Raw genomic sequence first — 144,179 nt, forward strand, 5'->3', positions numbered from 1 at the left:
TTTGATATTGATGACTAGTTCCTTTATCTGCCATTTTTGTCTCCCAGGAGTCAAATATATTATCACTTTAAAGATCAGGACTTAAATTTTCTGCATTCAGTACATGACTGAAATGATTTAAATAGCTTCTCTGAATTTCAATCTTGATGCATTACAGAAACAAGTAGAAAGATATTATCTAGAACTCAGATCTATCTATTAAAACAATGCAAATAAACCGGGGCATTGGAACTATTAGAAGTGGCAGACCTGTTGTCTGATATTCTCAGACCTTCTTTAAAAAAAAATGCAAACCAAGATAGAAGTGAGAGCCACTGTGGTGCAGCAATTAAAATGTTGAATTTGGAAGAGGAAATCTAGTCTAAGCTACACTCAAGCACAGAAGCTGGGTAATTTTGGGTGAGTCACTCTCTTTTTCCCTAACCTTAGCACTGTTATACGGAGAAACAGGAAGAGAGAGTCCTATCTATGATACTTTGACCTCTGATTACAAAAAAATAAGGATTAAAATCTAATTAATAAAATCGGGAGTCAGGATGTACTAACCGGACATGTCAAAATTGTTGATACACTGTATAATTTAAATCTTTCCAAAACTGTATTATATTAACTGTACTCATATTATTATATGAATGGCTGATTAAGAATGTGAAAATAAAATGAGTTTTATATTATCAGCAAATGTATATACTTCATCCTCTTGTAAAAGACATTTTGCACATATTCCCCTGCTAATCTCCAGTGTATGCTTTGCAATGTTTCAAAAATGACAGGAAAGACCTAAGTTTTAACCACTAACTTTTTCATATAGGGTTTAGATTTTTGTATTGACATGAGAAAGAAATATATTTACCTCACATAGTAATAATGCCAACCTGATGTGCATTAATATAAACCTCAGAAGATAGAAACTTATGCTAGTAGTTATACCAAATATAAACACTACACAGTTGATTTAAAATAACATCTATTTTGAGGTACGCATTAGCCTTACATTGCCTTCCACTAATATTTCTATTAAAGTGTTTAATATATTTTAGCCTATTAAATATGTTTTGTTCACAGGTATAACTTCCATGTCTCACTCTGACTTTTAAGAAGTCATGTCTTTTTTTCTTTTAACTGAATGTGTAAGAATACCAGACTTCCTAATTAAAACAATGGAAATTATCTACTCCTAACCCCCCTCTTTTTTAGCCTTAGAGAATGGGTGGCTACCTGCACACCGTGCGAGGAGTCCAGACCAGCTTCCCCAGAGGCGCCTGCTAAGGAGTGGGAGCAACCTCAAGCACCGTGGTCTAGGGTACACATTGATTTTGCTGGCCCAGTTCATGGCCAGACATTCCTTGTAGTTGTGGACGCCTACTCAAAATGGCTAGAGGTAATCCTGATGACCTCCACTACGGCAGAAGCGACCATCAAGGTACTACGGAAACTTTTCTCCACACACCGCCTGCCCAACGTCCTGGTCTCTGACAATGGGCCCCAATTCACGGCCATGCAATTTGAGACCTTCTTAGCAGCACAGGGAATCAGACATGCTCTGGTCATGCCATTCCATCCAGCCGCCAACGGTCAGACGGAGAGAATGGTGAGATCTGCAAAAGAGGCCCTATCCAGGCTGGGCCCGGGAGATTGGCAAACACGGGTTGACTACTATTTGCTAATTCAACATATCACGCCAAGTGCCATTACAGGGAGAAGCCCCTCCAAGCTTCTCATGGGTCGCCAGCTAAGGTCCCACTTAGACCGGCTACACCCAAACTATTCTGCCGCATCACCCCGACTCCACAAGCAAAATTTGGAACTTTAGCATAGGGGATGCAGTTTATGCCCACAACTATGCCAGGGAAACTCTATGGATTCCTGCCACAGTGATAGACATCACCGGGCCTCGCTCTTATCTCATAGAGCTCGAGGACGGTCAGAATTTGAGAACCAAATTCTCCGTGGCCGCCTCTCCAACTCCACGCTTAGGCATCCAGAGGTAACTGGCGGGAATAGAGGTTTAATCTCATTGGTCGAAGGGTCTGACAGTTCCCTATAAAAGGGCTGCTGTCAGACTCAACCTTCGCTGAATTGTACATATTTGTTCTTGTTAGGAATATAATATAACGGTTGGGTTGGCAATATATAAATCATATAACAATGCTGTACCTATTTCTTTAAATCATGCTGTGATTGGTTGCTGTTTTCTCAATCAGCCATAAGATGGAGCCAGAGTCACTGTTAGATGCTGATCTGATCTGAGTGTTTTGGAAGCTGGCCGTATAGTGATCAGTGTGAGCTACTGTAAGTTTTGCAACTGCTAGCAAACTTTGTGTAGCGGACTGTTTGTATGATTATGGACTATGTTATTTGGATTATCCCTTAACTGAAAGACATTGATGACTGACTGTCTTAACCATGTATGACTTGGACTGTTTGATGGACTCTGATACCTCTATTTTCACTAAAATAAAAGCCTATTTAAACTGCAGTGTCTCTGTATGCTGGTTTGTGTGTTCTCCAACACCACTCACAACGCTTCTCTGAACGCACTCGCTCTCCCAACGGGGAGCTTACCTAACAGTTCTGTTACAATAAAGAGCTGTTGTTGCCTTTAGCCTGAGTGTGCCTTTCTATTGTCCAATCTAACAAATATAGTAGTTAAAAACAGTATTTTCAAAATTTAGGGATTCTTTAAATATTTTTATTTCACAGTTCTTCTAAGAACTGTTCTTCTTAGTTGGTCTATAGCAATATATCACTATTTCTTTATCACTAAAATTGCTGTGGTTTAACAAAGTGAGAGTGTATTAAAGGGCCAGGTCTTCTAATAATTTTCATAGATGATTAAAGATTTATATATTGACCTCACACATCCTTGGATGCAGGGGTGAAATTTAGCAGGTTCTGACAGGTTCTGGAGAACCGGTCGCGGAAATTTTGAGTAGTTCAGAGAATCGCTGGCACCAAGTGGAGTGGGAATGGAGCTTTTGCAGTATCTTTCCCCTGCCACGTTTATTTAAAAAAATGCTTTAAATAGAACAAAATATGATGATCCATTCACCAGTATATATTATCAACTGTTATTATCTTTCTACATTTATCTAATCACATATTTACCATACTTAAAACATTTTATCCATATTCTGATTTCTAGAATTTTTTAAATTTATTCTATTCTATTTACAAATCACTTTGAAATGGTAGAAGAAATAAATACCGATCATCAGTGGAAAAAATTATATTTGCAGAAATTTTCCCAATAAAGTATAAGAAATAAGGAACAATAATATGGAAGTTGAAATTAATAACAAAAATATTAAAACAATGTCCTGATTTGCAAATGTTCCTTTAAAAAATATTGATTGATTGATCTGAAAGAAAATACATCACATTCTTTCACTGAACTTAATTTAAGGCATATTAATTATTTATAAACTGTTTAAATGTCTTAATTTTTAATACATAGGTCTTGCCCCTTGCAGTGTGCAATGATAAATGCCATCCTGGGTATAGCCGGAAAAAGAAAGGAAGGCAGCCATTTTGTTGCTATGATTGTATCCAATACCCAGCAGGGAAGGTATCACATGAAAAAGGTAAGAATCAGATGTATGTAATCCTACTTTGTAAAACTCCAACATGAAAACTTTCACTATTCAGCCAGGCTCCTCCTAAGAAAGAAAAATAAGAATGTTTGATGAACTGTTTTTCTTCCTTTATGACACTTTCTACTCTTAATCTCAATTTATATTTAATATTTTGTATATTTATTTATTATTGGCAAAGGGATGCCTGACTACATAACGACATTTAGCAACTTGCAATGATGTTAATTTGAAAATTATAAATGAAGGTGTTCAACCAACCAACCAACCAACCAACCAACCAACCAACCAACCGGAGCTTCTGTCAAACCAGCAAGGCAAAACCATGCAGAGAAACGTGTGATTGTGATTGTGACTGTGTGTCTGTGTATCTGTGTTTGTGTTTGCATAGAAATTATGTGGCCACAGATGTACATGAATATCCAGTGGCATCTCATTTGCAAATTTGGGTTTTTCTTTAATAAGAATATATATATTCTCAGGTTCGAATCCCAGTAAGGGTATGGCTAGCTGATGAGAGCTAAATAGCTTGAAATAGATCTATACTAGTCTCCCTTTATTTATTTATCAGCACAAATATATAACACACACACACACACACACACACACACACACACACACACACACACACACATATATATATATATATATATATATATATATATATATATATATATATATATATATATATTAAAGTCACAACCCCTGGTATGCCCCAATTATGGGAGGAAGCTAAATGCTTCCATTCTCTGTCAATCGGCTCGTCGCAAGAGTCCATCACGACAGAAACCCAATATTTTTACTGTTGCCTTTGTTATATTTGTGTTTTTTATTTGTATGGCTAGCTGATGAGAGCTAAGTAGCTTGAAATAGATCTATACTAGTTTCCCTTTATTTATTTATCAGCACAAATAAACACACACACACACACACACATATATATAAAAACTGAAATATTGAAATTATTTCAATATTGAAATTATCCTCAATCATAGGACTGATTAAATTCATTACAATTAGTTTGTCATCTTGATATATCCAAGTAGTTTGATCTATCTAATAAAGCACTTGTTACATGATTGTTACAGTTGCCCAGAAGATCAATATGCAAATGAAGGCAGAAATCTATGTCTTCCTAAGATCCCAAATTTTCTTTCCCATCATGAACCTTTGGGAATCATTTTAGTTTCTTTGTCTGTTTTTTTCTCTAATCACAGTTTTTGTGCTAGGAATCTTTATTAAATACAGAAATACTCATATCATCAAAGCCAACAATTGAGATCTCACCTACTTTATGCTCATCTGTCTCTTCCTCTGCTTCCTTTGCCCCCTCCTATTCATTGGCCAACCACATGCTGTCACCTGCTACCTCCAACAAACGTCTTTTGGCATCATCTTCTACATGGCTGTTTCTTTGATATTGGCAAAAACCATCATGGTGGTTGTAGCTTTCATGGCTACCAAGCCAGGAAGTAGAATGAGGGAATGGGTGGGCAAAAGATTGGCCACATCTGTAGTTCTTTTTTGTTCTCTAATTCAAGCAATGATTTGTTCTGCCTGGCTCTATGTTGCTCCCCAGATTGTGACATTCATTCTTTCCTCGAGGAATCTGTGATGGAATGGAATGCAAGATCTCCCATTCTGTTTTATTGTGTTCTAGGCTACCTGGGATTCTTAGCTGTCATTAGTTTCCTGATGGCTTTCCTTGCTAGGAGCTTACTCAGCACTTTCAATGAAGCTAAGTTCATCACTTTCAGCTTGCTGGTGCTTTGTACTGCCTGGATCTCTTTTGTCCCACCTACCTGAGCACTAAGGGTAAATACATAGGGGCTATGGAAATCTTTTCCATTTTGGCTTCCAGTACTGGATTCCTTGTTTGTATATTTTGTCCAAAATTATATATAATTATTATCAGGCCTGAACTAAAATGTAAGAAGCAACTAATAAGGAATAGAAAAATGTGATAAAAGGGCAAAATACATGGGCCCAAAGAAGCACTTTTAAGCAAGTTTCATTCATTTACAAAGGTTCGTTAGTGTTTCCTCTGTTACATTCATTTAAAACCTAAGACAAGTGAGTTTAAAATTATAGTAATGTTTTTCAAATAGACGTTTCAAATATTGCTTCAGTCTTTCTACCTTTTAGGAGACATAACTAATTTGGCTGCCTATGTAAGCTATAATTCTTGACATGTTAGCAAATATTGCAGAAATAGGAAATAACTTCAAATTAGGAATGAGTTAACCAATCAACTTTGGTAGTTTATATAGCTTGCTGAAATCAAAGAAAAAAAATCTGGTTAATTTAAGGTCCTTCTATATTTAAATAATCCATGTTTAGCTTAATCAGGTATTAATCCAAGTATGTCTGCATCAGAGGTGGTATTCAGCAGGTTCTGACCAGTTCTGGAGAACCGGTAGCGGAAATTTTGAGTAGTTCGGAGAACTGGTAAATATCACCTCTGATTGGCCCCGCCCCCATCTATTCTCTGCCTCCCGGGTCCCAACTGATTGAGAGGGAATGGAGTTTTTACAGTATCCTTCTCCTGCCATGCCCAAGCCATATCCACTAAGCCATGATACCCCCACCAAGCCACGCCCACAGAACAGGTAGTAAAAAAATTGAATCCCACCACTAGTCTGCATGTAAAAAGGGGAGCAGCCTCACTTGCATAGTTGTGGATCAGGGACGTGCAGTCAGGGGAGGCAGAGCTTCACCACTGTCATCATGAAAAGAAAAAAATGTAAAAAGAAAAAGTCAAGAGCTGAGGTCAGGCTGAGCTAGTTGCTGCCAGAGTCACCGTGGATGACTCTGCTTAACTGTTTAAAAAAGCCTCTAAAAAAGCGCCCTCTATAGGAGGAGGCAGGAGAAAAAAGTGCCTCATGTAGTCTGACTTTAGGCGTTTTATGATCACTCGAGCAGAGTTAAGCAAGGGTTAAAAGCCTAAAAAATCCTGATGTAGTTGAGGCACATTGTTCTCCTGCTTCCTCCTGCAGAGGGCACTTTTTAGAGGCTTTTTTAAACAGTTAAGCAGAGTCATCCATGGTGACTCTGGCAGCAACTAGCTCAGCCTGACCTCAGCTCTTGGCTTTTTCCTTTTACATTTTTTTTCTTTTCATAATGACAGGCAAGAGCAGAGTTGAAATCCTCTCTGAAACAGCTGGAAAAGGTACGTGTCAGTCGGAGGGAGGGGGAGGAATTCAAACTTCATCCTCAAGTGTAGATCCCTCCCCAAGTGTAGTTTGATTGCAGGCAGAGCCACGTTGCCTTTTCAAACACATACACACACACAAACACACACACATACACACACACACACACCTGGATAAAACTATATAAGCCCAGCTTCACTGATTACAAGTTTGAAAAGGCAACGTGGCTCCACCTGCAATCAAAGGCTCGGATCGGCTCCCCTCCGGCTTCTCTGCCTCTTCTCTCACCCCAACAGGGTGAGCAAGCAGGAGGTGAGTGGGTGGGTGGGCTTTATTGCATTTCAGGCATTTCCCACCCAGACAGCAGGCTGCATTTGCAATGGAGGAGGTGTTTGGGGAAGGCAGCAGGGAAATGGGGGGGGTTGGCAGAGGAGCTGCTTTCAAGCCATTGGAAAATATATCCAATCCAATTTCTGTGTTTGTTTGAGAGAGAGTGAGAGAGAGAGGGAAGGGGGTAGGAGAGATAGTCCAATCCAACTTCTCTGTGTGTGTGTGTGTCTGTTTGAGAGACGGGTGAGGGAGGGAGAGAGGGAGGAAGGAGGGGGAGGGGGAATAAAAAGAATGAAGGAAACTTTTTCGCAAAGGAGAAAAACAAATGCTGTCACTTTAAATCAGAACTGAGCATGCCTGGCTGTGGAATTCTGTTGAAGTCCACAAGTCTAAAAATTTTTTGAAACTCACCACTGTATCAGTGCCTCATCAGCCATAAACCTCACCGCACATCACTGTTGTGGATACATCTGATTTTTGAACTATGTCTCATTACATTGATCCAATCTATTAAACGATAGAATAGAAACTCAAATCAGTTTGTTTCTATACCCAACCACAATGCAAAGTTTTCTTGATTCAACACAGGTGCCCCAAAAGAAAAGAAAAATTCTGCATGGGCAGGTTCTTTGAAAAGTTAATGACACAGTCTAAAGCTATTGTTGCAGGTGATAAATATGTTTTCTTCCAAAGAGCCATAAAAATGAATACGAGAGATAATTCTGAGATCAATAATAACTTCATATTAATATGGTGTTTAGTTTTGTTTTTTAAAACTAAAATGTATTTCTGAAGCTATCAGTTTAAACGTATAAGGAACTCTGAAAAATATTAAAGTTATCTATATAATTTGCTCATATAATATCAAGGAATTAGTTATTTTTTTGGTGACTTTCTTTTTTAGAGTTTACAGGTCATTTCAATGGGGAGGAGGGTTGTGACCAAGTGTGATGTGAAAAAACTGCATATCACATTGAAATGGGAATCGCAATTTCCATGTTGAACAATCAATTCAGTAATCCCTCAAAATGGGATTTTGCTACTGTTTTTATGGCGCTGTTGCTTATTTGTGAGTTCCAGGCATTTGGTCTTATGTTCAGTATGAATAGCAATAGCACTTAAGACTTATATACTGTTTTACAATGCTTTACAGCCCTCTCTTAAGTGATTTACAGTGTCAGCATATTGCCCCCAACAATTTGGGTCCCCATTTTACCCACTTCGGAAGGATGGAAAGCCTTTGGAGATTTGAACTGTTACTTGCAGGCAGCCAGTTAGCACAAAGAGCCTGCAATACTGCACTTTAACCACTGGGCCATTATTGCTCATTTAATCTACTTGTTTAATGCATTAGTACTGCACAATTATGGTTGTGACTCAACTTTTTGCTGACTTTGCATGTTTCAGAGAATCTCCCAAAATGGGAATTGTTGGATTGGCCCAACTGAATTCACATACTTGGATCAAACCGAAAATGAGCAATTCGGGTTAACTATTTTTCGTCCTTTGGTGCAAATATACGCAAACCCGGTTCTGCCACATATTTCTTCCAATTCTCAGGGCCATTTGGCTGAGAGAGACAGGCTTTTGCCCAACATACTCCGGACTGTCAGTTGGGTTAAGAAGCCATTCAGAAATAAGAAGAAAATTTACGCAAATTATGATCATTTTTCGACGTGAAGGAGGGTAAGAATTAGTTCGCAAAATCCCTCCTTGAACCGGGTTGGACTACAACGTGGGTAGGTTGTGAGAACCTGAACTGGTATGAGATCACCATTTCGCCATCGATGTGACTTTCAGTCGTTTCGGCTACAGCTTCCGTCACTTGCAAAGATGACGCGGAGTCCACGTTGAGTGTAACGTGAGGGACAGAGGAAAGATTGACAGGCAAAGCTACTCCCCGCAGGGATTCCAATGGGGCGTTTAGCACCGTCAGGTAAAAGGAATTTTAAAAGGCTCGTCGTTGCATTCAATCTTTCCACAACGGAGGAAAAGAGGGAGCGGCCACCCTACTAAGAGGGAGAATGGCTCCATCAGGCGCAGCTCCGGAACCGAGAGTCGCGCGGGTTGGTGTTTCCCGAACGAGGGGCGGGGATAACCGGGAAATTCTCGGAAAAAAATTAGCTTTCGCTTTTTGCTGGGTTTTAATCAAAGAGGAAAAGGCGACAGCGTCGAGATCCTTTAAGGTAGGCAAAATTGTCTTGAGTACCGGAGCGCTTTCTTGCATCTTTCCCACCACTATCACTTATATTGCTTCGCCTACAGGAAAAACAAAAAAAAAATATAAGCTTACCTTCCCGATACGTTACTGTCACGATCTTCTGTTCTGGATTTTTTGCGAACCACCTTTGTTTCCCAAGTCCACCCCTTTACACTGAAGTCTCCCAAAGAAGCAAGCAACTTCTATGTCCTTAATCCACCCAACCTTGAATTTCTATTTCTCTATTCTTGGTCAATCTGTACGCGTCATACTGTACCCCTAATCACATATAGTTTCCAACATTCTGGCTCCTCTTAGTGAACCAAGAAAACAGACTAAAAGGAGGCTTGCAGAGTGTTCTTGGGGTTTGGCAGGGGCCAAAAACAAGCAAAAAACAGCCTGGGGTTTTTTGTTTTTTTGTGTGAAAACAGATCTTTTATTGTCAAAAAAAGGGGCATTAGGAAGCTTATAGAGTGCTCCTGGGGGCTGGGCGGGAACAGTTGAGCAAAAATACCACTGTTTTTTGCTCATTTCTGCCCTCCCCAGTTCCCAGAAGCACTCTGAAAGCCTCCTACAAGCTATGCATGGCCATTTTGATGAAAGGGGGGGGGGGAATCGGGAGGCAAAAATTGCTGTATTCAGTGTATAAGACACACCCAGATTTTCAGTCTCTTTTTTTGAGGGGAAAAAGGTCCATCTTATACTCTGAAAAATAACTTATGTATGTATGTGTAGTGAAGTGTGGTGAGGTTTATGGCTGGTGAGGCACTGACACAGGGGTTTCAAATTTTTTTAGACTTGTGGACTTCAACTCCCAGAATTCCACAGCCAGGCATGCTCAGTTCCGATTTAAAGCAACAGCATTTGTTTTTTGTTTTGCGAAAAATTTTCGTTCATTCTTTTTCTTCTACCTCCCCATCCTTCCTCCCTCTCTTCCTCCCTCCCCCCTCTCTGAAACAGATATGCACATAGAGAAGTTGGGTCCCTCTCTCACTCACTCACTCTTAAACAAACACAAACACAGAAGTTGGATTGGGTATATTTTCCAATGGTTTGAAAACAGCTCCTCTGCCATACCCCCCCCCCAATTCCCCTGCTGCCTTCTGATTCGAGCCTTTGATTGCAAGTAGAGCCACGTTGCCTTTTCAAACTTGTAATCAGTGAAGCTGGGCTTGTATACTTTTATCCAGCTCTGTGTGTGTGTGTGTCTGCGTTTCTGTGTGTGTGTTTGAAAAGGTAACGTGGCTCTGTATGCAATCAAACTTTTTGAATTTCTCCCCCTCCCTCCGACCCACACACGTACCATTTCCAGCTGTTTCAGAGGGGATTTCAACTCTGCTCTTGCCTGTCATCATGAAAAGAAAAAAAAATGTAAAAGGAAAAAGGCAAGAACTGAGGTCAGGCTGAGCTAGTTGCTGCCAGAGCGTCTAAAAAGCCTCTAAAAAAACGCCCTCTACAGGAGGCAGGAGAACGACATGCCTCATCTATGTCAGGGATTTTTCAGATTTAACCTTTGCTTGGCTCTGCTCGAGTGATCATAAAGTCAGACTAGATAAGGCACCTCGTTCTCCTGCCACCTCCTGTAGAGGGCATTTTTTTAGAGGCTTTTTTAAATAGTTAAGCACTAAGCAGAGTCATCCATGGTGACTCTGGAAGCAGCTAGCTCAGCCTTTTTCCTTTTACATTTTTTTTTCTTTTCATGATGACAGTGGTGAGGCTCTGCCACCCTTGCCTCCCCTGACTGCACGTATATGTATATCTATATATATGTATAAATATTAATCAATGTCCATTTTGAATACATAACGGAAAGAGGCAACTTGAGAGTTCACAAGACTGATGCTATATGGAACAAAACTGTGATTCAATCTGGATGTTCTGCTTCGGATACCAGGAAGCCACCTCCCAGAATGTAACAAGGAAAACAGGCTGTGAAGATGATGTGTAGAGTCCCAGACAATACTGTGGACCCTGCTCAAGCATTGCTTGTATGTTATGTCCTGGATAGAAAGAAGTGAACTGCCAATAATCTTTTCTGCCATCTTTACCACTCTCTGCACTGCCTACTTGTCTATTAACTAGTTACTCCTACTTCATTACCATATCAAGAATGACTTCCAGGAGTCTAGTTAACCTCATAAATCAAAGCAAGCAAAATGGCCAGTTGTTACACTACAGTTCCCATAACTTCTGATAATTAGTGATGTTGGCATGGGTTTATGGGAATCAGACAAGCTCTTGAAGGCTACAATTCCTAGCTTCAACTTAGATTGGTGTACTAAATATTTAGGAAATGTTTTTGTTTCTTGATATGTGTATGGAGCCACAGATATGACTATGGAGCTGTTAAGACAACAAATGGAGAAAGAGCTGCATTAAAATATATTCTAGACTTCTGTGGAGCCATTTTTGTGACCTGTCTGGTCTACCTTATAGGATGACAATACATAATTATATTATAGAAAGAATATCTGGCTTGAGTTTTTTGCATTTGCTGTAATCTCTTATATCGAACTATCCAGAAAAGTCATGTCATGTAGCAGAAAGTGAAAGCAGATGTGTCTATTTGTGCTTATTTTGAAATCTGCTCCGCTAAAGAAGAGCATGAAAATATTTTCTCTCAAATCCTCCTTATCCTAGTGGGATGCTGTGTTAGCTTTCCATTGCATAGAGATAGCTAAAGTGTTGTCTGTTTGTGGTTTTTATAATTTGGATGACGTTCAATCTCAGTGGCTTTAACAGAACAGAAAAAAATGATTCCATTGCAGTAATGGATTCTGCTGAAGAAAGCAACATTTTTGCCGGCTTTAGCTGCAGGAAATTTTTCTCTGGATGAATTCACAAATTGAATTAAGCTACAATATGGCTTGCTTAATTTGATGATTTTATAGAGGTAAAGTAAGACTTCAAACGTCCAATGATTTGATTTTTTGATTATTCTCTACTGGCTTTCTGATTGCAGATGTGACATAATGGACAGTGCAAACAGGGAAACATGGTTATTCCTGGTTTGTGTTATGGCCCATCGAACCTTTAACTAATTTATAAAAGACGCAAAGTAACAATGACTAAAAATGAAAGAATTCACCACCAGGAATTGGCCAGATGAGCCATTTTGCTTAGCTAGAACAGCTCCTGTACCATGTCAGAAAATCATATAAACTTTTTCAGTTGAAATGACTTATAAATAATGTGGGAATATATTCTCTTAAAATAAAAAGGATAATATTTTTTGTCTTCCACAGTTGGTGTGCCTTGTTTCTCCTCCATAGAGCATCAATTATGGAGCAATGTGGCCTCCTCACCTCCTTGAAAGTGCCAGGTAAACTGAGAATCTGCTAAAATTGAGTAAAATGGCAAGTTGCATATGACTTAAAAAGGAAGTCATGGTGTCTTTGACCTTATGATTTTAATTCTATAGCTTTGCAGGTCATTTGTATACTCTGCCCCTGAAGAGTATCCGGAAGTTTCAGCTGGTGCAAAATTCAACAAGACCTGCACAAACTACATCTCTGCTCTCTGAGCTTCTTGGGTTGCCAGTTTGCTTCCTGATCCAATTCAAAATACTAATTACAGGTTGTCCTCGACTTACAACCACAATTGAGTCCAAAATTTCTGTTGTGGAGGCGTTTGTTAAATGAGTTTTACCCCATATTATGACCTTCCGTGGCACAGTGGTTAAGTGAATCACTGCAACTGATAAGTTACCGTGTTTCCCTGAAAATAAGACCCAAAATAAACACTTGGCTTTATTTTTGAGGTCTTATTATTTTTGAGGAGCAGGAGGCGGTGAGCGTGGTCACTCATGACTGCTGCTGTGTTGCAATATTTTCAGGGAAGGCTTATTTTGGGGGAAGGGCTTATTTTAGCACATGCACTCAAAAGCCCGATTGGGCTTATTATCCAGAGAGGTCTTATTTTCAGGGAAACAGTAGTAACACAGTTTATTAAGTGACTCTGGCTTCCCCATTAACTTTGCCTGTCAGAAGGTTGAAAAAAAGGGGCTCACATGACCCCAGGAACACTGCAACCGTCATAAATGTGAACTAGTTGTCAAGCATCCGAATTCTGATTATGTGACCATAGGGTTGATTCAAAGGTCATAACTGAAAAAGGGTCATGAATCACATTTTCAGTGCTGTTGTAACTTTGAACTGATCATTAAATGAACTGTTATAAGTCGAGGGCTACCTGTATAACTTTTCAAACCTTACATGGCACAGGATCAGGTTATTTGAGGGACCGCCTCTCCCCAACTCCATTTATCCATTCCATCCTATCCAGCAGAAATGGCACGCTGTGGATCCAGTCAGCCAATGAACTTTATTTAGCAGTAAAGGCCAAATATGTCTTTTTTAAGGCTCCTGTCTCAATATGCGTATTTTCCAATGAGATAGACTCAGGCAGGAAAATCATTTAATGACAATTTATAAGAATATTCACACAGAGAGGATTCCTCTCATTCAAAGAGGGAACCCAGATCCTTACCTTAGGTTCCATTTTATAGTTAACACAACAAAGACAATGCAAGAGGAAAAGTTAATTAGATAGGGTAAAAGAAACCCCTCCTACAGTAAATCAGCTACATATAGTCAAACGTGTTACATGTATGTCAATTTAAATGAAATCTGGTGTCAGAAGAGGCGTAAAATGTAGCAAGGAAAAGGTTGTTCGGAGTTTACGAAGAGACAAACCAGACACCAGCCAATTAGCAGCTAACAAACCTTTTCTTATCTAATCTCTAGCCCTCCCTCCTATAGTTTATCTTTTCAGTTTAGGAATGTTACAAGCTATTGATCAAGCCATACAGCAACAGGGTAAAAGGTTCTACATTCCAGCATGTAATGAGCCTTACTGCCATTTTAAAAGAGAAAAATAAGTTAAATTAATTTAAAGCTCTCAGCCATTTTCAGTTCCTCGTTTTGTTTTCAAAATTATGTACTTTTCAAAATCACATTTCACAGCAACAGCTCAGCAGGATTACAAATAGTTCTGATACACTTTGAAATCTTTCTATCTAAAACTTTGGTGTTTAGGGCCTGCTTTTTCCACTTAGGCCTTACTGATTTTAATAGATCAATAGGCTATATTTTCGTTTCCCACACCAGGAAAAGAGCCTTTCTATTGGGGTACCCACCCTTTGGAACAACTTTGCCCTGAGGTGAAACTATATACGGTAAGTTTAGAAGGTGTTCCCCCTGCCTTTTTGTTACTGTAGTTTTTGTGTTTTTTCAGTTGGTTTTGATCATTGGATTTTGTGATTCTTCGTTTTTTAATTATGTACGGTGCCCAGGAACACACATGTGAGATGAGTGGCCATATAAATGCCATACATTAATAATGATTTGGGAGTTACAGATCTTGGGGTAGGGGCATAACACCTACAAAAGAGACATCTTGCCAGCACTTTCAACAGTTGTAACAGTAACAGAGTTGGAAGGGACCTTGGAGGTCATCTAGTCCAACCCCCTGCTCACGCAGGAGACCTATACTAGGCATTTGAACCACTGAACTTTCTGATCGATAAGCTCAGTGTCTTAGCATGGGGTTTTCTGCTCTGGGCCCGGCCAGATAGTGAGTTAACCATCCTCTTTTTGTTATTTTCCACACCCCAGTGCCTTTGAAAAGCATTTCTGTGGATGTCATTATACGAGGTTTCGTGGCTGACGTAGTATCCGAACTTCAGTACCAGAATGAGGAAAAGAATCCAGTGGAGACCACCTTTGTCTTCCCTCTGGATGATGAAGCCGCAGTCTATGCCTTTGAAGGTCTCATCGGTGGGACACGGATTGAGGCCCAGATCCGAGAGAAGAAGCAGGTATAGAAAACGAAAACATTTCAAAATACAAGGATATGGTTCTGGGAAGGCAAAAAAAGGTTATATTCCTGCACTCAGATTCAATCTACATGTCACAATGAGATAGGCTAAACAGGCTTAAATACATTTCCTTCAGGTTTGATATATTTACTTGACATTTGTTTCTCTACTATAATGAAAGGTAAGTAGGAATATATGACTTCCCACACATGTAAATGTGTTTTTCATTTGAAAGGAAGATTATCTGGAAAGGTTACTAAACTCCCTGTCTGATAACTAGGTGCATGCAATCTTCTTGACAACATCATGAAGGTGAATTGCCATTGCTGACTGGGATTTTTTTAAAAGCCCTAAGTCCCAGAGGCACTTTATTTGTGGCCACTTTAATAAGTGATATTGTCCTGTTCTTGCTTCTTTCTCCGTCTTCTTCAACACAGGCAGAACAAGAATACGAAGATGCTGTGAGCGAAGGCCGCCAGGCTTTCCTGCTTGAGAGAGAAGAAAATGCCAATGACATTTTCACGTGCAGCCTGGGCAATCTTCCTCCTGGTGGGGAAGCCATACTGAAACTACGCTATGTTCAAGCATTAGCGGTGGAACCAGATGATGCCGTCCGTTTTGTCCTGCCAGCTGTCTTGAACCCCCGCTATGTTCCTGAAGGTAACTAACTATATTCCCAAGTCCAGCATGGAATCCCCAAAGCAAAGCCTCTAATGGGCCCCTTCACTGCCCTCCCTGCTCAATGGTGTCAAGAACTGGGACAATTAACTCAGCTTCATCCTAAAAACCAACAGTGGTGGCTGGACTCATACGAGACATGGTACATGTACGATGCTTACATAGGAGTTGACATGTTCTGCACATTATTGGGATGTGAAGCTAGCAGGGTTTCAGTCACATTGGGCAAACACAGGTATAGTTTACCATTAAAACGATAAACTCTTGAAGTAAGCTTGAGTAGATAACATGCTGCCATTGATCCTTTCCATTTAATTTTACCGTTTTCTTTATTTTTACTAATGGATACAGTTCAAAATAATGTGCAGTTACTAGACCAGACTTTTGCAAGATGGTCCCCACCAGATGAGTAGAAGAAGATGCAAAGAACTTGGAGACTTTCAGCTATCACTTCCCATTATTTTCCTTTCCAAATTAAAATAAATATTTATATAGAGTGATTTTCCTATTTTCTTCTCACACCATCTTCAGGAACTAGGCTGGATTTGCAGGCTGGGGGACTAAGACACGATTGCATGTCCTCCAATTTGAGCAGGGATCCTTGTGGCTTCATGTACTCCTCCTTTTCTTAGCAGGAGTGATTTACCATTGGTTTTTCTGTGGTAATCAAGTAGTAATCATATCCCTCTCTGTATAGCTTTGGAGTCCAAGCAAAGCATCTGCTGGAATCGAAAATCAGAATGAAGATTGTGGCCATACAGGGCTCTGAACCTGGCCTGTCTTGGTCCAACCTAATAATCCCACAGTCCCACTTTCCCGTTTCAGGCGGTGTCCGGCTGCCCCAGATTCTGGGAATTCCCCGGGAACTTCCCCACTTTCTACAGACAGAGCTTCATGTGTGTTTTCTGTTAACAGGCTCAGAAGGGGGCACTGTTTCCCAGAAGATACCACGAATGTCCAAAGAAGCTGTGCCTTACACCCTCAGCCTCAGTGCCAAGGTAGAGTCCCCCTATGTCATCAAACGGGTGGACTCAAAATGCAGTCTTGTACAAAATATGTCAGAGGATCGCACTGCTGCCCAGGTAAGGCTGCTCAGGATCTAACAATTTGGATTGGGAGAAACTTTCGGTAAAAAGTATTTTTCCAGCACCTGCACACTTCATACACAACATCAATAGCATGAACCCAACAACTAAATGAAATACAGGATTGTTCACTCCATTTGAACTGACTTTTAGGAGAAAAGAAACAAAAATAGGATGTGATGCTGAAAAGCAGTGGTGGTAATGCCACAATAGAGGGCTCTAAATGCATAGGAGCTGTCAGATGCAGTTCCTTTTAGAACTGCCAAAAATATTGGTCTGCTGTGAAGTAAGAGCTACAGGTAATGCTCAACTTAACAACTGTTCATTTATTGAATGATGACCTAGAATTACAATAGCCTAGGAAAGGAGGCTTTACAGCAGGTGTGTCAAACTTGATTTCATTGAGGGCTGCATCAGGGTTGTGTTTGATCTGGGGGGAGGGGGGAGATTACAGAGTGGGTATGGCCAGGGTGCATGTGGCCAGCTTAATGTCACTCGTGTCAAGGGCAACTGTGATGGTCCAAGTGCTCTGCTAGAGAAAATGGGCTCCCAAGCTCCGTTTTGGCTGTGATGGCCTCCTGCAACCCTCTGCCAATGAAAGCAGAGCTCAGGAGGGCTGTATGCAGCCTTCCCGAGCTCTGTTTTCACTGGCAGAAGCACTGGAAGCCAGTCTTCGCTGTTTCCAAGGCGGCAATGTGGGCCAGATCTAAGCACCCAGCGGGCCGGATCCGGCCCCTGGGCCTTGATTTTGACATCCCTGCTTTACAATCATAAAGCATCTCTGGCCATTGCAAAACCCCAACAGTCATGTGATCACAGTCTGGGTGCTTGGCAACCTGACCACATTTACAACCAATTGCCAAGCACCTCTCAGTCATGTAATTGTCATTGGCCATCTTCTCCACTAGCTTTCCCAGAAAGTCAGTAGTTGCAAGCTACTGCATCTGCTGAAAGGACTTCCTCTGCTCTATGATGCTGGCTGAAAGAGGTGCATTCTTGCACCCAATCAAAGGATTTCCCTTTCATGAATTGAAGAGAGCTGAACTCCTTGAGCAGACAGTTCTTTCAGCCAGCCCCCAGAGGGCACCAAAATCTAAGCAGAGAGACTGGGTGGTAAGGCTAGGAGTGTGGGGTGCCTGGTGGATGGGACAGGCCCAGTGCAGGCATTGCACAAATGTCTCTTTGTTCAGGGGCTGAAAATCTTGCTCGGAGTTTGGCAGAGAAGACTTTCAGCTCTTGAGCAGAGAAGCAGTTTGATAAGGAAAGGAGTGAAGAGGGTTTTGGGCAGATCCAGCACAAGCTGCACGCACGTGTGTCTCTGCTGGGATTGTGGCTGTTGAGAAAAGCAGTCATATGGGGGTCTTGGTCAAGGACTGAGATTATGTGATAATTGTGGTTGTAAGTCAAGAGTTACCTGTACATGCTTTTCCAAATAATAATTTGTACATAAATAATGCATGTTATTTATGTAAAAATAATGAATAAATCCTACGCTCACTTGCCCTGAAGATATTTAGGGCTCTAAGGGCTGACTGTGCTGGCCCAAAGATTCCCAGTTGCCTGTTCCCCAATTAGGTAGTCTTCAGTTATGTTGTGCTACCAGTCCCATTATTCCCAGAAAGTAAAGCTTATGTAAATGAGATATATACCATGTTGTATATATGACCATTCTCACAAAGGTTAGATGAGCTTGCAAGGCTAAACAGATCTTCTGAAAGTCCTCTTAAAGTGGGCCAAATAGCTAGGTATCTGGATGATCTGTTCCTATCAGTGTTCCTATCAGAGTTAAAAGGGATCTTCCCTTAATGGAAGACTTAAGGCAAGGCAATATTTACATAACAAAATCTTAAGCAACTTTCTTGCCTTAGCTACTTAGCATAGCTTTTGCTATAATAATTCATGGCCTGGGGTCTACCACAATCCTAGAACTACAACCTGCAAACACTTTGGTTTCACTTATCTTCCCAAAGGTCTCCTTGGCTAAAGGGCACAAATTTGATCGTGATGTGGAACTGCTGATATATTATGAAGATGTGCACAAGACCAGTACCATTTTAGAGATTGGGAAATCTGGAGCTGCCCCAGGTAAGCAAAGTTGAAAGCAGAGGTGGGAATTTATGCCATTGCACTACAGTTCTCAGCAATCCCTCTTACTAGGCCTATCAGTGAAGGATGTTGAGAGATGCAACTCAGCAACGTATGGAGGAACACAGGTTCTTTATCTTTCGCATAAGCTATCATGTGGCTGAAGTGGAAGTCCTAAGATTTGGAGAAATCCTGCCTTGAGTGAAAATGCCTCCTTTTTCTTGTGCCATTCCATCATCAGACATTGGCAATCATGTTGCCAATCCTGTTTTTATCAATAGCCACATGAAAAAGTGCTGTTGAGTTTTGTCCAAATCAGTCCCTTAGATTTTGAAGCCATGATGTTCTTCTTCTGCTTGGACCACATTTGAAAACGCCTATTGATTGCTTTCTTCTCGCAAATGTAGGTTCACTGATGGGAGACCCAGCCCTCCTGCTAAGCCTGTATCCAAACATTGTAGCTGCCAAAGCAGGCCAGTGTGTTTCTGGAGAGTTTATCTTCCTGCTGGATCGCTCTGGCAGCATGGATACCCTCATGGGTAACAGTGTTGGTACCCAATCACGCATCGAGAGCGCTAAGGTACTTTAAAGCTTGATGAGTGGGTGAATCAGTTGGATTATTGAAGATGGAGAATGAAAAATGGTCTAGGACAATGGTTCTCAACCTGTGGTCCATGGACCCCTGTGGGGCTGCTATGTATCGCAGGGGGTCCGTGTAGGCTTGAAGAAATATCATGATTTAAATTGTCACCACCGGTTCACAAATGTGAGCGCACGCGCCACTACCGCACATGCATAGGACCTTCGATTTTCGACAATCAGCTGTGACGTGCAATTTAAATTAGCTAGAAAGCAGGAAATCCAACTATTCTAGCTAATATAAATCACACGTCACAGCTGATCATTGGAAATACTGGTTCACCTGAACCGGTAGCATTTTTATTACCAGTTCGGGCAAACCAGTCTGAACCGGTAGCATTTTACCCCTGGTTCGTAGCTACAAAAGGTAATTAAATGGTGTCTGTGGTGAAGAGAAGGCTGATCTACAATATTTATAGGCAACATGTATTGCCTGTGTAGAATTTCCTCAAATCTTTCAAGGTGCTTAAGCTGCTGTACATGGTTCTTTCCCTCTGACCTGTAAAAACAACTCTGTGAAGTACAGGGGATTTAGTGTCTAGGCAAGGTCACAAAGTGAGAGCTGGGATGATAATTGAAGCCCAAGTCCCTTTAACCTACATCCAAACACAACAGTTGACCTTGCAAAGGGAGGACCTCAGAAAAGTAGAGGTGATAAATATGGGAACTGCCGTTTTGAATCTGAAATGATGTGCTGGAATATCTAAAGTGACTCCAGATGTTTCTCTCCCCCTGTTCCATTTCAGGAGACCTTGATTTTCTTACTAAAGAGTCTCCCTCTGGGATGTTACTTCAACATCTTCGGTTTTGGTTCTACTTATGACTCATTTTACCCGTGAGTATTAAAAGATGCCTTTTGTCCATCTTTATATTTCTTGGTTTCTCCAGTTCCTTTTACTTGTTATGTAAAATATATTTGGAAAGAATCAAATGGATAATTTGCTTTTAAAAGAAATACGAGGTTAAATAGAAGAAACTCCAAAATCCTTAAATTAGGAGTAGAAGAAAAAAAATTACAGTCATGTGTCCTGTATGTACCACTTCCTTGAAATCTCTTTTCTTAACTTGAAAAATCATCTGAAAGCTTTATCATACACCAAAAGCATGTGAGATTTTGGGATTGTAGTGCCCCACTTCACTTTTGAGAGACTGCACTCCAAAAAGAAATAATGCCAGCACAAAAACTAAATTTTACTGACATAAATAAACATTAAGTAAAAATAGTTTAATTTCTCCCAATGTTTTCTCTTTTATAATTAATTATAATAAAAATTATAATTGGGTGAAAGTTCATGAATTTGAGATCTCCTATTGGATCCTAAGGAGGTATTCTCTTGGCTTCTTTGGCCTTCTCGGTAGCCATATAGCGCCCTTGGGTTCTCTATATTTCTTAGCATATTAAAGATGACAGATTACGAAGAATGGCTTTGATCTGTGTGTTGTGCTTTAAAGCTATGAAAAGTGAGATGATGAAGAGTAGATTCTTGTGGATATGGGGAATATATAAAAAGGTTGTTTGGAAGAACTCGGTTTAGTTTAGTAATAACGTTCTGCCCTTCACAGGCAGAGTGTTAAGTATACCCAGCAGACCATGGATGCATCTGTCCAACGTGTGAAGGAGCTGCATTGTGACTTGGGAGGAACAGAGATTGTAAAACCCCTGAAGGCTATTTACAGCCAGCCATGCGTTGAAGGACATCCTCGACAGGTATTTCATTCTAATAAGATCTTTCTTTTTTAGATAGAATCAGGATGTATGGATGAGATTTAAGAAAAAGATTTAGAGAAAAGCACATAATAATGCCCATGACTACCAATATAAGGTGTCAAGATTCAAAATAACCCCCCCTCCAACACAAGAAAACTCCAAGAAGGGAAGTTCCTCAAAGTTCCATTTTATTAGATACCGTATTTTTCCAGAATATAAGACGCGCCAAGGTTTTGAAGAGGCTTTTAAAAAAAAAAAAAAAAGTAGGTAGGTAGATAGAGGGATAGAGAGATAGAGAAAGACAGAGAAATATAGTAGGTAGGTAGGGAGAGTGAGCGAAAGAGAAATACAGTAGGTAGGAAGGGAGAGAGAGTAGATAGGTAGGTAGATGTTTCCAGGTGTATTTATCCATGTACTAGAGAAGGAAATCACTGACAATCTGCAGCACCTAAGACTTTGTTTCGGCTGCACAGCACTTGATCAATGTAATTCTCATCAATCAGTTAAAGAGCTTTCCAAAAGGAAAAAAAAAGGTTTTGCACTGTGCAAACTTCCCCAAAACAGCCTGTTTCTCGCGAAAATGGACCCATTATTTTTAACAAAAGGCATGAATATCCTTTGGGGGGTTTGCAGAGTGCTCTGGGGACAAAAACAAGCAAAAAACAGCCCGTTTTTTGCAAATACGGGTCTGTTTTTTTTTCCAAAAAAATTGCATGCATAGCCTTTAGGAAGCTTATAGAGTGCTTCTGGGGGCTGGGGGGCAAAAAATGGGCCTTTGTTTGCTCTTTTCTGTCCTCCCCAGCCCCCAGGAGCTCTCTGAAAGCCTTCATAAGGCTATCCACAGCCATTTTGGTGAAGGGGCAGGGCTTTGGGAGGCAAAAAATGCTGTATTCAGTGTATAAGACGCACTCAGATTTTCAGCCTCTTTTTTGAGGGAAAAAGGTGCGTCTTATACTCTGAAAAATAGGTATGTCCTCTTGGCACATCTGGGAAAACCCAAATCTGAAAGCTTCCAGGTTTTCCCTACTCAAAAGAAAGCCCAAGTCCCTTCCCATGTGCACCCACATGTCCATCACATGGTCCAATCAATGCACCATCCCAACTGGAGATGCCTCCCAGTCATGCCACTCCAGGTGCAAGCCAAATCTCAAAGAAAGGAATGCTGTTACAAACATAGTCCTGTTAGTCTCTTTCATGGTTTGCAATCAAACAGATGAAACCAATTCATATTTTCTAACATGCAATTGAGACGTTTCATCCATATTTAAATGTTCACTTTCATTTCTCTACATATAGCAATTCTATTTTACAAGATCTTCGTTTAGTTCTATTACATGCTTCTCTTGTTCTTAATTTCTGTTTTTCTTCCATTTCTTCCATTAATCTGCATTATCTAAATTTAGTACTCTTACATTCTTCTAAATGTAATGATTATCACCTGGTGGGCCCGTAAATATTGACCTCCACAGCCCATCATGGCATTACTTCATTAAAGTCTTCCCATGCCACTTTTAATAAGATATGAAAAATAGTGGTCAGGGATCCCCAATCCGCAGGCAGCGGCCCACTACCAGGTCTTGGCCTATTCAGAACTGGGCCGCCAGTTCTGAATAGAGGTAGGCTGAGCGGTAGGCTGATGAGTGCATGCAGATCCACTCACACAAGCAGCACCACAAAGACCTCTCTCTTGCGTGCATGCATGTAACTGTGCACATGTGCACCCACCACTCATGTGCTCCAGTGCCCCTCTCCCCCCCGCTGGGCCACTGCTCTCTTTTACAAGCCATAGGAAGTTCAAATTAAATTTATCTTCTTGCCTGCTTCTAATCTTCTTCTCCCTACCCTTTACAATTTCCACTTCAAGTTGTTCCCTATCTCCACAGGTCTTTGTGTTCACTGATGGAGAAGTGTACAATACAAATGAGGTCATTGCTGTGGTTCGACATAACAGTCACTTCCACAGGTAAGAAAAGATAAATGTTTCCCTGTCAGTCTTTTCAGATTCTAGTGCACAGGGCTCACGGAACAGGTAGGAAGAGAGGATGAAATTACTTTCTTGACAATTGAGCCCAAATTGACATTTTGGGCTCAATTGTCGCTTGATTTCTATCAGCTTCTGCCTTCTTCCTTCCTCACTAAACAGGTGCTTCTCCTTTGGCATTGGGGAAGGGGCTTCCACGTCCCTGGTCAAAGGCATTGCTCGAGCTGCTGGAGGCAGTGCCGAATTCATCACTGGCAAAGAACGCATGCAGGCCAAGGTGAGATCTCTTCCTCTCAATGGGTTTTAGCTTTGCTGCATGTCATTGATATATACTTCCAGGATTTAGCATCTTTTAGGCTGCCTAAAACTTAATTATAAGTTTTTAATATTTCAGCTGGGGTAGTTTAATACCTTTGTGATGATAAAATGTGGGAGGCATCAGACATTATATGGATTTGGTTCTTTTGTGCTAACATGAACTAATGTGAAAACCCATTGTTTATTTTGGTTTATAATACATGTTCTACATGAGGCTCAAGTATTGGAACATATTTTGGGATAACAGATATAGATTCTTATCTTGTTATTTGGAAGCTTAGGTTGTAAAATGGGGCAAAGTCACTTAACAATTATCTCGCTTAGTAGAAGACATTTTGGGCTCAATTGTGATAGTTAGATTACCTGTATGAATCACACTCCAGTCAGTGATGCTATACACTGCTATACACATTACTGTAAAGTTGGAAAGTTGATCTCATGCATAGGGATTGTTCCATGGGCCCGACTCCATACCTGCCATCTCCAATGGTTCCTCCCACATCAGAGGAGGCATAGGGGCATCCCGGACATCACAATGCGACTGTCCTCCAAGGTGATCCGGTCTCTCTACTGGTGGAACTCCTTCACCTTGCTGAAGGGTTGTCTGTTCAGAGAGCTGGATTGGATAACAATCATGACTGATGCTAGCTTATACGGTTAGGGCGCTCACTCTCAAGCATAAGTAGCCCAGGGATGTTGGAGCCCCCAGGACTTGACAAACAACATCAACTGGCTGGAGCTTTGGGCCATTCATCTGGCCCTCCAACAGTGTTTTTTTTTTAGACTTATATACCGCTTCATAGGGCTTTCAGCCCTCTCTAAGCGGTTTACAGAGTCAGCATATTGCCCCCAACAACAATCTGGGTCCTCATTTTACCCACCTCGGAAGGATGGAAGGCTGAGTCAACCCTGAGCCGGTGAGATTTGAACAGCCGAACTGCAGAACTGCAGTCAGCTGAAGTAGCCTGCAGTGCTGCATTTAACCACTGCGCCACCTCAGTTCAGAGACTTGGTGGCGGGGCAGCATGTGTTGATCCTCACGGACAATATATCCGCCAAAGCACACATCAACCGCCAAGGGGGCACGCATTCCAAGAGCCTGATGCTGGAGGCACAGGCACTGTGCCTGTAGGCAGAGTCCCATTTGTTATACATCAGGATGGATCACATTTCTGGCTCAGCGAACGTACAGGCAGATTGGCTGAGTCGTGAGACTGCAGATCAGGCGGAGTGGAGGCTCCACCCAGATTTGTTCCAGGAAATAGCTCACAGGTTCGGCATGCCGATACTGGACCTCTTTGCATCCTCCACCAACACCCACCTACCTCGTTTCTTCAGCCGATTCCAGACTCCCAGGGTGGAAGGGATTGACACCCTCCTGTGCCTGTGGCCACAGGGACTGCAATATGCATTCCCGCCCCTGCCATTCATTCCAAGGGTGATTTGCAAGATGTTGATGGAACAGGCGGAGGTGCTGATGGTGGCACCACACTGGCCCTGCAGAAGCTGGTTCGCCGATCTGACCAGTCTATCCGTCACCCCGCCCTGGAGGATCCCAGATAACAGAATAGTTCTCACCCAAAGGGCCCTCCTACACCCGAACCCTCAGTGGCTCCAATTGGCTGTTTGGCCATTGAGAGGGATATACTGAGACAGGACAACTTTGCTGAGCGGGTCATCCGTACCATCCAGGTTGCCAGACGACCATCCACTACGTGACATAGACAACCTTCTGTAGGTGGTGCTGCCCCCTGGGGATTGCCCCGAGATCGACTTTGCTCCCTCAAGTTCTAGAATTCCTCCAGGATGGCCTGGACAGGGGACTGGCCCCGAACACCCTACAAAGACAGATGATGGGGTTTGCCACAGTGCTCCATGGAGGCGTGAGTCGTTCACTGACACATCATCCCAGAGTTCGAGCCTTTCTGAGAGGTCCTGCCAACTTCAGATCTCCAACGGTTCATTGTTACCCATCGTAACAATGTACTTGAAGCCCTGACATCTGCACTGTTTGAACCACTCCGTTCCATTAGTCTACATCTACTGACTCTGAAAGTAGTCTTTCTTGTGGCAATAACCTCGGCTCAGAGGATCTCAGAGCTGGCAGCCCTGTCGGTGCATAGCGACCTCTGTATTTTCCACCCAAACAGGGTGGTCCTGCGCCTTGATCCTTCCTTCCTCATGAAGATCAACATCTGGTTCCATCAGGCCTAGGAGTTGGTGTTACCAAACTTTTGCCCCTGTACAATGCACCCCCGTGAATGGAAATGGCATCACCTTGACATACGACGAGCCCTTCGACGCTACATGAAGTGCACGCCGTCTTTCCGGTGATCAAAGGCGCTCTTTGTGGCCTTCCTTCCAGGCTCCATGGGCCAGAAAGTTTCATCCACCACAATTGGAAGATGGCTAAAGGCCTGCATTGCCAAGGGCCCACCACCCTGACACATCAATGCCCACACAACGCAGCCACGACTACAGCCTGGACACACAAGCGTCTGACAAGGAAATTTGTAGGGTGGCGGCGTGGTCATCTCTGTCACCCTTCATCAGGCACTATAAGTTAGACAGCTATGCTTCAGCCAAAGCTTCCTTCGAACGCCAGGTTTTGCAGTTGGTTCACTCAGACACTGGATCCCTGGACCGGCCTTCTACCCACCCTTAGGTCAGTATGCTTAGGCATATCCCATTCCTTTGGATTCTCTAAGCAGCGCACTGGAGAATGACCGTTGTACTTACCTAAACGGTCGTTCTCGGTGCTCTGCGTGAGAATCCAACCCCACCCATACACAAGTCGGCCCAGGGTCAAGGGCGACCAATGGTTTCGAGTTAGGAGGGTGTTCTATGTGCTTTCATCTCTCAAAACGGCCATGCCTTCCATTGAAAAAACTGATCAGCCGAGTGAAAAAAGAGGCGTGGCCAAACTTCTTCAATTCAGTCTCAAGGCAAGCAGACCGAAATTAATCCATTTCTTTGAATTCTGACACAACACACCAAGAACGACCATTCAGGTAAATACCATGGTGATTACCATATATTCCTGCATTCTGGAATAAGACATAATCATTCTTCTTTGTTTGGATTTATAACCTTCCTTTCATTTAGGAGCTCAAGGCAATGTATTAATTTGTTTAAATGTTTTAAGGCCACTCAATTCATCATTAATTCTGCAGTCGCTTTCAGATTTGAAGAGTGCCACTGAATCCCTCCTCAACCATCTTTTCTGAGTTCTAAACATACTCTGCACCTTCAATCTACCTTCACAGAGCTTAGTTTCTAATTCCCTCATCTTTTTTCTCTGAATCTGGTTGGTTCTTTTCACTCCTTCTTAAAGAGTAATGGCCAGAACTGAACATGGCATTCAAGGTGGAGTCTGTACAAAGCAGAATATAGTTAAATAATTATTTCCAGGACTTGAAAATTATTCTTCTGCATTTGCCGGCTTTGCAGACAAAAGCTGCAGTTTATATTCAGTTTTCAGTCAAGTAGTTTTGTTTCGCCAATATTATTACCAATCACAGCCCAGAGAACTTACTGTGTCATGAGGAGTGGGAGCAGAAAAGAATGTTGTGTGCAGCCAAAATGTTGATTGTTTTTGCAGATGATATTTTATAATCTCAAAGCTAAAGCAATAACAACCTTAACATTTTCAAAGTAAATTTTGTTTTTTATTTCTCAGAGGATCCTGAAATCTTATATTGCTTTTTCATAAAATTCCTGTTTCCTGCAGGCTTTGCAAAGTCTGAAGAAGGCCCTTCAGCCAGCAGTGTCGGGGATCTCTCTGAGCTGGGAGTTGCCTTCTGGCCTTGAGGCCAACCTTGTGGGGTCAGGCCCTCAGGTCATTTTCCAAGGTCAGCGCTGCCTCATCTATGCCCAGATCCGGGGCCAACCACAGGCAAGTGATCCACTTGAGGTCCACCAACCTGAGAAATCCTCTGTCAGGTGGACGGTGCCTTGCACTGGCTCAGCTAAGGGTACTCAGTTGCCCTTCCTTCGCAGCTCTAATCCCAGAATGTCCTGATTCTTAGAAGAAAAGCATTCCCTTATTTTCCCCTTCCTTCCTTTTGTTTTTATACAGACGTCAGGCTCCATGGAAGGGACAGCCGTCGTTCGGTATAATTTCCAAAATGAGACTCAGACAGAAACAATAAAGTTCTCATTCCAACTTGAGAAGACAGAAAGGTAGAATCTAGAACCCTTCCTTCGAGGTGGAACCCAAGCCTGAACAAACCCTTTAAAAGAGGCACATGAGTGTGTCAGTGGGAGCACATTCAAGTTATTGCTCTGAATCCTGAAGCAGATGCCTCTTTTTTTCAGAGTTTCTTCATGAGCTGCTCCCAGCTATCTCTCCACACATGATGCAGCCAGGAGTAGCTTATGAACCAAAGATGAAGCTGTTTTGTTGATTTAGAGAGAGGTGCTTTTCACCTAGCAGAGTCATTTCCTCTTGGAGATAGCATGTCCTTTGTATGTTAAGCCAAATGAAAGTAGGAAGTCACCACTTTAATCAACTTTATTGCTTAGATATGTGTGTGTGTGTGTGTGTGTGTGTGTGTGTGTGTGTGTGTGTGTCATCTCTTGCCCTCTGGATTCATATCCTTTAGCCAAGAGATTTGGCTGGATTCATAATTGTTCTAGCAGTTTTCAGAATAAAGACATAGTTAAGGAGACATTGGTTGACTAAAGCTGAACAGCCCAAGCCAATGCAAAATAAACCATATGTGTTCTTTCACATTTCTTCCAGGCTACAGAAATGCTCTCCCAGGGGTACATTCAGGCTCTGCATTTTCTCTTTTCAGATAAGAGATAACAAGGATAAGTCTTTTTAGCCTAGATTTTTCAGCTTCTCAAGTTAAAATGCAAAACAAGTAGTTAAGTATTAACCTTTTCCTGTATTTGCTGTCCGCTGACTCTCTGGGCACAAAACCACAATATAGAAGGAACTGAGAATCAATTAAGACTTTGATGTAATGGCAGCCCTTTCTCTACCTATCCCTCCCCTTTCTGTGCAGGCTCCCTGTTCACCGTCTTGCTGCTCAGGCACTGTTGCAGGAATTAGAAGAGGACAAGGAGAAGGTGGAAGAAAAGCGGGTTCTGGCACTAGAGACAAGCCTGAGCTCTGGGGTGGTGTGTTCCCAGACAGCTTACGTGGGTGTGAACACAGAGCTGGGCAAACCGATTCAAGGACCTCTCCTCCGCCGAGATATCGAGTGTTATGGTGAGTCAGGAGCCAAAGATGGCGGATAAGTCCCAGGCCTTGAATGGCCGTTAAATCAAATGGGGATCAGATTTGCAGCTGAACCTCTCCAGATAGTCTGGAGTCTTGCTAGGGGGAACATAAGTTAAAAAGCCCCATTGCTCCCTGGGTTTTAGTTGCCCAACAGTTGGCAGAGCAAGGGGCAGGTATCCACTCTGTTTGGCAGGATTAGGGCTAGGGTTAACATCGACATGTCATATTCTTGTAATGACCTAGCTGGAATGCTAGTTTTTTTTACCTTCTTCCTGAGCTGTCAGGCTGTTGGATGTTTAATATCTGAATAGGAATCGTTGATTGTAAAATTAAAAGAATAAATACAGTAATGATTTCTACATTAGGCTATTCCCTCTTTCCTTCAGAGAATAAATCATCTCCAGGCATTTTTTCTGACTTCTTGTAGGCAGCTGCAAATCTTTCTTGAGAAAGTTACTATCCTAGGGATGGAAGGGCAGCTTTTTAGTAGTTTGGGGGTCACAAAGTTAAAGATAGTAAAGAATTGGACAATTATGCATTGTGAATGAAGCTGAATAATGCTGCAGACATTTCCCATTTTTCCAGGTTTTGAAACTACAGACTGGGGTCATTCTAAAACAGTGATGTGCAGTCAGGTGAGGCAAGTGAGGCACAGCCTCACCGCTCTCATCATGAAAAGAAAAGAAAAATGTAAAAGAAAAAAGCTGAGGTAGTTGCTGCCTCACCGTGAATGACTCTGCTTAACTATTAAAAAAAAGCCTCTAAAAAAGCTTCCTCTACTATGAGGAGGAGAACTGCATGTCTCACCTAGTCTGACTTTTTAGGCGTTTTATGATAGCTATGTGTGAAATGTTTTTCTTGTGCTGAGCGATCATAAAATGCCTAAAAATTCAGACTAGGTGAGGCACGCAGTTCTCCTGTCTCATAGCAGAGGGCGCTTGTTTGGGCGGGGCTTCTTCAGAGGACCCGAGGCAAGAGCAGAGTTGAAGTCCTCTCTGAAGCAGCTGGAAAAGGTACGTATGGGTTGGAGGGAGAGGGAGGAATTCAAACTTTGTCCTCCTGGGGCTGTGCGGGGCTGTGGGCAAAGACTGGAGGGAAGGACCCTGGCTTGCTCATGCTCTCCCTCCCCAAGTGTAGTTTGATTGCAGGCAGAGCCATGTTGCCTTTTCAAACCTGTAATCAGTGAAGCTGGGCTGGATTTTTACATAGTGGATCCTTCCGAGGCTGGGGGAAGGTGTGTGTGCTACAGCACGGCTCTTTGCCTGGCTTCCTGCCTCCTCCTGTGAGGAGGCAGGAAACCTAGCTGGTGCTCTCCCTCCCCAAGTGTAGTGACTTCCTCCCCAGGCCCCCATCCATTTCGATCTCACACACACACATACAGCTGGATAAAACTATATAAAAATCCAGCCCAGCTTCACTGATTACAAGTTTGAAAAGGCAACATGGTTCCCCCTGCAATCAAACTACACTTGGGAAGGGAGAGCACAAATGAACACTGGGGGGACCACAGGAGGCGGCAGGAAGTCAGGCAAAGACCCATGCTGTAGCACACACACTTTCCCCCAGCCTCTTTCTTTTGGAAGGCTTGGATTGGCTTCCCTCCGGCTTCTCTGCCTGTCCTCTCACCCCAGCCTGCCAGCAGGAGGTGAGTGGGTGGGCTTTATTGCGTTCCAGGCATTTCCCACCCAGACAGCAGGCTGCATTTGCAATGGTGGAGGTGTTTGGGGAAGGCAGCAGGGGAATGAGGGGGATGGCAGAGGAGCTGCTTTCAAGCCTCTGGAAAAGATCTCCAATCCAACTTGTGTGTGTGTGTGTGTGTATGTTTGAGAGTGAGTGAGAGAGGGAAGGGGGTAGGAGAGATAGTCCAATCCAACTTCCGTGTGTGTGTGTGTGTGTGTGTGTGTTGGAGAGGGGGAGGAAGGAGGGGAAGGGAGAAGAAGAAAAAATGAAAAAAGGGAACTTCTTTCGCAAAGGAGAAAAATAAATGCTGTCGCTTTAAATCGGAACTGAGCTGTGGAATTCTGGGAGTTGAAGTCCAGAAGTCTAAAAAAAATTGAAACCTACCACTGTGTCAGTGCCTCACCAGCTATAAACCTCACCGCACGTCACTGTTCTAAGAAGTATGTGTGTGTGTGCTTGTGCATTCAAGTCAGTATTAATACCTGGTGACTACCTTGACAAGCTTACTTGCCAAAGTTTCAAAAGTAGTTTGCTATCGCCTTCCTCTCAGACATAAGCTCCAGATCAGCCAGCTGACTTTGTGACAAGACTAGAACTCACATCGCCTGCTTTCTAGTCATTTTAAAAAGATAATTCAGGCTGCCAATCACTGTTTTAGGGGGGCTTTTCCATATTCCAGCTCAGACTTGCTATATCATTCACTCTGCATCTGCTACGATCTAGACCAGGGGTAGTCAACCTTTTTATACCTACCGCCCACTTTTGTATCTCTGTTAGTAGTAAAATTTTCTAACCGCCCACCGGTTCCACAGTAATGGTGATTTATAAAGTAGAGAAGTCAGTTAAATTTTAAAAAGGAAAGTGCTTCAATATCGGACAAACCTGTACCGTCCACCATGAATGCTGGAATGCCCACTAGTGGACAGAAGGGATCAGGTTGACTACCACTGATCTAGACTAACATTTCTCAACCATGGCAACCTTAAGATGTGTGGACTTAACCTCACTATGGAATTCTGGAAACCTGAAGCCCATGCATCTTAAAAGTTGTCACGGTTGAGAAATATTGATCTATTCTAGACTATTCAATGCTCATGGGGGAATAGGACACGAAGAGAAGAATTAATCTTGTCTTATTACTGTTCCTATTACATAACATTTTCCTGTGCTCTGTTTTACTTTGGAACATCTGCAGATTCGCTGGGATCATCAGGCCCGCTCTTCCTGGAACAGGTAGCATCATGGAGAAATAGACGCAGCACCCTTCGAGAGGCACGTGAGTATCATAACCATCAAGATAATTTGTGTTACTCTTTGTACAAGCAAAAGAAATGCTGTACTGATTAATTTCCTTTATATTCTGTATGAAGATCAAACATGGGACCCACTTATTCATATTAATAAATACAATAAATGTATGTAGAGTATTATTTGTGCAATGTTGTTTTGAGTTTTGCTGCAATCTCTCATTTTTGTGAGTCTAGCAGAATTGAGGTGAAAACAACAGTTGGGAATTCAAAATTGGACCTTTAAGAGAATGCCTAATATTTGCGCCTCTGAAAGTCTCACCTTTGAAGCTGCAAATAACAAAATGTAAAGTATTATGATAGGGTGGGAGGAATGAAACAGGCAGTTTTATAGTTACTAGTAATGAGCTCTAGAAACCTGTCATTTTAGTGACTAATTGAAACAATGAACTCTAGTGAAGGGTTTCAAACTTGTCAATTTTAAGATATGTGGACTTTACTTGGCTGGGGAATTGTGGGAGTTGAATCTTAAAAGTTTAAACAATACAATTAAAAGACAGTAAATGCAAGCATTTTGTATTGACCCGTCAGAACCAAACTTACAATAACATGGTTAAAATCGGCATAAAATATAGGGTCTAGCGAGAACGTTAATTAAACATGTATCGTGTGCGAGGAACCAATCCATGACAAACCTTACGGCCACGGAAGGCATAGATTGACACACAGCTGTTTCTGTACACACAAAGAGGGTTTCAGTTGATTGATGGCAACCGTTTTGGCAAACCGCAGAAAATGAGCGTTCATTTTGGCATAATAAAACTTTGAATGCAGTGTTTGGATCTACTTGGTGACCCCATAGCTATTATGTCTCGCGATGGCTGAAGAAGTCATGACCATGATTGCTGAAACTCTTGTTTTCTGCAGTTTTCCAAAGCGGTTGCGATCAATCAATTGAAGCTTCCTTTGTGTGTGCAGTAAATGCTGTGTGTCAATCTATGCATTCCATGGGCATAAGGTTTATCATTGGTGGGTTCCTCGCACATGTTATCTAATTCTTGCTAGACCCTATATTCTCCTATGATCGTGGAGACAGCAGCCAGAATGGGTTGCTCTGTCCAGTAATCAATTGGACTGAGTCTACACGTGGTGTCATCGAGACCTGGTGACTTCTCCCAGTTTAGACTCAGTCCAACTTGGACTAGCTGTGAGAATTGATCTCTCCTCCAAATTTGAGCTTTTTACCACTACTTGGCAATTTTTTCCAAATTTTTTCTCTTTAGATTGGTTTTTTTGCATTATTATTTTTTTCTCCTGTTCATTTGAGCAGAAGATTCAAACTTGGTTCGAAGCCTCTTCTCAGCTGTCAGACTGCCTGCGGTCACGAGTTCACCCTGGAAAGCTTGCGATCTCAGTCAGATTGCCCAGCTCACGAGCTACAGCTCCGGGACTTTCTACCAAGGCGCTCTGAGTTCCTGGGCATCCGGAAAATGCGCGACCAGCCCTTTCACGCGCAGGAACATCAGACTGGGTCAGCGGCCACTCTGTGAGGCAACCAGTCACAAAGTGCAGTGGCAGCCATCTTGCAGCTTCTAAAAGCCCACGAAGACAGTGGTGGCCATTTTAGACTTTAAAAAAAGTGCACGAAGAGTAGCAGCCACCTTTCGAGTGCCCAGTGACCCGAGGTGATCGCGGAGTGAACCGCTGAGCTAAGGAGGTTGCAAGACGGGTGAGACCATTGCCTATTTATCTCCAGTTGGGGCTTTCATCTGGTAGTATGGCTGAACAACCTATGGTGGTGGAAAAAAGCCTAGAAGAGGCGGGGCCATCAGGAATAAAGAGCAGCAGGAAGAGGGCAGCCAAGGAGGCTCCTGATTTAGGGGTAAACCACAAAACCTCCAAATCCTCTACCAGAGCTGAGGAGTGGAGACAAAAGGCCTTGAGAAAGAATTTCAATGGGCCCAAAAACTGCAGGCGAACCAAACTATTCAGGCCTCTCCCCCTTCTCCCAAGGGGAATCAAGCCACCTCCCCAGGCCCACCTGAGCTGCCACCGATGGGTCCTTGTCCATCTTTGGATGACTCAGATGGGGAATTGCCCTCTTCAGCATCTTCCTCCTCCATAGACCCAGATAACAGAGGCAATTTCTTCGATGTCCCTCTCAATAGGGATCGCACTTTGAACAGGCCAACCCCCTACAGTTCAGTGCACAGGGGTCCCTCAGGCCTTGCTCTCCTCACCTACTGGAATGGCAGCCATAATCTCAGAAGCCATAAAGCAAGGCTGTTGGACTTCAACAGCGCCCCCTCTCCTATACCATCTCATAGTCACAGGCGCAGATCACCTGGGGATACCCAGCAACACCTTCCTTCTGCTTCTGCCTCTCAGGCTTCCATCTTTGGGAAACCGGCCAACCTCAGAGATTTAGAACTGTCTGATGATTGGGGGGGGGCGGTTCCTCCGGATGCCCCTGCATTTGCTGGATTATTCAAAATTGATCGCTTTGAATCCCTCCTACTAAAATCAATAAAAGCAGCTACCTTACCATCTTCTTCTTCAGCTTCTTCAGCACAGACTCAGGCGGCGTAGCCAGCTACCATCCCCAGCACTCCGTTCACCGAACCTACAGTGAAAAAGGAGGTTATTCCTTCACCTAAAATCTTCATGAATGTGATCCAAAAAGCAGTAGGACTCCCCTGGAACAGGTCCACAGCCTACCAACCTACACAAACGCCTCTACAACATCGCTCTGGAACTCACCAAATTTCTCGAGACTCCTTCAGTGGATGCACCGGTTGCAGCCTTGTCTTCAGCTACAGTGGTCTCTGGAGCCCCTGAAAAAGTCCTTAAACTCGAGGAGAAAAGGTCAGATCAAACCTTAGTCAAAAGTTATCAGGCAGGTGCCTGGGCAGTTAGGGCCTCCACAGCTACTTCCTTTTTCTCCAGGGCTGCTCTAGTCTGAATAGAACATCTCCAGGAACGTATGGCAACCACTGACACTAGATCACACAGGGATCTAAATAAGATTAGGGCAGCTGTTGAATGCTTCTCTTAATGCTGCCAGGTTCACTTCTAAAGCCATGGCCTCTTTGGTCATGGCCAGGCGCCTGCTATGGCTCAAACCATGGCAGGCAGATGTCCGTACCGAGTGGCGCCTTGCAGCCTCCCCTTTCAGTGGCACTCAGCTCTTTGGAACTCCTTTGGATCTGTATCTCATGGAATCTAAGGACAAACGCAAAGTGCTTTCCTCTATCTATAAAAAGCAGGACAGTCGCTGTGCTCCTTTCTACAGGAGGTCGCCCTTTTGGCCAGCCGACGGGAGATCCTCCTTCTCCTGTCCACAACACCAGTCCTTCACCCCCAGACAGGGATCTAATCAGGACAGACCTAACCAAAACGCCCAGCATTCCCCCCCCAAAGAAGTCTTACCGGGAAGGAGGTAATCGCCATTTCTCATGCCAAAAGTGACTATCTGGACTCTTTTCCAATCGGGTTGCCTAGCGTTTTTCGCCCACCACTGGGAGGAGACCACGACAGGCAATTGGGTAATCAAAATGATCAAATTCGGTCATGCTGGAATTCCTCTCCACCCTCCAGGAACACTTTGTACCACGCCCTTTCTCTCAGGGGCCTCACAAGAGGCTTCTGATGGAGCAGGCCATTCAGCATCTGCTGGAGATTCGGGCTATCCAACCGGTTCCCCCTCATCAGAAAGGGCAGGGCTTTTATTCCCGCCTCTTTGTGGTACTAAAGTCTTCCAGGGGATGAAGAGCAATCCTGGATCTAAAGTCATTGAACCTCCACATTGTTTACCGGTGGTTCAAGATGCACTCCCTACACACCATCCTACAGGGAGTCAGGAAAGGTGATTTCCTCACTTCGGTAGATTTAACCGAAGCTTACCTTCACATTCCCATCTTCGTAGACCACCAAAGTTTTCTCCGTTTCTCTTATGGGGAGAGGCACTTCCAGTACTGAGCCCTTCCGTTCGGCCTCTCCTCGGCCCCCAGGGTATTCACAAAAGTGCTGGCAGTCCTAGCCGCCCACCTCAGGTCATCTCCAATCTGGATTCTCTGCTACCCGGATGACATTCTTCTGTTGTCCAGTCGCCTCTACAAGCAGAAAGGGATCTAGCTCTAACCATCCATGCCCTACAGGATCATGGGTTTGGAGTGAATCTCAAGAAGAGCCACCTCGTGCTCGGGACTTGCATTCTTCACCTCAGAGTCATCATAGATATCGTGGCAGAGAAAGTATTTCTTTCCAACAACCGCATTCTTAGCCTCAAAGAGATAGTCAGGAGGGTCCTGCACCTACACAAAGTGTCTCTACCTTTGCTTTCCAAACTATTGGGCAAAATGGTATCTTGCTTTGGGGTAGTCCTGTGGGCCAAGTTCCACAGCAGAACTCTCCAGTGGTTCATGCTGCCTCATTAGAAGACCAATAGGAGCTGTTCCCTCCACAGGGTTATCATTCCGAGGTAGGTCATCCAGTCCCTTAAATGGTGGCAGTTCCCGAGCCATCTCACTCTTACAACGGACGCCAGCCTGACAGTGTAGGGAGTGCACATGCAGGACCTGGTGCCACAGGGTCAGTGGTAACTATAAGAAAGCCAAAACAGCATAAATTGGCTAGAACTACGGACAGTTCGTCTCGCCCTCATTCACTCCCAACGCACGGTCCAGGACAATCATATCCTTGTCCTGACTGACAACACCACTACCAAGGCACACATAAACAGTTAGTGGGGAACCCGGTCCTGGCCACTGATGCAGGAAGACAACCTATTGTGCCGATGGACGGAATCTCACCTACCATCTCTCAGGTGGAACAAATCTCGGGGGTCTCCAACATCCAGGCAGACTGGCTGAGCCGGACCAGAATAGATCAGGCGGAGTGGGGTGTTCATCCAGACCTCTTCCATCAACTGACGCTTCAGTTCAGGCTGCCTGTCCTAGACCTGTTTGCGACAGCGGACAACAACCAAGTCCCCAGGTACTACTCATGGTTTGTGAACCCCATGACAGAAGGGGTAGATGCTCTAATGTGCCAGTGGCCCAAGGATCTTCTATATGCGTTTCCGCCCCTCCCTCTCAACCAGAGGGTAGTTCGCAAGATGTTGGAATAGGAGGCAGAACTCTTACTTCTGGTGCCCAATTGGCCACGCCAACCTTGGTTTGCCAACCTAGTGACATTGTCGATCTCCCCTCCATGGCACCTTCCACTGTCACTAATCTCTCTACACCAGGGGTCAGTTCTCCACCCCGACCCCCAGTGGCTACAATTAACCACATGGCCCTTGAGCGGCAAGCCTTAACAACTGATAACATCTCCCTCAACGTCATTGCTAATATCCAGACATCGCGCAAAAGTTCAACAAACTGTATTTATGATACCACCTGGCGAGCATTTGCGTTCTGGTGCCCCAATCTGACTATTGACCCACTAAGGGCATCCATCCCTCATGTGCTGGACTTCTTACAGAGAGGGCTAGATCAGGGTCTCACTCCTAATATGCTATGTTGACAGGTGTCCGCCTTGTCTTCCGTCCTGGATGGCCTTTCCTCAGAACATCTTTCCACACATCCATTGGTCTGGAGATTCCTCCGTGGAGCCTCGAACCTCCGACATCCAGTCATCCATAGATACCGACTTGGGATTTGCCTCGTGTCCTGGAGGCTCTCCTCTCCCCTCCATTTGAACCATTGAGGTCCACATCATTGAAATTGCTATTACTCAAGACTTTATTTTTAGTGGCTATAACATCTGCCAGACACATTTCTTATTTAGCTGCCCTTTCGGTGAGACATGATCTGTGAATATTCCACCCTGCCCATGTGGTCTTAAGATTTGATCCAACTTTCTTACCAAAGGTCAATACCCGTTTTCAAACGGGCCAAGAATTGACCTTGTCTGATTTCTGTCCGTCTCCTCATTATGACAGGGAGCGTAAAGGCACACCCTTGATGTACACCGAGCCCTTAAAATCTACATCGACCGCACGGCCACACTCCGCCATTCAGAATCTCTCTTTGTCTCTTTTCGCCAGGCCTCCTTGGGAAACAAGACCTCATCATCGAGTGTGGGACGGTGGATAAGGGCCTATATTAAGATGTCTTATGAACTTCAGTCCTTTCAGGTTCCACAGAACATTACAGCTCATTCTACCCGAAGTGCAGCAACTACAGCAGCTTGGTCTACACAGGCTACCTTAGAAGAAGTTTGCCAAGTAGCCACATGAATGTCTCCCACGGTCTTCATATGCCACTACAAATTAGACAAGTATGCATCGGCTGATGCAGCTTTTGGGTGCAGAGTGCTACAACAAGTAAAAGTGCCTTAACGAACTTTGCTTTATCATTCCCAGCCTAGTGGATAGCCCATTCATTGGTACATCCCAGTCTGGCTGCTGTCTCCACGATAGCAGTTAGCAATAGCAGTTAGACTTATATATCGCTTCATAGGGCTTTCAGCCCTCTCTAAGCGGTTTACAGAATCAGCATATTGCCCCCAACAATCCGGGTCCTCATTTTACCCACCTTGGAAGGATGGAAGGCTGAGTCAACCCTGAGCCGGTGAGATTTGAACAGCCGAACTGCCAAACTAGCAGTCAGCTGAAGTAGCCTGCAGTACAGCACTCTAACCACTGTGCCACCTCGGCTCGATCATAGGAGAATGGGCTTTGGTCTTTACCTGATACTCTCATTCTCTGTGACGTGGAGACAGCAGCCAGCCCACCCTAGTGTAAATCACTCTGAACTAAACTTTTTGTGCGGAAAAGAGAGTATGCATTTCAGAGTTATTTTTTTGTTTCACAATTCTCACTTGAGTCTACAGTCTATTTCGTCTAAACTGGGAGGAGTCATCAGGGCTCGATGATATCACAAGTGTAGACTCAGTCCAATTGGTTACTGGACAGACCAACCCAGTTTGACTGCTGTCTCCAAGTCACAGAGAATGAGTGTATCAGGTAAGAACCAAAACCCATTTTATGCTGATTTTAAACATGTGATTGTAAGTTTGATACTGATGAGTCAATACAAAATGCTTGCATCTACCACTGTTTGTCTTTTAATTGTATTATTTAAATTATTAAAGGGGAATAATTGTTTTAAATATCTTAAAAGTTGTCAAAGTTGAGAAATTGTACTGATCTAAACTATCCAGAGTTCATGGAGGATTGGAAAGACACAGAAGGAAGGAAACATTAATTTTGGGCTATTAACAGCTTTTATTGCAAAAGTTGTCCTGTGATGTTTTATTTTGGAATGTCTACAGCTCCCATATCAGGTCATGGAATGTCTTTCGGCTCAAGTTCATTAGGTTCATTTTTCAAGTCATCTTCAAAGAAGAAGAGATGTGCTGCACCACCAGTGGCAGGTAATTCCCATAATCACAGTGGAAGGCTACTTTTTTAAAAGGCCATTTTCACAGATGTCCATGATCCCAAAGGTGCTTTTTCAAGAGGCAACTGGACTTTCCTTAACCAGAAAAAATTCTTTAACCACATTTGGGACAACCATGCCTTGGATGACTGAGAATCTCCATAGACAAATGTCTATTATACTTTGCATATAAGTCAAACATGGAATGTGGTTTGTGTCAGTAACGGCAAAGTGACTAAAATTGTTCTGACCCAGTTCCCTAAACGCAACAAACCCTCTGATGTGAACTCAAAAGATTCCTTTATTAGGAATGTCAACAGCCCTGGCCAAAAATGTTTCTCCCACAGGCCAACAACTCCATCAGTCCAAAGCAGTGATGTGCGGTGAGGCTTATGGCTGGTGAGGCACTGACACAGGGGTTTCAAATTTTTTTAGACTTGTGGACTTCAACCCCCAGAATTCCACAGCCAGGCATGCTCAGTTCCGATTTAAAGCGACAGCATTTTTTCTCCTTTGCGAAATAAGTTTTCCTTCATTCTTTTTCTTCTCCCTCCCCCTCCTTCCTCCCACTCTCCCTCCCTCTTCCCTCTCTCAAACAGACACACGCACACAGAGAAGTTGGATCCCTCACTCACTCTCAAACAAACACAAAGACAGAAGTTGGATTGGATATATTTTCCAATGGCTTGAAAGCAGCTCCTCTGCCATACCCCCCCTGCCCCCCATTCCCCTGCTGCCTTCCGATCCGAATCTTTGATTGCATGTGGAGCCACGTTGCCTTTTCAAACTTGTAATCAGTGAAGCTGGGCTTATATACATTTATCCAGCTGTGTGTGTCTCTGTGTGTTTGTGTTTGAAAAGGCAACATGGCTCTACATGCAATCAAACTTTTTGAATTCCTCCCCCCTCCCCACACACGTATATTTTCCAGCTGTTTCAGAGAGGATTTCAACTCTGCTTTTGCCTGCCATCATGAAAAGAAAAAAAAAATGTAAAAGGAAAAAGGCAAGAGCTCTGAAGTCAGACTAAGCTAGCTGCTCCCAGAGCCTTTAAAAAGCCTCTAAAAATGCCCTCTACAGGAGGCAGGAGAACCACTTGCCTCATCTACATAAGTAATTTTTTGGCTTTTAACCCTTGCTTAGCTCTGTTTGAGTGATCATAAAGTCAGACTAAATGATGCAACTCGTTCTCCTGCTGCCCCCTGTAGAGGGCACTTTTTAGAGGCTTTTTTAAACAGTTAAGCACTAAGCAGAGTCATCCACTGTGACTCTGGCAGCAACTAGTTCAGCCTTTTTCCTTTTACATTTTTTTTCTTTTCATGATGACAGTGGTGAGGCTCTGCCTCCCCTGACTGCACATCCCTGGTCCAAAGATGAATAGTTGTCTACCACACCTATTCATCTCCACTCCCTGCCTTTTATCCCCTGAGCTAGGGTGGGGTCTCACTAGCAGCGGTGGCACTTCCTTCCCCAGGATCGGCCCACTGCTTTCCACTGCTCTCCCCTTCTCTGCCTTTTACCCAGGCACTGGACCCAGCTGTTCCTCCTCTTCCTCATTAGCCACCTCCAGACGAAGGGGGCTGTTGACTCTCCATCTGAGGTCTGACGGATGGCCCAGGCTCCACCTCTCTCTCTCTGCCAGCTCCCTTCCCTCTTCCCCCTCAGAGCTCTCAGGTTGCCCTGATGCTGACCCTGACTCCCACACCTCCTCTGATTTGGTTGCTGGAAGGGCCGGCAGCTGACAAGCCACAACAAAAATAATAAAAGTAGGAAATGTATTTATTTATATGACTGCCCAAGCTTGCCAAACCAAATCTGGGTTGCTAACCTAAAATAATCAACAATAATATCAATAAGAACAAAAAATGCATTCCTGTTATCAGTCTTCTGAGATGGGAACATTTAACATCCCAAATGTCCACGGTGGGAGCGCGGGACGACGACAGATTTGTAGTGTCTTTTGAAAAGTTAGCCAACATGGTCAATACTTTGTGATTTCTGTCATGCAAAAGAAAAACGACATAGTTACATACTGAAGAAAAGATATTGACTTGATATAATTATGAACTTTTATATAAATTACTGATGATTTACTTTCTAAGAGGACGGAGATTGTGGTGGGGGTTCTTTTGGATCATGGCCCAGTCTGGATGGAATTGGGAAGGGTAGTGTAGTTAAGAAGATCTTGGAGGTCGAATGGGAGCTATTTTGATATGAAAAGTATATTAATGATTGTAAAAATTGCTATCTGAATATCATGTTTGGAATATGAATAAGGGCATATTTAGGGAATTTTCAGGAGATCCAAGAAAAGCATATATGAGAGGAGTACTAATGAATATAAATATATATATGTATAGATATGTACGTATATATATACATATATATGTTTGTGAAGGTGTATGTATATGTATATATATATATATGTGTGTGGTTTTTTTTTTATTTGTGCTGATAAATAAATAAAGGGAGACTAGTATAGATCTATTTCAAGCTATTTAGCTCTCATCAGCTAGCCTCTTGTGACGAGCCGAAGGACAGATGATGGAAGCAGTTAGCTTCCTCCCATAATTGGGGCTTACCAGGGGTTGTAAAAATCATATATATATAGATATAGATATAGATATAGATATAGATATAGATATAGATATAGATATAGATATAGATATAGATATAGATATAGAGATATAGAGATATAGAGATATAGAGATATAGATATAGATATAGATATAGATATAGATAGATAGAGATAGAGATAGAGATAGAGATAGATAGATAGATAGATAGATAGATAGATAGATAGATAGATAGATAGATAGATAGATAGATAGATAGATAGATAGATATGGATACAAATAAAGGTAAAAAAGAGTTGGAAGAGGAAGTCAAAAGAAAAATTTGAAATGTATCTAAATTGTGTTATAGAGGAAGGAGGCACAAAGGGAACAAAATTAATGGGTTTGGAAATAGACAGAACAAAGCAAACTGTTTAAATTTGTGTAATGGTGAGAAGCTGAGTTTAAGGTATACGAACAATGTAAACTGCTTATTATGTTTAACATTAGTAATAATTTAAACTGTTTTGGGTAACAGTAAGAAGCTGAGCTCAATGTTGAGATATTTTAGACTGTGATTGTTAAATTGCTATACATGTACGGGCTCTGGGAAGTCGGGGGAAGGGAAGGGAGGTGGGGTTCTAGGGGGAGGGGGAGGGGGGAAATACAATATGTGTCAAATTCTAAAGTGCATGATTCCACTTGTATACTGTGGCTTTTTAATGTTAGTGTTAAAATAGAACAAGCTGAATATACTGGAAGGTAATAGAAGTACACCGAAGGGAGGAGTTGAGCGAAAGAAGAAGGAGAGTGGAGGGGGTGAGAGAGAGGAGGAAGAGAAGGAAGGGAGGGAATGGATTAAGAGAGGGAGTGATAGAGGGGGTGGGATGTAGGTAGTAGAGGGGTATGTAAGAAGGAAGAATGAAAGTTGGAGGGGGTTGAAAGAGGGTGTATGGTGGATCAAGGAGGTATATTGGGTTTGTATTGCAGAGGGCATTTTCTATATAAGCGAGGGCTGTGTTTATTATTCAATGTTATATGCCCTGGTTATGCACAGTAAACATGTGATTGTATAGAATGGAATGGAAATAAAAAATTTTGAAAAAAAAAAAAGAAAAGTTAGCCAGGTTGAGATTAATCAAATCTTTGATTTGGGGGTGGGGTGGAGGAATTAATCCAAGATGCAGGTGCTGCACAAAAAAAGACACGTTTCTTTGATTCAGCCAGGTGACACTGACACAAAGGGACCTAAAGTATGACCTGTTCACATGCGCAAATGAGAGAGACAATTGGTCCTACAAATAACCTGGTTACCATTTGCATATCTTTGTTTTAGGTTATGTTGTATCTTCTGATAGCCAATCTTTTGCTTTTGTGAGATTGTTGGAATGGGGTGGGAAAATAGGAGGGTTCAACATTGGACCACTCACCAGACCCCTTGGATTTTTGCCCCCCAAGTTTCATGTCTGATGTTACAGATAGTCAGATTTAAAGGATAAACATACAGGGGGGATTAAACAGGCACTTTAATAACTAGTAAGTGAGAGAGCTATAGATCTTATTCTTCAAAATCCTATTTTTAAATCTCTCCAAGGTTCCATATTAATACATGTAGTCCTCAACTTACGACCACAATTGAGCCCCAAATGTTGTTAAGTGAAACATTTGTTAAGTGGGCTTTGCCCATTTTATGACTTTTCTTGCCACAGTTGTTAAGTGAATCACTGCAGTCGATAAATTAGTAACCTCATTGTTAATTAATCTGGCTTGCCCGTTGACTTTGCTTGTCAGAAGGTCGCAAAACAAGATCACTTGACCTTGGGATGCTGCCACGGTCATAAGTATGAGCCAGTTGCCAAACATCTGACTTTTGATCATATGATGAAAATGGTACCATTATGGGGATGGTACAAAAGTTGTAACTGTGAAAAATGGTCATAAGTCACTTTTTTCAGTGTTGTTGTAACTTTAAATAATCACTAAATGAACTGTTGTAAGTCGAGGACTAACTGTAGCCAGATAACACAAAAAGGATCTTATTCTGTTGTTCCAGCTCTGGTTAATAAAGCTAAAATACCACACCTGGATTAACAAGCATCATTGTTTCCCTTCTCTCTTGTCTCAACTAAAAAATAAAATATAAATATTAGAATGGATTCGTTCTTTTATTTAAAACCTATTTGTTTTATTGAAACATGATTTCATCTTATTAAGAGTAATTACTTTGGTAAAAAGTTAAGATGGACAGCAAATGAATATTTCGGATAAGGGTGGGTTTTAAAAGTGAAAAGGTGAAGATGTGAGATTATCATTATATGGATTTGATTAAATAAGTAAATAATATAGCAATAGCAATAGCATTTAGACTTATATACCGCTTTACAGTGCTTTACAGCTCTCTCTAAGCGGTTTACAGAGTCAGCATATTGCTCCAACAATTGGAATCCTCATTTTGCCCACCTCGGAAGGATGGAAGGCTGAGTCAACCTTGAGCCTGATGAGATTTGAACTGCCAAATTGCAGTCAGCTGGTAGTCAGCAGAAGTAGCCTGCAGTACTGCACTCTAACCACTGCGCCACCATGGCAGAAATTGTTCAGAACATAATATAATCTAGAGTTACATTAATAGTTCTCCTCTTACACTATGATTTTTGCCTCTATTTAGTGAGACTATCGGACTGTCCAGCAACACTTAAAAACAGGCAAGTTGACATATTCAATGTAAAAAAAAAAAAAAAAACCCTGCTAAGAGGAAATTAAAAGTAAATCTTGATGGGTTTTGAACATCTCCAATACTGAGATCCCCTTTTTCACCAGCTCAAGCAGCAGACCTAAGGAAGAAGAATCTCCTCTTTTGAAGTTGGTATCCCTGCAGAATGCAGATGGCTCCTGGCCTCATGGGCCTGTCCTAGCTGCCATATTAGACTTGAGTGAAGCTGATGTAAGTTTCTGTACATCTTCCATAATGAACAGCAAAATCTTTATTCACTTATTATTGTCTATTGGTAGAAAAAGCTTTATCAAGCTTAATTTGAGGGAAAGGATTACAGAATTAAAATCATATAAGCTTTCTAGAACCCTCCAAATGCAGAGGGCATCAAATCACACATAGCAAGGATAGGAGCAAGAAATTGTGAGAGTTGTATTCCAGAAAATCCAGAGGATAGCAGATTCCAGAATTCAGAACAAACAAAACAAAAATATCTTTGACATTGATAGAAAGCAAGCAGACATTTTTAGGAAAATCGGAGTTGTCAAAATAGGTTGGATGAGAGGCCAATGCATGTTTACTCTCTTTAATCCCTGATTTTGCCATGATGGGGGATGGAAGGGCACAGCAATCTTATGTGGCTCTACCCCTAAAAACATCTTCAATATTTCATGCAGATTATGGAGCATTTAGCTCACTCAACAAAGCTATCTCAGTATTAGGACATGGAGTGAACTAGACACTGGAGATGGTTGCCAATAATCAGGAGTTGGGAGTGGTAGGGAAGATATCTTAACTGAATTTCACTGGAGTGAAATTATGGATTCTTAACTATTGTTAATGAAAACCATGGTATCCATTATCTATTTCAATCTATTGCTTGGAATTCTGGATAACAGCTAGCTTGTATTTCTGATTTAGTTACTGAAGTTATTTTTAGCCATCATCTGGAAAAATATTTTGCACATCTGTACGGGAATAATATGTAAGGCTCATTTAGCATCTTTTCCCCACTATTGCTTTCAGGTGGTCTCAGATATATGGGCAACAGTGCTGGCTGTTCTCTGGCTTCATTTGAAAGCTGCAGAGCAGAAAGACGAATGGGAACTGCTGGAAGGAAAAGCTGTCCATTGGCTCCAAGTGAATGCAGGTGATGTATTAAGAGTAGTTTGTCAAGGGAAACCAATGTCAAGATAAGAAATAGTAGTGTGTGGCAGTCCTTAATCTACCTCATGGAAATAGCTAATCAATACCAGATCTTTTTAGTACTTGGAGGCCATGGGGAAATCCTGGGACTGATTCCCAGACCTAGAAGTTGAAGAAACATCTTAAAAGAAGGCAGTAGCATCAATTGTGCATTGTTTCCAAGAAGGCTACCTTGAAATGTCCATGAGGTAACCAGGAATTTGATTCAAGTGAATCTTTGTTTTATGCAAAAAGATTTGGTGAATGCAATTCTAGCAACAGTACTAATTAATGCCATCCTTCTTGTCAGTTCTAGTTCTTCTTGAAGGTGGTTTTTTTTAATGGATCAGCTCCTTAGAATTCCCCAGCCATAATAGTAATTGCTGAGAATTCTGGGAGTTGACCTCCTGAAGTTTACAGGGCATCCAAATTCATGTGAACTGTCTTTTAGACATTGGAAGATGTGCTAAATGCCATTATATTATTTAAACTGAAGTGGGTGTTGCTTGAACAATCCTGATTCTTGACTATTCGTTTACAGGAGATCAACTGGCTAAGTATGTGAATGATGGCAATGACGTTCTGGGAAGTAGAGTCAGCCCCCAGGTATTCGGGCTCTGAATTTACAATGTCATCCTATGCCTGAAATTGGAACATCTGCATCTATTCTGCTTCTATTCTTGTTGAAATGTAACCTGCTGCAACCTCCATTAGAAGCTATTAGTCCTGGGTTGCCTATCTCTTGACATTCCCAGTGCCTTGCTTACAAACTCACTAAGTTCTAATGCATCACAAATTGCTCTGTTGGTGCATTGATATGCAAGCACTCTAGGTATAAAGGTAGCAGTAGCAATAGCATTTAGGCTTATGTATCACCCTATAGCATTTTACAACACTTTTCCTCAGCTCAGAAATAACCTCAGATAATATTTTTGGTTGGTTGTCAATTTCATTATGCTGGCAGTATAAAATAAGGAAGGGGATGCTTACAGAAAAAGCTACTTTGGTGAAGTGATTAAGGCATCAAGCAGAAATCAGGAGGTTGTAAATCTTGCTTCAAGGACAAAACCATCTGGGTGACCTTGAGGTAGTCACACTCTTGTAGCCTTAGGAAGCAGGCAATAGTAAACCACTGCTGAAAAACCTTACCAAAAAAACAAACTGCAAGGTCTACTTCCAACCGTCACCAAAAATCAACAATAACTCAAAGGCACACACATGATTAGATATGAGATTCTATCACTGTTTGTAGTTTGATTTAATATTCATAAATGTGTTTATAAAGTTTGCAAATAAGAACAGTAAGTTTAAAATAGTTCTAAAATGTTGAATTATTCATTTTATACTTGGATGTTTATCAGTGTATGAAGAATTTTGGATTTATTGAATTTGAAAGGGATTATTCTCTTATACCACCCCAGGCATACAATCTTGGATAGATGGTACATATTCGTACCGTTATATGATGAATAGAATAAATACTCTGCATAAATATTTAATGCCGTGTTTAAAAATTGCTCTTTGTTTTTATCTTGGATATAAATGTGACTACTTTTTGGTCAGGTGCTTATTGTTGGGGCACTGGTCATCCCGAATGAAATAGATTACTGAGAGAGTGAAATTAATGAAGTTTCTAAGATGCGTACATGGTTTACTGTTTGACAAAGTATGTTACGCAGACCCTTGAGTCAAATACTTTTCCTAAATAAATGAGGGTTTTCTAAGGCAGGCACAAAATGATAACACTCCTGCTCAAGCTTGTAAATAACTTTGCATGCAATCTTTCATCAGATGTCAGTATCTCTCTAATTTTGCCTGAGCTAGGAAGATAAGCATAATAAGACCTTATTAAATATAAGGCCGCATAAGCTTAGGTCAGGGATATCAACAAGACCATCCCCCACAGTCTTAAATGTTCTTTAAAGTGATCCAGCTCAGATTAAATCAATTTAATAGGCTCTGAATACAGTTAGTCCTTGATTTATGACCACAATTGAGCCCAAAATTTTATGACCTTTCTAATCCACAGTTGTTAAGTGAATCATTGCAGTTGTTAAATTAGTAGCACGGCTGTTAAGTGAATCTGCCTTCCCCATGGACTTTGCTTGTTAGAAGGTAGCAAAAGCTGTTCACATAATCTCGTCATAAATATGAACTAGTTGCCAGTAATCCAAATTTTGATCATATGACCACAGGGACGCTGCAACGGTTGTAAGTGTGAAAAATGCTCAGAAGTCACTTTTTTCAGTACTGTTTAACTTTGAATGGTCACCAAGTTGTAAATCGAGGACTACCTGTATCAATAAATAATGGAATCTAATGCATCATTCTTTAAATCTTTCAGATTATGAGTAACAGATAGACTTTTGCCAAACATGGCAAAGGTAAAATATAAGGACAGTAACTGGGTAACAATTGCATTTTTAAAAAATAAGTGCTCTGGAATAAAAGAAATGAATAGCTACAAAAATGTAAATATCCCAGTAAGAGAGTTTAGCGATGCTTCTCCAAAGATTATATTTTACAACTCATCAGTTGTAGACATGACCAGTAGATGGCAGCAAAAATGAGATTTCTGTATGTCTGTGTTGCCATTTAGATTTTCTCAGCTCAGATCTTTATACACTATATTGCCAAAAGTATTCGCTCACAACTGCTTCTGATTATGTGGATGGGTGAGCGAATATTTTTGGCAATATAGTGTAGCCCTATACTTAGATGATTATAAAGTATATCAGATTTTATTCCATGATAACAGATCTTACTAAATCTACAACTTTAGAGATTATTGGAAGAAGAAAATCCCATTCGAATCTAGTCTTAACCAGAGTTCACCCAGTTGCATTAGGTAAAGCCCTAATTTTAGACTTCCATTTTTAATAGAGGTGCTAAGTTACACTATATTGCCAAAAGTATTCGCTCACCCATCCACATAATCAGACTCAGTTGTGAGCGAATACTTTTGGCAATATAGTGTACCTTAAAAGGTTGCGGTAAGGACTGCTGGGATAGCATGGAAGTAACTGAAATTGTTTTCTATTGCTACTGTTTTGACCTCATTCTCACAATTTCTTAGATGGCATTTTTTGAGTGTGCTGAAGTTGTTTTTCTTATACATCTCTCAACTCTACAGTGTCCTTGGATACCTAGGCTCCTTAACTGAAAAAGTCCTGTGGGAGATATTTCCACACAATTTTCTCCTTTGAGATTTCACCAAAGCAAGAGAGGTTGCAGATCCCTAGGAAAATGAGAAATGAAAAGCCCCACATATTCACACACTTTCATCAATCACTCCAGCAGAAGAATCTAATGACTCACTCAATATTACTAAGCACGAATTGGAATCATTGATTGTATTAGTGTGACCAGTGGATATTAAGGCAGAGGTCTTTAACCCCTGGTCTATGGATCGGCACCAGGCCTCTGGATGCAGGCAGCACACTCCCTCCAGTCCAGGAATCACTGTATTAAGATATATAGTACAGTGTAATTTTACCTTCCAGCAGCTTCCTACAAATACACTTAGGGAAAGAGATTACATTGGATTTATCATGAAAACATTTTCTGCACTGGTGACAGGGCATTCAAGAATAGATGTCTCACACAAAATTTCTGGGGTGGGGCTTGCAAAGTATTTAATTACTCAGAGACTACTCCTATATGCATGATTCTAAATCAGTGTAATTAAGTATCTCCACATTGAGAAAAACAATTCAAATTACACCAAAGAAAATCACAAGATATAGAGATATGCACTAAATCATTATAGAACCCAAATAAAGTCATGTTCATTGTCACAAAGTAGGAGAAAATTGTATCTCTGGGTGAAATATGCTTTATTATTTATCAGATTTATATGGCCATCTCCCAAGACATTACTCTGGGTAGTGTGCAGCAAAATTAAATATATGTATAAAAACTATAAACCTATTGAGCACAGGCATAGAAACTGCCCCATACAATTGGATTAGCAATGAGCCACCTCAATATCTCATTTGTCCCCTGAGAATCCCAGGCCTGATAACAAAGCCAGCTCTTCAGGAACCTCTGTGAAATAAGGGGTGAGGCCTATTGGAGGAGGGATATTCCATAATGCCCAACTCGTGTCATCTGGCCCAAGCTCTCCTTAATTTCCAGTTGGAGGGAACTTTGAGCAGCCCCACTTCAAAGTTCAAAGTAGAAAGGCAAAATCATGCTTGCCAAGGCATTTCCTGGTATCTCCCATTGTCAAGCCACATAAGGCTTTATAGATGATGATCTGAATTTTAAAGTGGGCCCAGCAACCTACAGGTAATTATTCTACTTCCCACAAAATAAGACAACCCCTTCCCCAGTTTCTGATTGACAATCTGGAAAAAGAATTCAAGAAAGGTACGAGTAGAGAATAGAATTGTATGAGTTCTATACAAGCAATTACAAATATTGGTGGGACCCCAAGCCTCTTCTCTCATTTCTAGTACCTCCTGAATAACCTGTATATCTTATCTCCATTGTAAAAAGTAACCTTTCTTGTAGGGCTATTGCAATAAATAAGCAGTATATATCTACAGAGAAAATTTAAAGAAGACCGTTATTTAGGCACAGGTCTTGTACCTATATAATATATAAATTGGCTACCAATGTACTAATTCAATAGATCCTTTCCAGTTTATAACTTTGGGTACCATTCTCTCTACCTTGTATGACATAGAACTGCACCTTCAGGAAATGCTGTAAGTTGGGAGAGCAAAAATGATAGTCAAAATTATAAGGAGAGCTAGGTTTAGATAAATATTTTTCACAGAGGCCTTAGCCTCTTATAAGAACTTAACCACTGGCTTTTAAAGATGGTATTTTGCTTGCTGAGCAAAGATAAAGACAAAAAATCATTGCAACAGAATATTATTGTGTGAAGTAGATGCCTTCCTGAAAGAAAAGACTCAATTTAATGCCCTTAGGAAGTTTCGGACTGCAGCTTCTATCATCCCAGATCAGTAGCTGGGACTTATGAAAGATATGTTCTAAAACATCCAGAAGCAACACTGTCCACGAGAACTGATCCCCCCCCCAATAATGTTATTCTCTCCCACTTAGGAATCCTGTCATCTCTTATGAAAGGTGACCAAAACAAATCATATGGCTTCAGTTAATTACTAATTACAACCAATTTCGTTGTATTTAAGTACAATTGCAATAAAGATTATACTTACTTCGCTTCTTCAAAAATCACTTCTTCCACCCATATGCAAGCAATCAGGAAATAAAACTGTTTATGAGCTGAACAAACTACAGGACACTGGTCTTGGACTTTTTTATTAACAGAAAAATGAGGGCCCAAACAACAAATAATTTCTTGCCCAAAATGCAATATCTCCAGAGAGTCCTTTGAAGCCGAAGACTTTCTTCCAAGATTTCTTCTTTCTTTTCCACATTGTAGTCTAATCTATAATGGCTGGATTTCCAATGCCTATTCTGCTACTAACCCAGCCAAACACTGCTTAGCTGTTCTGAGATCAGCCAAGGTCAACTAAGCACTGTCATCTGCAATAAATCTGCTCTTAAAGGAACAGCGACAGACTAAATTTAATTGCACAGCATTTAGGAAAATTAATTGTCTAATAGAAATATTCGGGTACAAAAAGGGGTACAACCCAAAGAGTAGGTAGCAAACCTCTTTAGCAGGTCCAACCAGGCTTCTCAAAGTAAATTAAAAAAAGGGGTTAGCCATTTCGGGGCGCAACCTCGGGATTACGTGAACTAAATTCGGTTCACTGATTAATTGCGGAATATATTCCAATTTGTATTTCCTGCATCCTACAATAACCAAAGTGTTACAGCTATTCCCTACCGTCTTGTTCCAAGACGCCTCCTCTTCTCTGGTGTCCTCACCCCAAATTCACTTTTAAAAACTTCTACACTGAATCCTCTAAAGCTTTGGGGGACTAAACTCGTAAAAGTCTTAAGAGTTTAATTCCCTAATTGAGACCGACGGTTCTAGGACCCTGAGGGCACTGCTCCTTTCACTCGTTCTCACCTTACTTTCCACTGTGAGAATTTGCTCGCACCACCGGGAGCCGCTTTTCTGCACACAAAGCCTCAATGGTGGGAATAAATGAATAAGCACCCGAGGATGGAAGAGAAAAGAAAGGGTTTTTTAAAAAAAACTCCCAACATTTCCAAAATACCTTCCCGTTGCAATGCATCACTGCAGTCAATTTCTACATTTTGGGGATGATTAGGGGGAAGGACTTCCCGGGTCAGGGGGAAGTGGCTTCCGGGCAGCTTTGAGCCCCGGCACCTTTTTTTTTTAATTTGGAAATTATCCGCTGGCAGAAGCTCAAGGGAAATAGCCTGCGGCATCCTTAGGCAAAGTTGCATTACCAGGATTCCTTATTTGAAACCATGGTCGCGAATCTTACTGGGATTGGTGTTTAGTGCACGCTGCTGGGCAGAACTTAATTTCAGCCAGGGCTCGACAAAGGTATAGTTCTTCCTTCTGGAGCTGCTCCATCAGCTGTAACGCCGTAGGTGAACGGTTTGGGTTAAAGGATCTGGTCGCTTCCAGTTTTAGATCAGATATCTCTTCCTGGTAAAGGCTTCTGTGCAACCTGCAAAGTGGCTGGGAAAGGGAAGGAGGAAGCAAATTAAGCAAGGGTCTAACTAGTCAGCTAGCATGGCAAATATGTGCTAGATTAAAAAGTCTACTGCTGGATTGAAAGATAAGTTGGGAGAAGGACCTTGTCGGAGTTGTTAACATTAAGAAAAAAGTGGGGGGTGGGAATCTTGGGCAGGAGTGATCAGAAATATTGTTCAGGAGTTCTGTACTTTTCGGGTTTTATTTATTTATTTTAATCTTCCTCCTAATAATCAATGGGCGGAGCAGATAACACTCCTCCCAGATCGCAGCTTCAGTCCGGCTCTTAGACAAATATAACCTGCGTTATTTTTCGGGGACTAAATTTAATTGAATCCAGCGAGCCTTGCTCCTCGGTACTATACACAGGCTTAGGATGGAGATATAGATGTAAAATAAGTGGAATTAAAGGCTGGTGGTCCGGGGGGGGGAGTGATAAACCATTTTTAAATGCCATATTAATTTATTTTGTATTTTAAAAGCACAGGCTGTTTCTAGTGCCTACATAGATATAAGCCTTATTGTTTCAGTAGGGCTTATACTTAAGCAAGGGCATCTAGGTTTATGACTTTGTTACATCAGTGGAAGATATGTGTTTATTACCAGATTTATATACTGCTCCATCTCAAGACACTTTCTCAAAACACACAAGGATAGTCCTAGTATTTTTTGTATCTAATTGTTTTAAATCTGGATCAGGGCAGGGCAGCTTGGCCTCTGTAAGTTTTATTTATCTAATTTTGAGGGAAGTTGCTTAAGAAAATATCCCAGAAAAAGGCAATGTCACATCTATACTGTTACCGATAAAACTTTGATGGATGTGTAAGGTCCCAGAAGTTTCCCTGAGCCAGAGTAACACATTTCCATATAATCAGTTCTGTCCAAAGGGACATTTACCTTAAATTGTTTTATCATTGTAATCTGTCCTTGAGGCAAGTCATTTGACTCCACTTGTCTGAGTCATCTGGACAGTCTGATAATAATTATCTTTTGCATAGTAAGTATAGCCCACCACATTTTAGCCTCCTTTGTGAAATCAACCACTGTGGTCAGTCTGATATTTGTATCTGGAAAATTGGATTGAGTTCATTATGGTTCAGTTAACCATGGCCTGTACATGAATGCAATAATGTCTTTAATATAAATCCAATAAACCTAACCTAAACCTAATGTTATATTCAGATAAACATCACTCCTAAAATCTTTCATTAGCAAATAAATTTCAGTGAAAGTAAAACTAAACAGACATTTCAAATATTCATGACACCCTGAAATCAAGTAGTTATGTTTTTCCTATTTCCCTACTGAAAAGTGTTGCAATGGATAATTTCAATCCTTTTTCTCTTTCTAGGAACATTATATTCTGTTGGTGTTATTTATATTGTTCCTGAGCACATTCTTATTTCAGGATCAGTCTGATCAAACTGTAAGCTTATACGTTTTTTAAAAAAAATTGAGGTGCTAAGATTCTGTGGCTGTAGAATGGTGCATCATATAAAAATGATGTGCATGCATTTATAAAGATGTTTATTGGGCAGACCTCTGGAAAAAGGAGGAGCCATGCAGTCTGGATAGTTGATGGTTTGCTTTTGTGAAGTTAATGCTCTGTTATGGGCTGGGCTTTTGTTTGCAAGCACACCAATGGCATGCATACTAACAGTTTCCCACTGTTTGTGGGAAATCTAAAATGGGTTGAGAGGCCACATGGGTACAATGAAGCCTAGTCAGTTGCACAACTCTGTTAATCTGAGCATGCTCTGACATTGGGGGGGGGGGATTCCTGAATAACAGGTTCAAGAAAGTGAGGGCTGCAAAGGCAGGAGTCAACTAAGTCTTTGAGGAGGGGTCTTAAAAGTTTTTTTAAAAACTGACATCAAGTAAAGCATTTGGAGTGGGCAAGCAAGCACATGCTGGACTGAATCTGCAATTTTTGGTTGGCAAAGCTGGATGAGTAGAAGACTCAAACCTAGTAAGATTTCATTTTTTGTCTCCCCCCAACCCCCAATATCCGTTCTGACATTGTCCTTATACTTGAAAAAATATTTTCTATTATATCTAGAGAAACTTTAGATCTATAAAGTTTCAGATAGAATGTCTAAAATATTCTATTTGAAACTTTATTAGAAATCTTGTTCCATTAATATCTTGAGTATGCCTCAGTTAGTGAAACTGCTTTTTGAATTTGTTTGCAGAGAATTAGATATTGATAGGGTGGTCTAAAGTCCCTATTAAAGAATTTTGGATACTTCTAAGAGTTATTTAGGCTCTATTGTATTCCAGATTTCTAGAGATTTTGATACCTTATTTCTCCAGACAGCAAGCAAGGAAGTTTTGGAAAGATGGATTGATTTTTGAGGCATAAACTTTTAAATCCTAAATTTACTTTTGACCAGCATTGCATACTTAGAAAAGGCACTTTATCTTTGTTACATTTTTACTGATGGCTATTTAAGATCTGTAAATTGAGATTTAATATAATTCTTGGTTTTATCTTGCTGGTCAACCTGAACAGAAAACTTCCATTCACTTGTCACAGATTATAAAAGCAGTACACCTGGTTGATATTTTAAAAATGCCACCTCCAAAATCCTCTTTTTTTCTTTTTTAAACAATGATCTCAGGATAACGGATAAAGCTGGCACATTTTTATTGGCGGTTGCTAAAATACTACTACTGTATTTTTGTTTACTGTAAACATGATTGATTGAATTATATATTATTTTAGAATGCATAATAGTTAATTCCACCATAATTTCATACCATTGCATTACCACATTAAAAAAAAAACTGGTGAGTCTGGTTATGTGCAGTTTTTTATACATGTTAAAAAAGTTTTGGTGTTTCTGGGCTCATGGCCCAGTACCTCATTCAGCCAGTAGAATTCAGAGCTGAACTAATAGCAAAGACAATACATAGTCTCTTTTCTCAGTTTGGAGTAATTTTGAGAATGAATTTGTGTTTCTGTCACCTTTTATTTAGGGGGGGAAAGCAGAAATACTACAAAAGTTTCTTTCTTTTGGGAGGGGGGGCAGACTTTAATCTTCTATAACTTTTTTCCCTTAAGCCTTTCCCTTTTCCCTTAAGCCTTGCTGAATTGTATTAAAAGTTTCCAGCAAGCCAGATAACAAAATCTGGTTTAAACACAACATCTGATAAGAATTAAAATATTTATTTTCATGCAGATGGAAGAATTTGGAAGTTTTTGTTCATAGTATCTGGTGCTGAATATATGAAATGCTTCTATATGATTTCAATGCTCATTATTTCCATCAACCTAGAGCAATATAACTTAAATAACCACTGAATGTAAGAACAACTCCATTGGATAAGACAAGAGCCCATCTTAGTCCAGTATTTTTTTTAATTACAACTAGATTGCTCAATGATGCTCAGAAGCAAAATATTATCCTGCAGTTGGTGTTTTGAGTAATGTTGCCCTAGAGACAAACATTAAATATTCAAGATATTGATCATCACAAATTAGAATAATCAATTTTAGAAAAGTCCAGGCCAAAACATCTGGAGGATGCCAAATTTTCAGCCCACAGACTGGTACAACAGTTTTTAACATAAATTATGATCAATTATAAATGAGCTGGCCTCAAACCATGGATTATAAAACTATGGAAAGTAACATAAAACTAATAATAGTTTAAACCAGTCCTTTCTGCTTCTTTATTTCCAGTCAGGCAAATTTAGACATTGTCCTTTTCTCGTTGATTGGATTTCCTCTTTCTCTTCCATGCCATGCTTAGTTCCTGAGATACTATAACATAGAAAGTATTACATTTAATAAAATGGGAATAGTATGTTACAAGTATCATCAGATAATTGCAAATTGAACCATTCTAATACTTCTTCTTCTTCCTATTTTCCCAACAACAAAATAGGAAGAAGAAGTATTAGATATGTTCCCTATCTTGAGTAATTTATAAAAGATAATAGAGGCAAGATAAAAATTTAATAAATATAATTCTTCTGGGAATATATACAATGAGGTTCATAGTTTTCTTCAGATTGTAACTTTGCAAAACCTTTTCTTGACAAGCACCCTAAAATGGTTCAATTTGTAATTATCTGGTGATACTTGTAACATACTATTCCCATTTTATTAGTAATACTTTCTATATTATAGTATCTCAAGAACTAAGCATGGCCTGGAAGAGAAAGAGGAAATCCAATCAACGAGAAAAGGGCAATGTCTAAATTTGACTGGAAATAAAAAAGCAGAAAGGAATGGTTCAAACTATTATTAGTTTTATGTTACTTTCCATAGTTTTATAATTTATGGTTTGAGGCCAGCTCATTTATAATTGATCATAGAGTGTGTCTGGCCCAAAGTCACACTTTCATGTGTGTCTTTCATGCCAAAGACAGGACTAGAATTCAGTCTCCTATCTTCCAGGCCATTTGCTGAATTCAAGTAAATATACAAAGGATTGTAGTTTTAATAGTTGAACAATTACTCTAATCAAAATATGCTGCTTTCTCCAGTTTAGGTACCCTGAGAGGAAAGTCCTACAATAGAGTCATTTTAAGGTACTAATAATTAGTTTGAGTAATTTTTAATGCAGCTTGGTCAGCTTGGAAACAGCAAGAGACATGTGAAATGTGTTAGTTATCTTTCAAATACTAACTTTATGTACCCTTTTGTAGCCTGCCACTGTAGTCATATCTAGCTTTCTTTTAATGTTAATTATAGTTATACATCTTATTGGGCAGTCAAGTCTGGTCTGTGCTGGTAGCATGTAATTGTATTATCTTTAACGATTGGGGCCATCAATTAACATATTAAAATAGATAGTTCATTGTAACTGAGTTTTAAAAATTAAATAAAACCTGTGTTCATATTCCTGTTTGTTGTGTCATTGTCTATCCTTCTAGTTTGAGATCCAAACCAATCAAGGAATTTCTCCACTTGATAGCCTCTCTAGTTGGCAGACCAGTTATTGGAAGCTTCAGCAGAAGCCTACATAAATTCCAAATCCAAATAAAGAATGAGGAGAAAAATAGCAGCAAAGCGGAATATGGTGGCCCAGTACTTCCAGTGTCAGACACCATTTGAACAACGAGCGCAACCAGTGGTGAAAATGGAAAAAGATCCAGACCCACCAGGCTCTGATCCATTAGGCATTTCAGAAGGCTCAGTAAAAACATATCGTATTGTACCAGTAGGAACAGGAGGTAGTGGTCTTCGGCTAGTAACACCACAGCAAAGCAGGAATGAACGACTAGAGGCACCCCAACGCTGGGAAATCCAAGGGCAGGAATTGCCGACTCCAGAACTTACCCCAGTCCAATCACCTGCATGGAGGAATCTGCAAGTACCAGAACTTACCTTAACAGAAGACATTGAGAGCTACTTGACTACTTTTGAAGATGTGGCCGAAGCCTGCAAATGGCCACGGGAACAGTGGGTGACCCGATTGGTGCCAGCCCTCAATGGAGCTGCCCTCCAGGCCTACAACAGCTTGGATCCCAGAGAAAGTGGGGATTATGGGAAAGTAAAAGCTGCAATTTTACGAGAAGATGCAGTCACTCTGGAGAGGCAGAGGCAGCATTTCAGGCATTTCCGTTACCAGGAGGCTGAAGGGCCCCGTGATGTCTGTTCTCGGTTGCGGGGGCTCTGCTATCGCTGGCTGGAGCCAGAGACACGCACCAAGGAACAGATTGTAGAACTGTTGATCCTAGAGCAGTTTCTAACTATCTTGCCCGAGGAAATGCAAGAATGGGTTCAGGAATATCGTCCGAAGACCTGCATTCAGGCAGTAACCTTGGCAGAACATTTTCTTCTGAAGCAGCAAGACAATGAGAGATGGGATCAACAGGTGAGCACTTTCCAGCATCAAACCTCGGAGCTTTTGCCCAAACATGCAATGTTTAAATCACTTTTAAAAACACCAGCTTCTGCCTATACTCATGATAGAATCCAGGAATTGGGGGGGGGGGGGGGAGACTACCTTTAAGGAGCTGGTTGTTGCTGAAACATCCCCCCCCTTCTTTTTTTAAAATTTAGTTTTTACAATCTTATTTAGTAGTGCCAAGTTCCCATTGAGGAGAAATTTTCTCTCTTGTGTATTTTTTAAAAAAAATACAAACTTTACAAGCAGCTCAAAGAGTAGCTCCATTCTGATGTACATAATAGAAATGTTCACATTCCATAAAGGCCATTTGGCCACCTATTTCACAGGTAAGTGTTTATTTGATAACAACCCTAATGTCAAAATCATGTCCTCTGCCAAAAAGTTTAATGCTACATACATTTTAATAGTTTAAAAAAGTGCTCACTTTGTTTATATACAACTGCTCTCTAAAGTTTAATGAAAGTGATTTCTGAAACTATCCATGAAAATTCATTGCACTGAGCTGAAATTGAGTTTTTACTGGTTTTTAAATTTTCTGTTTGTTCACAAAGAGAAGAGAAAACAAGGCTTGAAAGAAAAGAAGCAACACAAAGAGCATTTATTCTCTTACCTCGTTTAACCACACAAATGTTGACACCCCTTTCCTTCACTAGAAAAAGTGTTTCCTACCTTTAGAGCGGAGTGTCAGGGTGCCAAATATTATGCTTTGCATTCTGGGAGAACCTGAATGATTTAAATGAATATCAGTTGATACAAGCAACGTTATACACTATTAAAAGTCATAGAAACAGTACCAGAAGGCTCTTGGAGAGATCCAGGTTTTGTTCATTTATGTCAAGCAAGTGAGAATTCTGAACTACTAGAAATAAAAGATTCCATGCATTTTGCAAGGTGTGGCAATTGGTCACATCCAGCATCCAGCCCAGAATTGGCTTTGTTTGGATAGGATTTGGTGACTTCCAGGTTAAGTTAAAGACAGTGTAAACTGTTTTTTTCCTGGATTGACACCTATAGTCACACATATTTGAATCTATCTTACACCACTGGCTTCCCTAATCACCAAAGATGATTGAAGATGTTTCTCATGTGTTGCCATTTGCATTCTACCTTTCCCTGACAATATTGTATCCCTCTGGTTGGTGTATTCCTTTCCCTTCAATAGTGTCTAACTGCTGTTTTCAGGTGCTAGGGCCGTATATGCTTGAGGAGTCTGTGACTTTACCAGAAAGTGAGCAAGTAGTCTCAGATACCCGGCAGGTGCTGTGCAGAGAAAATAAGGAAGAGCTGAATGAGCATGCTTCCTCAGTAGGTAAGGATTTTTGAGACTCCAAATATCTTGGGTCAACTCTGATAACACAGTCATTTAGTTAGGGATTATGGGATTGAAAAACAAGAGTATCTGAAGGGACCAAATTGGGCCAGAGAGTCACTCTGGAACTAAGAGGATCCAAGTTCAAATAACTCTTCAGCCATAAACTTCTGGTCTTCTACTCTTTCTTACCGTACCTTATTTTGCAAATTGTTGTGGAATTACAATGGCTTCCAGGGGGGTGAAATCAGTCTGTAACTAAATAATTTAAGTGTTTGTCTTCTTGCAAAAGTGAAGATAATGAAACTCCTTCTAATGTATAGTTACATAAATAGTAATATTTTTTTTCTTTTTTAATCCAGCAGGTGATGAAATACAGACTAAAAATGAGGAAGAGTATCTGTTACAGGAAAGTTCAAAAAGACAGAGAAATCGCCTTCTTCCCAATTTGCAAGCGACTTCCTTTGCTCACCAGATACCCAACAGTCAGCTAGCTTTGAAAAAACAGCCCTTGCACAAGCAAGAAACACTTTTCCCTTGCCCTGAATGTGGGAAGAACTTCTCACGTAAATCTACCCTGACCAGACACCGGAGAGTACATACAGGGGTCAAACCCCATGAGTGCACTGAATGTGGGAAAAGATTCTTGCACAAATTCAACCTGGTGAACCACATGAGGACCCATGTGCGAGAAGAATCAAGCCGTTGTTCATTGTGTGGGAAGAATGCAAAGCGGAATTCAGGGCAAGGGAGCCAAGAGCGAAAGGCTGGGTGTTGTGAATGCACAGGCAGTTCAGAACTACAGTACAATGTGGACCAGACAGCACAAGACACAGGCGAATCCTTTAACTGACTTGAATCCTAGGAAGAAAAACAGTATAGCTGACTTGAATGTGCAAAGAAGTTTTTAGGAAATAACTCTAAATCAGGGAAATGTTCTGTGCCCTAGAGCAGTGATGATGAACCTTTTCAGCACCAAGTGACCAAACCGGAACACGCATGCATGCGTGCAGGCTGGAGTACCAGAAACCCAAAGACCAGCTTGCCGGTGCTCATGCGTGCGCTGGCCAACTGGTGTTCGGATTTCTGGCACTTGCTTGCACACTGGCCAGCTGATCTTCGTGCCAGAAACCCGAAGACCAGCTGGCCAGCGCATGCATGCCTGTTTTTTTGGCCGTTTTCTGGCACCCGCAAAAACCAGATTCAGCAGAGGGCTCTGTGTGCCACTTCTGGCATGCATGCCATAGGTTCGCCATCATGGCCCTAAAGTCTTCTAGAAGCCAGAACCACTTTCTGATGACAAGGCTGTTACCCTGAATATTGATCAAAGCAAAAATGCCTTCAATAGCTTAGTTCGCCTATTGAATGTTTTGTTATTTGTTAATTTCTAAAATCATCCAGGGGAAGGGAAGGGGGAAGAGCAGCAAAGTTGTAACCTTCAGTGATAATAGAAATATTGTCTTCTTGATATCACAGTCAGAAGAAAGTTAGACAATCACATAGCCAAAGCTAATGGAAATCCAATCCCACCGCTCACCAGAAATCAAAATGTGATTGACCATAGAAAGTACACTTTGATATATGAGTATACTGAAAGCTGTCTGATCTTTAAATAGTTTCAAGATTGGACCCCTTCTTGTATTCTCAGAAGAGATGCTCTCATGTCAGAATGAAACATTTCAAAGATGGAATGGTTCAACCTCAAAATGTTTTGCACACTCATATACTTAAATAAACTGAGATATTTGAGGCTCTGCAACTGGATACAGAATTGCTTTCATAAATAAAAAATTTGCAAAAGTCCTAAACAATAAAAAATAAAACAAATCTTGCTTTCAGGTTGATTAGTCATGTTCTTAAGTGCAAAAATGTCTTTATTTGCTCATGCATAAAAATCATATGGACATAAGCTTATCCAGTCATATATTAGCTAATTAATGATATATGAGATTTTTACAAATCTGGGCAAATTGCTAGTGTAGACAAATGTGTAATGGAATGTCACCTTAAAGGCCTTCAATCCAGTGCCTCTTTTGTGGAGATCTTGAAAACTCTGTATTTGAAACTGTGATAAGAGCTGTGGACTGTTCTGTTGATCTGTCAATTTTGTGTGTGTTTTTTTTTAATAGTGCCTCAATAAGGGATGGTAAAATTCACAATATTTGTTGTTCATTGGAACTTTTTTATTAGAACTTTCTTTCCTAGGATGTTTGTTTCCAAAAATAATCACCAGAGTCAAGATAAATCCTAGAGAATGACCCGGCTTAGCAGATATCCTAGTCAGAAATACAAGGAATTTGATTTAACTCATCTGAATTACATCTCTTGGAGAAGTTGGCCTCATTTCCAAGGAAATTTGCAGTTTGTGTTTGTCAGACAATAGTTCTCAGTAGCACATGACAAACTTTTGGAATGGTGACTTTAAAAACTGATTTGGCTAAGAATTGAGGAATCTTGTGTTTTGAAGATGGGACAAAAATCCAATTGAGTGCAGGTTTTCTAATTTCATCTTCTGGCTGTTTGTAAATTCCTGTCAAGCACATCGTAAGTATTTCAGGGTTGTCTAACACTACCAATTTTAATCCCTCTAACACTGTTGATATACCAAAACTGCATGTTTGGAATTTTGCAATGGTTATAGCTGCACATATAAATGTTAGTTTTTTTAAGAGAAAAATGTTTTTGTAATTTTTTATTAAAGCTTTATTTTTTTCTAGTTTGCACATTAAAAGAAGTTTAATGTTGTAATCAGAATTTATAGTTCTTTATTTCTTATATAACAGAGTTGATAATTTTATTAATTTATAGTTTAGCTATAAACCCATAGTTCTGATTTTTAAAATGTGCTTCCGAGCAAGCGAGGTTATGAATATATTAGTCATATGAAATACTTGGGGATTCAATCACTTGCAACCTCCAACTGAAACCACTGGCAGTGGATCTGGGCATTTCATAGGACACTTCACCAGCGCCAAAATGACTTCCTAAAATATACACAATGAGCCATGCAGACACCTAGGAATCAATCTAAATATAATATGATTTATCTCTTAGTAATACATAGCATATCAATGCACCAATTATTCATTTTAAAATCCCATTAAATAAAGTGAAATTTGTTTACTATATATCTTCACAGATATAGTGTATCCAAAGTTTTTTGTGTGCAGATGTATGAGCTTGCCATGCTGATTAGAAATTAGAGAATGGGAATTCCAACACATCTGGTTAGAAAAGAAATAAATTTTGGATAGATTTTTTTTTTAATGGCTCTTTGCTGCTTTATACTTGAAATAGAAAAGACTGCATCCAATCTGCTGCCAGAAATCAGCAGACCACATCCATAATGCCCCCTGGCAATCCAAATTCTATACTGAGAGCACTATCCAGATAACTATCATTGCCTCTTAAAAGCTAAGTAAACAATTGCAGCTATGTTACTCTATGAGGAAGAGAATGCAAATTCATACCACAAGAAATGCTTGCTTTAACATTCACAGTACTTTCCATCAAGTAAAGTAGCACAGAAATAAAAACATTCCACAAAATTCAAAAACCATACATTGTTTTGTAAAATGTTGGTTGTTTATAAAATGATTTTACTCAGTTCTTTACCATGGAAACAGGTGTCATATGTGATTCTTTAAATATGCAAAACATCCTACAATAGCAATGTTTTTTTTTTTCTTTCCAATCAGTTCTGTCCATTTTTTAGAAACTATCTAGACAAGTCGTCTTGGCAAGTTTTTTCAGAAGTGGTTTATCAGTAGCATAGAATTCATAATCTTCCAGTTACCTTAACCATGATACCAAACTGAGTATTGTTAGTTTGTATGTATTTATACATATAGAGAGTCTAGTAAATAAAACATTCTATATAACATCATCCAATCTAAAGAGATGATAGCCAGAATGGTATATTTGGGGTCTTGGATTGAGTCAAAGAAGACCCAAGTTTAAATTCCTAGTAAGCTTTGCAAGAAGCTGTATATCATGTCAGTCCATAGCATTTCTCATAAATACTGCATATTATCATTGTTTGCTTCATTGTAATTTGTTAATTATCAAAATTAAACAAAATAAGTTAGCTTATTGTATGAATCCAGCCATTACCTCCCAGCATGACCCAGCAGTTGATATACCCAATCCAGATTGCAAATATCTGGATGATTAATAGATGTAAAAAAAAACCTTTTAACTTTTGCTGCATCTGGATTTTTGCTCCCAGATCTGATGGTCCTAATTTAGGTTAAATAGGAATCTCCTGGTCTCCGTTAGGCAATAGAGAATGGCTAAGAAAGAAAGAAAAAACATGGAAGCTTCTTCCCATGTATTAGTATGCTCCCTTATGTTTATCATAACCATTATTCCATCCAGATAAATAACTAATATTCTCCACGGAAAGATTTAATTTGACTGCAAGACGCTATCAAAGGTCACCACACAAATATGATGTAATAACAAATTAAGTTTTTGAATTGATAGGTCTGCCACCATTTGCTCCCTGAAATTTGGAGGTTAAAATATTTTCCCTACCCTAGGCACTGTTTTAATTTTCCAAATAATTCTTGACAAGTTCTTCATGAATGATAATACCACAATCTTCTTTTGTCCTTAAAAGCTCTATTGGCTTGTTAAGGACTTTCCAAAGAAGATACTTGCTAAAAAGATAAGCCTAAAGTAACAGCACCAAATACTTAATTAACATGTTATATGTTCTTCACATTTTTTAAGAAAAAGAATTGATTTAAAATTCTAAACTATCTGAACATGCCCTACAGGCTGATATTGCTTAAGATGGGGGAGAAGGGGGATTCCATGCAGAGATTTGAATGAGACCTAGTTTGGATTTATGATGGTGCTATTCACACCTCAAAAGTGGGGGGGGGGGATGCTTACTAACTTGAAAGTGCTTCCCAAACCTCGCCCTTTGAGTTATCCATTGTAGAACTATTCTTTCTATTCTTATCACATGTTTCTGAATGACATTCCCCTAGCTATCTCTGCATTTCCTCAGGCAAGACAGTCAAGACCTGCTCTGTAGACTTTCCAAGATATCTTCCTTGTAAAGGAGAATATTTGTAGCTCAGGGTTGACATGAAGGGTCCTTGATCACTTTGAGCTTGCTTGTTTTCTTGCAGTATTTCATTACTCAAACTAGGTCACATCATCAGTGCTAGTAAAGAGTGCTGTATGCTGTCAGTTATGTCCTGGTGGGTTGCCCTGCCAGTGTTGGTCTGAATGGTCTTAGAGATTCTTTGGTTGGACTCTTTACTGTTGGCTCTTGGCAGTTTCTTGATTGGGATATTTTTAATTGATTGTTGGTCTGATGTTAACCTTGGAAGAAAGATTAACCTAATATCTTCCTTAGTATGGTAATGACTTCATTTAGAACAACTAAACAACACCTCTCTCCAGGGGGGAATCTTCCCACCCCTCCTAAAGGATGCGGTGGTGAGACCCCTCCTGAAGAAATCGTCTTTGGACCCAGCCATTTTGAGCAACTATCGTCCAGTCTCCAACCTTCCCTTTGTAGGGAGGGTTGTTGAGAAAGTGGTGGCCTCGCAACTCCGACGGTCCTTGGATGAAGCCGATTATCTAGACTCTTTTCAGTCGGGTTTCAGGCCTGGTTACAGCATGGAAACTGCTTTGGTCGCGCTGATCGATGATCTCTGGCGGGCCAGGGATAGGGATCACCCCTCTATCCTTGTGCTTCTTGACCTCTCAGCGGCCTTCGATACCATCAACCATGGTATCCTTCTGCGACGGTTGCGAGAGATGGGGGTGGGAGGCACTGTTTTGCGGTGGTTCTCCTCCTACCTCTCGGACAGGTCGCAGTTGGTGTTGGTCGGAGGGCAGAGATCGACCCCAAGGCCCCTCAAGTATCAGGTGCCGCAGGGTTCGGTCCTGTCCCCCCTCCTATTTAACATCTACATGAAGCTGCTGGGTGAGATCATACGCCGGCACGGGATTAAGTATCACCAATACGCAGACGATATGCAGCTGTATCTGTCTGCCCCGTGCCAACTCAGCGAAGCAGTAGAAGTGATGTGCCAGTGCCTGGAAGCTGTTAGAGTCTGGATGGGAACAAACAAGTTGGCACTCAATCCAGACAAGACCGAGTGGCTTCTGATGTTCCCTCCCAAAGACTGTCCAACTGTTCCATCTCTCAGGCTGGGGGACGAAATTATACGCCCCTCAGAGAGGGTTCGCAATTTGGGAGTCCTCCTGGACCCACAGAACACCATCTGTCGGCTGTGACCAGGGGGACCTTTGCCCAGGTTCGCCTGGTGCACCAATTGCGACCCTACCTGGATCGGGAGGCCCTTCAGACAGTCACTCACGCCCTTGTGACCTCAAGACTGGATTATTGTAATGCGCTCTACATGGGGCTGCCCTTGAAGAGTGTTCGAAGACTCCAATTAGTCCAGAATGCAGCCGCGCGAGTGATTGTGGGTGCACCAAGGTACACCCACGTTACACCTATCCTCCGCAAGCTGCACTGGCTACCTATTAGTCTCCGAATCCGCTTCAAGGTGCTGGTCGCTACCTATATAGCCCTACATGGCATCGGACCTGGGTACCTGAGAGACCGCCTCCTGCCGATTAACTCTCTCAGACCAATTAGATCACACAGGTTGGGTCTCCTCTGGATTCCATCTGCCAGCCAATGTCGGCTGGCGACTCCCCGGGGGAGGGCCTTCTCTGTTGCAGCTCCGGCCCTCTGGAACGAGCTCCCTGTTGAGATCCAAACCCTTACTACCCTCCCCGCCTTCCGCAAAGCCACCAAGTCCTGGCTGTTCCAGCAGGCTGGGGGGAGCTGAGAAGCATCTACTTCCACAGAAATTGTGAATGTTGGTTTTGTTTTTAATATGTTGTCTTTGTCTCGTTCCCCCCTTTCCCTTGTCTTTTGTGAGTCGCCCGGAGTCCTCCGGGAGTGGGCGGCATACAAGACAAATAAATAAATAAATAAACAAACAAACAAACAAAGTTCCTCAAAGACACTATAGAACTCACAGATTTCTCAGATTATGTTAGTCATAGAATTCCCAGGTGTCAAGATGGTTTTATTTTTCATCCTTCATATCAGCTTTTGAATCTGTAAACTCATCATGAGCCTATTTGGCATCTCTGCTAAACAATGGCACAGCCGAGTCACCCACTTCACTTATGGACAGGCCTGCAAACTCTGATCATTTAGTAAGATATCTAGGAAGATATCAAAATTGGCCCCAAGTTCTCACAAATGTTTTCCAGTGAGGAATTTAGAATGAAAAATATTCAGATGCTTCAAATATGTCCTGAAGGGTAATGCTGATATTAAGATCATAGCACTGATTTTGTAATTTAAATGGATAATAGAACATCTACAACTGAAAAACCATGAGATCTCAACAATCTAACACATCAATTCTCAGCTTTGTAGATTCTCTGCCATTGCCTAAGATCTTGAAGACACTGAATTGCCTGATCATTTAAGTTATCTTTGGATAAAGTCCAGGTACATGTTTAAACTATCAATATTGTACATGTATGATGTCTTCCAATTGAAGCAGAAGCAGAGGCTTGAAGTTCTCAAGTACAGCTTTACCTGAGACAACTGGTCTTGAAAACCTGGCTAGAAATAATTCTACAGACCAGCAGCCATTAATGGACCTATGTCTCCAGTCTCCATTTCAGAAAGACCTGAGAATGGAAAGAAGTATATATATTTAAAGGACTCTCCCACCTTTCCATAAATTTCAGTATTAACCAATAAACCAAATTCTGGAACTTTCATAAAAGCTTCAGAAATCATTTCAATACATGAACATTATGGAAAAACTTTTTCAACAAGCATGTGGCTTTGAAAATATAGGAATGTATGTAGCAACATATGCAAGTGTTCACGTGGAATTTATAACAACTTAATTTAGCAAAAATGTCACATCAAACTAGTACTTGAGTTGTGAATTGCAGAACAGAGCAAGGGTAGTGAAAAACCAGTTCTTATTCAAAGACATTTACATCTTCAGGAATAAGTTGTTTGCAGAATAATCTATCCTGCCACTTATTGTGCGTTTCTGTTCCTACAACAAGAGAGGTGAGGGATCATACTTGAAATTCCATTTGCTTTCAAAAACACATTGCATAGTGGGTCTATCAGAAATCTACTGAGTTCAAACACGAGCTAGACAACCTAAATAATCTGAATACATATCAGTCAATGGGAAATGGGGGTTGCATCTTCTGTCTATTTTTCACAAATACTCCGTTTGACCCAAGCTCAAGCCACTGCTGCTCCCATGAAATGACTTTGGAAATATTGTCACAGTAGATTTGGCGGGGCCAACCAACGTGGTTCCAAACAATATAACCATCAACTTTGTTTAAGGCAACTCCCTCATCCGGCATGCCAATAATTCCCTCACGGAAATCATCCCAAACTGTTGCGCCAAAAAACATAAAACCTTTCTCTTCTTTCTAGCTCTCTAGCTGATCAGGCACCACCCCCAAGGCCTCTCAAATTGACTTGATTTAAAAGACCAATTTCTCTCCACTAGTAGATAAATGGGTACTACTTCTATGGGGAAAAAACCTAGCTGCGTTCGTGTGCGCGAAGAGCGGAAGCCGGCGTTGGACCTGGAAGAGGCAACTGCCCCAGCTTCGCGCCAACTGCTGTAAGCTAGTTCGCTCCCGAGTTGTACCAAGGATAGGGCCTAACATACCGAGCTAGCAGTTTAGGCCGTCAGGATTGCATTGTGTCTAGGTTTGGAGATTTTCCTGACATTATATGTCATTCGCTAAATAAACAAATCACTACCACCGTACAGCAGGATCGAAAGGGGCGAGAAAGGGCAAAGCTTTGTGAGCTTCCAACACTGAGAGCGCCAGCCACTTCTATCAGGCTTTCCAACCCTAGTTCCTTCCCAGACATCCCTTCCTTCTCTGTGTGCAATTTCAGAAGTTTTTCAAAGTCCTTCTGTTAACAGAAATGAGCGAGACTTTTTTCAAACAAGACCATCCTTTCCCAGCAGGCTTGGAGGGGTGGGGAGGAATGACGAAAGAAAATGAGGGACATTATTATATGCAGAGCTTTATCAAGGCGTCGCGGACGTGTGACGTCAGGATCCCGGTCGCTGGGTTGTTGTTTTTTCCCGCCGATTGCTAGCTTGTGTTTTCGCGCGAAAAAAAAATGGGCGGCGTGTTGTTAGGTTAGGGAGAGCCATTGAAGCTGAGGCAGGTAATTCTTTTTCACTTTTTGCGCGCGCGAGAGAGAGAGCTTGTCCCCACTGTGGGGCTGACGAAGGAGCTTTCGCACGACCGGGGCGTGGGGGAGGGGATACTTTTGGCGGGAATATTTCGTGCGTCCAGGATAGAACTGAATAATGGTGATTTCCTCTCTAAAAATCGCGCGGAAGGAAATGGCGGGAACGGTGCCCTATGAACTCTTCTTGTCAATAGCACTTCCCACCACGCACACATACACCTACCTCTTTTTTCTTTCTACATAAGCGGGACTTTCGAGTATTGTTATACGTATTAGCTCTTGTCTCTCTTATAGTGGCTGCTGGACGGGTGGCAAAGAAAGGGTTTTTCTGTCGGTGACGTTTATTTCGATTGCTCATTATCTTTTGATGCCCGGTGAGGTGCGTTTTGTAACGTATTTACTTGCCGCTATTGTCAGGCCTTGCCTTTACCTGAGTGTCAAATTTGGCAGGGAACAGACAGAGGGGGGAGATGGAGGCAAGCTAAATAACAGAAAGAGCTATCCATTCCTCTCAAAAAGAACTATTAGTCCCCAAGGATCATTTTTATAATGTTATTCTATTTGTATATGCTCTTGTATAAATTACTGTGGTAAATTTTATGGGGAGGATATGGCGTGTGACATTTTTAAAATAAAAATCGATATAAAACTGCTCATCTTATAAGAAATATATATTACAAAGATGACTTAAAAGGAAAGGAAAGCAACATTGTAAAACATTGAAAAGGCGTTTTCAGACTTAGTTCTTTCGTATATGTTCTGTGGGATTATTTCTTCCCTTGCTCTTGTATATATTTTTCCAAGTGTGTGTGTGAAATGAATGAGAAAGTCTAGGGACCCTTTTTGCAAGTATTTGTCCTGCAGATTTGCACTTATTAAAAATGTGCTAAGTAATGGATTGATTACATAAAAAGTAAATATGGGACTAAGAAACTCCAGATAGCTTATGCTTAGTATCAGTAACAATTTAAATTGTTTAAAATTTGGGTAACAGTAAGAAGCTGAGTTCAATGTAGAGATATTTTAGACTGTGATTGTCCAAAAGTTATACCACGTATAGTCTTTGGGAAGTGGGGGGGGGGGAGGGAAGGGAGGTGGGGATTTAGGGGGAGGGGGGAGGGGGGAAATACAATATGTGTTAAATTCTATGATTGTATTTGTATACTGTGGCTTTTCAATGTTAGTGCGAAAATAGAACAAACCGAATATACTGGAAGGTAATAGAAATATACCGAAGGAAAGAGTCGAGTGAAAGAAGAAGGAGGGTGGTGGAGAGGGTGAGAGAGAGGAGGAGGAGAAGGGAGGGAGGGAATGGATTAGAGGGAGTGATAGGGTTAGGGTTAGAAAGAAGGGGAGGGGAAGTAGGCGTAGAGGGGTGTGTGAGAAGGAAGAATGAAAGTTGGAGGGGGTTGAAAGAGGGTGTATGGCGGGCCAAGGTGGTATATTGGGTTTGTATTGTAGAGGGCATTTTCTATATAAGTGAAGGCCGTGTTTATTACTCAATGTTATATGCCCTGATTAAGCACAGTGAATATGTGATTGTATAGAATGAAAACATAATAAAATATATATATTAAACAATAAAAATGTGCTAAGTGAGAGAAATGGAATAAAAAAACTGTACAAACATACATACACACATAGTCAGTTGTGATTTCTTCCACATACTTCCTATTTTGTGTAAATAATATGGAATAGAAGAATAGAGAAAGCCCCTTTAACTTTTATTTGCTAGTATGGCAAATGTTATAAATAGTTCAGTGCAGAAGAAAAGACGCTACATTTTAATAGTAGCAGAGATTTTAGACATCTCTATTAGATTCATTGAATTCCAACTGAATTATTGCGAGTAATAGCAGTTTTTAACTACAGTAGAATACAAATGCAGCCTATCTATCATCAGTGCTATTGTTGGGGGAGAGAATTAAGGGGAAGTATTATAACTGCTTGAGTTCTTGGAGGAAGGAATCTAACAATGTCATATTACGCTAATGCTGATATTATGCTAATGCTGATATTACTGCTATGATAGACTAGAACTTAGCAGCAATCCAGGTAAAGTATATCTTTAATGAATTTTCCAAGGTACCTGTGCAAAGCTTCTGAATTAAAGTATTTAATACTTGACACCATCTTAAATATAATTGACCTATATGCCATTAGATTTGAATGACACATCCCAAAATGTCTTACAACTGATCTTTTAGAATAGTATTTCTTAATATTTTTTCTCTTACCCTTTCCCACTTTGAATAATTGTGGTGGATGTCAAAATTGATTTTGTTTATATAGGTTATATTTATACATTTTTGCCATGATAGGGCTGTAAGCATGTAAAGCGGTATATAAGTCTAAGTGCTATTGCTAAAATTAAAATTGATGCATTCACTGCCATTACTCCTTTTCACAATTGTTTGATGGGATTTTAACATTGTTATTTTTCAACATAGACTGGCAAAAAAGTTTCATTTTGCAGACCCTTGGGAACTTATAACTATTCTTTAAGAAACCATCTTAGAATATAGCTAGCTAATGCTCCAAATAAAATGACACCCCCCATTTAATCAAACTAGAACAGCATGTTGATATCTTACACATGGAAAGTATATGGAAGGAACCAAGTTACCTGGTTCTAGCTTACCTGATTTTTTTGTTATTTCAGTTTTGATTAAAATATAAAAAACTGTGGACTTGCATGTCATTTTGTAATACTATGATTTAAAATTTATATTAAAATTTATGATTTTTAAGAGAGTTGAGCACTTCTCTGCTATACAATTCAAGAAATCCTGCAAAAGATGCCATTTTAGCATCTTCATTGTGCTTTTATTTCAGAAATGTTTTGAAAACTGCTTGTTTCCATTGTGTAGTGCTATAATATGCTGTCATGTTTATCCATTTTATGGACAAGGTCTGCAACAGCTCACTTGTCCAGTGAGAAGTAATATTGAAAAGTTTTTTTCAGGCAACTTCCACAAAATAAAAATAAATAAAACTGTAGATATATAATTGTGTGCTAAAATCATTAAATATTTTTAGGAATAACAACAGGAATAAGATTTAAGAGAGATTAAAGAAACTGAGAAAAGGTATGTGAGTGGAAGATGAATAACATTCTTCAAAATCTGAAAGGATGTAACTTAGAAGTTTAAGACCTGTTCTCCCTCATTTCAGAATGTAGAACAATAGATTAGAGAACAGTAAATTCCTCAAATGTTAGAAGTGGAACCAACCAGAAGTAGAAAGTAGCAGGTTCTACTCCATTATATGTATTCAAGGAGATGCTAAATACCATATTTTTCAGACTATAAAATACTCCAGAGTAAGATGCACCTAGCTTTTGGGGAGGGAAACAAGAAAAAAAATCTCCCTCTGCCCCCCAGCAGTTTGCCTCCTTGCAGCAAACAGCCTTGTCAGCTTCAGCACAGCCTGATTTAGCACCAACAGCTGATTGGCAGTTGGATCTGCCCCCCCTCCCGAATACCACCAATCAGCTGTTCCAGGCTGCGGGGATTGCCGCCACCTATCAGTGCCGTTGGCGCTGCCACCTACCACCACTTCCGTGCATCCTATTTTTGGCCTCCACGCATCCTGTTTTTGGCACATTCCAGGCGGCGAGGATCGCCACCACCTATTCCTGCTGCCTGGTACGGGCCAAAAATGGGACACATGGAGGCCGAAAATGGGTCACGCAGAGGCCGAAAACGGTGTGTGGAGGCGATGATAGGTAGTAGCGATGATTGGTGGTGGGAGACCTGTTCTTTTTGTTTTGAAATTGGTATAGGGAGGCATAATATCTCTAAGGCAAAGGAAGGATCAAGTCTTCCAAAAACTTGATAGACACACATTTCATGAATTTATTCAACCTTCTTTTAAAGCTATCAAAGTTTGTCACCATCACTACATCTTGATGGAATTCCAAAGGTTACATTTTTACACAGCTCAAATTCAGTCTATCTCATTTTCTTTCAGCTGTATCTTGAAAGAAAGTAGAATATAATCCATATGATAATCCATGAATTTGTTTATGCTATTTTGTGAACAGATGAACTAAGGAAAAATCCAGATCTCTACAATGCAGAGCAACATAAGGTATGTGACAGTATGATATCTGTAAGCAAATAGTAGTAGTGGGTGTATAGTAGTATAAAGTTGAAATATTTCATTTCTGATGTCCAAGCCACATTTGAAACAATGAGGTGAAGTGTTTAACTGTAAAATGATTTTTCTGGACTGAATAGCATTACTACTTTTTTAAAATGTTAACAATTTCTTGAAGTATGTAAAAAGAACATATCAGCAATTAAAATACTTAACAAATATAGTGATTATCTAAGGTAATCTTATTTTTCAAGCAACACTTTGTTTATTTATTTTTTATACGGTTTATATGGCTATAAACTCAAGCAGTGCCACTCAGTGGCTTACAAAAAAGAAACCAAAAAAACAACAAACATGTTTTCAAGCATAGAAAAATGTATCATCTTTAAAAAAATAAATATAGTTTTTTGTACATTTGAAGACTACAACTTCCTTTGGGACAAATTAGTTGAGTTATGTACTCATCATGAGTAGAAACAATGCCAAAGTAATAGCACCCTGTCTTCTTTAGTGGTTGGGCAAAGACATTAATGTTTCTAAAGGTTTTCTTTATCAATTATTTTTTTAAAACATCATTATGATTGGTTAGCCATATTTTAAGACTGGCTTTGGCATGTTTATCCACCTATCAAATCATTCCCAAGGACCTGGGATAGCCAGATCTTGTTTAATGTTAAAGGTATCATTACAAAATGCAAACTGTTCTATGTAAAACTGCAGTTACAATTCATTTTGTAAGAGTTGATGGTGTTCAAGTGGTGCTCCAATTGTTTTGGGATTAAACCCAACATGCTCTTAAGGTTGTTCTATCTCTCCATTTTATTTTTGTTTTCTTTTGCCACAATCATTCCACATCTATTTGCAGGGCTTTGTATTTTGGGATTTTCTCCAGTTCTTTCTCTTCTATTCTGCTGTCTCCATGAACTGCAACATCCATCCAGCCTTTTTTGTCTTTCTTATTGACAGGACTGTTATGGGGCAGATGTTTGTTTGAATTCTAAAGCCCCACAGCACTTTAACTTCCTCATTTTCTATTACTTTGCCTTGTGGTCCTACTAGTTCTTGCTTGGAGGAAAATGGTTTCTGCAGATATTCCAATGCACCATTGTTGTCATTTGTCATGCCATTTTTTAGTTAGCTTGTGAGACCTTCTTAAGCTGCTAGGTGGGTCACATTTCTTCAGCTTCTTTGCAGAGGCAGCATTTGCTATTGCTATTATATATTTATCTGCCCTTTTATTTGGGTGTACTTTTCCAGTGTGTCTCTATGTACTTGCTTTGTTACAAAAGATGGCTTTTTGAACTGGAAAGCTGCCCAAAACTATGATATCATTCTCTTATAAAAATAATTATATACTCTGTAGCCCCCAGAATAGGAAAGAATATGTATAATCATGTTTATTTATGTCTGAGCAGATCATTCTTCCAGCCTCTAGCGCGAGTAAAGTCTGAAAAAGAAAAAACAGAAGACAGCAACTTGGAAGATGTGCTTAGTTCACAAAAGTGAGTTACTTTGAGATATGTACTTATACTGCAAGTCTATTCATTGTCTTAGGCACTCTTACAGTGATTCTTGGGCCAAATCTTCCAAAGAATACTGATTTTGAATACACAGTTCTTGCTGCTGAAACATCTGTATCTGTCTATAACTGACTTTTAACCAATATTTATATATGTAATAAACATGATATTTAGTAGTTCAGTAATTATTGCTAATTATTTGGTTCTTAGGAAATTAGTAAATGATTCAGAACTCTGTGAAGACTTCACAGTGAAATGTGCATCAAAAAAACCTAAGGTCCTTAAGAGTGATGATGAAGATGATCCTGTGGAATTAGATGGAAAGGATGCACAAGCAGATGACAACAAGTTGGTAAGTCTGTTCCTGTAACATCCTAATCTTTGACAGATTAATCATGGAAAACTCTTTGAATTCTTCATGAAGATTTTCTGCTTTCATCTTTCAAGAATAGAGGTTTTATTTTTAACATATGTTTTTACTTGTAATTGCCCAGTTGTTGGGAGCTGGGTTTCTCATTTAATTTCAATTGTAGCACATATTTCAAGCTAGGTTGCTCTTATCAGACTAACATAAAAGTTATAATAAACATTGGTTTGTTCCTCTTTTATTGTAATGTTCAAGGTTATGCTTATTTGTGGTTATTCTTTCTATCTATATCCCTTTTTAGAGCCCTGACTGTGTTTCTGAAGAAAAGATCTCTGAAGAGAGCATCTCTCCAAGTATCAGCCCAATTACCTCCAATTCAGCCACATCTGTCAGTATCCCAAGGCGCAAAACTGGTAAATTCACCCTCTTAATAATCCAACTCAGAAAAGTTTGTGTAGGGAAACTGCTACACCACTTTGATATCTTTGTACTTTAATTCTAACATTGTTATTTTAAAAACTATTATGCCGTTCGAATAGAATTAGGAAATCTTGACCTTAGAGAGTAGTTCTGGTTTTAGACAGTCTTCCACAACTTTCCATGTTGTTGAGGAATTTAGTAAGCTGAAGTCCATCCATTTAAATTGCAGAAAGCTGGATGAGAATGGAACCTTAATTACTGATCCATCAAAGCAGTTTGGCTCAATTTGATTTTGATAGACATTTATTATAGGCTCCTTATTTCATCGTGTTTGGTGTATTAGAAATGGCAACAAGCAGTGCCAGTCCTCAATCAGAATTAATCTATTAAATATAATGGAGAAATGTTCTTTGAATTTTTAGAAATGTGGAAAGTTGTGATTATCATTTGAATGTTAATTGTACCCCAACATTGATAAAATTTACCATTTAGTAATATCTGCTAATTTTCTTTTGTAGCCCTCAAAAACTACAGTACTAGCAGTGTCATCAGGCATTATTTCCTTCCTATTACTTCAAACAACCTTTGAATAAATTAGGATAACATGCCTTGGTCAGTTCTCAACATGTTACACAAAGCCCAATCCAGAATTGAGGTCTACTTCCCTGCTTCCAATTCCCCGTTTGCTACATAGAAACATTTGCATTGAGTTTTGGAAAGGAGAACTTTGAGGAAGATCAGAAAAGCAGAGGAAATTCACACTCTCCATCTAGAATAACGAGGTTTTGTGTGACATTCTGTAGACATCCTTTAACATTTAACTATTTTCTTGATCTGTATCTTACCATTTTTGTAAATCTTTTTTTCTTTAAGACGGCTTTTTGGTAAAAAAATTATATAGGCAGAACTCTTGATATGAATTAAATACAGCATATCAATCTCTATGATCTCTTATTTGCTTTAAGGGTAGCAAAAGTTTCCTAAATGTTGGGAAAAGTAGTGACAGTTTAATTGCAAATGAAATTTATTCTACCTTTAGCCCGCAAGCAGCTTTCTAAACGTAAACCAGAGGAAGATGACAGTAGTTATTCTCATGAAAACCACAGTAGTAAAAGATGGAAGGAAAACCTTGATGGAGATGGTGAGCACCTTATTGTCTGGTTATTAGAAGAGAGTGATTAATATGAGAGACTCAAAAGGGGATGACTCAGTGACTGGCTATAAGCTGGGCTAAAATATTAGATGGAACTTTTCCTGGGGGGGGGGGTTGGAATAAAGTTTCTCTGAATTATTTCTGTGTAAATATAGTTTACACAGAGAATAAGCTTATGTTTGACTCAGTCACTAAAACTACCATGCCTTTTTATATATTCTAAATTAGGTGCACAGTTTTAGTTTGCAACATATTTTTCATAAAATATAATATATTGTAGTGTCCAGTCATGTTTGTCAATGTTTACATGAATTTGCCTTGTCTTCAGATCTTCTGTAGGCTTTTCAAGTTCAAGTTTGTTCTCTAAATGTTTGTTTCACAGAAGCAGTTTGCAACTATCTTGGGTATCAAAAATAGGTATCAAAAAGCAAATCAAAGCAAACTTAGTTCAATTTTCTACAGATAATGTTGAACATTTGATTTCTACTTTATAAACAGATTCTAAAGATAAAACCAATGAGAAACTGATAGAAGTGGAAGAAGTTAAAAGTGAGAATGCAACATTGGTGGAGCATAAAACAGATAAAAATGCAAAGGAAGAAGAAATTCCAGATTCCTCTAAGCCATCCAGCAAGTCAATTTCTAGTTTTTTTGGTAAGTTTGAAATATACCACCATTTCTGCATGGAGTAAGACCAATGAAATAGCAAACGTTATCAATTATTTGAGGTGATTCTTTTTTTAAAAAAGAATTCCATAAACCTGTCTCCAATTTTTTTAAATTTAAGAGTGCAGGAGAAAGTACCATATTTTTCAGAGTATCAGATGCACCCTTTTCCCTCAAAAAAGAGGCTGAAAATCGGTGCATCTTATACACTGAATATAGCCTTTTTTGCCTCCAGAAACCCTGCCTCTTCACCAAAATGGCCATGCAAAGCCTTTAGGGGGCTTTCAGAGTGTTTCTGGGGGCTGGAGAGGGCAGAAATGAATGAAAAACTGGTCGTTTTTTGCTCAATTCCCCCCCCCCCCCCAAGCTCCCAGGAGCACTCTATACGCCTCTTAAAGGCTATGTATGCCTTTTTTAAAAAAATGTTTTTGGGAGGTCTGCAGAGTGCAAAAACTTTTTTTTTAATTTGCCTCTTCAAAATCTTGGTGCATCTTATACTCTGGTGCTTCTTACACTCTGAAAAATATGGTACTTGTTTATAAGAAAAGAAGTATAATATAATCAAAGTGCTATATTAAGAGAGAAAGTAATGTCATATACTTCCTATAAGAGTCTGAACAAGTGGTGACTGATGAGAATAGCAATAGCACTTAGACTGATACAATGTGCTTTACAGTGCTTTACACACGGGCCATAGGTTCACCATCACGGATATAGGAGGTCCCTGACCACAATTGGGACCTGAATTTCAATTGCTATCAAAAACGATGTGGTTGTTAAGTACACTATCATGTGACCGGGCCTGGTTTTTACTGTAGTTGTTAACATGAATCACTGTTGACTTTAAGCAACTGATCATTAAGTGAATCACATGAAGAGTAAATGCAGTTTCCCCAATTGAATTTTCTTGTTGAAGCCAACTGGGAAAGTTAAAAATGCTAATCACATGACCACAAGAAGCTTCAGCCATCATAAATAGAAGCCACTTGCCAAGCATCTGAATTGCAATCACATAGTATTTAAATCACCTGTTCTGAGACCATCATAACTTCAAACCATTGTTAATTGAATAGTCATAAGTCAAGGACTACCTGTAAAGAGAAAATATGCCTACAAATCAGCATTCCATATACTGTAAGTGAGATTATCATAATTCTAACCTCTTGATAATTTTAGCAGGGAGATTAGTTTTTTGGCTGATAACAGATTCTGTTTAATGCCTTTGATTTTATACCTGACTTAAGACCATGGTAGGGACCAGAAAAGTTATCATTAAGCAGTGCAGTCATTAAATGTGGCATCACATGATTATATCTAATTTATGACCTTTCTTGCTGCAATCATAATCTGATTGCAGCAAGAAGGTTGACTGGCTTGCAACCTTCCCAGCCAGCTTCCCCATTGACTTTGCTTATTGGAAGCTGGCTAGGAAAGTTGCAGGTGGCAATTACATTATCACAGGACACTGAAAACATTGTAAATGTAAGGATTGGTTGCAGGTCCCCTTTAAATACTGTCATAACTTCAAATAGTTGGTAAATCAATGGTCTTAAGACAAGGACTATCTGTAATTTGGAATGTCTTTTATGTTTTCATTTTCAGCTCCCAAGAAGAGTTCTGTGAAAATAGAAAAGAAGCAAGCACCTGTAGTATCAGCAAGCATATCAGTACCAAAGTGTTTTAATAAAATTAGTAATGATGAGACCAGCAGCATAGCTGACAAGTAAGTGATTGGTGTGTTTTTCCAAGAAGGCTCTGTTTCATATTTATCTTAATGCTACATCAGTATTATTTATTTATTTATTTATTTATTTATTTATTTATTTATTTATTTATTTGTCTTGTATGCCGCCCACTCCCGGAGGACTCCGGGCGGCTCACAAAAGACAAGGGAAAGGGGAAAAACGAGACAAAGACAACATATTAAAAACAAAACCAACATTCACAATTTCCGTGGAGGTAAATGCTTCTCAGCTCCCCGCAGCCTGCTGGAACAGCCAGGACTTGGTGGCTTTGCGGAAGGCCGGGAGTATTCCAAAGTATAAGGTCATGTAGTAAGCAGAAGATCGCAATAATTCATGCCTTTTGTCCAGAAAGGATTTAACAGAAAGTTATTTCAAGAAAAATCAATGTGAGTGTTAATGTCACAAAGAGGGAACAAAGTATAAAATATTTTATTCATAAATATGTACTATGAAAACGATAAATATATATTTATTATTTATAAATACAGTTACAGTAGTTATATAAATATCTTTTCAACTGTGTTTTTATTGTTTAGGTCTGGTAGCTTTAAACATACACATAAACTGATCAAAAACTGTGAAAATAAAACTTGTTAAGTTTTTGCTTCAAACATTTTTCATTCTCCTGTGTGCTGCTTGGAGAATCCAAGCATGGGTTAACTTTGTCCATTAGCCTAGAGACTGAGTTATGAAATTGTTGACCACACCTCTTCTGACTCGTAGAGTTCCGTTTTTTAACTCAGTTTAACCTGAAGAAATGTAAATATTTTCTTTAGGACAATAGACAATATTTTAACTCATAATATCTTAATTAGTTAAATTTTTAGCGTTATTTCAGTTGGCTAGCATTTATTACCTTTCGGTTCAAGAGACTTTTTTCCCTGGTCTGCAGCGGAGTGGGGTGGCTTCCCATTCCGACGGGCAGCCGCCCGTATTGATTCAGGTGCTCATGTACCCTGAGGAAACTGGGCGCTGTTTATTTTCTGCAAGGATAAATTAAGGTTGCGAATTCTTGATCAACGAGTGGAGCCATGGGGCGGTTCCTCGCCTGTTTGTCTGCTGTGGTTGAGAGTCAGTTCACCACTCACACTCAACATCTGCATGCGTGAATGCCGGAGAGAGATCAGGTCGCCTTAATGGCACACGTCGACCCACCGCTGCCATTGCGGGTGGTCATTTTTGTTTTCGCTCATCAGGGCAGGCTGCCATCTTTGAGGCAACTTTTAAATTTCATGCCATCTTTCCTTGCTGAAGAAGGAGCAGCTTGGCTTTTGCGCTGAAAGCCGCAGTGACATCATAACAGCCATTAATTATGCGGTTTGGGAGAGTCGCTGCCATTGTGAGGTCTGCAGCAGTGTGGTCGCGTGTAATCTTGCTCCAGCAACGCATAGCAACAACTTCTTTACAGTTTGCTCTTTGGTGCTGTTGAAAGTGGCAAACAGCAGTGATGCATCCCCCTCTTCAATCGGGTCCTTGGATCAGTCGGGAGCTTTGGGTCTACCAATTGGGCTTTCCCTTCATCATAAGGCCAAGATAATGGCAGACTGCTCTATCTCTGATAGAAGCTCTGGGGCAAAGTCATTTCCCTTGCCACAGCAGAACCCGCCAAGACTAGCGCTAGGCTGGGGAGGTTCACTACTAAGACCACATGTAATAGAGCCCGGGCAGACACCTCATCCGTGGCTGCGGGCAGGGCCTCCAAACATAAACAAAAAAGGAAGCATTTATCCAAGCCTTCGGTTACTGCAACAGCTAGCAGATCATCACCAATCATAACAGCGGAAAGGCTTTCATCTCTTTCTCTGCCTGGGTCTCTTATTATCTGGGCAGGGACCCAGGGTTGGTCTCCTGATATCCCATTCCACAGGGACTCCTGTGACATGGGATTGAGACTCCAATCTCCTCCTGGGCTGCCTGAAATTGGCCTGGCTCCGGTGTCTGCATCTAAGCATTCGGTGTCAGTTGCCACATTCTACCCCATGACAGCAGGGCTGAGATCCGAGGAAGGCCTTCCTTTTAGTCTCTCCTCTGAGATAAAGGATATGATCTCAGCAGCTATATCACAAGGAGTAGATGTTGAGCTGCAATGTAGGGGGCAACCTCCTCGACATTCTATTTATCCAGGCCCTTATCCACTTCTCAGTTGGATCCCCCTTTTCCCCTTCCTTCATTTCATAGTGAAGGTTCGGTGGTAGATGAGGACGAAGATATGGGGGATCAAGAACTTTCAGATGATGGAAGAAGTCGGGGCTTAGCAGTGAGAAGACGGAGTTTCAGGCCATTCCTGAAATTCCCCTATTCCAGAAGAAATGGACGGGTCGTTTATGATCCTAGCTGTCCCAGAGAGACAGTGAAGGTTTGGGGAGATCCAGTGACCTCAGAGACGTTCGCAGGTCTCGGGGGGGCTCGGATTTCAACCCCTTTTGCCATCCCTTTCTGGATTAGCTGTATGCTAACCGAAACTGCAGGCAGCCCCTAAGAATGGTAGAAGTGTTTTCAACTGGTAAGCTGATTTTATTACTCAAAGAGAGATGGTCCGCATTAAAATCTAAGCTAATTGAAACCAAAGAACAGAAGAATCTAGCGCCGAATTATTATTATTTTTTTAATGGATTTATGGCTGGTGGTTACCCTATTTCTTAAATGTTTTGAATGCTGATTACATGGATAAAGGAAAGTTTACTCTATTTCAATACTCCCTCAGGCTCTCTTTAAGTGGGCTGTAAACCTATTTACTATACTTTGGCTTCTTATAACTTGACACTTTTACTACTTGGCTGTGTTGGTCTAAGATCAGATAAGATTGCATAGCTCTCAGCGTGTCTTTACTTGCGAATATCTTCTGCATCACATCATGGCGTCTGTACTTGCTTCAATTGATTCATTTCAAATGATTTTTTCCGCTTTTCAAAAGTTGTTTGATACGTATGAAAAATCTTCAGAAAATTCTGAAAAAAAACTGGACTATCTCTTGTTTTTAACATCAAAATATGAAAGAAAGAGTGAGAGCGTTGAATGTTTGAGTGCTCCTGAAACTCAAATGAAGAATGTTAGAAAGGAAGTCTCTCAACTTGCTGACACGTCGGGTGTCTGGTCTACTTCGGAGGCAGAAAGAGAAAGAGATACAACGCTTGAAAGAAGGGAAGCCATACAGAAAATTTATCTCAAAAGACAGATTGCAGGAGGAATGAGAAGCATTAAAGAATCTATACTTTATGAAACATTATTTGCAGAATTTTCGATACCACCCTTGAAAATCAAAAACAAATTGAGTGGAACAAGCCAAGGACAACGTTATTACATCAGAGGCACCCTAAGCAAAAAGGTGCGAAGATATTTCTGCTTGGACTTGCTTATAAAAACGTTTGGGGAACTTGTTTTAAGAATGGTAACAGGGCCAAGGAAGTTTTGCTATTGGAGAGACATAGGCTGATAGATTGAAGAATACAATTGAAAATTAGCTAAATCTAATTACTCTTATTTGTAATAGATATAGCTGAATAATAATTGATATTGATAGTAATGTATATAATGTGGAGTTGATATGATAAATAATAATTGGATATGAGAAAGGAAGGTTGGAAATATTTTTGGATTATATACAAAGGTTATTAATCACAATAATTATCACTATTAAAAAATAAAATAAAATATATACAGTTAAATGTTAATTATTATGGGGAAAATGTTATGATATATGATATAACTACATAAAGAAGGGAGAATGATAATAAACTATACTGCATGGAAGATGGACTTTTTGGTATTAAATATTATGGATGTTCAGCTAAAATAGGATATGAGGATTTGATGTTAATAGAGGATATTACAAACAAGTAAATGAAATGTCAGCAGGTGTTATGGATTAATTCTTTGGCATAGTTAAGGATGAAGGATGTTTAAATAACTGTAGTCAACTAAAAGTGGAGGTATAATGATGTTAATATAGTAAACATTTGAGTTAAGATATTTGAATTAATATGAATTAATGGAAGAGATGCACCAAAACATGTTGTAACCAGCTGATATACTTTTTTATATATATATAATATATATACCTGTGTTCTTTTTTTTTTTGTTGTTCGGTTTTTTCTTCCCTGCCTTGTCTTTTGTTCTTTTTGTCTTTTTTTTTTTTTTTACTTTTTCTTTTTCCACTAGTGTGGGCATGTATTGTTTAAGATTATTATTTTTATTAATATCTTTAAATAATAATTACAGTCAAATGAAAATGGATATATGATGATGGTGATATGTATGAATATTTGAGTTAAAATGCTCGAGTTAACATGAGTTATGTTTGTTGACTGTGGAGGAGATGCACGAAAGTTTGACACACTTTCTATAGCATGTAAAGAAAGATGTTGTACTTGTTTTAAATTAAAAATTAAAAAAAATTAACAAAAAAAGAATGTATGATAGGTAGGAATCGGATATGTATTTGTATGATTAGTAATTATATAAAAGAAAGGATCAATGGACAGGTAATCTGATTGACTACATACATACAGTTATGTAATGGATATAAAATGTAATTGTTGTAAGATCTAATCACTATATGGAAACGTTTATGCCAGAAATGGTGCACTATGTCCGATGTTTTTAATGTTTATTTAATAAAAAAACTTTTAATGGAAAAAAAAAGAACTTTCAGATGATAAGGGCCTAGTTCAGAACAAGCTCATGTTTTTCGGATTGTTTAGGCCTGCATTAAACCTGATTATTTGTGCATTGTTTAGATTCCCAGTAATGCTCTAACTTCACTGGATTCTGTATTCTACTGAGTCATTATAATTACATTTACCTGAAATGATGACAATATTTATTGTCCAGATAACTATGTATAGGGTTTATGGGAATTATATTATTTTACATTTTCTAAGAATACAGTAATATACGTGACCCGTCAAAACCGCGTTCCACAAAAGCGTGGTCGACGAAAGCGCGTATGTGACGTCATCACAGCGCGACGAAAAAGATTGAAAAATTGAAATAAAAATTAAATTACAGCAAGCCGATTCACATAAAGGTAAGGGTTAGGTTTAGGGTTAGGGTTAGGTTAAGGGTTAGGTTTAAAGCGTTAGAGTTACGTTTAGCGTTAGGTTAAGGGTTAGCGTTAGGTTTTTCGTTAGGTTAAGGGTTAGGTTTAGGGTTAGGTTTGGGGGGGTTAGGGTAAGGTTTTCGCTTTATTTTTACATTTTTCGATCTTTTTCGTCGCGCTGTGATGATGTCACATACGCGCTTTCGTCGACCGCGCTTTTGTCTACTGCGGTTTTGTGGTGGAACCATAATATATGCAAATGCTTTTGAATATTGAATGGTGCAAAATGACAGAAACACACTAGCCTTGCCTTCAGTTGACATCCTCCATGTTTAGAAGGAGTGTCTATAGTGGAGAAACATTTGTATCTAAATAGTCAAATAAAGAGACTTTATATTGTAGACTTTCAATTTCTAGTGTAGAAGATGATAAAATGAAAATAAGACTAGAACTGAATTGAGTAACTTTCTGCAAAATAAGAATGCATAGATTTTCTTCTGCTTGAGGCCCACCATCAGGCCTTTACAGATTATTTTATATTATGCAAAGAAAAAAAATTAAAAACGCAGCTCAGTTCTCCGAAGTTTCCTTTCTAAATTTTCCAATGTTATTTTTTACTATGTTGTCTACAGTTCTTGATGACAAGTAGAGAAAAGGTGGTATACATGATTTTTATGCGTAGTTAAAACATTTTTTTTCTGCCTGATTTTACTGATGTGAGGATGTCTTGTTATAGTCATCTTTTCATGTCAGTGGTAAGGTTAGCAGGTTTATTGATCTGATTTTCTAAAATGCATTGAATTTGGAAACTACTTGGATTAGTTTTAATACCAATTTGTAAAAAGTTGCAATAATTCTCCAGGCCTCAAGAAAGTATGAAAATTTATGCAGAAGTTATTTCTTTCGCATGACACCTTTTCCCAGTGTATGATTTGTTACAAAAAGGCTTGGATACTTTTGCATAATCTGATGATAGATTTAGAAATATTAGTAGTACTTAGACTTATATACTGCTCCTAGTGCTTTACAGCATACTCTGAGCAATATGTCAGTATATTACCCCCAACAATCTGGAACCTAATTTTACCGACCTCAGAAGGATGGAAGACTGAGTCAATCTTCAGCCAATCAGGATCAAACCTCTGGCTATAGGCAGAAGTAGCCTGCAATATTGCATTCTAACCACTGTGCTACCGTGGCTCCCAAATCTTAAGAAATTAGTTAGTCATTTGGTGTAGGATAACTACATACCATGTATTCCCCCACCTCACCCCCATCCTGTTGCTTTTACAGTTTTCTCAAGCCATCTCTTACATTTGAGCTTGCAGAGTACAACCCTACAAAGAGTGGTTATCATCCTGTTCTTGATGCTTGCTGGGTCCCTGGCCAAAAGTAAGTGCCACTGAGATTACATTTTATGCTACAAAACATTGCTTCTTTTAAAAATGTATCTCTTACTATTCAAGCACCAGTGGATGTTTCCTTATCTGTTTTCATGTCAGTCAGTCTCATAATGAGCTTCATTATAGAATCATGTTAAATTACTGTATTAATTATCTCATGTCCTAAACCAAGAATTGGTATTTAAGACCTGTGAAGAGTATGTCTCTTCTTCCAATCATAGTTACCATCTAACACTTCTTTAATATAAACTGTCTTTTGTTTAGAGTCAAGCTATTATAATCGAGCTACTATTTTTTCTAAAACACTAGTTTGTTATTTTGATCTGCATTATTAATTGTTATGGCTTAGCATGATATGTGTGAGCCTACCCAATGATACCTTATTTAACAGTTAAAATATTTTAAAAAATCATAGCTTATCACAATATGCAAGTCCAATTGAATAAAATAGATGGAATTTAGTATTGATTTTTGAGAGAGAGGAAGTCCTTTTTAAGACTTTAGCATTCTTTTTCACTGATTGCTGTTTTTTTGGGTTTTTTTAGCAAATTCAGGGGATATAAATTTATGCAAAGAGAAGAAAGTTCACTTTGTTCTATTACTTCTGGATGTTGCGTTTTAGTTTCATAGATATTGCTGTTATACTAATTCTTTTGACAGGATGCCATACCTGGCTGTGGCTCGTACTTTTGAATATATTGAGAAAGAATCTGCCCGGTAAGATGACTTGTTACAAATTACAGAATAAGTAAGGATATTTGTAGCATTTAGTCTTGTCCTCAAAAATCATACATCATTTCTCTTTCTAGGTTGAAAATTATAGAGACCTTAAGCAACCTCTTTCGTTCTGCGATTGTCCTATCTCCACAAGACTTGCTCCCCTGTGTCTACCTCTGTCTCAATCAGTTAGGCCCAGCATATGAGGGCCTAGAATTAGGCATTGGCAAAACCATCCTCATGAGAGCTCTGGCCCAGGCCACAGGTGAGTCTATCTAATTATAATCTTCCTTGGAGAAGTAATATTAGGCAATAGCTGCCAATAAAACAAACATTAGTATGCTCTTGTTATAAAGTAGAACATAATCTGAAAAGATGGATTATAGAATTAATAAATTAGTGACAGTATTTTTTTTTTAAAAAAAAATCTTGACTATAGGATCTTGTCTTCTCTCTAGGTCGGCAACTGGACCAAATCAAGGCAGAGGCAGCAGAGAAGGGAGATCTAGGTGTAGTTGCTGAAAACAGTCGCACAACACAAGGAACTGTCATTGCTCCACTCAAACTTGGTGCTGCTGCTGTCTTTGGCAAATTGCGAGCAATTGGTCAGATGGTGGGAAGCTCTGTAAGTAATGAATGAGAAGATATTAACAATTTTGTTAAGAACACAGACTGCTGTGTTTATTAGGGGATGTGGCCAATGTTCCCTCTATTTTTTTTCAGTGTGAGCAGGAAAGTATAGTGTTTGAGCAGCACATTTTCATGCCCGAGCACCTGAATTTTTTTCACAGATGTCACTTAAGACAACAATGAAATCAGTATTATTTGAAACTCAAAAGTTATGTTTATTCAAGGTACCCGCTTAATTAAAAGTGTTAAATAATAACAGTATCACTTAACAACGCTCCTGCTTAGCAACCAAAATTTTGGCTCAGAAACTGGCATTTGAAGCACACAAGTCTTAAAGCTGTCAAGTTACAAGATCCTTGCACCCCTAATCCTTTAGAAAACCCTTCAAACCTGACAGCTTTAAGACTTGTGGACTTCAACCCCCAGAATTCCTCCTCCAGTCATGTTGCTCTTTTGCCTCGGCTCCACTCTGGCTACCTCCGTCCGGACCTGGCAGCTGCGACGACATCATCAGCCTGGATCTGCTCCATCTTCGTTTTTTTCACCAGGGGCAGGGCTGCCTCTGAAGATGCCAACGAGCCCCTGCCGCCACCAGAATAACTGCTGCTGCCACCTCCTCCTCCAATAGCACCACCGCATTTGTCGGCCGGCGCTGCAGCTGAGGTGAAGCCGCCAAAGCTCCCGCTGACGCTCCCGCCGATGGCAGCGGCGGCGCCTTCCCCTCTGCTCAGAGCACCTGAGCTGGGCACCGCGTTACCCCTGCTGCCACCTGTTCCTCCGCCATGCTTTTGAGAAGCCGTGAGGTCTTTTTCTCCCTGCTCCGCCCCCTTCGCTGCCTTTCTACTGGCCCCCGTGATGGCACTGCCATCAGGTTCCTCCTCACCACCTCACCTATGACAGCACTCCGGCGCCCTTTTCCCCTCCCACGGTCAGTCCAAACCTGCCGTCCAGCTCCCGCCCCTCAGGGGGAAAAAAGGCATGCTTTGCTGAACATGGGGCAACTGATGGTAGTTTGAGAGAGCGCAGCCAGCGCAAACTACCGTCAGTTGCCCCGTGCTCATCAAAACAAGTCTGGGGAGGTCCTTTGTGGGCGGCCAGTTTTAGCCGCCTGCAAAGGACTTCCCCATGCTTGCTTTGCTAAACAGGGGGGGACTGATGGTTGAGCGGTGCAGCCGGCACCTAGGAGGTCCTAGGTGACCGGCCGTGCCGCGTAAGCTCCTGCCACCGCCCCCCCCCCCCCCCCCCCCGTGCCCATGCTAACCCTAACCAGGACAGAAAATCTGAGATCCCTCAGCTTCCATAGCCTGTGACATTAAAAATCACTGTGCTGCACGGTGTTTTCTTGTCACATGCACGGCCCCGCACCTTAGAGGGAACATTGGATATGGCAAGGATTCAGTTGGTTAAATGTAACATATGATATTAACTTTAATATTTATGTCGCACAAATATTTGATGTTATCACTTCTGAAAGAACAGTCTAATAGAACACTGGCATGGAAGAAAATAGAGTTTCTGAAAGCATCATCCAGAGAAATTTATTTTTAACTCTTATGTCTATTTGTCAATAAAGTTGGATAGTGGTAAAACAATTTTCTGAAGTGTCCTGTCTCATGTATGTATAGGAAGAGCCTTTTTGTGAGGTTGCTATCATTATATAGAATGAAATTTTCTAAAATTACCATGCCTAGTTATCCTTCTTCCTTTTCTTCCACCCCTATGCATCTCAACACCTATTTCTATTTCTTTTTTCCTCAGTCTATGAACAAGAAAATTGACATTATCAAATCTTTGTTTGTTGCGTGTCGCCATTCAGAGGCTCGTTATGTGGCTCGGTAAGTGCAATTAGACTTGTAGCACAATTGTTCTCCTTGTGGCACTTCAATATATCCACATTATATTGCTAAAATGATGTGCTTGATGTTTAGTTTGCATTATCTCCAGTGATTTCCTAAACACTATTACAATAGTTATTTCTTCTATTTTACTTACTGGTTTGTGGCAAACTCTCAGCATTCTATTTCTCAGTGTCCTTAATTCCAATAAACACAAAGCTGTGCATATATATAATTCTCCTTCAGCCATTAACATAACCTCTTCAGTATTGTAATAAAGTTCTTTGTGCATTGCAGGTCACTACAAGGAAAGTTACGGATTGGATTAGCAGAGCAGTCTGTCCTCTCAGCTCTTGCCCAGGCAGCATCACTCACTCCCGCAGGACAAAGTGAGTTTGCTTTGCAAACATGAAATAGCACTAATCCTGGCTGAAGGGAAATGTATGGAGTTCTGCCCAATACATGGGAATACCTGATTAGCATTCTAGTGCAAAAGAATTGAATATATATAGAACCATCTAGGAAGTTGGGATCATTCATAGGACAGGACGTTTGTATTCTGTATTAAGTCAGAATTAATTAGAAGACATCAGCTATTTTTATTATTGCTAAATAATTCAGAATTTAAAGATTTGAGTCAGAGAACAAAAAATACAATTAATCATTAACAAATAAATGTAGTCATATTTGCAACATGATTTTAGGGGCATGGACAGCATATTCAGACTTTAAAAATTCAAATAGTACTTTTTTTTTCTAAAAGTACATGGCATTTAATATACAAGTAGTCCTCACTTACCAACCACTCATTCACTGACCATTTGAATTTATGACAGTGCTGTAAAGAAAGATTCATGATTGGTCATCAAGGTTACAGCTGTTGCAGCATCCTTCAGTCATGTAATTGCTGTTTGTAACTTTCACAGCTAGCTTCTGACAAGCAAAGTCAGGAAATAGGCAGCAAGTCATAGTCATGTAACATGCTTAATGACCTGCGGTGATTCATTTAAAGATTTCAAATGGAACTGACATCATAAGTCAGCACAGTTGTGTGACCTTGTGTGTAATAACCACTCCACTTAGCAACAAAGTTCCCAGTCTCTTTTGCATTACTTTGAAGTAATGGTCAATCCAAATGAGATATTCTGTACTTTTACTCAATATGTGCACATCCTAGCTAAAGGAATCCAATCATTAGTATGTAAGTTAATATGCATATATTCTTCCCCTTCTAGAATTTCCCCCAAAGGTTTTGGATGCCGCAAAGGGCAAATCTGCAGATGCACGCAAAGCCTGGCTAGACGAAAGGGTCTTGATTGTTAAACAGGCCTTCTGGTGAATATTATTTCTATTAATAAATTATTCATAATGCCTTTCCATTGCCTCTAGCTCTCAGTTTTCATAAATTGCAACAGGTAAAGTCCCTGACAGCAGTAAATGCTACCAAGTGTATCTGGCTTCAATCGTATCTTTTTTTGTTTTTTCACTTGTAAATGAAGCTTTTTGTGAATGGATAAGAAAGGAAACCTGAGCATTTATGCTTTCACTTTCTCTCACTTATTCCTATTTGCCCTCCTAAGTAGTTTTCAGTCTAATTCAGTCCATATGTACTTACCCATAAATTTTCCTTTGTTTTTTTTATTTATTGCATATTTGCTAGGAAATACCCAGCCAGGCAAGAGGGGAGATCAAAAGTAGAACTAGCCTTGTATCTTTATGCAGCCGCAAAAGACTTAAGCATAACCCCTCCTAAATTCCATGATGCCTTAGCTGTGTTCCTAAAGGAAGGCAAACACTCTGGGAGATTCTTTTACTGATATAAGTAGAACATAATAAAGTAATCGACATGAACTTTTCATGTGTGGACCCAGTTGTTTAAGCCTGACATAGCTGGAATACTGTATACCTACCCCCCTGTAATAGCTTATGTTCTCTCACTGAGCTTTCTAGAACTTTTGGAAAAGGCAGGAAAGTGCCAGGGGGAAAAAAAGTGATGGAGCCTTACAAAATATTAAAGAAATATTAGCTTGAATCACTTCTGATTGAACTGAACAATCAAAAGCCACTACAAACTTTGGATTAGGGAATTTATATATTTTAGCTAGCCAAGATCTAGTCACAGATCTCTGTCATTTTAATTTCTTTGTTTTCAGCGAACTACCAAATTATGACATAATAGTACCTGTCCTTTTGGAACATGGTGTGGAGAGCTTGCCTCAGTACTGCAAAATCACGCCAGGTATTTTTAAACTATCTTAGTGGGAGTAGGGCACTTGATAAACTGAGAATCTATCCCTTAAACAGAACTAGCACTTTCTCTCCAAAATTTTATATGCTTTGCAATTTATATATACAGTTCTGGGTGTTTGTTTTAGGTTTTCAAAAACCATGCATTTTCATCTTAGAAACGAACCAGGTTCTATTCCTTATGATTGTATTTGCCTTTTAAAGTACAGATTGTCAATAAAAGGATGTAATAAAAAATAAGTATTCTACAATGTACTGTAATCAATTTCTTCTATATAATCCGTGTATGTTTGCTCATTTGCTCTCACCTGCCCCCTTGGATTTTACTATGCATTGAGTCAGAATTTAACAGTTATTGCAAATCCAAGCTATGTGTATTTTCTCCAACAGGTATCCCCCTGAAGCCCATGCTGGCTCATCCAATCAAAGGAATTGGGGAGGTATTAAAACGCTTTGAAGAAGCAGCCTTCACTTGTGAATATAAATATGATGGGGAACGGGAACAGGTAACAATGTTTGTTGTGAACGAAGAAGAGAATTCTTATTCTCCTTTCCATTTGTAGTTCATTAACTCTTCCTTTCCATGCAGATCCACATTCTAGAGAATGGAGAAGTACATATTTATAGCCGAAGCCAAGAGAACACCACAACAAAGTACCCTGATATTGTCAGCCGTGTTCCCAAGGTACGATTGTTAAAAATATCACAGAAGGGAACAACATGGAGATGATTTTGCTGGCACAAGAGCAATTTCAGTAGTCAGTGGGAGGAATGCTTTAAAAAATTGTACTAGATTGAGAACTTGCAGCATGCAGAAATTCAGTTGAGTTAAAATTATATTCTTGTGCAGGTGAAAAACAGCACTGTGAAATCATGCATTTTGGATGCAGAGGTAGTGGCCTGGGACCCTGTTTCAAAACAGATTCTTCCATTCCAAATATTGACCACCCGCAAACGCAAGGTAAAACATGCTGGATGATTCTAGAATGTGTTAATCACTGTCCCTGCTACAGTCCTTTCTTTAGGGCAGGGGTGTCAAACTCAAAAGCAGTACGCCGTATCCAGCCCACGATGATGCCAAATCGGGCCCGCATGGCCATCCTGGAAACTGTTAAGGGTCTGGCCCGTATTACTTCGGCCCAGCCAACACCATCCCGGTGGGTGTGCATGCACACAGGCCCAATTCTCCATCGCCACGTGCCCAGCAACTAAAGTAGTCTGGGACTAGTATAAAGAAAAATAGTTCAGACCTTTCAATCTTGCGAGATTTTTTTTTCCGTGATAAGTTGGAAGATGTGAACTATTATTTTTACTGTAGTCCCACAGGCTACTTTAGTTGGTCTGCATACGGCAGCAGCGAAAGGAGCTAGAAAGGTTAGTGAAGGGATGTGGCTGCCCTGGGTGGAGAGAGGATTTTGCCTGGCTGAAGAGCCCTCAGGTAAGGCTGGACAGGGTAGATGGGGGAGCTCTGAACCCCTTGATTTCTTCCTCCAACCCCTGCCTCACTTCGTTTTTCACCATTTCTCCTCACCGCCATAACCTAGCAAGAAGCTGAGCAATGCACTGGTGTGACAGCCACAAAGCAAGGCCGGGGGGGATGGAAGCACGAAGCAACTCCCTGCACCAGCTTATCTGAGCGCTCCACCAGCAAGGCACTGAAGTGCACCCACCCACTCACCTTGCTTCGTACACCACCATCATTCCGCTTCACTGCTCAGGTGGCACCTGTCACCCATGCCATTGCCAGCAGCTTAGGTGCCCTGTCTGGATCGCTCTCTCTCCCATACACACACACAAAATTGGATGTCTCGGTCCCTCCCTCCCTCCCTCCCTCTCTCTCTCTCTCTCTCTCTCTCTCTCTCTCTCTCTCCATTTGCATGCAGGCGTGCTCTGTGGGGTCTTGTTAAGTGTAAAGTAGTTGTGGGGGAAGGGAGGAGTAAGAGACCGGCAAACACTTTCCATGCCGAGAATGAACGTTTCTGGGTCCCTGACTTTGCAAAAGAGGATGGGTACCTGAATCTGTGCTATATTATAGCACCCAGGAGCATCCATTCTCAGCACAAAAAGCATTTCCCAGCCAACTCTCCTCTCCCTTTCTCAAAGCAAAGACAAACAAACAGAAGCAAAGGGAGGAGACAGATGTTTGCAAGGTATGTGAATCATTGTGGCAGGAAGGGAGGGAGAAGCATGAGGTATCTTAGTGGGTCGGGAGGCTTTGAGGGCATGTTCTATCAGTAGGCACCCATGGCCTTCTCCACCCTGAGATACCTTGTGTGCACATTGGTATTCTTGAATTGTGAGCTCTTATGAAAGTATCCCCTCCTTGTGTGTAGCAAACAGCTATTTCTAGGACGGAAAACATGACCAGGAAAGAGGGGAAGAGAGCAAAGAAAGAAAAAGAAGGAAAGAATGAAGAGGGAAGGAAAAAGGAGGGAAGGAAGTTTATAATGAGAGACATTGAAAGTAAATCCTGCCTTAGCACTTGGCCATCAGCAGCCCTGCTGCCTTTTGTCATCATCTTGTCCCCTCCTGATCGCTCTTGGTGGTCTCCCATCCTATCATTAAGGATGCTTTGGTTACAAAGCTCTCTTACAAAGGTCTTTTCATAAGAAGATAGAGTGGGCCTCCTGCACACACAATGAGCAACCTGGCCAAGGAGAACAAGCAAAGTAGCAGTGGGAACTGGCCATGCCCACTCCGCCCCCCCCCCCCCAAAGTCAACCACAATCTTGATGCGGCCCTCAATGAAATTGAGTTTGACACCCCTGCTTTAGGGCATATCACAACTGCATGGATTGTGGAAATGGATTACTTTTTGAATGATGGGAGGAGAGGTGAAAAATATCTAATTCTTCAAAATAAGACATCTCATATAGGGAAAAATATTTTTCTTCTGGCAGCTATTAGTTAAGGATATGTAAAAGTCAGCAATAAAATTAAACCAGAAATGTTTTAATTAATATTCTGTGGTATAAATATCTAACCGCCCTATCCCTTTATGGTGCCATTGTTCTCTAGGATGTGGATGCTGCAGATATCCGAGTGCAAGTTTGTATATATGCATTTGACATGCTCTACCTTAATGGAATGGTAAGTATAACAAAAAAAATTTTTTGCTAAAAATGAATGCTTGATACTTTATAGTAATCTTGCTTCTTATTTTTTCTGTGTCTCTAATTGTTTTTGTAGTTACCTTTTTTTAAACTCTTTTGAAGTCTCTGCTCTGTGACTTTTTCTTAAATGTGAAATTATCTGTATTTTAGTCATTAGTCCAGAAGCCTCTGTCGCAGCGTCGGACCTTACTGCATAATTCTTTCAATGAAGTTGAAGGCCAGTTCCTTTTTGCCACCTCCATGGATACTAGTAATGTTGATGAGATAGCAGAATTCCTGGAACGCTCTGTCAAAGGTATTGTGTAGCTCATACACAAGTTTCTTTTAGTATCTTTGTTTATAAAACTCAACCTTCCGTTGAGCATCAAATGAAAGCAGATATTGCAGAGTCTTAACGTTTAGAAGAATGAAGTTTACCATCTTACTTAATTTTGTACCTCAGTGGATTAATTTATTTTTTATTTATTTATTTTTTACATTTTTGAACCATCCCTCTTCAGAGATGGATAACCTAGGATCAGTACAACTGTGAGAATAACAAGTGAATCATTTATTTCACTTTTAAGCTTTTAAATAGCAAAACTGAATAAAAACATGCTGTAGAAGATAATAAAATGGTTTGCCTTCCTCAGACTCATGTGAAGGGTTAATGATAAAAACACTGGAAGTGGATGCTACATATGAAATTGCAAAGAGGTCACACAATTGGCTGAAGGTAAGAACTAAATGCTTGATCAGCTCTAAATAGTATGTAATGCAATTGCTTAGCTGTGCAGACTTGTGGCAGAATTGCCCCGTTTCTTCAAATTGCCCATACTATTGTTCAAGGATGGATGGTATTTTATTTGTTTCTGTGTTTGAATAAAAGAAGCCAGAATGGTCAGGAATAAGGAATGCAAATAATAAAAGTTATATTCCAAATTATTCTTTCCTACTTGATATATCCTTCCAGAACCAGAACAATCTGTCTAGATAGATATCGGTCTAGATCCTGCGCAGCAGATGACTTACTCCATTATTTATTATGTTTCCCATACCAGCTTAAAAAAGATTATCTGGAAGGTGTTGGTGACACCCTTGACCTGGTGGTGATTGGTGCCTACTTGGGCAAGGGCAAACGGGCAGGCACATATGGAGGTTTCCTTCTTGCATGTTATGATGAGGAAAGTGAAGAATTCCAGAGCATCTGTAAGGTAAGAATGTTTAGAATACCACTTTTAGGACATTTTGATCATTGATTTACAAGTTATATTTTTTTCCTATTGAATAGCATCAAGTGTCCTGACTTTAATTTTGATGGAGGGAAGAGGATTGTGTTTGAGTCAGTCTTGATTCCTGGAAACCACATGGACAAGTCTTGGCAGTTTCCTTGGCAACATATAGTGAGCAGTCACTGGAGGTTTTCAGGGAAAAGAATTGAACAGTCATTTGTCCAGAGTAGACTGAAAGTTCCTGCATGGAGGGTGGTTATGGGAGCTATAATGGAAGACTTCCAAGATCCTTCCAAGTCTACGATTCTATGTTTTCAAAAGTGATTTGCTACTGCCTGCTTTCCTAGGGCTGAGCAAGAGTCAAAATTACTCAGCTGGCTTTGTGGCTAAGGGGAGATTAGAACACATGATGTCCTAGTTTCTAGCCTAGTGTTTTTAACCACTAGACCAAAATGGCTCTGCCTGTTCTAATTAGAATCTATAAAACAAGATTGCCATAATGACAGTTTATCTTGGGGGGGGGGGGGCTACCAATACTACAAAAGAAATAGACAATAAATAGTATCTGATCTGTAAAATTGGTAGCTTTTATATTTTCCATTTCACCTTGTCCCTTAAAATATTAATGGTAGACATTTGGTTATTTGTATCTAATTGTCAGTATACTTTATCCCTTCTCAGATTGGCACTGGATTCTCTGATGAGGACTTAGAGAAACTCCATAACTCACTCAAGGTAGGAACTTTTATCTGTTCATTTGAATATGGTTTACTGATATCTTTTATTCCTTCATTTTTTAATGTTTAAATTCTTAAGAAGAACTAAAGAAGAAAAAGCAGACTCTTTTGATTTGATGGGGCAATTACTCCTGATTTATTCTCTGATTCACATGTCTAAGATGACCGACCTATCCATTGAACTCAGTATTATACAATATTGCTAGTGCACTAATTGCTCTGAATGATTCAATTTGGGCTATATTTCAAGTTCTGAATGCTATCAAAAGTGTCAAAAAGTACATTTTAAATGTGAAGTAGAATATTTCCAATTTTTAAAAGAATCACAGATTCTTAGTACTCACTCTAGTCTCTGCATTACAGGATTGCGTGATTTCACAGCCACGACAATACTATCGTTGGGGTGGAACAGCTGAACCTGATCACTGGTTGGAATCCCAGCATGTTTGGGAAGTGAAGTGTGCTGATTTATCCATTTCTCCCATTCACAGAGCAGCATCGGGTTTGGTGAGTGATGGGTGAGACCTTGGAAGGGATTCATATGTGTATAGCAAGGACTACATGTAATTTGTACTTACCAAATAGTGAATAAACTGTTGATTGGCTGTCACTGCTTAGGAAATATTTTGAGATCACGGTTCTGGCAGTATTACTTTAGCATTCTGTAGCAATTTCAACTCATTTTCTTAGGCAAATGTGTAAAACTACATCTTCAGCTGTTAAAATGACATTTTAAGATTAGAAATGTCTGTTACTGTTTAATAGGTATAAGGATTTTATTTTTATGCCATGCATGTATTATTTAGGTTTTTTAATTAGGTTCTTCCATAGGCCCTAGTCACTGGAACAGTTTATTTTAGTTTTGTATAGAAGTATATAAGGCAGTGTTTTTCAACCTTTTTGTGCAAAGGCACACTTTTTTCATGAAAAAAAATCACGAGGCACACCACCATTAGAAAATGTTAAAATCTTTTAACTCTGTGCCTATATTGACTATATATAAAGTGTTTTTCCCACGGCACACCTTATACTATGTCACGGCACACTAGTGTGCCACGGCACAGTGGTTGAAAAACACTGATATAAGGTATAAACATTTAACTTGTAATACACACACACACACACACACACACATACACATACACATATTAAGTAACAACTGTTCAGTAATCTATACTGGAAGGAAATGCAGAACTATACTGTGAGTGACCTGGCTGTAATCTCAAAAGTTTAAATTTTATTTAATCATTTGAATGTTTAAAAATACCATAATTATGTTTTTGATGTTCAGCTTGAAATACTACATTTTGAAATGCTGTGTCAGCAACAGAATGACTAGGTACAGAAAAATATAAAACAATACTACTAAATAATGTTTAACAATGGGGACTGGGCATTAAGTGGGGCAGTCATAAAATGTGACATCATGTGACCATGTCACTTAGCAATGGCCATTCCAGCACTTTCTGATTGAAATCATTAAGCAAATCCCACACCCTCATTAAGCGAAGTTATTTATTTGCGATTTGCAACCTCCTGCCAGTTTCTCTATTGACTTTCCTTGTAGGTCACAAATGGTGATCATGTGACTGTAGTACATTGCCAGCATCATAATCGCAAGTTGGTACCAAGCATGCAGATTGGGATCACAATTGGAGATACTGCAATTGCCAGAACATCCGTGACAAATCATAAGTGCCACTTGTTTAGTTCTATCACAACTTAGTTCTATCACAACTAATGAATGGTCATTAATCAAGGACCACCTGTAATGGGGAAATAAATTTAGAATATGCTCTTAACCTAATGTAACTTTATTAATGCTAGAGGCATGTCCAAGGATTTGATAAGATCTGGTGGATTCTAAGCCCTTCACACAACTCATAACCCCAGAGCCTTTCTAAGAAACTTCAGATCTCATTGTTTCAGAAACCAGTGAAGAGTCATTCTGGTAGTGCTGGTTTTACTCCTAACAAATCATATAGTAGGAGCATGCAAGCCTTGAAAATGATCTATAAGTATATTTTTGAACTCACGTAATCATCTCACTTCTCTGCTATTACACGTTAATTTAATATTATAACATCATCATAGTCTATGCCTCAGATAAGCAAGCAAAGTTGAAACAATAAATATTAACTATTATAGCCATTGCCTTAACATAAACTTTTATATTTGAATAGGGTTGCTTCAGTATATAAACGATTGTTCATAATAATAGTTTCTACACCTGCAGAGTTGATAACTGGAAACTAATTTTTGATGTGTGGTCCTCCTCTGATGTTTCCCAGATGCATGATATGTGTAGTTTTGTGTGTGTGTATGTGAGAGAGAGAGAGCAAAGTTGCCCCCAGCAGTCTTGTGGATGGATTCAAATTAAGATCCAAAGTCATCTTTGCTAGCAAAAGACATTACTGGGAAGAGAACTAGCAATTAACCATTTCTCTTCTTTGCCCAGAAAACAGTACTTCAAAGGAGGCCTTAAGAAAGTAGCTTTTATGAAACTTCAAGGATAATTTATTATTCCTTGCAGGTGGATGAAGAAAAGGGCATCTCCTTACGTTTTCCCAGATTCCTGCGCATCCGAGATGATAAGAAACCAGAGGAGGCGACTAGCAGTGCTGAGGTAAAGATGGCAAAATATCTATATATAAAGAGGAAATGAATCAGTAAAGAATTATTTGCAGTATATGCAAAATTGGATCCATATCCTTTTACATTATTACCTGTAATCATGACAAGACATATTAAGCAATTTTTGTAGCCCAGGACTGCATATTTTTTTAATAAAAGCTTTGCTACAAGGTATGCGTGGGTGTGGACATTTCTATCCTTTTGGATTGAGCTTCAAATTACTCACATTGCTCAATTTTCTAAATGAAGTGATTGGAATGCGGTGGGGTTCATGGTAAAATAGATGCCTCATGTATACTAACATGACCCAAACTCCTGAAAAGGTCATTTCAGGCTGCTCTCATAGCTACAAAGAAGAGAGGGATGCTCAGATTATTTTGAGAATTGCAAAAACTGCTTTTATATGTTGGAAAAGAAATGTTAAATTAGTATAATAAAAGTTTCCCCAAGAGACCATCCTACAATTCTCATGTACAAATACTCAGCTGCCTTTCTTTTAATACAGGTGGCTGAACTTTATCGGAAACAGCAGCAGATCCAAAATCAACTGTCACTGGAAAAAGATGATGTTTTCTATTAATAATAAAGTTTATCTAATTGAAGGGGTTTTTTGGCATGAAGTCATAGTACTGAACATAAGTGATTTGTATTAAGTTTGGGGTAGAGAATAAAATGGCAACACTGATTACAGCTTTTTGTTTCTGAGTGGTTCGTATCCCAGCTGAATGAAATTTTCTGTGATCAGATATGAAATTTAAGTTGGTGAAAGTGTATAAGCCAACCTTGATATTTTAAAACTCCTGTTTATGTTGTAATACATCTTTCTGGGACATCTATAAGTCTTGACTCAGAGCAAGTGTTTAATATGTGTTTATTAGTGCATAGTTAGGTACAGGTAGCTTAAATTCGATAAAGTACATACAAAACAAAAAGCTAATACACAGCTTCAGGACTATTGTCCAGGTTGAGAGGAGGGGTGGGGGAAAAGGACACCATCCCAATACAGCCTTCCCTGATAATCCCGGTAATGGCAACAAACTGGCTAATCTTAGCTCTTTCCTACCACAGCAGTACCAATTTCTTTCAAACTAAATTCATTCTCCTTCCTCCACCATTCCTTATCTCTATAACTCTGCCTGTTTTGCATTACTATCCTACCCCAAAGGATAATGCAAGCTAATGTGCCAACATTTCCCAAACTAAATATCTAACATGCTTGTTCTGTTCTCGCCTACATACGCTGTTCCATAGCCTCCCCTCAAACTTTTCCTTTCATGAGGATAGAGGGCTTCTAGGGGGAGGTTCGCAAGCGCTGACTGCGTGCCTTGTACACTTCAATGAGCAGGTCTTTGACATACTGGATCTCTCTTTCAATAGATTCTGCTTTCTCTCGCAGCTCGCGATTGCGTGCCTCCAAGGCCTGGCACTCATCCCCCAATGCTTCATGTTCAGCTCGTTTACGCTGACGGTACCGCAGGGCTGCCGTCTTGTTCTGATCTCTCTTCTTCTGGCGTCGATCCCCTTTAGGCGTTAGCACAAGTGATTGCTGAACTGAGGCACATATTTCATTGCCCTGCAGGGGGAGCTCAGCAGGCATTTCCCCACCATAGAGCTCCAACAATTCTAAGCAACTTGAATCCAAGGTTTGCAAGGGTGCAGGTGTACTGTGGTGGTGGTCCAGTGAATGGAAGCCATCACCAAAAGGAAAGTGAAAATTCCCATCAGAGGGAGGGGTGCTGGGTGCTACCTGATCAGGTGAGAGAGTTTCCTCCAAGAAATAATCCTCCATCTGCTCCAATTCTTTTTTGAGCAGGGAGGCCATGGCCTCCAGGTCCGGAGCAGGAGGAGAGGGCAGTGAGATTGGCGAGGACTCCCCTGACACACTCAGGAGCGTGGCCAGGTCTGTGCGTTCCGTCATCCAGTCTGAGAAGCCATCGCCTATGGTGTAGCAAAAGCAAAATGGGACAAAGCCACAACTTAACAAGACAAGCTAGAAAGTAAACATGTGTTTCAGAATAAAGCTTGTTGCAGTTATGTATGGAATATTTTAGAGAAATAGGTTATCTGAATTAGTACAGGAACAACCAAATTATAATATGGGTAAACAAAAGCCAAAGTAGTGGTGATGATGGGGAAAGAAACTAAGGGAAGGAATATTGAAAGACTATTAAAAGCCCTACCCTTTCCTTGCTTAACTATCAAATTTGTGCTTCAAAAATTTATATCTTCCTTAGATTAAAAAAAGATTCAAGAAGATGCTAATTCTTTCCTGATCATCTGAATGCTTACCTTTGCCCTTGGTTCCAGATTGAAAAAAAAGATGACAACTGACTATGCAGATTAGACTCAGATACCTAAATGGATTTTTCTTTAAGTCTTTACTATCATCCCAACGCTAAGAGGAGCCTTTCAGAATGTTAGCACTCAATTGTATTAAAATAGCTGGCAAACTAGTAGTAATCTTATGTCCCTAAAGTGGATATTCCTTGTTTCTTATATATGTAAATGTTCTCAAATCCTAAAGTTTGTTCTACTATCACTCAAACTGGTCACCTGTTAGCACTGGCCGCTCCATGCCGAGGGCAAAGCCCTGATCCACAGGTCCGGGTAGCAGCTCACTGTGACCGGCATGGGGCAGCCGGTGCTTGAGCAGCTCCGGCCTGCAAGACATGGCGCTAGCTGGGATCATGGTCATGTCCAGGTCCAGGGTCAGTGCTGCCAGCAGAGACATTGTATTGGTGATCACTCAGGTTCAGTGCAGGATTTGTACGCAGCAGGCAAGATGTGGCTCTGCTCCTGCAGGCAAGGATAATGGTGGTAGTGGTGGTGGCCAAAGGGGACCTGGAAAACAATAGAAATGAATCTTATTTTCTCAATGAAATCATTAGCCAAGATTTCTTTCTATTTTTGAACAGACTAGAATTTGTTTTACCTGTAGTAAAAATCTTAGCACTTTGTTCAGTGGTACAATCAACTTCCGTGAAAATATTTGTAGATCAAGCCTCTGCTGGCAGGCCAATAATGGATACATAACTAGGTTGGGACCATACCCTATACAGGTAGTCCTTGATTTACAACCACAATTGGGCCCAGAATTTCTGTTGCTAAGCAAGGCAGTTGTTAAGAGTCACATCCCATTTTATGATCTTTTTGCCACAGTGAAGTGAAACATTGCAATTAAGTGAATTACATGGTCGTTAAGGGACAGGCTTTTGCTAGAGGTCAGCTGGGAAGGTCATAGGTGTGAATCACAGGACCCCAGGACATTGCAACCATCATAAATATACACCAGGTGCCAGACATTTGATCATATGACCTTGGAGATGCTGCAGCGATCATAAGTGTGAGACTCATAAGTCACTTTTTTCAGTGCCACTGTAAGTGAACAATCACTAAATGAATAGTTGTAAGTCAAGGACGATATGTGGTAGGTTAATTACAACTAGTAATTATATAATTACAACTTGGCCCTGCAAGAGTGTTAGCCAAATTGATGAAAATTAAGGGGGGTGTTCGGCTCTTCAAAATACCAAGGAGAACATGCAATAGGGACAATGAACTTTTCTCGCAGTAGAAGCACCATAGTACAAATTCCTCTTTTGCTAACAGTTGGAACCTCCCCCCACCGTTGGACTTCAACTCCCATAATCCTCAGCCAGCATAAGTTTTTTGGAAGTTTGATCCAAGACCTCTGAAGACCACCTCGAGGGCAGGTGCAGGTGCAGACATGCATGTTTGCGGGAAACAGGGGAAGGAGCAGTGACAGAGCTGCGGTCACACAAAGGCTCCGCTCGCCGCCCGGCTTTTCTCAGTGGGGTTACGCAAGCCGCATCTGCTTTCTTCCCTGGAGAGCAGAAAGTCTTACTCTGCTCCCCGATGGAAAGAGGGGCGGGCAGACAAACAGGTTTTAGCATGCTAGGAAACGGAGGGGGGGGTAGGGAAGAGAGGAAACTAGGACTGCTACTCTACATCTATTTAGACATTTGGAAAATCCCAACATCCTTGAACGCGTCACCCCCGCTTCATTACTTTTCCTTCAGTTTTATTTATTTTATTTAGTTTGTGGCTCATGTACAATATAACAGGAATAAGAATAAACATGAATAAGAACACAAGAAATGGGTACAAATAAATGGGGACAGTAGGACAGGGACTTTAGGCACCTTATACACGACCCTAGTTATCCCCAAGCCCACCGCACCCCTGGGTCCTTCTCCCATCGTAAGGGACCCCCCCCCCCTTTCCGTAGAGTGGTAGTCGGGAGAAGATGAATGGGAAAAGACAGCATCCCAACGCATTACTTACTCCATGTTGCCGATTCTGTTGCAGCCTGCAACACACGCTCGTTTTCCTCCGGGATCCACGCAGCCCTAGAAAGCCATGTCCTCGATTTCGCGTGCCTCGCCGGCGCTCTAAATCTTGAATCCTAAATTTGTGACAAGAGCAGAATGAGTCACAGCGGGGTGGAGCCTCCGTATATATATCCCTCTAGCCTCCACGCCTCATCGCAGCGGCGTCGCGTATCCTTCCGCCACTTTCTTGCCTGATACTGCTTTCACTAATGCGCATGCTTGGAGAGCGGGGAGGAGGCCCTTTTCGTTTATTTTCCGCCCCCAACCCATTTGAGGCGGCGATTTTTATTTTTATATATATAAAAAGTTCAAGGAATCAACATTTAGTTGATACATTCAGAAAAGTTAGCCTGCCCTTATTCGATACACTTTGCACATACTTAAAAATAACCTTGTCCCTTTGATACAAACTGATTTCCAAACTATAGCGCTTAATATGCTGGAAAAATCCTCTTTTCCACGGTACCCAAAGCTGATAGTATTTATTTGGGCAAAACATTCGGTATATTTCAAAACATGAGCAGAGGCAAGCATGTTAGTGCAATAAGTCTTAAGTTTAACTGTAAACTGAGCTTATGCTCCCATGGCAAATAAATGAAGCCACCAAATTATGAGCCAGCAGTGTGCTGCAGCATCCAAAAAGCTAATACAATCCTTGGTTGCATAAACAGAGGCACAGAATCAAAGTAATGTATTAGTATTAACATATTAATGCCGCTTTATAAAGCATTAGTAAGGCCACACCTGGAATACTACATCCCATTTTTGTCACCATATTACAAAAACATGCTGAAACTTTGGAAAAAGTGTGAAGAAGAAAAGCAACAGGACTATTAAAGGCCTGGAGACTAAAACATATGAAGAATGGCTGCAGGATTTGAGTTTGGCTACTCTAGAGAAAATAAGGCCTAGGGGGTACATGATAGCAGTATTTCAGATTTTAAGAGGTTGTCACTAAGAGGAGGTGGGGGTCAACCTACTTTCCAAAGCATCAGAGGGCAGAACAAGAAACAATGGATGGAAACTAATCAAGGAGAGAAGCAAACTAGAATTAAGGAGAAACTTCTTAACAGTGAAAAAATTTAACTAGTTGAACGACTTGCAATCAGAGGTTGTGGGTGCTATGTCACTGGAGCTTTTAAGAAGAGACTGGAAAGTCACTTCTCTGAAATGGTAGAAGGTGTCCTGCTTGAGCAGGGGGCTGGACTAGAAGACTTCCAAAGTCCCGTTCAGCTTCTATTCTGATTGGATTGGATTCAGTTGATTCTTTAACATCCCTTGCTAGCAAGAAGAGTTAGAGAGATAGAATGAGATGTGGAAAAGCCTTTGCTGTTATATGAAGCTTTTATTTTGTTAATTATAAAATATAACAAATTATTTTGGATTATCCTTATTCCACAACAACCTGAGCATCAAAGTTTTATTATTCCCATTGCATAGATGTATTACAATAAGTTCTTTCATATTGAATACTGTATCGGAATTATGATAACCCAGTAAATTTGCTGGGTGGGGAGGAACAGTGTTAACTCAGACTCACGCCACACATATAGCTGAAAATGTCACCCTTTGTTTACATTTATAATGCTTTAATTAGAAGAATAGGAAACAAACATTCTGCAAATAGGCTGCTGTCACCCTCACTTCTCAGTGCTATTTCCAGAAATGTTTTTAGACCTCAGATTGTCCTCATAAATGTGGCATGCAGCTGTTTGGGGTGGGGGAAGAGGCTGGTCTAGAAAAAGAACAAAAGTAAGCAAGGATAGTAGGAAAGTATATTCTGCTAAATATAAACAGCCATATGTTACAACCAGCCATGTTGTTAATGGGGAACGGTTGCAGCATCAATTTTGCCAAGCATGTCTTCAGCCTGCTCACAATATTGCTCCTTTGAAATCCTCAAATTTTTACCCCGAGACAATACCTGAATACAGCCTCCCCCCCCCCCAAAAAAACCTTAAAAGATAGAAGAAAAAGACAAGCCTTAGAAAAAAAGTTATTTCAGACTGCACATTTTATTTTTCCTAACATGAATATTTATTTGGTGTGGTGTAGTGTAGTGTAGTTGGAAGGGACTTTGGAGGTCTTCTAGTCCAACCCCTTGCTCAGGCAGGAAACACTATACCATTTCAGACAAATCGTTGTCCAATCTCTTCTTTAAAACTTCCAGTGTTGGAACATTCACAACTTCTGGAGGTAGGTTGTTCCACTGATTAATCGTTCAGTCAGGAAATTTCTTCTTAGTTCTTCGTTGCTTCACTTCTTGATTAGTTTCCATCCATTGTTTCTTCTCCTGCTTTCAGGTACTTTGGAGAATAGATTGACTCCCTCTTTTTTGTGGCAGCCTCTGAGATATTGGAACACTGCTATCATGTCAACACTAGCCCCTCTTTTCATTAAACTAGACATATCCAATTCCAGTATTCGTTCTTTTCATGTTTTAACATCTAGTTCCCTAATCATCTTTATTGCTCTTCTCTGCACTTTCTAGAGTCTCAACACCTTTTTTACATTATGGCAACCAAAACTGCATGTGTTATTCCAAGTGTGGCCTTAACAAGACTTTATAAAGTGGTACTAACACTTCACTTGATCTTGATTCTATCCCTCTGTTTATGTAGCCTAGAGCTATGTTGGTTTTTTTGGCAGCTACAACACACTGTTGGCTCATATTTAAGTAGTTGTCCACTAGGACTCTAAGATCTCTCTCAGTTACTACTATCGAGCCAAGTGTCACCTATGCTATACCTGTGCATTGGTTTGTCTTGCCTAAAAGTATGTACAACTTTACCTTTTTCACCATTGAATTTATAGACAAGTGATAGACTTACTGCAACCCAACCATCACACAGTGACGTTATTTCCAACAAGTCTTCAAATATTGTCCCTTTTATTTGGCATGTTTTTCTGGCAATCCTTATCAGGGGAAAATGTGTAATCTGCACAGTTAAACAAACAACAGAGGCTGCCAAGCAGTCATCTTCCAGTACAAGCAAAACTAAATTTGGATTCCCCCCCCCCAACAACTGTTTACCTTCCTAATTATTCCTGTTATAGTTAATCCTTTCCCAATTCGGGTATTAATTGGCAGCCATTGATCACTTTCTTGATCACCTTTCAAAATAAAATAATACTAGTAAAACCTACATAGCACTGGGCAAAATCTTATACAACACATCAAATAAATGGTAGCTTTAAACGCCCACTGTGAATTGGCTCACAAGGTTACACTCCTCCTTCCCTATCCCCATAAATATAGCGATTAACTGTACATTAAATATATCGCTTTTTCTGCACAGTGAAAATCCCCGATTGTGGCTGACGCCCTTTCACCACAGAGAGTCGGAGAGTCTAACAATCCACTCCGACTGAGATCATAACTCCGGCTTTGCGATTCATTTCTGTGCCGCCTACGCGGACTAGACATTAGCAGAGACAAAATGAGATTTGAGGACTATTTTATCGGCGCAGACAGCGGAACGCACTCAGCTAGCCGGAGATACAGTGAATTGCACCCGAGTTGCATCAGCTGTGGGTATATTTGGTGAACTTTCAGCGCTGGTTGCCTCTGATTGGCTACAAGGTAGGAGAGTGCAAGCCTAAGACTGGTCTCAGGAAACGTCAATCTCTCCACCGGTAAATTCCAAAAACTTTTTTGTTTGACCTGACAGTCATTGAGCCCAATGCAGGGCAATTCTTCCAGATCAAACAAACTTATTATTTGTTGTCCTCAGTGCTAATCAGGGTAAGAGTGACAAAAACTAGGTAAGGATTCCACCATTGCTTTCAGGGAGAGAAAAGGTTTACAACTTGGAGGCTGCCTCCACAGATTTGTCCCATGTCCCATATTTGTCAACTGACATTTCAAATGCCTCCATAAATTCTTGAAATAATGTCTGGGAAGCTGGATCAGAATCTAGGTTTCTGAATATTGGATCTGTGTGAGAATAAATTGCAGATTGAAACAGTCTCTGATTGTTTTGAGTGAGGAAAGATGACAAGTACGTGTGAATACTGAATTCTTGATGGCAAAATCCCATTATTCCAGGAGGGGAAAGTCCTAGCACAGAAGTCTTAAATTTACTGGATTGATTACTGTTTCTCATTCACAGTTTTTCTACTTTTGTCTATTATTTATTTCCCTCTGGCTTTTATCTTAATTCTGCTAAAAACTGGAAAAGGACTCTAGGCAAACCTGGACACAGAGAAGAGACAGATAAAGTAGCTGTCAAATAATTGTAAATAGTTTTTGAAGAACTCAACAATAACTCGCAATTTTCTTTTCCTAAGCAAATGTTCTCCTGTTAGTAATTTTGAACTATAGTTTCTGAGAAACTGAAAAATCTCTGTTCTTTTCTCTTATTCGAACAAGATTTCTTAATTAATTTTAATTGCTTTTAGAATATTCCTGCCCATCATACTGTCATTTTTCCTACATTTCAAAATATAAACTTGTGCAATATTAATATTTTTAATATAAAGATTGCATTCTCTTTCTTCACAAGGAAGCATTTGTCTATATAATTGCATTTGCTATTGTGTATAGCAACAACTGTATACATAATGTATACATTCCGGAAATTTCTATATTGCAATGATTGCTAATTTATGGTAAGAAGTCATAGATTAGGAAATTCACAGCTTAAGGGAGAAATGCAGCCCTCAAAACTTGGATGCAGTCCCCAGTGCTGTCCAAAATACTGTGTAATTTTTATCAATGCAACAAAAGATAATCATTAAATGTATTAGGTATTAGCATAATACATTATGTAATCATTAAATGTATTAAATGTATTAGCAGATACTATTTTACTGAACGGAATGTCTTCTGTTAATTAAATTTAATGTTTGCTTTTGTTTGATCCCATTCACTTTTTATGCTGACCCTATTAATTGTTTGCAGTGCCCTCCCAATATACTAGTCAAAGGCTAAAAATAACCTTGTCCTTAATTGTCTTTGAAATTAATAAGTTAATTTTGCTAGATTTAACTTGATTTAAACAATTTCAGGGATTTCAAAAAGCTTTTATGAAAGCACTAAAATCTCTATAATAACAATCTGGATATTTTTTATTAACATTACTTGAATTTTCAGACAACATTTTCATCATTGACAATCAGGGTTTTGGAATGGTAATTCTGGGTCATTCTTAATTCAACCAACTCTTAACACAACTACCAAATCCATTGATTTGTAGTATCATATATAATGTTTATGGGCTCAAATTCAAAGAAATACAAAATGCCTCATAAAAGCCCCTGATTGAATGTCTCCAGCAATTCTGAATTGTTTGCTTCACCTTCCGTATCAAGAACTGGGCCACAGGTCACCCCCTATTGCCTTTGGTTCTGTTCAACAAAGAAATGACCCTTGCCCTGTTCCAGGTCCATTCCTAGAAGTCAATAGCCCTGGTAGGGCAGAGGTTGCCATATGACACCAACATGGCAGGAACAAGGCCTCTGACACTCAGGTTGTGATTCCTCTCTGTTCCTTTGCCAAACATGAAGACAGTATGTGGAGATTGCAAACTCTTGCCTAGATCAGACTAGAAGAGATAGGGCCTATAGACTGTCCTTTTCCATGAATTTTGTTAATTGGATGTTGGCATTGTCTTCATTGCATGCAAGAACAAGAAAAAAATATGTCCAAAGTATCTCCAAACTAAAATTTGTAATGTAGGTGCAAATTTGCATTGGGATGAGGAGTAGGCAGAGAAGAAAGCCAATATGTACAAAGCACCATCTAGCTCTTCTGCTTTTTAGCAGAAGAAAAAATTGAAATATACATTCCTTATTTAAATGTGTGATATATTGGGAAAGACACAAACTTAGATTGCTTTAGGAGTGATGAAAACTAAGGAGTTATGCCAAAGACTTCTAGAAAGCAAGGTTTTCTGATTGACTTTTATCTCTTAACCTAGACTATCTGAAAGCATTGTTTTGGGGAAAGCATTGAAAGACTGATCTCTATGATATCTGGTGGACAGATAGGACGTAAATCAAACTTATCATAACATCCTGAGAAATCTTTTGTCTTCTATAGTATTTACTTTAGAGCAAACTTCTTCAATTTGGTGCTCTCCAGGTGGCTGGAATTACAATCCCCAGCATTCTAAGATTTGAATTGAATTTTCAGGACTGGATTTCCAAAACAATTGGAGTTCAGCATTCTAATAAGAGTTCATTATACAATGTGGTAATAGCCACTCATGGGTGGTGTTAAGGAGGGATTCAATAGAATCATGCAGGACGGCTATTAAGAGTTACTAATATTGAAGACTCTGTGTCTTCTCCAAGTTCGGGAAATAAGTTCAAACACCAATTGCAGGGAAAGACAGGGACAGAAATAAGATGCTAGAATACAATGGGGCTTAGCCTGATTTGACATGGTTCATATGTTCAGATTAGAAGCTGTTGATTTCAGAGAAGGAAATAGCTGTCTCTGTCCATTATCATCCACCATTTAAGCAATAATTTATCTTTGCCTCATGTTTGACTTAGGTGACTTGAAATTGCCTCTCCATTTATTTCTTACCATATATCAGTGTTCTCAACCATGACAACTTAAAAGATGTGTGGACTTCAACTCCCACATTTCCCTAGTCAGCATAGCCGGGCTGGGGAATTCTGGGAGCTGAAGTCCATATACATCATACAAGTTGTCAAGGTTGAAAAACATTGATGCTTATATTAATTAATATCTTGCTGGTACTGTACAGGTAGTTCTCGATTTACAATCATTCATTTAGTGACTGTTTGAAGTTACGGTGGCACTGAAAACATGACTTGACCATTTTTCACGCATGACCATTGCAGCATCCCTGTGGTCATGTGGCCAAAATTCAGATGCTTGGCAACCAGCATGTATTTATGATGGTTGGATTGCCTGGGGTCATGATCCCTTTAGTGGCCTACTGTCAAACTAAGTCAATGGGGAAGCCAGATTCACTTAAGAACTGTGTTAGTAACCACTGCAGTGATTCATTTAACAGTTGTGGCGAGAAAGGTTGCAAAATGGAGCAATACTCACTTAACAACCACCTTCTTAGGAATTGTAATTTTGGACTCAGATTTGTCATCAGCCGAGGACTATCTGTACATTACATCAAGTAAGAATATACCTCAATTGATCACTTATGCTGATCAGCTGTTCCCTTCCAGCCTAGAGATACACAGTTTAAAGTCTGATCCCTTTTCAGTTTATTGAAAACATAGTAACTTTCATTTTATTCCAGATTATGCTTTTGTTGCACTGCTCCTATCTGCCCTCTGGAATACCCAGTTTTCAGATCTGTGTGGCTGCTACTTAATAATATTCTGGAAGGCTGTAAAACCTGACTCTTCTCTTGAAGCCGTTGTTGAAGTGATTGTTGCACTTGCTGGTATATTTTGTTTAGTTTGTTTTGTCCAGATATGCAAGGTTTTGTCTATCTACTGTTGTTTCTATTGCTTTATTTGTTCTTTTATAATGTAAGCCATCCAGGGTCATTCTGAAATTGTGGCCTTAAATCTAATAAATCTAATAAATACATAAAATAAAACCAAATACAGGTAGTCCTTGACTTATAACGACAACTGAACCCAAAATTTCTGTTGTTAAATGAGAATTTGTTGAGTTTTGCCCTATTTTACATGTCTTGCCACAGTTGTTAAGTGAATCACTGCAGTGGTTAAGTTAGCAACACTGTTGTTAAATGAATCTGGTTTCCCCACTGACTTTGCTTGTCAGAAGGTCACATGGATCATGTAATCACGGCCATAAATATGAACCAGTTGCCAAGCATCTGAATTTTGATCGCATGATCATCGGGAAGTTGCAAAGGTTCTAAATGAAAAGTGGTCATAAGTCACTTTCTTCAGTGCTGTTGTAACTTTGAATGGTTCACTAAATGAACTGTTGTAAGTCGAGGACTATCTGCATAGTTCTTCTTACAAACTCATAAAATCTTAATATGCTTTTCAATTAGGAAAGTTTTATTAAACCTGAGGTGCTAAACTGGGACAGATAAAGGATGAAGTAGGGAGGAGTCTTTTGTTAAATCTGGGTTCACTTTTGAAGTCTGCCACTTGACCTGAAAAGAGATGAATAGTTTTGCCCTTTCCCATTTGGATCAACGGTTATCCAATTTGAAACTGCCACTTGGCTGAAGCAAAAGTACTGTTCTCTTTTCTTATTTCTCTCTGCTGAGCAGAGGTCTCCCTTAGAGGATTGTGTAAGTAAGCAATTGCTTTTCACAAGCATAAAATCTCTATGGTTACTAAGACACGCCTCTCTCTCTGGGGTATTATCATAGAGACCCCTTTAAGAATAGCAGGAGTTAATGTTCCATCCACCCTTTGCTTAAGGCACAGACATTGTCATGACAATGGGTCACTCCTGAGGGATGTCAGGCAGCACCAGCTTTCCCACTGAGATTTTGGAGGAAAACATATTTGGCCTATGTTAAAGTGCAGTAGCTAGCCTCACATCACAACTTAATCACTTAATGCAGCCAAAGTGGTTGGTCCCTATCATATGGTGCTATCATTTGCAATTTTTTCCTGTTCTTGCTTTTGGAAAAGCCTTATGAATACTTCCCCCACCCCCATCCCCAAAGTGTTGTACAACAAAACAGACAGGATAGAAAAATATGGAGGATGTGTGCATTAAATCTTATGGAGATAATAATTGTGTGACACAATTTCTCTGCTTCAGTTTTCTTCATATGATTTACTTGACACATTTTGGAATAAATTATTGGCAGCGGTCACTCAAGATCATACTAATCTTGAACTAGATTTGTTTGGTTTTTGCTTAGCATGCTAAGTGAACAAGCCATCTGAGCTATATTCAACAGAGTAGTAAATAATCTATTGTTTAGCACAAGGTATAAACCCAGCCATTCCCCTGTAGGCTGAAGATGTTCAGGCTGTAATTGGCTGCTGCCAGTCCCTGGAGCCTTCAGTAGCTCATTCTTTGGATACAAAGCAGCAAACCATTCTAGTGTGCATTACTTATTTGCTTTTCTTATTTGAGTTAATGACATTGAACATATGTACGGTAACTTTCAGGTTACCATCCAATGGGAAAAAATACCTCAAAGCACCAACTTAGCCATGATTACTGGTCACCATATTCCAACAAACTCAAAATCAGAACTGTAACAAGAGGGTGCTTTTGAGGAATGGCTAAACCTGTGTCCTCTTTTTGCCCATTCAAGCCTGATTTCCTGATCACTAACCTCTTCCAGGCAAAAGGGGGAAACATAAACTTTAGCACTCTTTCAATATTTGCTCCCCTCTTTTTTCTGAGTAAGCACTCTTTCATAAGCTCCATATTTATATAAATCTGCTTTATGGTTGCTCAGCTGTCTTGTTAAACATGGAAGACATTTTAAAGAGTGGTAAAAGGTGCCATTTAAAAAAAAAAAGAGTCAGGTTCATGTAGTTTTTGCTGAAACACCCCCCCCAGCTCCCCCCTCACTGAGAACCTGCCAGTAAAGCAAGGTCTTGCTATTCCAAATCTGGCATCTCACACTGAACAGCTGATCTTCTGGTTCCTGGAGGTGCTGGGTATAATGGAGTGCCCAATTAGAAATGGCTAGGCTCTCCCACTCCTCAAAACAAAATGGATCTGGAGGAACAAGCTCAGGGACCAGAGTGGAAGCTGAGTACCCACATGAGTTTAAAATGTCCAGTAGCTGCTAAACTAAGACTTTATAAATCATCTGACTTTATCCCCAACAGATGAGCAGCAAAATATATAATATTTAGCTCATCTTTAAAGTGCCATTGGATTTGCAGGGGTGGGTTCTGCCTGGCTTTACTGCCGGTTGCCTCACGCTGGATGCGTGCTACATGCGCATGCACATTTCAATTAAAATTGTTTTGCGCATGCACAGAACTAAAAAGCAAGATGGTGACAGCGCTGAAAAATGAACTGGTTTGGGGGCATTGCAGGCCTGGATCGTTGCCGGTTCCAGCAACCCAGGCCGCCATACCACTACCAGTTGTGCCAAACTGGGCCGAACCAGTAGTAACCCACCACTGCACCCTAGGGAGTTAGACTCTAATAGCAGAACAGGGTAATGCAGGGTAAAATGAGATGTCAGCAATGTTATGGCAAAATATTGCTGGGGAAAGTTTGTCCTCTGCTTAGGTGCATGTGGAAAAGGTCCTGTATATCATATTCTGACAGTGACATAGGAGAAGGATCTTTCTCTCCCACAGTCATCTCTTGCAGCTCCCTAAACAAACGCAATTTTGTCATGTGAGATGCTGCCCCATAAGTGTGAGTCTCAATACTGTTTAAAGATTAATATCAATGCAATCCATTAAGCAATAAGCAAGCACTGTGACTCTTTCTATACAAATATCACATCATCCCAGTACTTTGCGTCAGTTATTATCATTCTATTGCAATGCAGCTCCCAGCCACTGTTTAAAGATACCCCTATCAAGGTGTGTGGTTAGTTGTTACCAAATCCTACACACTCAGAAACAGTTGCCATTGACACATTCTGTGTAATTTTTCTTCTTGCTACATCTGTCAGCTGTGAATCTGACAACATTTGAGGATCAAGACACAATCCCAGACCAAGAATACATTCCCTGAACTTCACTCTCATAGTGCGGTTTCCTATTTACGATTGTACCTCTCTCTTAACTAGATCTAATATCAGTTCTTGTTTCTCATCCAAACCATCACCAAGCGTAGCAGAAATTAAGAAATACCAACAGAATTGATATTGGAATTGGATAGGGAGGAGCAGTAGCATTGACTATCATCAGCATGCTGGCAACACATCACTTGAGAATGCTGGATGATTTCCTTCAGTGCTTTTGTGCTGAACAATATTGGAAGCCAGATGGAACTCTGTGGGACTTCACAGATCAGTACCCTAGGTATGGAATGGTGTTGAATAACAATCACTCAAAATCATCTTCTGAATATATCAGAATGTAAGGAGCCAGAAACATTGTAAAATGATATTTCCAAGGCTGAATCTTAGCCAATGGCCCTCAAAGACACCAAACTCCTAGGTCAACCATTCTCCCATTTAGTTGCCAGCATAGTTCATCCAGCAAACAACCAGAGTAATTTTGGTGTCATGTTCTGTTTGGAAGCCTAAATAAAATGGTTCCAGATTGTTCATATCATCTATTTGCATTTTCTATTATAAGATGGTCATATTCTTGGTCCGCTTTCCCCAAAAAATGGAATATTTTTGAGACTAGCCTATAATTACACAGATTTATTTAGTCAAGAAATTCTGGAAAACTTCCATGTTAGGAATTAAGGAATACATACATACAACCTCTATGTTTTAAAAAAATACAATTACTGTCCAGATTATTGATAAAATACAATCAAACCATTATCATACAATACATACATTCAGGGCCGGATTTTCCTATAGGCTAACTAAGCTTCAGCCTAGGGCCTCAAGATCAAGAGGGGCCTACATTCAAATTGTTAGCAAAATTAAAATTACACTATTCTAAAAACAGTGAACACTAAAACACTGAACTGAAAATAAGGAGAAATTCTACGCATATGACTAATAAACAAACAAAAATGTATTGGTTAAGATTGCTCCAGCGCCGCAGCAGTTGGGGAGCCCATCCATGTTCCCGGCACCTGCGGTCGGGCGAGAGGTGTGGCCACTCCCAGTAGCCGCCCCGTCGACGTGGAGCCCACCAGCGGCCAGGCAGGTGAGGGCGAGGGGGCCGAGCCGGGCAGCTGAGCGCAGCAGGGGAGGCGGCTGGCCTCGCTGCCTTTGCCGCAGAGCAGAGCCGCTCTCTGTCGGGAGGCCAGCTATATATATTGATATATATCACAGTAATGATGTATTTTATTGTCTCTCATGTAATTTACAAACTTAAAAATGGGAGGTGAAAGGGCCTCATAAGTGGAATTGCCTAGGGCCTCTTTTCATCTAAATCCGGCCCTACATACATTCAGTCTAAATAGTGCCAGTCCATCCACATATATTCTGTGGAAGAGCTCCAGTAATGAAACGTACAACAGAATTTCTATGTCATGTTAATTACTATAGATGGTATTTATACAACTCCCACTGCTAACTTTTTAAGATCTTTGTCCTTGGCCTTTAATTATAGAAAGCTCAAGCTCGCTCTATCTCTCTCTCTCTCTCTCCCTCTCTCTCTCTCTCTCTTTCCCTCCCTCCCTCCCTCCCTCTCTCTCTTGCTCCCTCCCTCCTTCTCTCTCTCCCTCTCCCTCCCCCCTCTCTCACACACAATTCTTGCATATTATGGATGAGGAAGATTTGTAGTTTACATTTTGCTGACTTAATAGCTCTCAACAGACTCAGCTACAGCTGCAACTATAGCTTAATTGAATTTATAAATCATAACATAACAGAATAACAATTGGAAAGGACCTTAGAGGTCCAACCCTCTGCTCAAGCAGTAGACTATATATACCATTGGGGCAAATGGCTATGCAGATTCTTTTTAAAAGGCTGCAGTGATGAAGCACCCATACTTCCAAAGGCAATTTGTTCCACTGTTAATTGTTCTCATTGTTAGGAAATTTCTCCTTAGTTCTAGGTTGCTTCTCTGATTAGTTTCCATGCGTTGCTTCTTGTCTTGCCTTCTGGTGCTTTGGAAAATATATTGACTTTATTACATGTACAGGAACAAACCGATGTTATTTGTTTCCTGTTTTGTTAGCGATCTTTGGATAAAAGTATGTATGTATGTCTGTGGGTTATTAAAAAGAAACTAGAGAAATTAGTTGGAATTCACCTGTACCTTTACCACATCCTTCCTGCATAATGTTCTGAACAATCCCTAAGATATTATACACATATTTCTTAAATGCACTTGTTAAATAACAAAATCATTAATTGGTTAATCATTAAAAGTTTATATTTAAATGTCTTTTGTAACATCTAAACCATGGTTTTTCATTGATCTTCAAATGTCTTCCATTCTTTAGCCAGATTGCCTCTAGATGTGATGGGTTTGTTGGAAGAAAAATCCAGTCTGGTTCCAAGCCAGGAGAAAGGTGCTGGAAATAAAATGGAGGCTGATTGGAAAGAAATTTGTTGATTAGCAGAACCAACCACAGCATGCCGATCTGGGACAGCTGACAAATTGATTTGATGAGTACATGGATTTTTATAGGGTTCTGTGATGCTGTAGATAGATTGGTTGCACCCAGATCGGACTGGATCAGATGAAGCCATAGTAGCAGCGGCAGCAGACTCCGCCCACCCACCCAGTGGCTTCTGCACATGCGCAGAATTATCGTGTGTGCAGTGGAGCACACAGGGGAGCGCACCTGAAGCTGTAATTAAAAAATTGGCAACCCACCATTGGCTGCAGGGGGTTGTGAGCCAGGTGTCTTTTGCTATTCTGGTGTTGGTGTGGGGTTAATCTTATTATATCCTAAAGGTCCTGTTCTTAGAAATTGTGTGTGTGTAAATTCTTAATCCCATCATCTGGACCTGAAGGTGTTTTGTTTGTAAATAGGCTGGCCTGGATTTCTTAATGAGCACAAAATATCCACCTCTAAAAACTTCAGGCATCTGCTGGAGACTGTTGGGGCTGCTTTCTGCCTCATTTAATATTTTCCAAAATATTTCATTCTTTTAGTAGAGGGATGCATGATTACAGTTTTAGCTCTTATAACTACCTTCTACGGAAGGTGTAGTCCGAATCTGGGTCATTGGGATCTGGCCCCTGTGACTGACCCAGATTCAATTTTGCAACATTATCCCGAGACACATAAATTTACCTTTATTCATAAGGTGTAGTCCATTCTGCCTGGAGACTACATTACTGAAGAAAGACTTTTCTACAAATTTGACTCTGGCCATCCTAATGGACAGGAAACTCTTAAAGATCTAGTCTAGAGATACAGTATATAGGTCTTTGACCTGTCACTTGAATCAGGGCTAATTTAAACCACTTCACATTTAACATGTTGACTCATGTATGGACACGGTTTGATCCCTCTTGAAAATTTTCTATTTGTTTAAAAGACACAGGAGAGAACTAATAGATTTAGAAATATAATTCCTCGCCTGGAGAGGAAATGAGACACATGTGCCATCAGAGATCCAGAGGGCCTTTGCCCATCTCATCTCCATTCCCCCTTCTTAATGCCACTTTTACGGGTTAACCAGCAGGGGGACAGAGACTGCTGATCAGTACTCTAATCTGGAGTACAGAAACCTGTAGCGGAGTGGCTAAAAAATGGATGGAGTCAAAGCAGACCCGCGAGGATGGGAACCCGTGAAAGTGTTAAAGAGTATTGGAGATGGAAAAATAGAGGAGAGAGAGGGAGCAGGCTACAGAGATGGGGAGAGATTACAGTAATTGGAATAGCTGCCAGATCTGCAAAAATGAACAGAGGGCTGAGCTGTAAATTGTGGACAGCACACATTCTTTGGCTGGGCGGGGTGGGGGGGAGCTGCAAAGTGGTGCAAGTGTGAAAAGGGGCGGAGAAAGCAAGAGGAGGAGGTGGAGGCTGAAAGATGAGTGCCGCCAAAGCTCCCGCAGGAAGCAAAAAGGGGACTGTGTGCTTACCAGGGTGGAGCTGTCCTTTGAGGGGGATTTCCAAGCAGCTCTTGTGTTTTCCCCACCCCGTCGTCGTCTGTTATCTCTTGAATGGAGTTTGGGGGGAGGGATCATGGATTTCTTTCTCCATCCCTTCAGTAAGAAAGTGGTGGCGTTAATTTACCACAGGGAGAACTGGGATTACCCTGAATGTTTTGTCTACATGCACAGCACTTTTTAATTTGCTGACCAAGTAATTTAGGAATATTGGCGAAAGGCCCCCAGATTTCCTCTGTTACTTTTACCTCAAGGTTGCTGTCCTCCCAAAAATAATATGAAACTCATCGTCCTTTATCTAACCATTACTTGGTATCCTCAGCTATGTTGAGTTTCAACTGCATTCCTTAGGTCTGCAATAACTATGTGGAGCATTGACCTTAAAAACCAGTAGAAAGAAGAATTAGAAGCATTTTTTTTTTCATTTTTTATTATTTCTTTTTTCTTTGTTGTAAGGCGCCTGGAGTCCTTCAGGATTGGGTGGCCTATAAATTGTGCAAATAAAATAAATAAATAAAATAAATAAAATAAAAACAATTACATTTCAAAGATAAACTATAATTGCTATCAGTTTGGTGGGAGAATTTCTACTGCCGGTACTCCTTTAAATTATGCAGGGTGATCTTTCTGTTCATTGCCTAAGGCAGGCATGTTTAACCCATGACAACTAATAATGCAACCTCTACATAATTGTACTTTATATTTTATAATATATATTATAATTTATAAATTTATAATATATATTACAATTACACCAAACTATAAATAAGATTTCATGTGATATTATAAAATTATGTTATGTATATTGCCAATTAGATTTGGTGGTTAAGGCACCAAGCTAGTTTGTTAAGTAAATCATTGCAGTTGTCATTAAGGGAATCCGGCTTCCCGCATTGATTTTGCTTGGAAACTGACTTGAGAAGCTTGCAAGTGGCAATCACATGACCCTGGAAAGCTGCAACCATTGTGTATACATGCCAGTTGCCAAGTGCCCTAATTTGGAACAGTTGCTAAATGAATGATTGTAAATTGAGGACTATCTGAATAATATGCAGTAAAATCAACATAGCATATTTTTGTAAAATGGATGTCTGTAGGAGCAGTAAGTGGGAACATATAATGAAGCATGCACAGAGTTTGGTCAGATGTTGGGATACAAATCTGAAAAGCCAGGGATTGTGTGATAACATCCCAGTTCATTCCTGTGTCATCATTTTGGCATCATCATGGTCTGCTATGGATGCTGCTATGTTAAAGCCAGTTGCATGCCAAAAGGAGATTATCAGAAGAGGTCATAAATCACATGTGTTTGTCTGGCCTCTGAAGCCTATTACAAAATATGCTAAGTCATTCAGACTACTGGCTCATTTCATGTATTTTTTTTAATGTTTCATTAAGTTCATGAAGGTTCAGCCCCACTTTTATAAATATTGGGAGACAGTGCTATATCCAGTATTATATATTTATGGTTCTATTGGTTTGAATGGGGGCTTGAGAGACATAGAAAATATTTGTTTTGAAAGAATTGCTGTGCCTATATTTGCATTTCATCTCCTTCAGCAATAGCTGAATTATAATCTTTACTTAGGTAAGTATAAAACAATATAGTACATACCATGACTTTCAGACTTTTATCAATTTTGATCCAGTGTAATGGATTCCTGAGATAACAGTGCCATACTACCATAATTGGCTGCCATTTTATCTGACATTTTTGGGAATTTAAAAAAAAAAAACAACTGGAAATGTCAGAGCTTGGCACTGCAATCCTGAGTAAAATGCATTCATTTCTGAAATCATGCATAGTGGTAGTAGAACTCCAATGTATATGAGATTTACAAATATGTTCCCAGGCAAGCCAGGATCAATGGTTATTCCAGACAAAAATTGCCACAAAACAAAGAGGAAAAGCAAAAAATATTTTCCTTGATTCAAAATCTGTGTAATTAATTTTCTTTTGAGTAATTCCATAGTGTACAAATGTGCTTGGCAACAGAATTTCTTTGCAGCTATTGAATGTTTAGGTAAATCATCTTTTGTGTGTGTGTGTGTTTGTATATGCATATATGTGTGTGCATGCATTCTTTCATTGATTTTAGAAGTTTCATTGGCAAGATTTCATTGAAATTTAAAGCTTGTTTACAACGTGAAAAAAAATCTGTACAAGACATCTCTTCTATTTTGAAAATAGTCAATTAATTGCATATAGTATATGCATATGATGTTTATACAAGAATATGTTTTGCATTTGTGGGCTTGGAGTACTTATGTTTCTACATGTACTTTTTTTTCTTCCTAGTTTTGGTGCAGGATTTGGTTGCAACAAAAATTGAATAATCTGCTTGTTGTCCGAGTCTGAAGTCATGGACTAAGAGAGAGTGACTGACATCCAAATCATCCAGCCAACTTTCATGGTTAAGGTAGGGCTAGTGCTCAGTCTCTTGGTTTCTAGCATGATACCTTAACCACTAAGCCAAACATGCAATAAAATCATCTATATTACTTTGTTTATATCAATTCACAGAAGCAATATAATATAGCAGCAATATTGCAAGGCAAAGCAACTCCTACAGTATATACAAATCAGTCAAGCTAAGCCACACCCAGGCTCCGAGCCGTCTGAGTCACCAAATAGTCCCCATTGGCTGATCTGTTACCATGTCTATTCCTATTCATGAACTCTCATACACTGAGAACTTCTCATGGAACCATTGTTGAAGTAAAGTCTAGAATCTACTGAAATAGGATGTCAAAGCATCTTAGGGAACCAGAATATAGTCAATGATGAAATGTATGAAATGGAAGAGAGTCATCCTAACCATATTGGAAAACTCTTCCTTTGAATGGGGTTTCTGAACCACAAATTGAGCTCGTCAAAAGCACAGCTTCTCAAGATAGTTTTAGATAAGCCCTCGTCTCTCAGCCATTGTTGTAGTACAAATAAAATGAAAAAAAATTGTCATGGCCAAGAAATATTATATAGGTGTCTCAAAATTTGTTCAATTCTTTGAGCACTAAAGTACTAGATAAGTGTCTTATTGTTGTAGCTAACCCTGCTCACAAAAGTATCAGTACAGTATCAGTTATGAAAGACATTGCCTCTCACCCACAAGTAGGCTTAGATGTTTCACCACATTATATGCCTGAGATTGACTTGGATCAGAAATGCCAGTATTCTTCAAAGACTATAGTGATGATGAAAAGAAGATTATTTCAGATGGAAAATCTCCAAGTATCTTCATGTCTCTTGGTGGTGGGGACAAAGAAGTCACCGTTGCTACCCTGCAGTTCACTTGTTTCCCTACCAGCAGTGGTTAAAGGGAATTGTGGCCAAAGAGGTGGGAAGGAATATCAATCCCTGATTGTTATTAATGAAACAGGACTAGTGGTGGGATGCAAATTTTTTTACTACTTGTTCTGTAGGCATGGCTTGGGGGGGCGTAGCTTGGGGGGCATGGCAGGGGAAGAATATTGCAAAATCTCCATTCCCACCCCACTCCTGGGGGAAGGATATCTCCATTCCCTCCCATCCCACTAATCTGCTTTCCAGCTCCGTTCTCCTATGCAGGGCAGCGAAAGAAGACCCAGCTGATCAGCTGGGACTCAGGAGGCAATTCTCCAAACTACTCAAAACTTCCACTACCGTTTTGCCAGAACTGGTCAGAACCGGCTGAATACCACCTCTGAGCAGGACCATCCCCTGGGAGGTGTCTAAAGCTTCAGAAGAAGAGGGCAGGGAAAAATAGACAAATAGTGAGAGAATCACATGATATTTCATATACAAATGATACTGTGCAACTAATTGATAAACAAGAAGTACATTCCTGAGCCAAGCTGGTGCCTACCTCTAAAGTATATGGAAATAAGCTAAGCCCTCTGAAGAATGGGACAATGGAGACATTTCAGAAAGGACCTTCCTTAGTTTCTTGGACTGAAAGGGCAAGAGGGAGATGTACTTTCAGATTTGCTAATTTTGTTAATTGTAATTTTACAATTAAAGATAGAGATAGTACAGAAAGTCCTAGACCAGTGGGTTCCGGCAGGCACTACTGCTGGTTTGCTTGTGTGCGTGCTGTGCATGCCCAGTGCAATTAAAATTGTTCTGCACATGCACAGAACTGAAAAACAAGATGGCGGCACCATCTGGGGAATCAGTTTGGGGCTGTGGCAGCTGCTGGGTAGCTGCTAGTTCCAATGACCCAGGCCGCCAAACCACTACTAATTCATCCAAACCGGTAGGAACCCACTACTGTCCTAGACCTACAACAATTCATTTAGTTATTGTTCAAAGTTAGAATGGCACTGAAAAAGGTGACTTATGACAATTTTTCATACTTAGGACCATTGCAGCATCCCTGTGGTCATGTGATCAAAATTTAGATGCTTGGCAACTGATTCATGACAGTTGCAGTGTCCCAGGGTCATGTGATCATCTTATGTAACCTTCTGAACAGCAAGTTCCATGGGGAAACTAGACTCACTTAACAACCATGTTATTAACAACAATTGCAGTAATTCACTTAACAACTGTGAGAGGAATAGTCATTAAAAAAGCGCAAAATTCACCTAACAAATGTCTCATTTAGCAACAGAAATTTTGGGCTCAATTGTGGTCATAAGTTGGGGACTACTTGTACTGCTTGGAGTGCTTCATATCCAGACTACCTTCAAAGGGCTAACTTTGCCACAGGGGCAATGCTCTTGTCCTATCTGCAGAAGAGGGCAGCGGTGGGGATGGGAAGGAATTGGAGGCTCAACAAGTTATTGTAGATGAGAAGTCATTCCAGGGTGCCATCTGTGCCAGGGCTTTTAAGTAGGCCTGGGAGCTGTTCAACCATGAGGTGGTACACAATGAGAACCACCCTTTCTGCTGCCAACCGTGTCTGATGAGAGAGTAAGAGTGGGTAAGAAGCATGTGGTGGGCTGAAATTGTAATCTTCCCTGAGCTATAGATATTGGAGTGCCAGGAAATGAAGGGTATACATTACAAGGAACACAAAGCAAACTATTGTTTCCTCCACGAGCCTCTAGAATGAGTTAAAAATTAAACCACTGCTTTCAGACAGAGCTTTGTACAGCTGGGAAGGATCAAGGATATTGCTCCATGCTTCCCACTTAAATCCAGGTGTTTTTTTTTGAAGGTATCAAAGAAAGGAGCTTTTTTAGTGACTTTTGACAGTATACAGAATATGTCTGGATATACTGAGCAAGGAGTGGGCGAGCAAGCTAGTTCTAAAACATCAGCTGCCCCCTCCCACAAATAAATGCCAATCCCTTGGAGTCTTTCCCCTCATCCTACTCATTCTTGGAAGCAGCTACTCAACTTTCCCCTTTGCAGCTGCATTCAAGGCTGCCTGACTACATCCTTTAGCTGCTAGACAATGAAGTGTAGTGTATTCAGTACAAAAAGGGGAAATTGAAAGGATGCAGGGGGGGGGAGTTGTAAAATGCCCTACCTATAAATTTTCCCATAGCTGTCCGCCTACACTCACTTGTACATACAGACTCATTCATTCTTTTTGTGGCTGTTCAGTCTTTCAGCATCCTTTCCCCATTTTGTTTAATAACTGGTAGCCACCAGCCACCCAAAAGCCATCAGCATTCCTTGACCAAGCAAAGATCTTTTGTTATTAAAGTGAAGAGCAAGCCCCCTGTAAATTTACATAGTCATGACAGTTGGATAGATGAAAGAAGCTGCTGGTAATTTGTACAAACAAGCCACTGTTTTTCTCTGTCTCACAGGTGATCTCTGGAGCTTGTTCAGCAGCTGGCTGGTGTGTTGCTTTCTGTCCTGCTTCCTTTCTCCCACTTCAGGCTTCACTTAAACCCCATTCTGATTTCAAAAGCCACTCCCTTGTGCACCACTGTGAGCTTTATGGAAAGTGTTTCAAGCAGGCATCCAATCTAGCCACACATTGCCACATCTACTTGGAGCAGTGGGTGCAACAATTTTGGGGTGGCAGGAGCCCCCCTTCTGCAAAAGAGGCCGTGTTGTGATGCCAAGTCCCACGTTAATAGCATTTGTGGCAAGCCCTGGGTCTAAAGATGCAGCCTTTGTGTCCATAAACAGATGCACCTGTGGTGAATGCTTATTCTCCTGTGCCCTTTGTGGAAAAGCTTTCAAGCAGTCCAGTGCCCTGGATTCCCACAAGCACATTCACATAGGAAAGGGGTATCAAACTCAAGGCCCGCAGGTTGAATCTGACCCACAGGGTGTTTAGACCTTCCTGGTTTGCGGACCTTCCCTGGAAAAAGCAAAGGGCTGGTCTGCGGGTGCCTCTGCCAGCAAAAATGGAGCCCGGGAGTGTTGCATGTGGCACTCCCTGGCTCCGGTTTCGCTGGCATAGGGTTAGCCAAACAAACTAAAAACAAAACAAATGAGAAATGTTTCTCCTTTTGCACTTAAGTATGAAAGAAGGGACAGGAAAGGAGAAAGGGAACGAGGAAAGAAAAAGAAGGAAAGATGGGAAGAAAGCAAAGAAGAGTAAGGAAAGAGTGGAAGGAATAAGAAAGAAGGAAGAAGGAAGAAAAAAGAAGAAGGAAGAGTTGGAAGAAATATCCTTCTGGGTTCGGCTCCAAGTGGGGAAAAAGACACTGGAGACATGGAGGCTGCTTGGAAAGATGGTTTATTGGTGGGCAGGACCGCATGGCTTGAGCTCCTGAACAGAAAAGGTGATCACATGCTTCAATGTTGGTGGAGAAGAAGAGAAGGGAGGAAGAGATGCTGAGTTCCTGGTTTTATCCCCCTCTGGCCTTTGATCTTGATCTTGTATTCTGATTGGTTGTCAGACTCCCATGGAGCCATGCAGGGGCAACTCTCTAGGCTGCGTTTTGAATCCAGGTTTGATTGAGTTCTCAGATGCCATGTGGCAAGTTGGGTAAAAGGCCAATATCATCATGCCTTAATCCCATCCCCCTGGAGCTGAAAGGGAGAATTCTTTATTATGTAAAGGGACTGCCTTGGCCTTCTTAATGGCCCATTGACAAAGTGGGTGAGGGCAGGAAGCTGCAGGGAGCTATTCTCTCTTTAAAACATGTTTCTTCCTTTTCACATCCAGGGAAATGTAATATTCTGCCATTTCAATATTTCCTACGATATTTCATTTTTCTGGGAGAGGGCTGGGTGATAACGTCCTACAGAAGGAAGGAAGGAAATTTTAATGAGAGTGAGGGAAGGTCTGAGGGAAGTCCTGCCTTCGGACTTGGCCATCACAGGTGCCCCCGACACAAGTTATGTTGAGCTGGCCATGTCCACCCTGACTAGGCCCAGTCCAGTCCACCCCCCTGAGGTCAAACACAATCCTGGTGCAGCCCTCAATGAAATTTAGTTTGACTAAATTTGACTAAATTGACTAAATCTCTCTCTCTGTCTCTGTCTCTGTCTCTGTCTCTGTCTCTCTGTCTCTCTCTCTCTGCATTATTTTAATTCTCTCTCTCTCTCTCTCTCTCTCTCTCTCTCTCTCTCTCTCTCTCTCTCTCTCTCTCTCTCTCCCTCTCTCTCTCTCTCTCTCTCTCCTACCTGTCAGTTCATGACAGAGTACATAGAAGGGAAACTCTTCTCTAATGACCTACCCGCCAGAAGGGCTTTGGGTATCCATCCAATCTGCTGTGATACTAGTGAAGCCATCAGATACACAGATAAAATGGTTTGCCATCTCATCTACATTAAGGTGTCCTTGATTAAAAGACATCTGATAGCAGCACTCCACAGTATGTTCACTGTGATGTACTGAGAATTCCATTTGCACTTCTGTTGGCACAGACAGTTGCAAATGATGCTCCAGCTTTACTCTATGGTTATATAAATATATTATTCAATGTTTCTCCTGCACTAGTCCAGGTACTTAAGAAACTATTGTTGAAAATTAAGCTATGTGAACAGCAAACATGTAATATTCAGAATAGACTGCTTTGAGAATCCTTGCTGGATTTGTTTATCTTCTTGTCGCTAAACACACATAAGATTGCTTATTCCTACTAAGTCAAAATATGGACATTCAAGCATACAGTTGATCAAGGATTTTGTTAATTATAATACAAGAGCTTCACTTCTCTATATAATCCTGGCCTGCTGAAAACAGTGTTCTCATGCAATGTTTTCTGTTCTCTTGAGTTGGGTGTAATGTATTTGTTTTTCTTTCTCTTCAGTCAAGCCCAATTCTCAAGACAAGTCTCTGCAGTTTTCTTGGCAAGATTTTTCAGAGGTGGTTTGCCTTGAGAGAAAGTGACTGACCAAAATCACCCAGGTAGCTTTCTGCCAAAAGCAGGACTAGAAGTCAGAATCTCCCACTTTCTAGTCAGATGCCTTAATTACTAATTGTGTCCATTTTATTTTTAAAAGTAATTTATTTGCACTGTCATCTCTATTGAGTATTGATTGGCTCTTAAATAACTTAAGGGGAAATGCATTTGAGGTTTTTATATAAAAGTATGAATAAATAACATATCCAGCAGGGTAATATAAATGTGTGTGTATAAACATTTTAAAATTTCTGATCTTTCCTTGCTATCATTGAATAAGGAAATGTTTTTGTGGTACTAAAGCAAAAGGGTTAGCAAAATGCCATGAACTTCTCTTATGTTCAAGAAGCCCAATTGAAAATATTTCCTCTAATTGTAAGGATGTGTTTTATGGTGTAAGTGCATTTCATTGTTTCTGGAATGCAATAATGTCTGTGACCTTTGCTGCCTATATTATGAGTAGCCATTTTGTGAAGAAGGGGATCAGAAGATCCTTAGCTTAGACCATAAGGTGGAGCCAGTCTAGCCATTACATCTCCCCAAATAAGATTCCAGTTATGCTAATTATATGTAGTGGAACTACGTACTTAAATTGAAATAAGCACTTTTAAGGAACCTACAGCAGTTTGCATATATTAGTTTGGTTTTTGATATAATGGTCAGGGAAACGTGCAACAGCAAGTCCTAGCATTTTGAACTCTTGTGTCCCTATTCCTCCGTATGCAACAAAAAGGACCTTAAACATAGCATTTGGGGTAAGCCAAAGATAAGACATCTCATTTGGTGTTTATCAATACCACTGCCCCTTCTAGCTTGGATATTAGAGCCTAACTTGGATAATAGATCCTACCCTGAATACTGGAAAGGGAAGTACTGCCCTTCCATGTTGTCTTCATTGCAAGAAATGTCTCCAGGCCCCATAAATTGTCTCAGAAAATTAAAATGATTCAAATGAAATCAGAATCATTCAGAAAGGCGATTTCCTATCCACCCTTCTAGGACCCAGGTAATAAAGGGTGCTTTGTGGAAGGTAATCTTAAGGATGGCAAATAGTATTCTGCTCAGAAGGTTGTACAATATTAAAGCAGTGTTTTTCAAGCTTGTCAAATTTAAGATATGTGAACTTCCAGAATTCCTCAGACAACATATAGCAATAGCAGTAGCTTATATACTGCTTCATAGGGCTTTCAGCCCTCTCTAAGCGGTTTACAGAGTCAGCATATCGCCCCCACAGTCTGGGTCCTCATTTCACCCACCTCGGAAGGATGGAAGGCTGAGTCAACCTTGAGCCGGTGAGATTAGAACCACTGAACTGCAGATAACAGTCAGCTGAAGTGGCCTGCAGTACTGCACCCTAACCACTGCGCCACCTCGGCTCATTTTTTTCTGTGAAATTCTAGGAGTTGAAGTCCATGAAACTTAAAGTCACCAAGTTTGAAAAACTGTATTAAAATAATGCAGAGCTTTAACAAATATACATAACTCCTTTCAACAACTTTTTTTTCATGTCCAGATGATGCCCACCAGGACAGAAGGCATTGTCTTTCAACAACTTATTAAACCGAAGCCATCTTTCTTCAAGACTCTCACATGTGCTAGAGAAGACAGTCACCCAATCCTGGAAATAGCCTTGGCTTTTCTTTAGGAATTGACAACAGGTGCTCCATAAGTGCCACTAGATCCATTAAAGCTCTCTTTTTTTCTGTTGAATTTGAAGCATTGCACAGCACGGCCTTGTCTGGTTTTAATGGTAGTTAATGTGTGAAGTAACAGTACCCCTCAGCAACCATTTTATGCAGTGATGTGCAGTCTGGTGAGGCAAGTGAGGTACAGCCTCACCTCTCATCATGAAAAGAAGAAAATGTAAAAGGAAAAAATAAATTAAATGCTTGTATTTATCTAGTAATCTGTACCATAAAGTTATTTTCCATTTAACTTCACCAGTTTTACATTATTTGGTATTAAAATTGCAGAATTTTCACATTTACCATTCAACTAGTCAGGCGAGAGTTGAGGTGAGGCTGAGCTAGTTGCTGCCTCGCCGTGGATAACTCTGCTTAACTGTTTTACATTATCTGTAATGAGACCGTATTGCTGTCTCTCTATATATTGCTTTTAATAGTTTAGCTGATGTATATAATATAAAATGGAGTGTTTTTTGTCAACAACTATGTGTGGAACATGTTTCTTGTGCTGAGCAATCATGAAACACCTAAAAAGTCAGACTAGGTGAGGCACACAGTTCTCCTGCCTCATAGTAGAGGGCGCTCGTTCTTCCTGTGATTCAGCGGCAACAGCGTGACAGCCACAGAGCGCGATGACATCAAGGACGACTTTCTTCCCTGTCCGTGATCACCATCGAGACAGAGAGACTTTTAAAACTAAAAGAAGACAATGAAAAATTCTACCAACAAGTTATAGATGCTTTTGTTCAGAAGGAGCGGCAGATGGACTTCATTTATAAATAAAGGTTAAGACCCATAATAACTTCAATTTTTTTTCAATTAAATGTGCTTTTTTGTATGCTACAGTATGTGTAAAGAATGTTGATAATGTAACCTGTTAACTGCTGCCAATCAAATATTGGATAAGATAATTTGTAGGATTTTAATGTTTGTAAATCCGATTGTGATGACGTCAGTGCCTCACCAGCCATAAACCTTACTGCACGTCAATAATTTTATGACAGGGCTATAATTCACTCATAAATTGCAATATGTCTACCACATTTGGTTGAGAAATCTAGAATATGATCTTATTTGAAGATAATCCATGGTGTCATTTTTTTTCTTGTGGTTCCATTATATCAACTTCCATAATTCCCAATCACAATGACCAAAGTCTCACAAAAATTGTCACTCCATACATCTGAAAAGGATTTTGTTGGGAAATATTAATTTATTGTTGGACATAGATAAGAGTTTATTATAATTAGAAAAATACAGATAATTAGAAGCTACAGTAATGTCTGACACAAAAGGGAAAAAAGGAGAGGCAGCTTAAGTCTACAGATCACCTGTTCGTGTGTGTTTTGTATGTGTGCAGATTATAAGATAAAACCAGAAGTTATTTGATAGATTAATCATTACTCTAAACTTTAGTTGATAGGATTAACTACAATGGCCACCTTATATTTTATACTAAGATAAAAAAAAGATAATGATTAGAAGTAGGCCTTGACTTATAACCATAACTGAGCCCAAAATTTAAGCTGGTCAGCAAGCAGTTATTAAGTCACTTTTGCCCCATTTTATGACCTTTTACCATAGTTATTAAGTGAATCATGTAGTCATTAAATAATCTGGTTTCCCACACTGACTTGCTTGTCAAAAGCCTACTGGGAACGTTACAAATTGTGATCAAATGACTCCAGGATAGTGCAACCGTCATAAATATATGCCAGTTGCCAAGCGCCCAGTTTTGATAACTGATGCTGCAACAGTTGTTCAGTATGAAAACCAATCATAAGTCACTGTGCCATTGTAATTTCAGTCACTAAACGAATGGTGGTAAGTCAACGAGTTATATATTGGAGAAGAGAGCTGATGTCGTGATGTCGAATTTCTGCTGCTGGACGGTCCATTTGGACCTAAACCATCTCACAGAATCAGTGATTGAGAAGGGCACCTCATGCTGATCTCAGAGACACTGCAAAGTCCCTGAAAGATCCAGGAATAGCCTTTTTTTCCAGCAACAGAAATGCAGCTAATGAAGCTGCTGAAGTTGGGGCAGCTCTCGGACTGGAATTAAGCGGAAAGAGAAAGTGTGTTCAATTGGTGAGGAAATTTTATTATTAGAGGAAGAGATTACCCAAGAAAATTTTTTAAGTTAAGTTAAGATTGAAGACAAAAGACTGTAGGCGGCGAGATTGATCTGCATTGAACTTAATCTGTTATCTAGTTTCTAATTTCTTTTTTTTTTCATGAATGGAACTTTTGCAGGGTCTCCCTATTTTTTAAACTGAATGGATTAATTCTTTCTTCTTTTTTCACTTTTGCTTATACCAATGGATTAAGATTCTCCTTTTTTAAAATTATGATTGATTTGATTGATTGATTGGATTGTTTTTGATCTCCATTTAAGGGTTTTTTTCTTAAGCTTGGACTATAAAGAAGAAAATAAGAAGCATTATAAAGAGGGTTGTAACAACAGGAGGAAAAGCAGTTACACTGCCACTTAGAGGCTGGAGGCTGGATACATTGTTTTTTCTTCTTTCTCTTTGATCACTTGAGATTCAAGGTTCTTTCAGCTTGTTTACTGACAGTGATAGTAGGAAGAGCACAAGTTGTTTATATAGGTGCCTTTTGGAAGTTCTATCACTAGCTATTGGAAGGAAGACAACATTTTGACTTGAAAGATAATAAATGAACCTGTTTGAGGTTTTTTAAAATAGCCTTGAACCCTATAGTGGAAGTATTTGCAAAATTGAAAGAATGCCCCAGCAGGAAAAAGAAATTGTAACATTGCAAATGATTATATTTGAAATTCAAAATCTATTAGTTGTGCAGAATAATGGCAAGAGCAGAATATGGAAAGGGGAGATGGATAGATTGGAACTCTACCCCAGACTTTAAAGCACAGAAGAAGAAAAGAGAGAAAAATTGACAGAGATAAGGAGATAAATCTTGATAGAAGCACTAGCAATAACCAAAGATAAGCTGATGGAAAGAGCAGATGTTGGGTTTCAAACTTTTGTGAGATACGAAAGGAACAGCATGTTGCCAAGGGAGATTTATACAAGATTTATTAAGAAAGTAACTAGAACATTAATGCTGCAAATTGCAAGAGATATAAGACCATACTAATGCTGGAGGGATACAGGTTGATGCAATGAAAATGTATAATAAAAATTAAGCTAAATTTAGTTTACTAGTAGTATGTATAAAATGAAGCGACAATAGCTATAGTTAAATGATGATTAATAATGATAACAATACATATAAATATATTAGTTTTATAATATAAAATTTAAATAAACAATGTATGGATATTATGAGAGGCGGTTTAAAAGCTTTTATCTAGAATATATTATAAAGATGTATTGTGATTGGATGATTTTAGGATGATTTAATGGAATGTTATATAATCCTATTCTAGATTTTGAATATTATATATAAAAGGACGTTAAAACAATTATAGTCAAATTAAGAGATATAATAATTGTGATATACATAAATATAGGTGAATTTGAAATATGCGATTTGATATGAAAAGCAGGTGGTGACTATGGAAGAGATGCATGGAAATACTGTAACCAACTGACACACTTTCTACAATTTGTAATGGAAGATGGATTTTTTATTTTTATGTTTGTTTGTCCTTGTTCAAAAACAAATAGAAATTGTTTTAAAAAAAAACTAGTGAGAGATATTGTATACTAAATCAGTATTCACATGGAACTATCACAATTATACTGCAGTACTGCAGGCTACTTCTGACTGCCAGCTACCAGTAGTTTGGGAGTTTGAATCTCACTGGTTAAAGGTTGATTCAATCTTCTATCCTTTCAACATCGGTAAAATAAGGACTCAGATTGTTGGAAACAATATGCTGACTCAGTAAACCGCTTAAGAGAGGGCTGTAAAAGCAGTGTGAGCAGTATATAAGTCTAGATGCTATTGCCTTGAGCTAAAATTCTTTTATTCCTTAGCTTGCACAGCTGGGGATGTTATTTGTGTTCCAGTCACATGCAGGGTTTTTCCTCTAGAGGGCATGGAAATTAATCTCTTAAACATTTAATTTCTTTTTAAGGCCATCTGCAGAGCATTGTCTGGCAACAATAACTGTCTGGTTGTTGGAGAATGGGGGAGGAATAGACAATAAGAGAGAGTAGGGACTGGATGGAGCAGCATCAATTAAAACATGGGGAAATTAACCTCAGATGGTTACAACTCCAAACTTTTTCTATTCCACTCCAGCTGAGAAAGTTCAGAATAGCCTACAAAGACCAAAAATCAAGCAGACCCTCCCAGTGTTCATCTTAAACCAATTATTTCTCAACCAGGGCAACTTTAAGGCAGATTTCAACTCCCAGAATTCCCTAGCACTCTGGTTGGGGCATCCTGGGAATGGAAGTCAATCTATCTTAAAGTTGCTGAGGTTGAGAAACCATTCATTTAGTCCATGAAAGAAATAACTCCGCCTATATTAATTACTATCTCCATATTCCAACCACGGCCTCAAAGTTTATACAAATATGTCAATTTTATCCTCAATTATCTTGAAGGTGTAGAAAGTTAGCACCTGTCTCTCTCCTAGGAAATGAGTATTTTAGGAAATATTAAATGGCAAAATATATCCCCCTAAAAGGGAGGAAGAAACTCATCCCCCACCACCTTTATCAATGGGCCATTAAGGCCCGGGGCAGAGAAACATGTTTTTAGGCAGGAAACAGACTCACTCTTAATTGCCCCACCTTTGTCAATGAGCCATTAAGGCCTGAGGCAGCCTAATCTATATAACAAAAATCTATATTACGTTATGGCTCAAGCAAACTTGGATTCAAAGCAAAGCTTACAGAGTTGCTCCTGCATGCCCCATGGGAATCTGACAGCCAATCAGAGTGCATTTCTTGCACAGGAGTGGGAGGTCCCGGGTGGGGCACAACAGAGGGGATAAAACCCAGGGGCGCTCAGCAAGCCAGCCTTTCTTCTTCTTCTTCAACATCTCTGAGGCATGTGATTCCCCCCTTTTCCCCACGACCTCAAACCATGTGCTCATGTCTACCATTAAACCATCTTTCCAAGCAGCCTCCATGTTTCCAGTGTGTTTTTCCCCACTTGGAACTGAACCCAGAAGGACATTTTTTCCAACAAAGAGAATTGATGCTGACGATACAGAAGCAATAGAGGCAGGATAGGGATTGGCAGGGCTGTATAAATGTTCATGCCAGTATAATTTTTCTGTCAACTGAAGGATGGGTGGAGAGCATTTCCACTCAGCCCTGGGAAAGGTCTTTACTGTATTGAATGAACCCATTGGAATGTGTTCTAATGAAAACCTGGACGTGTATTGTGTTTAGTACATCAAGATATTAGGAGCATGTGAGGAAGTAACATCGAAAGAAATGTTTATGGAAACAGAAACATGACGGGTCACTCAAAATAACATTTTCCAACAAAGTGGCAGCTATCAAGGATTTTAATTGTATAATGAAGTACAGTGGTCTAATTTTATAACACTACAAATATTTCTGAGGGAAATTGGATCCTTGATATTTCAAGCTCTGTAGATGGTGATCTTCTTTTCATGAACAAAACACAAATATGTCCTATTTTCCAAGAGTTAAGGGGAAGTCTTTATACCCTCAAGGAAAAATTCTTCATCACAAGAAGCTTTTGTTTTTGTTTCCTTTATGCATGTGGGTGTAAAGTCCCAAAGGCAAAAAGTTTTTTAGCTAAGTTGGAAATACTTTAAAACTTATTCATTGGAGGACAACCATAAAGCTGTTGCTCGCAGACAATCACAGTGCCTTTTGGAAATTCCTCCCTCTCAGTTAGAAGAAGGATAAGTCTGATATGCAAGAAGATAAATCACATGCCTCTCATATTTATGGTATATATTTACAACTGCACATTTCTTTAAATGGTCCTAGGGGCTATTAGGATGCTGTTTCTATTAGTTTTTGCATATATTTTTTTGGATTGAGACTGATTTTAGAAACTAACCACCTATTTGTTTATTCTATTTTTGTTATCATCATGAAGTCTATTAATTATGGCTCGTTTACAAACCAAGAAAATATATGTATTTAAGAAATGGTGAAAAGACAAAACAGCTTGGCAGGATGTGTGAAAAAAATTGAGGATACAACTGTATCTTCTTCATTGACCAAAAAGTACATTTTATTAAATTCAGGAGGACTTATGGGAAGAAATCCTTAAGTTGTTCTTGAAGCCATTGAGTTATTGGCTGTATTTACAAAAATGCAAACTTAGTAGGAACCAACAAGTGTCATATCTGTGGCAGACATTCCCTGCTGAGTAACGTCTGGATCCAGCTAAAAACATTCAACTCTCCTGATCTTATTCTGTGTCCAGTATCTGTTTGTTTTGTTTTGTCTTTATTTTGGGAAATTGGAAAATTGTAAATTGTTGAATAGAGGGGGAATTAAGTAGGTGGATAAGGAAGGATTGGGACAGAAAGATCAGGCAATAGTGTTAACAATAACACAAGCTCTAACTATAGAGGATGCAACAACACTTTCAACAAGCCTTGCCTACAGATAGGATTCAAAACATCTCATGCACATTTTTCCATCCACGTTTGCTTTACTTTGCTTTGTTTTATTTTTATTTGAATCAGACCAGCTAGAGTAGATTGAATGGACTCTAGGCAAACTGTTTAGTTAATTATTATTAGCCTTTGAAGCTGCTTCTCTTCTGATAAGTCTCTTAGTATAGCAGTTTCTCCCTCTTCTGTCCCAGGATAAGACATTTTATACAGGTAAGTGAATGAACATACACATGGGCATGTCTCATGTATGTATGTATATATGTATGTAGGTATGTACGTACATACTGTATGTATGTATGTATGTATGTATGTTCAATAGCAATTTAGTTTACGTCTTACTTTTTAAATTTCTGCCTTTTTTGTTGTTGTGCTTGGTCCACAATCCCCTACATATCCTTCTCCTTCTATAAAGGCAGACCAAATAGACATCTTTGGTCTTCTACTGTATATTTTTCATGTACAGGTGAAACTCAAAAAATTAGAATATCATGCAAAAGTTCATTTATTTCAGTAATGCAACTTAAAAGGTGAAATTAAGATATGAGATAGACTCATTACATGCAAAGCAAGATAGTTCAAGCTGTGATTTGTCATAATTGTGATGATTATGGCTTACAGCTCATGAAAAAAACCCAAATCCACAATCTCAGAAAATTAGAATATTACATGCAATTAATAAAACAAGGATTGTACATAGAACAATATTGGACCTCTAAAAAGTATGAGCATGCATATGTACTCAGTACTTGGTTTGGGCCCCTTTGCAGCAATTACTGCCTCAATGCAATGTGGCTCTGCTGAGGTGTTATAGAAGACCAGGATGCTTCAATAGCGGCCTCTTCTGCATTGTTTGGTCTCATGTCTCTCATCTTTCTCTTGGCAATGCCGCATAGATTCTCTATGGGGTTCAGGTCAGGTGAGTTTGCTGGCCAATCAAGCACAGTAATCCCATGGTCATTGAACCAGGTTTTGGTGCTTTTGGCAGTGTGGGCAGGTGTCAAGTCCTGCTGGAAAATGAAGTCAGCATCCCCATAAAGCTCGTCTGTGGAAGGAAGCATGAAGTGCTCCAAAATCATCTTGTAGATGGCTGTGTTGACCCTGGACTTAATGAAGCACAGTGGACCAACATCAGCAGATGACATGGCTCCCCAAATCAACACAGACTGTGAAAACTTCACACTGGACTTCAAGCATCTTGCAGTGTATGCCTCTCCATTCTTCCTCCATAATCTGGGTCCTTGGTTTCCAATTGAGATGCAAAAGTTGCTCTCATCAGAAAAGAGGACTTTGGACCACTGAGCAACAGATCAGGTCTGTTTTTCTTTACGCTTCTGATGTTGTTTGTTGTTCAGGAGTGGCTTGACAAGAGGAATACGACATTTGAAGCCCATGTCCAGGATCCGTCTGTGTGTGGAGGCTCTTGATGACTCCAGCCTCAGTCCACTCCTTGTGAAAGTCCCCAACACTTTTGAATGGACTTTTCCTGACAATCCTCTCCAGGCTGCGATCATCCTTGCTGCTTGTGCACCTTTTTCTTCCACACTTTTCCCTTCCACATAACTTTCTATTAATGTGCTTTGATATAGCACTTTGGGAACATCCAACTTCTTTTGCAATTACCTTTTGAGGCTTTCCCTCCTTATGGAGGGTGTCAATGATGGTTTTCTGCACAACTGTCAGGTCAGCAGTCTTTCCCATAATTGTGATTCCTACTGAACCAGATTGAGAGACCCTTTGCAGGTGTTATGGCTTAATTAACTAATTAGAGTGGGACACTTTGAGCCTAGAATATTGCACCTTTTCACAATATTCTCATTTTCTAAGATTGTGGATTTGGGGTTTTCATGTTGTAAGCCATAATCATCACAATTATGACAAATCACGGCTTGAACTACCTTGCTTTGCATGTAATAAGTCTATCTCATATATTAGTTTCACCTTTTAAGTTGCATTATTGGAATAAATGAACTTTTGCACGATATTCTAATTTTTCAAGTTTCACCTGTTTGGTATTAAGCAGTATTTTTCAAAGTTGGCAACTTTTAAGATGTGTGGCCTTAAACTCTCAGAACTTTCCGTCCAATTGTCTGGGAAATTCTGGAAGTTGACCTTCACACATTCTAAAGTTGCCAACTTTGAAAAACACTGACAATAAAGCATGATTAAGGCTGATTCAAAATCTACTCATATTCCATTGTTCTGCATCCCTGGCACCTACAACATGCAAGGGAAAGGACCATAGCTCTAAGGCATCTAACCCTAATTTTTGAACTCCTGGAGTCCCCAAAACCATGCCACCAAAGCCCACCATCAGTGACAATTTTCCAGAGTACAAATTGAACATTGTCATTTTAGATCTGCTTTTCTGGTGATTCCTGACATACTACAGCTTTGGATTGGTAGGGAACAGTAAGGAAAATGTGTGATAGGATCAAATTTTGTCTTCTGAGCTTTTGGACTTGGCTGAAGCCCATCTCTCTACCTAGAGAGAAGTTCCCTGAAGATGGTCTCCAGCACGAGTCCAAAAGCTCAGAAGACAAAATCTCTAGTCCCAGTGACTGATCTGGAACTGATCTGGATCTGACCCAGATTGAATCCTGTGACATTATCCTGGGACACATTTACCATATTTTTGGAATATAAGATGCACCTTTTTCCCTGAAAAAAGAGGCTGAAAATCTGGGTGCATCTTATACACTGAATGCAGCATTTTTTTGCATCCCAAAACCCCGAGCCCTTCACCAAAATGGTCATGCATAGCTTGCAAGAGGCTTTCAGAGAGCTCCTGGGGGCTTGGGAGGGCAGAACTTTTGCCCACCCCAGCCCCCAGGAGCACTCTATAAGTTTCCTAAATGCTATCCATGCCCCTTTTTTTTGGCAAAAAAGGGCCCATTTTCATGAAAAACAGGCCATTTTTGGCCCCTCAGGAGCACTCTACAAGCCTCCTAAGGGCTATTCATGCCCTTTTTGGGGGAGAAAAATGGCCGTTTTGGGGAGGTTTGTATTGTGCAAAAACTTTTTTTTAATTTGCCTCTTCAAAACCTTGGTGTGTCTTATACCCTGGTGAGTCTTATACTCCGAAATATATGGTATTCGCCTTCATTCATGAAAATGTGCAGTCTCTGGCTAAAAACAAAGTTCCTCACCACTGCCATAAGAGGTATCTGCCCCAATTGGATATTCTAAATCCTTCTCTTAGTTTCCATTTATTTTAAAAGGGTAGGTTGTCTCTTAGGAATATAGGGAAAGTGGTGATGTTATTCCATACCTCTTTTTTCTGTATGCTTGATTGTATAAATACTAAGAAATGAAAAAAAAAGAAAAAAAGGAAATAGCCATACTGTATGAGGCAAAAATGAATTTTTGATAGTATTAAATATATTTATGCATGCACTTAAATGATGATGTTCGTCCATCATGTTCGAAGAGGACATCTAAATAAAGATGCACTTAAATAAAGACAAGGGGAAAAGTGAGTAAGACCTTTTTGCTTGGTTTTTGTACTGCTGCTTGATTTACAAAGCCAAGCATACGTTCTAGTAGATGTACCAACGGTATGTTAAAAATATCAGAAAATGTATTGTGGGCTATTGAGTATATAGGCCATTTTGTCACATTCATGGACTCAGGATAAAGTACATAACTTGGCAGAGGTGAACAACGGAGTGAAAGATCAGGGAAAAATAATATAAACACTGACTTAAGTATGTTCTGTCTGTTCTGCAGATGGAGTAGAAGAGGCCTGAGACAACAGCTGCAGACACTTAGCAGCTTAGCTTAATAGCAACTGTTTTATTTCTTGCAGAGATTCTTGTGCAAGGATGGTTCCAAAGCTTTTGTGACTTGTCTCATCTTTTTTTTTTTTTTTTTTTTGGTGGAAAAAGACTTGCAGTTCTTGACTTTGACTAGAATACTCCAGGAGCTCATTTTTGACCATCTCAAATTGTTGCTATTTTAGACACTCTAACATGTTCACATAACATACTAATCCTTAATATTATTTGGGTTAGTGTATAGGGATAAGCCAATTCCTTTTAGTTGGGGGGAAAAAAATCCCATAACTTATGAACTAACTTATTGTGTGAGCCCAATCTACAGATGATTCAAAACCTGTGGTTGAACAAGTGATGATTTTGTGCAATGAGTGTGCTGCATACTGAAGCCAGCCAGTGTTTTTGAGTAAAATGCAATGGATGCCTCGTGGCCGTCTGGCAGAATGTGGCTAAGCACCGCCCCCACGGCATATGGGGAGGCATCACATGATAGCAAAAGGGGTAAAGTTTCACTGTATTGTGACAGCACTGCATTAGACACCAACAGTTTTTTTACCACCTTGAACACACATTCTTTTCTCCTCCCCTATGCCCACAGTGTTTTCTGGTGTAGCAGCCTATGCAAGGGTTCGGCTGCTGACCCTTTGTGAGGAAGAAATATAGCATAAAAATTAAGGAGACTTAAGAATGACTGTAGCTCTGCTCTGGTGGTAGGGATGGTGCGTTAAGAATGGCTGTAGTTTTAGTTGCTGCGAGGTGCAGACCTTTAGCATCAATGAGGAATCCTAAAAACTCCACCTGGGGTACAGCAATGTGACACTTTTCCTTCTTCACCTTGAGCCCCACTTCCTGAAACAGTTTGAGCACCACATGGAGGCTGGACATTAGTGCTGATTGGCTGTTTGCTGTGGTGAGCACATCATCAAAATATGGGATGACTCCAGGAATCCCTTGTAATGGTCTCTCCATAAAACTTTGGAAAAGGCCAGACGCTATGCTAACCCCAAATTGAAGTCACCTACATCGGAATGCACCCCTGTGGGTGATAATGGTTTGAGCCTCCACTGTTTCATCGTCTACCAGCAATTGCTCATAGGCCTGAGCTAAGTCCAATTTTGCAAAAATATTGACCTTACCCAAAGAATACAGCATGTGCAGCACTACGGGCACAGGATAGGCATGAGCTGGCAAGGCACAGTTAATTGTACACTTGTAGTCAACGCACAAGCGAAGGGACCCATCAGCCTTGATGGAGGTGACTATAGGAGTCTCCCATCTGGCGTGATCCGTAGGTTCCAACACCCCTTGTGTGATCAGCTTATCCAATTCAGCGCCCACTCTTGATTTAAGGGCAAATGGCACAAGCCATGGCTTGACACAAATTGGGGCTATAGTGGGGTCCAAATTGAATGACACTGGCTTCCCAGTGTAAGTACCCATCTTCGTCGCCAATTGTTCAATACTCAGAACATGTGTGGGTATCCCAAACAGGCAGACAGTTATCTTTGCAATAACCTTTATTCACAACTGCAACAATATAACTAACCTGGTGTCTTGACTCAACACTAACAGTAACAGTAACAGAATTCACTGCCTCCCTGTGACAGTTCCGTTTTATAGCTTGCTGTCAGACGGTCAGCCAATCAGGAGCTGGCTCCGTTCTAATGGCAGGAGCGGACCTTGCAGGCTTCAGTATGCAGCAATGTGCACCTAGTATCTCAGTTCCCTAAATTTGAACATCAATATTTGATTTCAAAGAACTCATAAGAATCACCACTATCATTCACAGAAGATGATTTCTCAATATATTGAAGATATTTCCCTTGGATATAATTCTGTGAAGTGCCTTTGCTTTGCTAAAAATAACTTTCAAATACAAGATGATGGTACCATCAATGTCACATAACCAAAATCTAGTAAGAGAAGGAACTGATTAAGGGATTGTACCAGCAAAGGGCACATTCTATAATTTCTGATCATCTGCATTATGACATCAACATACAATGACATGAATGACATATACTTCCTTAGGTATATCATGACATCCCAACATAACTGATACAAGTTGTCCTATTCAAAACATGTGATGCTCATGTTATAATGCAACAAGCCATCATTTTGGCTTCTGCCTACATACTCACATCCTTGGAATAGTACAGTGTGCAGCCTTGATTTGTATTTCTTCCTAATATTTAGGGTTGCACATTTTTTTTCTGACCTGAGGGCTGCATGTAATTTTGGAGTGGTGTGCCAGGAACCATATTTCAAAAGTAGGTGGGGCCAGGACAAAAATTAAATTTCACTCCAAGTCATTTAAATTTAGATTAATTTAATTGAGCCTAATATAAGTATTTCTTGTGCATTTAGTAATTCTCCCTTTCCATTTTAATACAAACTACAAATTTATGTGGCAGTCGCTGGGAGGGTTTTGTAAACCAGTCCAAGAATTTAGAAACTGCACCTGGTTCACCAGCTTAAGACTCTTCCCCTTTTATTTAAAACGTTAGTGAATAGCTAAGTCATACATGTTCTACGTTCTAGTAAATCCCTGGCATTTGTCTTAATATAACATTGATGAAGACCATAATCCTGCCTATTGGATTGTTGCACATTCCAAAGTCTTGGGAATTAGATGGTATAGAGAGAGAATTTATATAAGGCACTATTCTCTAACTACCAAGTTACAGTATATCATGACAGAATTGACATCATGAGCACTTTAAACCAGATAGCTTAAGTGCAGATGATGGATTCACTTCAAATGTTAGTACCAAAGAGAAGCCAACTAAAGGGTGTCATGAATTTACTTAAAGTAGTGCTGGTCAAATAGGGTGGCAAAATAATCTGGATCCATAGGCTGAAGGTGTCTGTTCCTTGCAATTCACTGGAGATGGACTTTCATATTGTTTTTATATGCAGTGCCATTTAAATAGATCCTATGTAACTGAAAAAGAGGTAAAAATAAAGGTTCCCCTCACACATATGTGCTAGTCACTCCCAACTCTAGAGGGCGATGCTCACTTCTATTTCAAAGCTGAAGAGCCAGCGCTGTCCGAAGACCTCTCCATGGTCATGTGACTGGCATGACTAAAAAAACAAAGGCACACATAACTCTGTTACCTTCCCACCAAAGTGGTCCCTATTTTTCTACTTTCATTTTTTACTGTTAGGTTGGCAGAAGCTGGGACAAGTAATGGGAGCTCACTCGGTTATATGGCGCTAGGGATTCGAACTGCTGAACTGCTGACCTTCTGATCGACAAGCTCAGTGTCTTAACCGAAATAGAGGTAGTACCCAGTTTAAGAACAAATTCAGTTCCCAAAGTCAGCCCTTAAGTCAAATTTATATGTAAACCGGAAGAGTATAATTGCATTATACTATATAAGTAGTATCTTCAACCATTGTGTATTTAACTCAGATTTTGCTACAATAGGCTCAATTTAACTATGAGCTGTCTTTAAACTGGGGCATTCTTAAACCATCGTTTTGCTGTACACTTGAAAGGAATTTTTCAGACAGTTTTTTTAAATTTAAAAATGCATGCAAAAAATAATAATCTGAATTCCCTCAGCATATTTGACTGGATCAATGGTGGATTATTTTAAATAAATGATATAAATCAATCAGCAGTGGGCAGAGGAGAGTTAGTTTTTATATAGAAAATGGCTAGAATTTATTTGGATTATGCTATGTTCATCTGATGAACCATGAAGTGCAAATAACCAGAATTCAGCCAAATGCAGTATAGTTCTAAAACCCTAATTAATTTGACTGAAAAACTAATGCAGATGACTATAAATGAAAATTAGAGTCCTGCTAACTACAGAATATAACTCCCTAGTACTGTGGCACTCAAGCCAAGTTCCTTGTCCAATTGGGAAAGGATGAGTGATATTCTCTGCCAATATGGTCCTGGTAGAAGAGTTCATTGGATATCACCATAGGCATCTACAGGAGGGCAAGGGAGAGAAATGATAATATGTGTGTCATGAAGTTATAACCTTCATATATCCTTCTAAATTCTACTAAAACTCTCAAGCATGTAACCTTTAAATGATGCATAATAGAACAATTTTTTTCAATCAAGATCAGGGGTGGGATCCTACCCGTTTAACAATCGATTTGCTTCACTCGCGCATGAGCCAGGATGCGTGCTGCGCGTGTGTGCACAGTTAAGAGAATACTTACCTCCCGGATTGCTGCTTGGGAAGGAAAACAGCTGAAGCAAAGCAATCCATTCTACCATGTGACTCAGCTGAGAAGATAAAGGTAGGTAAAGTATGGGGGCAGGCGGGTGGACCCCCTTGCCCGTGGTAGCAAACCGGTTCGTTTTCATCTGATCTATGGAGCTACAAGTTTGCCTGAACCAGTCTGAACAAGTAGAATCCCACCTCTGGTCAAGATACCTCAAATGGGCTAACTTACAGAATTCATCCATCATTTTTCAGCACAAATAATAATTTCCCTAAGACGAATTTTTAACTGAAGAGATGTTAGGACTAAAATTTGCAAATTCCCAATTTAATTTCATGACATACAAATTGTTCCTTATACAGAGAGGTCAGCACAGTGGTTCAGTAGTTAAGATGCTGGGTTTGTTGGCTGGAAAGTCGGCAGCCCAAGTTTAAGACCTGAGCTCCATGCAATTGTTTGAGCTCCTGTGTCCTAGCTCCAGTTCCTGCCAAATCTAGCAGTTCAAAAGCATGTAAATGCGAGCAGATACCTTCCTTTGGTAGGAAGGTAACAATTCTGTGATGTCATGCTGCCCCATCACCCTGGAGATGTCTTCGAATAGCACTGACTCAATGGCCCTGAAACAGAGATGAGCACCTCCCACTATAGTTGACAAGAACTAGTGGAGTAAAATTCCCAATATACTTTATTTAACCTTATATAGAATCAGGGATTCCCCAAATGTTCTTGGACACCAGTTCCCATAGTTGGCAATGATTAGTGGGGTAAAATCTTCAGGAATTCCTTTACCCTGGATATATAAATTGCAAGAGCCCTGAGACAGAAATAGCCCTTAGACTTACATACTGCTTCATAGTGCTTTATAGCACTCTCTAAGAGATGTGCTTGTTTCCTACTCTCATTTCTCCAAAATGTCTGTCCCTTTCATTTAACCGTTTCTTGTGAATTTCCTGAAAGACAATGGTGAGTTGGAAAAACAATGGAGCAGAAGATGGAACCTGCAGTAGACGTTGATGGAGATCAAGTTATAATAATTACCACTAAACAGAATGCTAGTTCCCTACTTCAGGGAGCTTTTGAATAAAGACCGAGACAGAAAAAGATTGATTGTATGGTTTTAAGCCACACAGCTTAATTGGAATTCCTCTGGAGAAGCCTTACTTCATTTATAGTAGTCCTTGACTTACAATTATTTATTTAACAAACATTCAAAGTTATGACTGTGTTGAAAAAAACGACTTATAACCTCTCCTCGCGCTTAGAACTGCCACAGCATTGTCACATCAGAAATGGGTCGCTCCCGATTTGGCTAGGATCAGGTGAACTAGTAGCAGCGCTGGCAGGAGGTTCCACCCACCCGGACACTTCTGCTCATGTGCAGAAGCATCACGCAAACACACCAGCGAACCGGTAATAAAAAAAAATAGCAACCCACCACATAGTCACATGATTGTAGCATGGGCACTTGGCAATCAGTGCACCCTCATGACAGTTGCAGTGTCCTGTGGTCACATGACCACCTTTGGTGATCTTGCCAGATGACTTCTAGCAAAGTCAACGGGGAAGCAGACAGGGAAAGGCACAAATGGCATTAATGTAATAGGCATTAATGTGAAATACAAAGAAAAAAAAGGGAGGGAGTTAAAATTGGGTGCTGTCACGTGATACCTCCTTAACATCCGTACTACTTAGTGACAGATTTTCCAGTCGTTATTATGTGGTTGTAAATTGAACATGACCCGTACTTCTAATTTTTTTTCACAGGCATCTGCTTGGAAAAACCTGGAGTCAGAACATTAAATTAAAATGAAATTTTGCCTTTTCCAAGTCATAATGCAAAACTCATGGTACTACATTGTTTACACAGATCTATTTCCAACAATGTTTTATTTTGGGGTGCCAGCTGGTTGTGATATGATTACCATCTTCAATGCAGAATTGGCTATGGATGGTAATAAAGCAACTACCAATGAACATGTTTAACCATAGAACAAACATATCTTGGCAATCTTTTTTTTTCTGGAATATATTCACTCCATGAAAAAAAAATGTCTTCATGTTGTTCTCAGTTTATGGTTGAGACATGCCTTAGCTTTACAGGGTTTAAATCAGTATTTCCCTCTATCTCACCATATTCAAGGGCAGTCTAAGGACAACTGAGCTATTGCCTTGTGTTACAGTCAAGGCTGTAGACATGGGGGAGAATTTGTAATAAGCTAAGAAAATTTCATACCAGTCCAGTTTTCTGTCAACTCAAGGAGAAATGGATACCTTCCCTCAGAAGTAAGGAAATGTCCTTAGAGACATCCTGTATCTTCTTTTTTCCAAGAATAATTTTTTCGTATTCAACATTTCCTATCATATTACTGCACATATGAGAGAAAGCAGATGTTAGATTTCTTATTTATATCAGTCCCTTTAAAAACTAACCCTGGTAGTGCAACAGCAGCTTTAATTCTATCTCTCCATTCCTGGACTGATTTCCACCCTACATTGTACTGACGTGTGTTCATTTGCAGGCATATAAAAAAAGTTGGATGTATCAGGGGTTTTCTGATGGTCTCCCATCCATATAAAAAGAACAGGATGTGTCATGGGATTTTCCAGTGGTTTCCTCTCTTTTTTTGCTAGGTGCTGTCACCTGTTGTGACACAGAAGGATGGGCCTC

At 40.0% G+C, this 144,179-nt stretch overlaps 4 protein-coding genes across 11 annotated transcripts; 3 read left to right on the forward strand and 1 right to left on the reverse strand.

The window, feature by feature from the left end:
• Positions 1-8,976: 8,976 nt before the first annotated feature.
• LOC106550059 (von Willebrand factor A domain-containing protein 5A) lies at positions 8,977-47,077 on the forward strand. The gene is made up of 20 exons (XM_087713717.1): positions 8,977-9,261; positions 12,521-12,597; positions 14,891-15,093; positions 15,531-15,753; positions 16,687-16,853; positions 18,827-18,941; positions 19,349-19,521; positions 20,327-20,415; positions 21,144-21,288; positions 23,172-23,251; positions 23,432-23,546; positions 27,318-27,482; positions 27,666-27,769; positions 28,600-28,805; positions 31,693-31,773; positions 39,023-39,124; positions 44,349-44,385; positions 44,501-44,624; positions 45,420-45,543; positions 46,120-47,077. The coding sequence occupies exons 2-20, from the start codon at positions 12,558-12,560 to the stop codon at positions 46,197-46,199; spliced, it is 2,373 nt and encodes a 790-aa protein (XP_087569843.1). The 5' UTR covers positions 8,977-9,261; positions 12,521-12,557; the 3' UTR covers positions 46,200-47,077.
• Positions 47,078-51,846: 4,769 nt separating this feature from the next.
• Positions 51,847-62,116, forward strand: LOC106552131 (uncharacterized). Of its 5 annotated transcripts, none has more exons than XM_014070318.2 (6): positions 51,847-52,038; positions 53,543-53,617; positions 56,686-56,730; positions 57,076-58,019; positions 59,238-59,364; positions 59,727-62,116. In XM_014070318.2, the coding sequence occupies exons 4-6, from the start codon at positions 57,189-57,191 to the stop codon at positions 60,215-60,217; spliced, it is 1,449 nt and encodes a 482-aa protein (XP_013925793.2). In that variant the 5' UTR covers positions 51,847-52,038; positions 53,543-53,617; positions 56,686-56,730; positions 57,076-57,188; the 3' UTR covers positions 60,218-62,116. The 5 variants fall into 5 exon arrangements, with proteins under 5 accessions (XP_013925793.2, XP_013925796.2, XP_013925794.2 ...); XM_014070321.2 differs by having other exon boundaries at positions 59,730-62,116; XM_014070319.2 differs by lacking the exon at positions 56,686-56,730.
• Positions 62,117-67,894: 5,778 nt separating this feature from the next.
• On the forward strand, positions 67,895-98,841 carry LIG1 (DNA ligase 1). 4 transcript variants are annotated; one of them, XM_087713721.1, is made up of 27 exons: positions 67,895-68,024; positions 72,660-72,706; positions 74,131-74,217; positions 74,446-74,587; positions 74,904-75,015; positions 76,062-76,163; positions 76,674-76,829; positions 78,444-78,564; positions 84,918-85,016; positions 85,688-85,744; positions 85,837-86,009; positions 86,203-86,369; positions 88,133-88,209; positions 88,507-88,598; positions 89,445-89,544; positions 90,363-90,448; positions 90,847-90,962; positions 91,046-91,141; positions 91,307-91,417; positions 93,475-93,546; positions 93,720-93,864; positions 94,202-94,284; positions 94,610-94,762; positions 95,462-95,515; positions 95,881-96,024; positions 98,051-98,143; positions 98,657-98,841. In XM_087713721.1, exons 2-27 carry the CDS (start codon positions 72,690-72,692, stop codon positions 98,729-98,731), a joined length of 2,730 nt encoding a protein of 909 aa, XP_087569847.1. In that variant the 5' UTR covers positions 67,895-68,024; positions 72,660-72,689; the 3' UTR covers positions 98,732-98,841. The 4 variants fall into 4 exon arrangements, with proteins under 4 accessions (XP_087569847.1, XP_087569845.1, XP_087569848.1 ...); XM_087713719.1 differs by lacking the exon at positions 67,895-68,024 and adding an exon at positions 68,440-68,587; XM_087713722.1 differs by lacking the exon at positions 67,895-68,024 and adding an exon at positions 68,443-68,583.
• A 164-nt stretch (positions 98,842-99,005) lies between these two features.
• Positions 99,006-102,605, reverse strand: ATF5 (activating transcription factor 5). The gene is made up of 3 exons (XM_014067834.2): positions 102,457-102,605; positions 100,705-100,992; positions 99,006-100,089 (listed from the first exon to the last, which is right to left on the reverse strand). The coding sequence occupies exons 2-3, from the start codon at positions 100,880-100,882 to the stop codon at positions 99,443-99,445; spliced, it is 825 nt and encodes a 274-aa protein (XP_013923309.1). The 5' UTR covers positions 100,883-100,992; positions 102,457-102,605; the 3' UTR covers positions 99,006-99,442.
• Positions 102,606-144,179: the final 41,574 nt, after the last annotated feature.

Source organism: Thamnophis sirtalis, unplaced genomic scaffold (assembly GCF_051295495.1).
Source record: "Thamnophis sirtalis isolate CommonGarterSnake01/CBP01778 unplaced genomic scaffold, rThaSir2_p1.2 scaffold_4, whole genome shotgun sequence".
Taxonomy (NCBI): domain Eukaryota; kingdom Metazoa; phylum Chordata; class Lepidosauria; order Squamata; family Natricidae; genus Thamnophis; species Thamnophis sirtalis.

Coding starts and splice junctions, on each gene's coding strand:
- LIG1 (XM_087713721.1), top strand. Junction 74,218..74,445: donor GATGTGCTTAGTTCACAAAA/GTGAGTTACTTT, acceptor TTTGGTTCTTAG/GAAATTAGTAAATGATTCAG. Junction 98,144..98,656: donor AGGCGACTAGCAGTGCTGAG/GTAAAGATGGCA, acceptor CTTTTAATACAG/GTGGCTGAACTTTATCGGAA.
- LOC106550059 (XM_087713717.1), top strand. CDS start 12,558: ATGGAGCAATGTGGCCTCCTCACCTCCTTGAAAGTGCCAG. Junction 23,547..27,317: donor AAGAACGCATGCAGGCCAAG/GTGAGATCTCTT, acceptor TGTTTCCTGCAG/GCTTTGCAAAGTCTGAAGAA. Junction 44,386..44,500: donor CCAGCAACACTTAAAAACAG/GCAAGTTGACAT, acceptor CTTTTTCACCAG/CTCAAGCAGCAGACCTAAGG.
- ATF5 (XM_014067834.2), bottom strand. CDS start 100,882: ATGTCTCTGCTGGCAGCACTGACCCTGGACCTGGACATGACCATGATC. Junction 100,090..100,704: donor GGAGCGGCCAGTGCTAACAG/GTGACCAGTTTG, acceptor GCTACACCATAG/GCGATGGCTTCTCAGACTGG.
- LOC106552131 (XM_014070318.2), top strand. CDS start 57,189: ATGAGGAGAAAAATAGCAGCAAAGCGGAATATGGTGGCCCAGTACTTC. Junction 58,020..59,237: donor ATGAGAGATGGGATCAACAG/GTGAGCACTTTC, acceptor TGCTGTTTTCAG/GTGCTAGGGCCGTATATGCT. Junction 59,365..59,726: donor TGAGCATGCTTCCTCAGTAG/GTAAGGATTTTT, acceptor TTTTTAATCCAG/CAGGTGATGAAATACAGACT.